The 142,621-nt window shown below is 39.4% G+C and overlaps 3 protein-coding genes across 5 annotated transcripts; all 3 read left to right on the plus strand.

Moving 5' to 3' along the window:
• Positions 1 to 2,307: 2,307 nt before the first annotated feature.
• On the plus strand, positions 2,308 to 5,007 carry LOC308691844 (serine/threonine-protein kinase pim-2-like; the record flags this gene model as incomplete). The annotated part of the gene is made up of 6 exons (XM_081367406.1): positions 2,308 to 2,331; positions 2,619 to 2,666; positions 2,770 to 3,148; positions 4,366 to 4,542; positions 4,711 to 4,842; positions 4,970 to 5,007. 6 exons carry the CDS (start codon positions 2,308 to 2,310, stop codon positions 5,005 to 5,007), a joined length of 798 nt encoding a protein of 265 aa, XP_081223532.1.
• A 5,674-nt stretch (positions 5,008 to 10,681) lies between these two features.
• map3k20a (mitogen-activated protein kinase kinase kinase 20a) lies at positions 10,682 to 58,823 on the plus strand. Of its 2 annotated transcripts, none has more exons than XM_081367527.1 (20): positions 10,682 to 10,780; positions 19,183 to 19,373; positions 20,399 to 20,486; positions 22,071 to 22,172; positions 29,302 to 29,367; positions 29,475 to 29,503; positions 29,608 to 29,745; positions 30,350 to 30,436; positions 30,529 to 30,603; positions 32,315 to 32,421; positions 34,262 to 34,397; positions 38,642 to 38,686; positions 38,754 to 38,781; positions 39,338 to 39,471; positions 41,747 to 41,809; positions 42,636 to 42,734; positions 55,630 to 55,746; positions 55,998 to 56,072; positions 56,367 to 56,517; positions 57,563 to 58,823. In XM_081367527.1, the coding sequence occupies exons 2-20, from the start codon at positions 19,215 to 19,217 to the stop codon at positions 58,246 to 58,248; spliced, it is 2,385 nt and encodes a 794-aa protein (XP_081223653.1). In that variant the 5' UTR covers positions 10,682 to 10,780; positions 19,183 to 19,214; the 3' UTR covers positions 58,249 to 58,823. The 2 variants fall into 2 exon arrangements, with proteins under 2 accessions (XP_081223653.1, XP_081223652.1); XM_081367526.1 differs by lacking the exon at positions 10,682 to 10,780 and adding an exon at positions 15,396 to 15,537.
• A 196-nt stretch (positions 58,824 to 59,019) lies between these two features.
• cdca7a (cell division cycle associated 7a) lies at positions 59,020 to 64,986 on the plus strand. 2 transcript variants are annotated; one of them, XM_081367704.1, is made up of 10 exons: positions 59,020 to 59,384; positions 60,134 to 60,265; positions 60,366 to 60,494; positions 60,787 to 61,008; positions 61,219 to 61,296; positions 61,481 to 61,681; positions 62,598 to 62,732; positions 62,803 to 62,952; positions 63,064 to 63,200; positions 64,621 to 64,986. In XM_081367704.1, the coding sequence occupies exons 1-10, from the start codon at positions 59,070 to 59,072 to the stop codon at positions 64,649 to 64,651; spliced, it is 1,530 nt and encodes a 509-aa protein (XP_081223830.1). In that variant the 5' UTR covers positions 59,020 to 59,069; the 3' UTR covers positions 64,652 to 64,986. The 2 variants fall into 2 exon arrangements, with proteins under 2 accessions (XP_081223830.1, XP_081223831.1); XM_081367705.1 differs by having other exon boundaries at positions 59,295 to 59,384; positions 60,369 to 60,494.
• The last annotated feature ends 77,635 nt before the right edge of the window (positions 64,987 to 142,621 follow it).

Raw genomic sequence — 142,621 nt, forward strand, 5'->3', positions numbered from 1 at the left:
CTGACTCTCACGTGATCCTGAGACCCCGGCTTGGATATGTGCCCAAGGTTCCTACCACACCCTTTCGAGACCAGGTAGTGAACCTGCAAGCGCTGCCCTTGGAGGAGGCAGACCCAGCCTTGGCACTGCTCTGTCCAGTACGCGCCCTCCGTGCTTATGTAGACAGAACGCGGTGTTTCAGGACCTCAGACCAGCTCTTTGTCTGTCATGGTGGGAAGCTGAAGGGAAAGGCTCTCTCAAAGCAAAGGTTATCACACTGGATAGTGGATACCATTGCGTTGGCATACCAGCAGCAAGGTCGTCCGTGCCCCCTTGGTGTGAAAGCCCACTCCACACGTAGTGTGGCTTCCTCTTGGGCTCTAGCGCATGGCGCCTCGCTAACAGACATTTGTAGAGCTGCAGGCTGGGCGACACCCAACACATTCGCGAGATTTTATAATCTCCGAGTAGAGCCAGTTTCTTCTCATGTACTCGCTTCAACCAGCCGGTGCTAGATTCTGCTCAGGTGTCTTCGCTTGCTCGCCATTCCCCTCCACGGACGGGATACGTGCGATATTTTCCTCAGGTGAGTCTGATAAGCTCTGAGTTCCTCCAGCACTGCTTATGTCAACGCCTGAGTTATGCCAAAATTCCATACTCAGCTTTTGCGCTTGACTAGGTGCCACCATGTGCATGGTCCCCCCTCTGGGCGACCCCCACATGTGTATCCGCTGTAAGTCTCCTTGTGAGCGTGTGTCTTTCCCTTGGCAAGCCACCTTGCCACCCCTGGGGTTTAAAATTCCACCTGCGGCTGGACACCTCAGTGATCTTCCATATGCAGCCTCTGGCCATATGTGTATTCTAAGTCCCCCCCATCAATGGCTGGGCATGATTGCATATTTCTCTCTGGAGATATGCTTCCCAGTGTACCTTGGTATCCCTGTGTTAAGTAGGACTCCTTCGTTCGTGCTAGTCTCACAACAGGGAGCTCAGACTTACGCAGGGCACTGGAAGACAGCCGAGGTGGCGTGATTAGACTGGAACCCCAATCGTCGTCATCCGACGTAACTCGGAGTGACCACGAAAGGGAACGTCTCGGTTACGGATGTAACCCTCGTTCCCTGAGTGGGAACGGAGACGTTACGTCTTCCTGCCACTTCCGCTGTACCGCTGAAAAACGCCTGAGTTCAGTCTCGGCTCCTCAGCGAAGACATATCTGCATATTGCAGCGTACTTCCTTATATACCCCCTGCGGTGGGCGGAGATACGCTATGCAAATTCCGCAGACCCATGGCATTTCATTGCCATTGGCTCGTTTTATATACTCGAAGGTGATAGGCTTCTAAGCGAAACCCCAATCGTCGTCATCCGACGTAACGTCTCCGTTCCCACTCAGGGAACGAGGGTTACATCCGTAACCGAGACGTTTTTTTTTTCTATCAACACAATTGAACATTACTGAGATAAAGAGAACTTAGCCTAGATGATAGTATCCATGGGCTGCTTTTGGTGCTTGAGATTTTTTTGGTTATTTTATGTTTCAATAACGAGGTCCAACCAAGTAGCCTATGGTAAGTTACTTTAATGTAAAATGTTTCTCTCTGTTTAACTTACAATAGTGAAAGATTTTTAATAATGTCTTCCCCCAAGGTAGATGTTCTCTTGCTTTGCTGAATGTTGGACTCATGAACAATAATCAGGTTGTTTGTAGTCGCCCAAACTCATTAGCCGGAATCAGAACGCGGACAGTGGAAGAATGGAGCGAGTCCCAATGGCTGTGAAGCGGGAGATTCTGCTGGGTCTTAAAGCCTTTCCCTAATGGCTATGTTCGCAAATCAAATAAAGATTTTTCTCAAAGATATTTTTAATTCTCAATTTAGAGCGTATGCCTGAAAATACGGGACAAACTGATGCCTTCATTGATGCCTTAAATACGGGACGATTCCGTATTAAACGGAACGGTTGGCAACCCTAAATGGCAAATTAATGAATTCTACGTTTGAACATGTATGGTTACTAAAGAATTACCAGGCAACATCTGGATTGCCCCATTAACATTCACACTTTCTCAGACTGTAGAGTCAACGTCCCCCATGTCGGACTGACAGGGGACACTGTATCACCTCCGTTGAAGCAACTGGAGGATAATGAGATTATTGGTAAGTTGACTGTCATGACTCCAACATAACACAATACAGACAAACTTTTGATATTATATCTGTCTTTACTAATGTCAACTCTTATTTTTCTTTTAACAGACATCGGTTCATGCAGCTATGAAATCGTCAGGAAGCTCGGTGAAGGAGGCTTTGGAAGCGTTTATGAAAGATGGCCTTGAAAGATGGCCTTGAGGTATCACTTATTTTACTTACATTATTTATCTATCAAAGTGTTCTTGCCCTATCTTATACTTGAATCATTCTTTTCTTTTCAAGCATTCTCAGTGTATATTATGGACACTACTTAGAGCACTTGACCTCTCAGACCTGTTTAAATTGTTAGAAATGCTCTACATGATTAGAATTTAAATTCAGGAAACTGAACATGTCTGTTCAAGGTTAATGACTGAAATGATATGAACTCTGCACACATATTGTAAATAATTCTAACACAAATCCTTTTTTTGTTTTGTTGATTAGGTGGCGCTGAAATTCGCTAACAAAGTGGATATAGAATGGATCGACATTGTAAGTACTCTGTTTCTCTTAGTCTATTTTTCAACTGATATTAGTTTAGTAGTGGTCTACATCCTTTCTCCATGTAATATCATAAGAATTGTCTTTCTTTTAGCAGGGTCATCCTCAACCCGTTCCACAGGAGATCGGTCTGCTAATTCTTGCCAACAAAGGCCCCAGGGTTCCCCAGATCATCCAGCTTCTGGACTGGGTCGAAGAGCCAGAACACTACATTATGGTTCTAGAGCTGCCTAAGCCCTGTGAGGACTTGACTGAATTTTTTAACCGCCTCGAAGGCGACATCGAAGAAAGCGTAGCATCGGTTATCATGCAGCAGGCAACACTCGCTGCTCAAACATGCTGCCAACGTGGAGTGCTGCACCGCGACATAAAGCTGGAAAACCTGCTGATTAACCCGGACACCCTGGAAGTCAAACTGATTGACTTTGGGTGTGGCGAAATCCTGACCAATGCGGGATACACATGCTTTGCTGGTATGTATTATTCCTCAGAGCTGTAAGTTGGGCCTCAAACTTTGATGACAGGTCAGAAGCCGTTCTACTTGAATGAGTCAAGGTCTTACAAAGCATCATGTAATGGGATCCACCATTGTGAATCAATAGCATCAAATAATTTCTTGCATGCTAATGAATACCTAGTCAAAATGTTGCTTTAAAGGGGTCATATAATGCCATTTTTGTACAAGCTAATATGATTCTTTAGGGTCTAAATTAAAAGTTTGTAATATACTTTAATTAAAAATTCTCATTAGTATTGTAAGAAAACACTCATTTTACTTGGTCAAAAACAGCTCTGTTTTCAGCACGCCGTTTCAGTGCATGTGTCTTTAAATGATAATGAGCTTTGCTCACCCCGCCCCTCTGTTCTGTGCGTACACCGTTTCTAACACAATAACCACGTGTTGTTCATTATAAACGTGGGATTATGAATTATATTGAGAACGTCGTACATAGAAAACATGCTGTAATGTACCCGGAGTGTAAACCTTAGATGCATTCATCATGAAGCGTGCAGCAAGGTTTGCAAATTTGCAAAGATTAATATAAATATTGATATAAAAGTTAATAAAACATCACACTCACTTCAGCAGGAACACGTTGGTACCGATCGTTTTTTTCTCGTTTGTAAAGCTGTCTGGTGTGAAATGATTCGCGCAAACATGAAAGCACAGACGATCGTGGGGAATCCCCGTGAGGGAATCCCCGCGTCAATCCTTTGGGCATATCGCTTCAAAAACAAAACTCAGCCACTGCATCTTCAACGGCTCGGATTTAGGAACATCCAAATGACTGCTGTGTTCCTTATTACACCGAAGAACAATCGCAGACGCCATTCTGCTCATAGACAGCGCTCCAGTGAGGGTATCAACAATGACGCGCGGACTATGATTGACAGCTCGCTCATGAGCGAGGGCGGGTCTGTGTTGAAACGCTGCAGCTGTCAATCACAATCGTGGGAGGGGTGTCCGACCGTGTGACGTCACACGGTCGAACGGCTTGATTTCAGAGAGGGTCAAACATATAAGGAGATTAAAAAAAAAAACACTGGATGGATTTTTATCATTTTATGATGGTTGTGTACAGGCACTGCCAACACACATTTCAGTACAATCAACTTGTAAAAGTGCATGTACCATTATATGACCCCTTTAATACAAATTTGCAAATCAGATAAAATGTATTTTTTCCAGGCACAGAACCATACTGCCCCCCTGAGTATGAGTTAAATGGCACGTATCACGGGGAACCAGCGACATTTTGGTCACTTGGGATGGTCTTGTTTGCACTAATATGTGGGGAATTTCCAGAGTCAGAAGACTTGGACGAGCTCAATGATAACATCTGGACCATGGATGGCTTGTCACAAGGTAAGATCTTCATTTCAGCAAAGTACACTTGCAATTCTAAATCATACAAAATACAAAAACAAATGGTTATGTGGGTAATGCAGTAATATTTAGATCTTTCAGCTTAATCAAAGAGAGCGAGTGTGAAGTTTAAGATAATAATAGGACTTCTCTTCTCTTTCTTCACAGAATGCTGTGAATTACTTTGCTCTCTCCTGCAAAGAAACCCAGAGAAGCGGCTTGAATTGGACAATGTTTGTCGCCACAACTGGTTTCAGAATTTTAATTGTCAGCTGTCTGGACAGAAGAATACATATACAGGTAAAGTTTGTAAACAGGATTTATTGACCACAAGATATTATTCAGCAGATGAGCAGGAGTGGTTAAAGATTAAAGTAGAGATCTGTTGGCTGGGTTGACTAAGTCTCTTATCTGGTTTTGATTTTAGATGATGAAGATCAGGACGGAAGACAGAAAACAGACTAAGGCGGACTGGATCAGAGCTTCGGTTGAAGAATGGCATCAAAGAGGTAAGTAGGCAGACTCAGGTAAGTAGTATCGTAGGCAGAGTCAGGTACGTAGTATCGTAGGCAGAGTCAGGTAAGTAGTATCGTAGGAAGAGTCAGGTAAGTAGTATCGTAGGAAGAGTCAGGTAAGTAGTATCGTAGGAAGACTCAGGTAAGTAGTATCGTAGAAAGAGTCAGGTAAGTAGTATCGTAGGCAGACTCAGGTAAGTAGTATCGTATGAAGACTCAGGTAAGTAGTATCGTAGGCAGAGTCAGGTAAGTAGTATCGTAGGCAGACTCAGGTAAGTAGTATCGTAGGCAGAGTCAGGTAAGTAGTATCGTAGGCAGAGTCAGGTAAGTAGCATCATAGGCAGAGTCAGGTAAGTAGTATCGTAGGAAGAGTCAGGTAAGTAGTATCGTAGGAAGAGTCAGGTAAGTAGTATCGTAGGCAGAGTCAGGTAAGTAGTATCGTAGGCAGAGTCAGGTAAGTAGTATCCTAGGCAGAGTCAGGTAAGTAGTATCGTAGGAAGAGTCAGGTAAGTAGTATCGTAGGAAGAGTCAGGTAAGTAGTATCGTAGGAAGAGTCAGGTAAGTAGTATCGTAGGCAGACTCAGGTAAGTAGTATCGTAGGCAGAGTCAGGTAAGTAGTATCGTAGGCAGAGTCAGGTAAGTAGTATCGTAGGCAGAGTCAGGTAAGTAGTATCGTAGGCAGAGTCAGGTAAGTAGTATCGTAGGCAGAGTCAGGTAAGTAGTATCGTAGGAAGAGTCAGGTAAGTAGTATCGTAGGAAGAGTCAGGTAAGTAGTATCGTAGGCAGACTCAGGTAAGTAGTATCGTAGGCAGAGTCAGGTAAGTAGTATCGTAGGCAGACTCAGGTAAGTAGTATCGTAGGCAGACTCAGGTAAGTAGTATCGTAGGCAGAGTCAGCTAAGTAGTATCGTAGGCAGAGTCAGGTAAGTAGTATCGTAGGAAGAGTCAGGTAAGTAGTATCGTAGGAAGACTCAGGTAAGTAGTATCGTAGAAAGAGTCAGGTAAGTAGTATCGTAGGCAGAGTGAGATAAGTAGTAACGTAGGCAGAGTCAGGTAAGTAGTATCGTAGGAAGAGTCAGGTAAGTAGTATCGTAGGCAGAGTCAGGTAAGTAGTATCATATGAAGACTCAGGTAAGTAGTATCGTAGGCAGAGTCAGGTAAGTAGTATCGTAGGCAGACTCAGGTAAGTAGTATCGTAGGCAGAGTCAGGTAAGTAGTATCGTAGGCAGAGTCAGGTAAGTAGTATCGTAGGCAGAGTCAGGTAAGTAGTATCGTAGGCAGAGTCAGGTAAGTAGTATCGTAGGCAGAGTCAGGCAAGTAGTATCGTAGGCAGACTCAGGTAAGTAGTATCGTAGGCAGAGTCAGGTAAGCAGTATCGTAGGCAGAGTCAGGTAAGTAGTATCGTAGGCAGAGTCAGGTAAGTAGTATCGTAGGCAGAGTCAGGTAAGTAGTATCGTAGGCAGACTCAGGTAAGTAGTATCGTAGGCAGACTCAGGTAAGTAGTATCGTAGGCAGAGTCAGGTAAGTAGTATCGTAGGCAGACTCAGGTAAGTAGTATCGTAGGCAGAGTCAGGTAAGTAGTATCGTAGGCAGAGTCAGGTAAGTAGTATCGTAGGCAGAGTCAGGTAAGTAGTATCGTAGGCAGAGTCAGGTAAGTAGTATCGTAGGCAGAGTCAGGTAAGTAGTATCGTAGGCAGAGTCAGGTAGGCAGAGTCAGGTAAGTAGTATCGTAGGCAGAGTCAGGTAAGTAGTATCGTAGGCAGAGTCAGGTTCTCCATTCGCCTCTGGAAGGTGGCTGCGGCATTCCTGAGCCTCTAGCCTCTGGTTGGTGATGAATGCTGTTTTCTCTTTACTCCCTTCCTCCATATCCACCTGCCAGTATCCTGAGTCCTGACTGCAAATCCAATGTGCTGAACCAGGTGGGTCCATCACCTGCGTAAAGTTGGCCCCCCTCACCCAACGCAAAACGTCTCAAACTATGCTCAATCGTTTGTGCTCCGTTTGTGCTGTAAAAAATTTCGTTTGTGCTGTTTCGGTTTTTTAGATATTAAAAAAATATTTTTAGGTCATTCTGAGGTCACTTAGCCCCCCCACATGCTTCAAATTCACCCAAAATAGTCTCGTTCGTTTGTGCTTCGTTTGTGCTGTTTTGTGCCGGTACAATTTTCGTTTGTGCGTCATCGGCCTTTAAAATATTAGACACTGAATGAAAAGCGAATTATAGACTGTGACTTCACCAGCCCCCCCACCTGCTCCAAATTCAATCTTTTTTTTTCTTTTCTTTTTTTTAACAGTAGCTAGTTGAAGTAACAAGGTAAGACCGAACCGGATTAAATTAATCAAAAGTGAAAAAATTATCAAAAATTAAATTTTCCACAAAAAATATTAAACAAAAAAAACACAAATAAAACACGCAATATTTATTAAAATAATACACAATACAAAATAAGAGCCTTTCTTAACTGAGCAGTGAGCACCAATAATAATTGAGCACAAAATCAACATTTTATGATTTCTGAAGAATAATGTGACTTTGAAAACTGGAGTAATGATGCAGAAAATTCAGCTTTGACATTAACAGGAATAAATTACATTTGAATTATATTAAAACATTAAAATATGAATTATATGAAAATATCTATTTATAGGCTAATCATTTTTCACAATATCAGCAGCACTCCCAAACTGTAATACATTACAGATTACTTTATTACTTTTATTTAAAGGTAATTATTTACCTTACAATAAAGGCTGTCTCTGAATTGTAATGCATTAGCTACTCCAGTTACTTTCACCAATATAACTACAGAAGTAGAACTTAACATTTCTAAAACGACTAGGGCTGTAACAATATGCAATATGAAACCAAAATCCCGACGCTCCATCCACGAACCTGTGTTGCGGTGTGAGAAGGCAGAATCGCGACACACCCCTTCCAACTCCTGAGTCCAGATCCAATGCTACCACATCTTCATATCACTATTATTTGAAGTTAACATTATAAAATACATAGACTTACACTACAAAAATAGTTGAGGATAAATTATTTAAAATTGGTCAATTCCAGCGTTATGGACGTGACATTTGCGCATATAAATGATCCGAAAATGCACTTAATACCAATATATTGAAACAAACGTCTTTTATATATCCATAGGCTTCTCCCTTAATAAAGGAGTCCAGACATTAGAAAAATATCAGTCTACTCATGCGTTTTATATTTATGAGGGAAATAGCATGTGTGTTACATTTTTTTTGTAATTCTATGAATTACACTGCGCAAACCAAAAGTAATACTAGCCTACCTACCGGATGAAGAAGCGTTGTCTCTCCGCAGAATATAATTTATTCATTTTGCATTTATGAGGAAAAAACAATGTAACGGACGAAGAACTGCTTTACGGACTGACCGCTCTAAAAACGGCACTAAAAGACTGCTTTAAAACTTTCACAGAGACCTCAAACAGAAAGCACAAAGCCTTTCTTTAAGGTGAAATTCTTTTTGTATTAATTTTTTATCATTGTTTCATCTACCAAATGCCAGGATTTAATAGGCAAAATAAGAAGTAAATAGGCCTATATCAGACAATAGATAATCAGGACATAGAGGCGCCGGCGCCTAAACTGCAGTTGGTCTCATAAATGAACCGAAACTCAGCGCCTAGGCCTACTTGCATCACAGACATGTCTACTTTTAAACAGAACAATTGAAAACGAAAGAAAACAGACTGCTCTCTGCGTATGTATGAAATGTGCATTTCTCTGTGGTGCGTTCACGAAGATGCAGGCTGGTTGAAGTCACCGTCATTTAATGGGCTGGTGAAGTCACCGTCTATAATTCGCTTTTCATTCAGTGTCTAATATTTTAAAGGCCGATGACCCACAAACGAAAATTGTACCGGCACAAAACAGCACAAACGAAGCACAAACGAACGAGACTATTTTGGGTGAATTTGAAGCATGTGGGGGGGCTGGTGAAGTCATCATATAGGCTATAATTCAATTTCTGATATTTTAAAACTCAACGCAGCACAAATTAAAATTTTTACAGCACAAACCAGCACAAACGAAGCACAAACGATGAGCATAGTTTGGGTGAATTTGAAGCATGTGGGGGGGCTGGTGACGTCATCGTCTATAATTCAATTTCTGATATTTTAAAACCCAAAGCAGCACAAACGAAAATTTCACCGGCACAAACCAGCACAGACGAAGCACAAACGAACGAGACTATTTTGGGTGAATTTGGAGCATGTGGGGGGGCTAAGTGACCTCAGAATGACCTAAAAATATTTTTTTAATATCTAAAAAACCGAAACAGCACAAATGAAAATTTTTACAGCACAAACCAGCACAAACGGAGCACAAACGTTTGAGCATAGTTTGACGACGTTTTGCGTTGGGTGGGGGGCCAACTTCACGCAGGTGGGGCCATCCATGGATTCCAGGATATCATGAAAAAGCGGCATTGGATAAGCTCCTGTAACTCCTTTTGATTGTCGGAGTCGCAGCCTCTGAGAAGTGAGTGGTAGTTCCCAGGTTGGAGGTAGGCCCATCAGCCATGATGAATCTTTGGCCCTGTCCCAAATGGCGCACTTCATGCGGACTTTCGGTCTCGTGGACTTGAATTGCGCGTGCTCGCTGAGTCTACGAGTCCGTAGGCTGTCCCATTCAGCATTTTAACGCTCTGAAGTGTGCTCAGCAGCGCCCCCTTTGTACCCTTGAAGCGGTCTTCCGCGAAGCCCGCATAGATGTAGGCTTCACGCACTTTAACTACCCAGGAATCCTTGCGAAAGGCCAATCAGACAACAGATGGGAGGAGATTTTACTCACGGATAATTGTTGACATGGCTGAGAAGAAAATATTACGTTTTTTCTGACCTAAATGCACATTTTACCAGTTGTTACCTACAGTTTATACAAACATTATGGTCATTGACCAGTGGTTGATGTCTCAAACATAATAATAGTGCGTTTAATAATACGATAGCATTATGATTCATTAAATAAATAGATCCGAATGTCGGGGCTTTACTGAGTCATATGTAAACTTAGTATTAAATATTGAAACCTGTAAATTGAAAAAAATTATGTTTAAAATATGTTTTAAAATTGTAAGTTCAAATGGAACATTATGTAGCCTATTATTACAACTGTATACATCATTTAAATAAGCATGATATATCTATTTTTTAATGCCCAGGTAATATGCACAACATCAAAATATAGAACTGTAAAATTAGGATGTGTAGTTGACATGCAGATAAGATGTCGGAGCGCAAAAATGTGATTTCTCCTGTCCAACAACAACCAGACTGTTATTTCCGGCGTGCCGATCGAGTCTGTCCCAAAAATACCTCTCAATGCGCCCTCGTGGACTCGCACCAAGGGCCCTATAGGTCTGCACTACATGACGTCACCAAAGTGTGGACTCTGAGGAAGTCCACAAGTCCGGAGTGTGCCATTTGGGACAGGGCCTTTGAGAGGAAACTGGAGTGCCCGATAAAGCCTCTCCCCCCAACCGTCTCCACAGGTTCTCCTGCATCAAGGTGTAAGTACTCCCTGTATCCAATACCACCTTCACTTCTTTACCTTTTACTGTTACAGGTACCAAGAGAAGGGAGGTCATTGAGTGGGGTTGCGCTATAGAAAGTCCTGCCAGGTTTTTACCTGAGCCTTGGTGCAAAAGCCCCCTGGAGGAGGGTCTGTCTGGCCTTCCTCCAGGTGTGTTGACATTTCTGGACAAAGGTGTGGACATTAAAATGACTTACTTTCTCCAGCTACCCTCGTTAGATCTAGCGCTCCATACACTCTAAATCAGTCACAGAGATAAAATTTTGCGGTAAGGTTAAATTTATTTGAGTGAATAATAACATTCATTTGAATGAATTACAGAAAGATGTACGATTGTGTGTGTGAATTACATCCGTGCAGCCTCTCAACTAACTTAACGGTGAAGTGGTAAGTGTAATAATAAAAAAACAGCGATGATACCACCTCGCGCTGAGAAATATAATGTAGCTAATTAGTAGCAAAGTCACGGGGCAGCGTTGACAATCTGTGCTCATATATGTCTGAGCAGAGCGATCTCCAATCTGTGTGTTTGTGTGTGTTCATGCTTCAACAAAAGCAGCGTATTAATACAGAGCGGTGATCAAACTGACCTACCGGTGCATTACATGGTTTGAATGTGCACCCTGCAGCCATTCAGAATCAAGTATTCAGACAGCCAAAGAATTGCATTAATAAAAGTGCAATGATTTAATTTGACTACCAAGTTTGAGTTTTAAACATTTAATTGAGTGAGAATTCTTTAGAAAATTAAGCTGAAAGATATTCACAATAAATTACACAGATAATCTATGGTGGGCATACAAATGAGCATGCTATGAGATGTAGCAATAATTGAAATAACAGAAAACTGAACAGGAAGAATAAAAATAAAATAAATTGCACACAGATCAAGTACCCACAGTCAGTTAATATTCACGTACATATGCATAGGTGATATAAAAAATTGGATGACTAGTAATTTCCTACTACTTAATTCTGAAAAAACAGAGATTCTAATTATTGGACAAAAAACTTCCTCACGTAATAATCTAGAATACTGTCTAACACTTGATGGCTGCTCTGTCAAACCTTCGTCTTCGGTTAGGAACCTGGGTGTGCTCTTTGATACCAATCTTTCATTTGAAAGTCACGTGTTTAGCATCTGTAAAACCGCATTCTTCCATCTTAAAAATATATCTGAATTACGCCATATGACAAATGCGGAACAATTAGTCCATGCATTCATGACATCAAGGCTAGATTATTTTAATGCTATTATGGGTGGTTGCCCTGCATGCTTAATAAACAAACTACAGTAGTCTAGGCTACAGTAGGCTAACTCATTTGTTTTTTTATTATTGGTGGCGTATATATTTATAATAATAATTTTAGTTTGGTTTTTATCAATAAGTAGAGCAATCCAATGAACTTGATCATCTGTTTTGAAACTTATAACCTTCCCTGAAAACCTGTCCTTTAAAATAGCGACACCTGCTGTCCTTTTTGAGGCACCACAAGAAAACCAAATGTCACAGGCCCACTGATTCTTCCAAAAAAGCACACCATCTTTGCAGGCGTGAGTTTCTTGAATAAAACTAAAAATCTGCTTCTTTACCTTTACAAAACAAAAACAGAGCTTTTCTTTTTAGCATGTCTCGTATACCCCGAGCATTGACAGAAAATATTGTTATTGACAAACTCGAACACTCTAATAGAACAATTAGGTGAACAATGAGCAACTGAAGGTTGAAAGTGTTGAGAGTGTATGAAGGGTAATCTTACTCCCATCTTTTCGAGAATCAGTCACAGTTCAGTAACCAGTCTTGAGATCCTGTTTGCTTCAATTTGAGTAACAGATAAAGAACTAATGTAGGCCTACATTTCCTGAAGAAAATGTGAGTGGTGCTTGCAGTGGCAAAATTCGGCACGGTTGCTAAGGTGTTCTGGGCGGTTGCTAGGTGGTTACTAAGGTATTCTGGATGGTTGCTAGGCACTTGCTAGGGTGTTCTGGGTGGTTGATATGGTGTTGCTAGGTGGTTGCTAGGATATTCGGGGTGGTTGCTAAGGCATTGCTAGGCAGTTGCTAGGGTGTTCTGGGTGGTTGCTAGGCGGTTGCTAGGGCATTGCTAGGTGGTTGCTAGGGTGTTCTGGGTGGTTGCTATGGTGTTGCTAGGGTATTCTGGGTGGTTGCTAGGGTGTTGCATGGCAGTTGCTAGGGTGTTCTGGGTGGTTGCTAGGGAGTTGCTAAGGTGTTCTGGGTAGTTTAGGTGGTTGCTAGGGTATTCTTGGTGGGTGCTAGGGTATTGCTAGGTGGTTGCTAGGGTGTTCTTGGTGGTTGCTAGGGCATTGCTAAGTAGTTACTAGGGTGTTCTGGGTGGTTGTTATGGTGTTGCTAGGCGGTTGCTAGGGTATTTTGGGTGGCTGCTAGGGTCATTATTACAGTCTATGCTTGGTATAATAAAAATTAACATAAATAATCACAACCTTACCTTACATGAAAAAGTTCTCATGCAAGTACTAAAAAATTATGGGCGTGTTGTTCAGCATGACAAAAATGATGCAATATTGATGTGCGCATGCGCAGTAAGCCCTGGTAGGAGAAGCACCTGGCTGTAGCCTGCAGATCGGGGCAGGGCTGCACGTCTTGTCCCACCCACATCTCTTCTCATTGGTTAGTGGTGTCAAGTCATGACGGATTCTGGCGGGTTTTCATTTCCTCGGTTCATCGCAGCATGGTGAGTACAGGCAAGATATTTTTTTTTTTTTTTTTTTTTTTACATTTTTTAATTCTGAGTGGCGTTTAGTGTGATGTTAAAAGGAAGTATTTGAAAAAATAAGATTGTGTAACTTTACTCACCATATCACACAAATAACTAGGGCAACGTTTACATTTTACGTTTGATTAAAAGTGAACTTTTGATATTATTATTATTATTAACAACAAGTATACATTTATTAATTTGAACATGAAACTACATTCAAAAGTAATACAAATTCAACAAATCTAGTTGTTGTTGTTGTTCACTTTATAACTCAAAGTCTCTTTAAAGAGCCATTGCCCCCTGCAAAAATGCACACAACTGTGTTAAGCAAGGGGGGTGTGAGCAGTATTTAAAAGACTGCAGTAGGAAGTGCCCATTCTGCCAGTACACCAGCATGCCACAAATCATGTCTCCTGGGCCTCGGCATGAATACCGTGTCAATATTACGGGACCAGTATTTATTTGAATAAATGACTGTAAAAGCATTGGAAATTGTTTTACTTTTTCAAGGTGGTTTGACTCTGTGCATGGCAACATCAAAGCAACAGCTGTGGTGTCTCTGTCCTGATGGGAAGTTTATAAAGCTGATGTGTTTCGTACAAGATGTTTATCCAGTATATGTATCTGAGCAAATGTATTTGTAATGTTTACCATTTCAGTATTCACTGAGCTTTGTGACAGCAGGGGCCTTTGATTTTACAGAGGTAAGTAAAATATGCTGTGGAAAACCCCCATGTTATTAAAAGTAAACTAACTGAGTATTTATTTAATTATTATTATAATTAAAATTTATTGCAAATGTGTAGGGTAACACGGGGCTAGTTGTAACACACTTGTATTAAATACTTCTGCACATACATGACGAAACTTGGTGCATTTAGTTGCCATATCAATACTATATATAGAAAAAATTGCGCCAAAATTAAGCATTTTTTGGAAATATCCATAAACATTTATTAAACAAAAGTAAATTACTTAAGTTAATTTTTCAATTTTTCTTCTATTTTTTGTGTTTATTTAAAATTAGACAAATCTGATATTATTTTAATCTCCAATATGTTATTTAACAGTTGTTGTAGTTCTTTAATGCTTCGCTAACTAGCAGAAGACACTAGCAGGGTTTAAATCCCAGTTGTGCAGGCGGGGCATGTTGTCACACTGCGTTACAATGCGCCCCTATTAGAAATATGCTATTATATTCCATACTTCTATTGAGAAAACATGAGAAAAAGGTGAATAAAAAGAGTTTACTGAAGAATTACTAATTATTCATTTGTTTTGAACTATGTTGTATAGCTGTGTTTTCCTGTGTTCGTAGTCAAAACTCAAAAATGTTTATATTTAATTATTAAAAAAATGCCATTATTTTATATGAAAAGGTTAAGAATTGTATTTTATTTAGAAAATATTTTAGTTTGTCTTGTATATATTTTTTATTAGATAACATTTTAAGCTGTCATATGGTCATGTTACAATGTGCCCCTCACATGTTACAATGTACCCCACCTATGGGGCATGTTGTCACATTACACTTCCATTCTTTCTGGGTATATCAAGAAAAAAGTATTAATGAATCAAAACCACATAATTGTACTAAACGTGTGAAATTAATGTGGGAAAAAAATGAATACTCCATAAGTAGATTTACACAAACTGAGAAAGTCAAAAAGCGTTGCTTTGTGCCCCGCTCTACAAGCCCTGTGCATTTCACATAATTTGAATTTAGTTTCACCTGTAAGTCACATAAGCATTGTTTTCAACCGCATTTCCTGTTTACCGTGGCGTCGACGTCATTACTGTGCCACTAACCAATGAGAAGCGTCATGGGCGTGCAGCCCTTCCCCGATCCGCAGGCTGCTGCCGGGTGGACTTGGAGAAGGATGGGATGTCGGGAGGACACCGGTTTAGTTCATACAGGGTTTAGTTGTAACAGTAATGAAGTGTGTGCGGGGCTGGTTCTCTCCGCCGGGTGTCGCTGTTTCTCTCCGCTGCTGTGCGTCACTGATCTTGGCAGCTCTGATCAGGAAGAAGTTGTTACACGTGAAATCACCGGGTCGGACACTGACTGGAAATATCTGACACTGAGTCACAAGTGTTCGCGAGAACTTCTTGACTGCTGTCCTTCTCTCTCTCCCGGGAAGACTGACCGAGAATACAGGAGAGCGGGTAACGTTACGTGTGTGTTTGTGTTTCTCATGATGTTACACTGTAGTAATAATAACATGTGATAACTGTGAGATATGTGGATCAGTGCTCGTGTAGCTCATGGATCTGTCTGGACATGTTCCTGGATCATCCACATCACAGACAGGGAAGGTTTATGATGAAATGATCACTTATTAATGAGTAATTTGTGCAAAATTGTTGTATCTGCTTTTTAACCTTAAAGTCTGATGAACTAAAGCACGTGTGGTTTTGGTTTAGAGCCAGGTTTATGTAAAATGTTGCTGTTTGCTGTAATAGAGAAACGAATATAGGGCACGTTATATGTTTTGCACTAAATATAACATGTTGTATCCTTTACAAAAAGTAGGCCTACTATGGTACCAGAACATTGAAGACAGGCCTATCAGATAGTCATGCTTTTGACATGATGCTTCAAAGGACTTCAATGGTGTTGTATATGTGCTTACATTGTAATTATAACGCAATAATGCATTTATTACATCCATAAATGCTACCTCCTTACTAAAATGATTCTCAGAAAGGGGAGCATCCCTGTTATCAACTTATATTGTTTCAGTGAACTGACTGAATTTTTGTTCATCCAGGGTGAAAGTCATTCTGCTGTCCTCTGCATGCTCTATTGTGTGAATACACAGGCCTTCAGGGTGAATGAGAAAAATCCCAGTTATTCTGCTGGTTTTACTTTCTGTTCCAGTGCATGAGCCTGGAAATGTATGCGGGAATGTTGCTGTGATCCTATTGGTTCGTAATTGAATGAGGAAATATTGCACAAGCATTGAAATGCAGAGAGGTTATCCGAATCAGAAAATAAATACAGCAATCTCCAAAAGTATTTGGACATTTAATTTATACATGAAAATGAATGAATGTCTTTGCATCAGCTACAGAATATCAAGGCAAGTGTCATTTATTTTAAAGAGCGATAACACAATCAGACTTGTCAAGGAAAACATTTCTTGGTTTGAAGTGATACTGCAGGTATGAAACAATGATTATATTGTTGTTGACAATGCAGAGAAACAGTGACTCTTTGTGGTTATCAGTGCAAGTTGATCATCTGCATTTTTAATGTGATTCTCTACACCTGTGGTTAGCACACCTGTGTGAACTTGAGGAGAATTGACTTCATACATCCACTAACAATCACCAAAACACCAGCTGATTAAAATACATTGAGCAAAAATGAGGAAGAAAAGTTAGTGAAGACCCTTGTGAAAAAGAAGTGCACTATAAATGTGCTTTGCACACTTCAACTCCAAAGTGTATGTTTAAAAAAACAAAACAACTTGCAGATAATATAATATTTATGAATTAAAAGGCCATTTAAGTATAGGCTACTTAACTTATTTCATAAGTATGTTTCTTAATACACTGAAGTACATTAATGTTATCATCTTTTGTCATGCTTTATAGAAGTGCACTTATTTTATTGTGTTGACTATTAAATGAGCAAGAGCACATGTAAAGTACTTGATTATAATTTTAACTGTAGTGTGTTATTCGATTAGTAAATGTACAAAATTTCAACTTCATCATCATTACAAATGTGTAATTACAAATATTTTTAAATACATGACATACAGGTTTTAATAGAATTACATTAAAGTATATTCTAGTTGACCATAAATGCTTGTCAGTACATTCAGCAGGACACTTTAACCATATTTCAAAGACAATAGAAGTAATTATGAAATTACACATTCAGATGCACTTAAGTCCTATACTTAAGAGGGTAAAAGAACACACTCTGTTAAGTCCAGATAATTGCATTAAATAGACATCATTGCATTTAATATAATCTATAATACATTTTCATTTAATTGCAAATGCAATCAAGTGTACGAAAACGTTGCATTCATTTTGCACTTAAGTATACTGTGTGATTCTAAACCATTTTGGAGCCACTATATTTATGAAGATGTGGCCATGTTAGTTTTTATTGGAGGTGTATATATATATATTCACTAGAGTCTCTTTCTTTCTTGAGTGCTTGAAGCACCGGTGAGGTGATCTGCTTCTTACTCTGCTAAATATAACACAAATGGCCCCAAACCGCCCAAGAGCCGCGGCGTCCCTCTGTGAGCGCGAAGCTCAGACCCGCTGTGCACCCCAGCTGTCCCACGCAGCCCTCTAAAAACCATAATTACTCCACCGAAAGTGTGAAACTTTATGAGCTCAAACACAAGTTCTTTTTCTTTCTTTTTTGGGGAAATTGAAGGTTTTACAGAAAAAGCGCATTTTATATGCATTTTATTGATCAAGTCTTTATTGGAGTTCACCCTCACAACATGATATGATATAGGGGTGTAACAGTACACAAACATGAGAAAAGGAAAAACAAACACACAGCTGAAGCAGCCTATTCCCATTGTAAGTGCTGTCCTCGCTGTACAGGACTACACGACTATACATGGGGCGTTGGGTGGGCTGCAATGTACCCAGCACACATATACTTTAAAGGAGTGGTATAATGCACCTTTTTGCAAGATGTAAAATAGGTCTCTAATGGCCCCAGAGTGTGTATGTGAAGTTTTAGCACAAAATATCCCACGGATATTTTTATATAGCATGTTAAAATTGTCCCTTTTTGAGGGTGAGTAAAAACGCGTCGTTTTGTGTGTGTCCCTTTAAATGCAAATGAGCTGCTGCTCCCGGCACAGGGGGCGGAGCTTCAAGAGCTTGTGTGTTAGCAAATCCTATTCTCAACATGGACTCACCCTCTTTGTTGTGTGTTCCCGGGGGCGGGGTTTATGTAAATTCTAGGGTTAGTGATGTCGTTAACCCGATAGGAAGTTTGTGTAGTCTCTACCAACCGTTTGTTGTAGTCCTTAAAAAACGATTTCTTTAAAAGCAAATATCTCCCTTTGCTTTGAACTTTGAGTGTTGTAACTTTGTAGATGTTGCTTATACTCAAACAGCAACATTACACACTAACTAAAGTTAGAAAAGTGAAATCATAATCAACCACCCATTTAAGTACATTTAAAATATAATAACTTCAAATGTAAATTTGATTAACACGTACACATAAACAGTAAAACAGTTAAAATGATACTTTTAGTGTGCTAGTCATCTTTAAATCACAACAAACGATAATAAAATATAATGATTTAACATTATTACAAAGTGCACTTTTTAAGTCTACTTAAGTGTGTTAAGAAGCATAATCACGTGGCCTTGATTATTGATTATTAAGTGGCCTTTTATTTAATTTCTATAATATATTATGTACAAGTAGGCTTACAATTTAAAAAGAGTATAGATGTAAGATTTGAAGTACACAACCAGTGTGCATTCAGTACAATTAAGCGCACTTCCTTTCCACAAAAGTACGCATGCTGGTATGGTCTACACTTCTGCTGTCAGCTGATCCCAGATCAGTTTGATCATCATGTGGTCTGATTGCAGATATGAGGAATATCAGGACTGTTAACATGAGTGTGCTAGTCCAACGATGCTTTGTCAGTACACTTGTTGATCATACACTTACGTTCACAACAGCCTGTGTGTGTGTGTGTGTGTGTTGATAAAGTGCAAGTGAACAGCTCTGTCAGTGCCAGATCGAATCACAACATCTCGTCCCTCGTTCTCCTCTCATCCTCTCCTCTCTTCTTCGTTCTTCAGGAGAGACGCGTGTTTCTAAGTGCCACTATGCTATGGCATCTCTGGGCGGCTCCTTTGTGCAAATCAAATCCGATGACATCCTCTTCTACGAGAACTGTGGCGGCGGGAGCTTCGGGAGCGTGTATCGCGCCCGCTGGCTCTCGCAGGATAAAGAGGTGGCGGTGAAAAAGCTTCTGAAGATTGAAAACGAGGTGGGAGTGAGAGTCGCCCGGGCTTTTCATACACATGCTTTAATTGTCAGTGTGATAATCATTTTAATTGCCTCTCTGTGTGTCGACTCCAGTCCGACCAGCGCGGTTACGCCTCCTCTCTACTCGACGCTCTCACAGCGTCTTTTGTGAACTGAAATTCATAGACTATGTCTTTAAGAGAAAATTGTCACATAATTAAGTCATATTAGTTTCAGCTGAGTGCAGTGTTTGTCTTTGGGGTGAAGTGTATTTACTTTTAAGTGCTGGATTCATTGTTGTCTTTGTTCTTCGCTTGTAGTGATTTTCGAGCATAATGGCTCTGGTAATGTTTGGGATGGGACCATTTGGTCGGGGGGAAAATGACATTAAAAATTATAATTTGATGGAGGAACTAACCGCTTAAAAAGTTAGAAAAATCACACAAATGTATCATCAGCAGCAGTTTAATAAAACTTCAAATTCATCTGATTCACTTCATATTCCAGACTTTTTAAGTCAGCTTTTCAGATTATATCATTTGGTTACACTTTATTTTACAGTGTCCTTGTTACATATGTTACATGCACTTACTATAGTAATAACAGTAAATTATGCATGCAACTAACCCTAAAGCAAACCCTAATCCTATAGTAAGTACATGTAGTGACTTAATATTACTCAGTACTTAAATATATAATTACACTGTAACAATGACACCTTAAAATAAAGGGTTTCACTTTATTATAAGGTGATGTAGTTACATTGTACTTACTTAAATAAGAACGGGGCAATATAATTAACTACATGTCCTTACTATAGGGTTAAGATTAGGGTTTGTTTTAGGGTTAGTGGTCAAGCATAATTTACCGTTATTACTATAGTAAGTGCATGTAGTAAAGTGTATGTCACCTTAAAATAAAGTGTTACCATTAACTGTAATTAATATTTCTTGTATTATATTAATAAAGAATGCACATATTGAATCTGCATTATGAATCTGTAGCGTATTGTCATGCTTTAATTCTTTGTGCTGGCTGTATTTGCAGGCAGATATTTTAAGTGTTCTCAGTCATCGAAACATTATCCAGTTTTATGGAGCGATCCTGGAAGCTCCCAACTATGGAATTGTTACAGGTCAGTAAAACAGGACATTTATTACAGTGTTTGCAAGGCAGGGCTTTTATCAAATTCCTCAAACGCTCTATCTTTATTATTCTCCACACACAGACTCCATTCAAACTTTGCTTCATAGATCATTTTAGCCTTAGGTTTTGTTTTTTTATTTATAATAAATAATATTTTTCAGCGTTTTACCTCTTTATTCTTTTCTATATCATACTTTAAAAAATGTAAAATTATGTAATCGTTTTGATTCGCATAATAAATTGTGATAGATCTTCCTTGGATCTATTTATAAATCTATATTACATATTAATACCCATATATCACTGTCTAATTTTGTTCCTACTATTTGTTCTTGACTTGCAAGCACTGGTACTTCCTTCAGGAAATGCTAATTTCTCTGTTGATCTCAGACCAGTTTCATTTGCCTTTGGTTTATAATAAGCAAATAACAACAATAATCAAATATCCATTGGTATCCAGTTTGTGAATTCACATAATGATATTTTCCACTTTAATAAAATGATCTGCCAGATTAATAAATTACCAGTCAATCTGCAGAACAAGTGTTCTTGTAATTTGATTGAATATATATATATATATATATATATATATATATATATATATATATATACAGAGACGCAGTGTGTTTATCTACTTCTGCTTCTGCTGTGCTGAGCGAGACTCAAATGAAGATGCAGTGATTGTAAAAGATCATAAAGTGCTGTGCAAAGAGTCTATGGTCTGCAGTATTGAGAGACAGTTGAGACTCTCTTTATGAAAAGTAAATATAATAAGAGCAGGTGAAGGTGACGTTTATGACCAGCTCACCTTTGTCAGTGAGGTTATTAATTTCCCCTGTGTATGTATCTCTGTTTGACACTGATAATCTGACTATTATATGATGTGTACCCACAGTGACCTAAACCTAAGCTAAACATACAGTATTCATCAATATTAGCAGACTCAACTGCACTCATATGCCAGTGGTATGTGTCTGTATTTGGATACTTCACATTCTTTTGGGAACACTTTTTAATACATAAATAAATCTAAAAATGTAAAAAATAAAATACTTATTAAAAATCATATTTCCTCATGTTAGTCACATGTATCAGTAGGGTTGTATGAGGCATCTAAATCTCAAATAACTAAATAAGGTGTGTCTTGAAACGGGGTCAGAGTCCATAGCTTAACACTCATATGTTTGTTTTTCAGCAAAAAGGGCTGTCAGAGTTCAAAACTATTTTTCAATTAATCGTTTTACCCGTTGCCCTTAAACAAGTATTACACCATGCAAATAGATGACGTTACAGTTGTGTTTCCTCTTGTACGCAGATGCCAGTGTGTGTGTATAAAAGGGGTTATGTGGTGTTTGCATGTTCCAGTGTATTTAGATGATGTCATTGAGTGTTTGAGCTCAGAAACAGGATATTGTGAATTTCACTGCAAGTATTATATCACAGTACTTGATGACAACTAACACCAGTAATGCACCGCGTCCCACAGCAGTGACATGTAAAACTACAGCCCAATACGACAGATTTTGTATTTTAATTTGTGTGTGTGTGTGTGTGTGTGTGTGTTTTATGGTAGAGTATGCCAGTGGTGGATCTCTGTTTGACTATCTGTCCAGTGCCGAGAGTGAAGACATCAGTATGAAGCAGATTATGACCTGGGCCATGGACATCGCTAAAGGTATTATATACACGCACACACTCATAAACTGAAAAGAAAGATGACCCTGGTTTCACAGACAAGTCCTAAGCCTAGTCCCAGACTAAAAGGCATGTTTATAAAAGCTAATTAAATGTCCAAATTTAAATATTCCTAATCATGGCTTAAAGGGTTAGTTCACCCAAAAATGAACATTCTGTCAGTAATCACTCTCCCTCATGTTGCTCCAACCCCGTAAGACTTTCGTTCATCTTCAGAACATAAATTAAAATATTTTTGATGAAATCTGAGAGCTGGATCACTCCTCCATAGGCTTCTATGGGATTGAAACTTGCCGGCCCAGAAAAGTTAGTAAAGACAATGTTTAAAATAGTCCAAGTGACTACAGTGGCTCAACCTTAAGCTTATCAAGCGACGAGAATACTTTTTGTGTGAAAAACAAACAAAAATAACGACTTTATTCAACTCTTCATGTTCTTCTGTGTGGGGCTCTGAGTGAGTTCACGTAGTGTAACAGCGCAGCGCTTCTGGGTCGTACGTCAGAACGGAGACTCACTATTGGCCAGCATCACACACATGACCAGCGTCGGCCAATAGTGAGCCTCCGTTCTGACGTACAACCCAGAAGCGCTGCGCTGTTACACTACGTGAACTCAACTCAAGTCTTACGGGTTGGAACAACATGAGGGAGAGTGATTACTGACAGAATTTTCATTTTTGGGTGAACTAACCCTTTAATCTAAGCCCTGTCTGTGAAACCGGGCCTACATGTTCTAAATGTAAAACAAAACACATTTACAGTGGAAGCCTAGCACAAATAAAATAAAATAAAATTCTGTATCAAAAATTATAAGGAAACACCAGTACTTTGTTTAGGCTTGGTCTGTAGGGAATTACAAACCTGCGCACATATATTCAAACGCACATAACTATAGAACCAATTCTTAATGCGCATGTGACCGCCATCAGCATTTCTCACAGGTTCGCGTTTAAAGTCTGTGTAGAGAGAATGTGTCGTCTTAGCGGCCCCTAATTTAATAACAAATGATCGTTGCGACGGAAGCGAATCAATCAAAACTAACTTTAGCTGGAAAATAACTTAACTCTGCTATAAAGCCAAAACAATCTCTGTTACCTTAAATTATACGTTTATCTCTGTAAAGCTGCTTTGAAACAATCTACATTGTTAAAAGCGCTATATAAATGAAGATGACTTGACTTGACAAATGGTGATATCAAAAATTAGAGATGCACCGATTATAATTTTCTTGTCCAATTCCGATTTCCGATTTTTCATTGAGTTTGACCTGCCGATACCGATTTTAACCGATTCTGATTTAATTTTTTCTAACCACTTTACAGCACACACAAATATTTATTTTCTATCTTTTCTTTAATAGAACATTTTGCATAGAACATAGAAATGTTTTTGAACAGATAATTGCTATAAAATGGAACTATATAAATTACTCCTGGTGTGGGAAATTAAAAGTTAATTAAAATTAAACTAAAAGAAAGCTTATACTGTATATTCTGACTAGTTTACTCTTTTTTTTATTTAATTTTTTTATAAAACACCATATAGTACTTTTACCCAAACTGAATAATAAAAACAAGTTTAAATGGGTAAATTTTCTATAAATATTATTTTCTGACATAGCCTACTCCAGTTCTTGTTAAAACACACTAGACATGCACTTTTTGTGTGAAATAATACTTATTTTGTCCATCAAAAGTGTGCTTTCACTTTAATTGAGCGTGAGCAGCAGCAAAAATAGACTCAACGCCGAAACCCACGCTTCACTGCTTGCTCACGCGCCAGTCCTGCTCGCGGTGTGAATGCACTCATTGATTAACATGCACGCTGAAAAAAATACGCGCTGCTCATGCGCCGCTCACGCTTGCGGTGTGAAACGGCCGTAATTCTCGAGGTTTCCTATTGCGTTCCGTTTGCACGTGTGATGCTGATGTTGTGCGATGTTAATCATGTGGCGCCGGGTGCATTTGACCGGCATAAAATCGACATATGTCAGACTAACCGGCCGGTCGCCGGTCATGGCCGATCACGTGAAAATCGGCCAATTCCGGTCACCAGCCGATCAATCGGTGCATCTCTATCAAAAATATAACCATATATAATGATATAAGGTCAGGACAGGAACATACCAATGCATACTTAGGGGAGACTTAGGTTTTTGGGTGCTGATCTGGCTGGCAGACAAACAGCTTTGACCAGTTTAAACCAGTTATGACCAGCAGGGAGGAAGCTTGCTGTAAACATTACACAGTCTAACTAACTTTAACTAACTTCCAGCTGTTTCTCTGACCTGTAAGAGGAAACAAACTGAACAGTTTACATTAATATGTGCACGTCTTGCAGCAGCGCTGAGAATGCACATTTGGGTGGGCGGTACACCGGTGTCATAGTCATCACCGGTGTGACATTGCGCCACGACATGGATTTTCTAATACCGTCAATACCGTAATAAATCAATTATGTTCCTTGAACGGCTGCATTTACATCAATAATATCTAATTCTAAATAATAGGGCTGACTTCTAATGGATTCGACGATTCGATTCGGAGAGGTCTGATTCGACTATGAACCTCATAGTCGTACATGGGCGTCAGTTTGGTTTGAAATGTGCTGGGGACAGAGACGCATTCGCATTTTCAGAAGGGCTGGGTACATTTTTATTTATTTTTTCGCTTTCGCGCAGGTCATGTTTTGAAAGACGATGTCCTGTAGCTTACTAATGTAAATAAATAAAAATGTATTCAAAAATCTGCTTCACATTTTCAGCAGGGCTGCGGAGCGGCTGTGGGTTGACTCCACACGGTTCTCATGTGCGTTAAAAAGCTTTACGTGGTTTAATGTAAACAACGATTACCAAATTTCCCTCTCATATTGCTCCTCATAACCACTGAAAATGGTAAAAAAAATCGAACCCGGAGTCCAATTATTATGGACGTTATCTGATATTAAGCGTTTCTGCTTCACATTTTCAGCAGGGCTGCGGAGCGGCTGTGAGTTGACTCCACGCGGTTCTCATGTGCGAGTTGACTCCACGCGGTTCTCATGTGCGAGTTGACTCCACGCGGTTCTCATGTGCGAGTTGACTCCACGCGGTTCTCATGTGCGTTAAAAAGCTTTACGTGGTTTAATGTACCTAAACAACGATCACCAAATTTCTCTCTCATATTGCTCCTCATGTTTATGAAATATTATAATATATGTGTGATATATGTGTTTTAGCTCTTTTGTTTGAAATGGAAAAAATCTAGCTGCTATCTAAAAAAAAAGAAATAAAAAAGGTTCGACTATCAGTCGACTACGGCAAAATCTAACGAATCAGATTCGACTATGAAAATCCTTAGTCGAAAACAGCCCTAGTTATTACACTGCTAATTTTTGTTTTGTTGTACACTGTTAAGTAAGATCTTTAGGTTTTTCGCAAAATAAATGTTGAGAATGCATAATACTCTCCCATGTCTCTTTTTGATAAGGATACCTACCATTTACTTATTATATTATAAAAATATTAACTTTATTCACATACTAAAGAGAGACAGGACAGGCTACTCCTCCCAAAATGTACCAAAAAAAAGTTATACCGTGATATTATACCGTCACCGTTCAAAAGATGAAAAATACCGTGATATTAATTTTAGGTCATATCGCCCACCCCTAGTTCACATATTTGTGTAAAATATGTTGCAGTATTTGGATTACCATTACACATGGTAATATGACACTGCTTTGATATAATCAGTTACTAATCTTGTCTGTGCAATTGCATCCAATCTTTAAAATCTGTAGAAAATGTACTTTCAAGTATTCATAAATCACTGTTTCAGTGGAGCAAACGACACCAGACAAGAACTGAAAGCATAATGTTTAACCAGAAGTTTGTCTGGAAAAGGGCATTATATATGCCACCGGTCAAAAGTTTGGAATAATTAAAAAACTAATTAAAGGGGTCATACATTTTTTTTTTTTATTATTATTTTATAGTGTTTACTGAGGTGCACTTGTAATGTTAATGTGATTTTTACATCAACAATTGACATAATTTAGAAATAATAGGCATTTTTCCTAGCCTGATTTTACGCTCTGTTTGAAGGGGCGTGTCTGTGTGAGACTTCAGTGCAAACGCCCACTGCTGTGATTGGCTGACATCTTTGCATATCTAATGCAAAAAACTAACTGACATTGCAATATTTAGTACGTCTCCAATATATATTCCGATATGAAAACAATTTCATCAGAATATAATTAATTAATACAATTTATCTTTGTTAAAGCTACAAAAGTTATTTTCTGTTTCTCTTTGTTGTTTAATTAACATTGGTGTCACTAGCAGCCGCAGGTATATTAGGCTGCTGTCACTTTAAGACAAATGCACAGACCCAATATAATCACATAATCATGATATGCATCCGTTTTCCTGTTTACAACACTGTGTTTACCAGGATACTCGCAGAGACAGGCATTTTGACTTAATTTTGCATGCACATGTCTGTTCAAACTCGAAAGAAAGAGAAAGAGAACTGAATGCTTTGTTCACATGCTGTCTCCGGGCTCTGTGTGCGCACAGAAAAGTCTTTTTGCGCTTGATGTTTAAACTGACAGGACTGACAGAAAACACATGCAAATGATAAACTTTCACTCTATGATGGTTAAACTTTTCTTTAAATCCGTAAATCACATTCGTTCCGAACTGGAACGATCCCTATACTTGACATACTCGCACATTGCGATATCGATGCTAAAACGATACATTGTGCAGCCCTAGAAACAAGTATTACATGTCAAACTCTCTCGAAATCTTTTACTTTGTTTTAACTTTTACAGATGTTGAGATTAACTAATTGTGAAAAGTGTTGATTATACCATTATATTTACATCTACTCCCATGGCATGACAGGTTGCAGCGGTGAGCATTGTAGTTGATGACAGACATGACTGTTGAGCGCATGAATGCAGTGATCTTGTCACTGTAACTCGATTTCTGCACTCTCATTAATGCTTTCATCACAACTAACAGTGCAAAGATTATGTAAGCATGTAGACAGCGTCATTGATTATAACAGGAGCTTTGGCAAGAGTCCAGAACTAAGGCCCTGTTTACAGCAGGTATTATGATGTGTTTTGGTGGATCGGTGGACGAGGGAGACACATTCCCGTTCACACCTGGTGTTTTAATCCGTCTCTTTTGTCCACTTTCAATCACTTCTGTCCTGATTTCTTCGAGGGGAGGGTCTATGGGGGGGTAAATGAATGGGCTTTTTCAGATCTTTCCATCGAATGGACAAAATAAGCTTGCACAAGTAACATACGAACGCGACCGAAGACGACGGAAAAACATGTGGGGAGTATGAGCTTTCATTTCTGCTCAAGACCAGCCGAACGCTGTGAGTGTGTGTTAGAAATCAGGAATGGTGAGAGAACATTGTGCTTGGTATGTTTTTCATCTTCAGCCGACAAAGTTTAAACCCCGTCTGGCTAGCGCTCTTCCCATAAAGTTACTCATTAGATCAGTAGATGGAGAGCAGACGGTGTTTTGTGGCTGTTTGAACACATTCAATCACATGAGTGTTTACACTACGAAAACAATCCGGTCAAATATGTTTTTGACTACCTCTGGAAGTGGTCGAAAGTGGACGAGCTCAAATGTTTTAGACCCCGTTTACTCCTGTATTTAGCGTCGTCCACTTGTGATCCGACCGACTAAAATGCATCTTAATACCAGCTGTAAACAGGGCCTCAGTCACTGATAAACTGTGATCGACAGCTCCAGCGATTATAAAGGGAGGGCTCTTTGATCGATTTCTGTATATAATTTAATCACAATAACAGATTATTTTTATGCTACTAAGAGAAACAATGTGAAGTTGATCGTTTGGCTTGATTCACAGACGCATAAACAGCAATAAACAATTTTGAGACAAATAACGTCTGACTGTACATCAGAAATCACTGATTACAGATCAGGCATTATAATTTACAGGGCTACTTAAATGCTGTGGCATTACTGACGGGTCCATATCTTACAGTAAAAGTCTGTTTGCAAAGCCTGCGCCGAAATGCTACTGATTTACCAAAGAATCTACAGTGAAATGTACAGAACAAATAAACATTGCTCTCCCGAGACATTAAGATAGTTGAAAATAAATCACTTTCCTAGAATCAGGATCCTTTGGAAAAGTAATGTTATTTCTAGTCCATTGATAAAGTATCTCTCTTCACTCCTCCGTGCCAGTGGGCGGGGCCAAAGACGTGATGATGTAACTATTACACTATTACATCATACGTGTTTTTGCAAGTAGTCTCTTATGCTTACCAATATTGCATTTATTTGATCAAAAATACAGAAGAAAACAGTAATAATGTGAAATATAATTACAATTTAAAATAACAATTTTATATGTGAATATATTTAAAAATGTAATGTATTCCTGCCTAACTAATTTAATACTGTAATTTGATGCAATTACTCCAGTCATGTGACACTTCACCATCAAGGGAATAAATTACGTTTTTTAACTATATCACAATAGAAAACATTTCTTTAAAATTGTAATAATATTTCGTTTTTATCGTATTTTTGAAACAGCTTTGGTGAGCAGAACAAATGACTTCATTCAAAAGCTTTAAAAAACCTTATAATTCCAAAGTTTTGACGGCAGTGTAAGCACTTTAACAGAAGTACAAGCTTCACATTTCTGCGATGAACCCCTCTAGGCCTCCATTGTAACCGCAGTACTGTAAACACATTTCATGTTTGTTTATACACAGAGAATTGAGAGAAGCAACAGATGTTGTTATTTTGACTCAAGTACTTCTTCAAGGACCTTCAGTTTAATAATAGCCCCTTTCATTAGTTATAGGAACTTAGTTATAGGAACTAGCCACCCATGTTCCCATAGGGTCATTTTCCTGGTTGCATTCGCACCGCCAGTAGGAAATCTGAAGTTTGTAGAACTAAAATCGTTCTCAGTTCCTGTGGTGCAAGTGGGTACTTCCACCATTAGTTCTAAGGAGCTATGAAAAGGTTCCTCTTGTGCGAAAGCCCCTATTGACTAATAACAAAATCAAATTCTAGTCTTTCACAATTTGTTTGCCTGTATGTTGTGTTTTCTCTCATAGGCATACACTATCTGCACGCCGAGGCCCCGTTTACGGTCATTCACAGAGACCTCAAGTCCCGAAATGGTTTGTAACTTTGTGAAATAAAGGCTGTATAAATATTTATTTGAGTTCAGGAGTGCTTGAATACTGTCTGTCTCTATGACCTGAAGACCTTGTGTTTTTCGTTTCAGTTGTGTTGACTGCAGATTCAGTACCCAAGGTACATGATCACTGTCTATTCATACAAACAGAATCAAGTTCTCTATATGTTATAAGTTTTGCATGAAAAAGTCTGCTGATTAACCGAACTCTCCGTTTCCTCAGATCTGTGATTTTGGGGCGTCTAAGTTTCACTCTCACACCACCCACATGTCTCTGGTGGGCACATTTCCCTGGATGGCCCCTGAAGTCATACAGAGCTTCCCTGTGTCTGAGACCTGCGACACTTACTCTTACGGAGTGGTGAGTGTGTGAACATCAGCGCTGGAGCTTCTAGCTACGTGCACTGAAAAAAGTGAAAAGGCTGTGCCATTCACTATTATTATTCTTCTGGCGTAAAACTGATCGTGCAGACCAAACCGTAAGGCCTAGAGACTTGAAACTTGGCAAGATGGTAGATCTCAATATGGGGAGATATTGACACGAAATCACCCTAATCGGCCAATAGGGGGCGCTACACTGATCAAATATATGAAACCGGTCATAACCTCTAGGGCCCTATTTTAACGATCTGAAACGCAAGTATCAAGCGCGAAACTCAAGTAACTATGTGGGCAGATCTCGGGGGCTGTTGCTATTATACCGGCGGGATAAATGACTCTTGCGCCCGACGCAAAGTCTCCTCCAGCACATCCACACTAGAAAATGATCTTTGGGAAAATAAATATTTGTATTAATATTAAATCAATATTTAAGTTTTGAACCAAAATATAATTTGAGAAAAACTAATACATTTGGCTGTAACAAATTAGGGTATTTTTTTGTCAGTTGGTGGATTCAATGGGTCTGTTGGCACAGATAGTTTTCTCTTTCATATAGCTGTGAATAATAAGCATGTTTCTTTCAGGTCCTGTGGGAGATGTTGACGCGTGAAGTTCCCTTCAAAGGTCTGGAGGGGCTGCAGGTGGCCTGGCTGGTGGTGGAGAAGAACGAGGTGACGGCAGGTTCTGATTGGCTGTGCCACTGATGAGGTGTGTCCGGCGTGTTGATTGGGGATGTTTGACATGTGTCGTGTGTGTCTTGCAGAGGTTGACGATTCCCAGTAGCTGCCCATCCAGTTTCGCCTGTCTGATGAGAAGCTGCTGGGTGACGGAACCAAAAGTAAGTAAAAAAAACAAAAATGCATGTTTACCTCGAAATGCAAATTAGGTCACATACTAGATCATGACCACAGACTAAACCAAACCCAGTCATGCAGGTTTGCAAGACGTGAGACAGGTGGATCAGCTCTTTCACAGTGGGATTATCCTGTGAGACCTTATTTAGCAAATACAGTATAAATTGTTATGGTTTTGACACTGCATAGCAGTCATACAGTAAACCTTGAGAATGACATACATTGGAGAGCATTAGCAATATGTTGCATTATACTACTAATACATTAATTATGCAGTGCTTAAGTAGATTGGTATTTGCTCCACGTTAAAGTGCAATGCATTAATGCATGAATAATAGATAAGACATGCTGTTTGGTTAGGACATTAATAACCGCTGTCTTTATTAATATATGACTGTCTCTTATCCTGACATTTTTAATTCATCCAATCAAAGTTCATTTTATCTGCCTCATGTCAGGGCTTGTTTTTTCCCCTCTCAGTTTCACTGAACACATCTCCTCTGAACGCTCACACCCATTTAAGTGAGCTTCATAAATTCATGTTTGCTGGCGCTGACGTCCGCCTGTCACTCACAGAGCGCGGGCGTGCCAGTACACTCAAATATATGCATATACTGAAATCATAACACTCAGATTGCAATTTAAGCTACACACAGCTGTTGTTCAACTCTGATAAGTATCGTATGGACGTTTCTAAAGTGCATTAAACTGATGACAACTTGCAAACGTTTAATTGAAAAAGCTGTTAATGTGTCACACAACCTGCTGCTTTTATGAACCGTTTCAACCTTTCAAGTACTTGTGAAAAAGAAGTGCACTTAATTGTATTGAATGTGCACTTGTAGTGTACTTCAAAAAGTACATTTTTAAGAAACGGTACTTGCAGATAATATATTAATTAAATAAAAAGTTGGACATTTTCATGGCTGTTTCTTAACACACTTAAGTATGTTTTTAAATTCACTTTGTAATAGTCACATTAAAGGTTTTACTTTAAAGTACAAAATCATTGTTTTAATAATCTTTTGTCATACTTTAAAGAAGTGCACGTATTTTGATGCATTGACTAACATACTAAAAGCACATGTAAAGGACTTGATTATAATTGTATCTGTGGTGTGTTATTCAGTATTACATTTAAAGATAATATATTTTAAAAGTACTAAAACTTCATCATTACAAATGTGTAATTACAAATATTTTTAAATACATGACATACAAGCTTCCATATAAAAATGGCATTAAAGTATATTTTATTTTACCATAAATGCTTGTCATGCATTCAACTCTACACTTAATCCATATTTCAAAGACAATAGGAGTACTTATGAAATTACACATAAAAATTTACTTAAGTCCTACATGTACTTAAGTGGGACAAAAAACTCTTTAAGTTGCTTTTAATATAAATTTAATTACAATTGACTTTCAATTAAGTGTACGAAAACATTACATGCAGTGCGCACAAGTATATTATTTCCATATTAAGTGCTCTTTTTAAAAGTATGCTTAAGTTTTTTCCACTAGGGAGTGCTTGTGAGATATTGGTGTAGTGTTTATTGATCAGATCTGAATTTGAGTATGCTTTATTGGCCAGGGAAGCAAAGTCTTTTAGAAGAGTTCAGTGTTTCAGAAAGTGTCTGTGTTTGAAATGCCGATGTTCTTAATAATGCAGATGTTGTGATTGTGTTGTAGGACAGGCCGCTGTTCAAACACATCTTGTCCACGCTGGAGTCCATGTGGAACGACAGTCAATTACCTGAAGAGTGCAACACGTTCCTGCAGAATAAAGCAGAGTGGAGGTACACTAACACTCTAATGATTACATACCGCGCAAATATCAATATCATTTACCTGCCGTTACACTAGAATTGATTTACCACACACTAGAAAAAATGCAATCCATTTTTATTTTAAAAACTGCAGTTTAAATGCTAAATGCAATAAAGTTTTGTAGTCAATCATTCTAAGTTTTTTTTTTTCTTTGAAAAATGTATTCATGCCTTAAAATAGTTTGAATGTAACTCGACACCAGCGATTTCAAAGCGTGTTTTTGAGACTGTCTTTGGTTCACTGCAGTTTTGAGGAGAAAATACTCAGCAATGGCGTCGACTTATGAATTTACACATGGCTTGTCTTAAAGCATATTAAAAATACCACATAGACACATAAACAACATTAAAAACAGATTTTTTAAGTAATCAAAGTGGTGCATATTATGATTTTTATTTTATTTTTATAAACTACTATGTCCCTTCACTCACATTCCCCCGGTTTCACAGACGAGGCTTAAGTCTAGTCCCAGACTAAAATGCATGTTTTAACTGAAAGCATATCTTTAAATAAATCAGTGCCATTGTTTTGTCTCAAGATGCACACCAGTAATGTTTTTTCTAAGGCACGTTTATAAAAGCTACCTAAATATCCTAACTGAACTAAGGCCTAATCCTGGCCTAATATAAGCTCTGTCTGTGAAACCAGACCATTGTGTCCTGGTGGTCTAGAAAGTCCTCCTGGGTGTTTGATGCTATATTAAGACCCTCTGGAATTGGGCCAGGATGCAGGGACAGGAGATCACAGCTAAATAGGGAAACATCGAACGAAGAAAAGAAATGTGACGTGTCAAAAAGGGGAACTTTAGGCTACATATAATTGTGAAATTTCCATAGCATTTGTTAGAAAAGAGGCAGACGGGGAAATCAGTCACACGGGAAGTGTGGTGTTGAAGTTGAGCAAGCAGGGCGTCAGGGGTGGGGCTCGACGGGACGGGACGGCCCGATGGGAGGTGTTTGAGGACTCCAGTTCCTGTCCCTGTATAAATAACTGTTGTCTGAAGAGAATGTGTAGCTCCCTCTGCTGGTTAAATCACATATTACAAATGTACAGTGACTCAGGCTTGACTGTACTTATATACACCAGTTGATGATTCTGCACTATATGTTGCCAGCCAGCTTAACAAATTTCTTATGTTTAGCAGCATTTATCCTGTCTAGGGAATAAAGACAACATTCAGCCATTATTCTTACATTCATTTCTTTGCATACTGTGGCCAAACCAGTAAAATCAGTGACAAACACCACATTTTGTCTTCAAAACATAAATTGTCTATAAATTGGGTATTTATTTTAAATCTTTGGACAAACAAGTGTGTTTTTTTTGAGTCCAGTCAAATTGTATTAATGTTGTTAAATTTCCAAAAGTGTGAATGTGGGTATAAAATGTGTCAGAATTTAAAGCAATACATAATATTAAAATGTACAAACAATAATATTTATATTAGTGTTAAAATTAATATATTTTGTCTTCTAACAAATATTCTAACAATGTTTTTTTCTCTGTCTTGTTCTGGCCCCAAAGTCCAGTGAAATTAATAATTATGTTGTTAAATTGTATATGCAGTCCTGTGGGTATAAATTGAAAAAAATAATTTGAAAGCAGTATGTAATATTTACATTTTCATAAAATATATAACTTTTTTTTTTAAGTAATTTTAAATCTAAATATTTTTTATATTAGTACATCAATGTATGACACATTATGCAGTAAAATAATGTATGTAAGCTAATCACTTGTTTATAAATATTGATATGTTTATGAATTGGGGTATTATGTTGATGAATATGATGTGTATTGTGTGAGCAGGTGTGAGATCGAGGCGACTCTGGAACGTCTGAAGCGCTTGGAGAGAGATCTGAGCAGCAAAGAACAAGAGCTGAAAGAAAGAGAGAGACGGTTAAAGATGTGGGAGAGAAAACTCATCGAGCAGTCCAACACACCGGTGAGTCTCTCTCTCTCTCTCTCTCTCTCTCTCTCTCTCTCTCTCTCTCTCTCCTGAGGACCTCGATCTCGCTCTAACTCAAAGCAACTGTTAACTCAAAAGACCATTTTCTGTCATCGTTTACTCTCATGTTTTTCCAGGTCGTTTGTTTCTTTAGTAGACCATAAAAAGAAGAATATTCACATTACAGTAGTGGCCAAAAGTGATGTTTAGAGGGGATGTTTGTTTTTTAGGACCCTACAAATTCATTTAAACCATCAAAATATGAGGTATATTTATATATATATTTAAAATATATATTTAAATATTATAAATAAAAGGGAATAACAAAACAATGACCTTTGTTAGGGTATTTATGTGACATAATTATTTGGCAAACTACAGCTACAGTAAATAAGTAAGCAAGTACATTTTATTTATATAGCACATTTAAATGTAGCAACGCTATCCAAAGTGCTGAACAGAGTAAAGGAGAGTCAAATAAAGAGTTAAGTAGAGTCTAAAGTAGAGATCTAGTTTCCCTTATTTATTATAGGCTATTTATCATATTGGCCTGAGGGTAAAGCAAGAAACTTCTAGTAGTACTTCTACTAGTAATCCTAGTAAATGTGTTTCTATTAAAACAACAGCAAAATGACTTTGTATTGTCACACAGAAGTGCATTTACTCAGCAATCACAATCACAAATAGTCGAGATCCATGTTTGGATTTATTACAGTTCATCACTGAGAAGGTTTGATCACAGATTTAGTCGCAGTAAACAGTACTGAAGGAACACAGACCGACTGAATTACTCTTTCATTTAAGTAGAATATCTCAAATGGAGATCTCTAAACTGCAGTTTATACATTTGTCTGTGTTTTCTGTTCATCCGCGCTTCTTCCGCAGTGTAGAGAGAGCCTGTGCACATGGTTGCCAGATTGCAGTAAAAAGTAGAAAACGTGTTCCTTCAACAGAAAAGCACTGATTGGGGGATTTAAATCTTGAAATCTGGCAACCGTACGCATGAAAGCTCATAGCGGCTTGATAGAATCAATCTGCAATGCTTTGTCTCCTCTTTATTCGACAAAAACAAAGTGATCTTGGTCAAGTTCTTATTTTTTTTACTACATTTTAGTCTTTTTTCGTCAAAGATATTGCATGTTGATAACGTCACAGTTGTCGTTAAATGACGTTGGTGTCGTTTCGTCATCGTCTCGTCTTAGTCATGGGAAAAAGGTCGTCAAGGAACATTTTTTGTCATAGATTTCATTAATGAAATGAACACTAGTGTGCCAGAAACGAAACACCCATTACCCTTGACTCAGTGATACGAACAGTAATGATGGCGTCGGTTTTACTCTTTCTTCTGGAAGTTCATCAAGGTGGATTCGCAGCTCTGAAAACAGCATCTTCTCGACATGAACAACATGAATCAAACTCTTTCAGTCTCAGCTAAAACTACAGTGTTTGAGGCTCGAAGTAGACGTTCACAGGCAGTCAGTAGCCGCGTTTCCATTACCCTTCAAATTGCGCAAATTGAAATTGCGAATTGAAAATACGCCCAATGGAAACACGTAATTTTCGTAAAAACTCCCATTTATCGCAAAAAAGTTTTCACGCTCGCATGAGGGTTTTTTTCAGGCAATTCGAAAAAGAAATATTCCGCAAAACTGCAATGGAAACAGTTTTTGCACATTTACAGTCACCTGACGTAGATGACGAGGTGTGTTTGGACAGAATACGAGACAGAGTTCTTTATTAAATTCATACAAGACAAAATAATTACAAGAATAATGGCTTCTAAACCTCAAAGAAATGCCACAATCAAGACCTCGAAGCAGAAATGAGGGAGAAACACCCAGAAACACCTCATATGTGTCGCTCACAAGAATAATAAAGATCATTCCTTACCATTAATGCTTGGAAAACACACATAACATCTCCTTCGATTAATAATAATGGCTAGTGCAGTGGCTCGGATATATAAGTAAACCCACCAACGTCCGATGCCATGGTTTTTGGAATGATTTTACTGATCGCGAGAGGAAAAAATTAAGTTTTAGTCGCATAACATCAGTTAATGGAAACGCCGTCATTTCGCAATAGTTTTTTCTCGACATTTAGGAAAAATCGCAAAAGTTTTGCGCAAATCTGTGATGAAAACGCGCCTAATGAACTGCCGTTCGGCAAATTTATTACAAACCTACGTAGGTTTCGTCTAAGAAGCGAGACTCTCTCTTTTTAAATCCGTTTCTCAAGCACTTTGATAGTTGAAACTTTGCAGAGCTTCTACATTCTCAAACCGCTGTATGACACACTGCATGAAAGCCAGGGTAATATCCGAAAAAGCATAACAGGAGCACTTTAAACCCTATATGCTGGACACTTGCTCACCGTCTTTCCTTCAATATCCATTTCAACTCATTCAATTCAGTCATATAAAAGAACCGTTTAATAGATCAAAATGAACTGCTCGTATTCAAGTTTGCTCAGATGAGAAATAGCTTCCTTTAGTCACAGTGTGTATGTGCTTCTGAATCTTTCCCCCATCAGGAACAGTGTTTATTTGCTGGAGAAAAGATGCGAGTCGTGGAGGTTAGAGCAGTCACTCTCTCTGATTCCCTGTAAAGGCTGTATTAGGTGAGGCCGTCTGACGCCCACCGGGTCCTTATGGATGTTATTTATGGCAAATGAAGTGGATGTATAGCCACATGCTGAGGAGAGCGAGAGAGAACAGCGTGTCAGCGTGGCGAGGGCAGCGCGCACTTACGAACAACTGACATTTCACTGACATTAAGATTGGCCAATTTGAGCAGTGTGAAGACTGTGAGGAACTCACACACCGTCAAGAAAGAGAGAGAGAGAGAGATTGAAAAACATGAGCAATAAAAAGAGTATTTCAATATTTCTTCCAGCAGAAATGAATTGCGTTACAGTCGAGTGTCTGTTCCTCTGTTCTTATATTCACGGAAAACTGAAAACCTGTAAAAAAAGACAAAGAAATGACAGTGCTGTTCACTAGATACACCACTGATATTAATTCAGTCAAAGACTTTTATAGGAGGATATATAAAAAATAAACTGTACTTATATATAATATATAATAAAACTGTAATATAATATTAATGAAATAATAGATGTACTCACAGAATCACGGTGAAGGAAATGTTGAACAGGTTAAAGCTAAGCCAGACTCAGCAGTCACATGTCATCTAAATTATAATACGTAACGGTTCGTATATTCGTTTATTCTGACTGAATTTGTGATTTTGCTGATTTGAAAAACTCTAAATAGCATTATACATGATTATACTGAACTGTTAATCTATTGGTTCTTTTCAAAATGTGTTTATAATCAGCATTTCAGTCGTCTCGTCCGCCATCTTGGGACTGAGCTCGTCGCAGTGCATTTTGGGATTACTTTTGTTATATCGACGTCACTAATCCAAAGGAAAAATATTTTCGATATTTTGGGTCATTTGTTTAGGGAAAACTGTAAAAAAATCATGAGAATTAGTTTTGACAATATAAAAAATATGAATATTATTCCCCTCATTCTTTCTTCATGGTGTCTTTATATTTTCTCTTTGATAGTATGTCTGAGAAATTTCTCTTATAACAATTATGTAAGTAATATGCTGTACTGATGTTTAAAAATTGATTTACTAAAAAAAAACTATAATTCTGAAATAAAAGATCTGTGACACAGTGATTAATCTTGCCTGAGATGTATTGCCTGTCAATCAGTCGGTGCCTCAGAGGGAACATGATTCATTTCCCTGAAGCTTGAAGAAAATATGAAAGTTTATGGAATATTTCGTTACTTTATAGGGGAAGATTTGATCCTAACACATAACCTGGGACACGACTTCACTTCCTGTTAATAAGATGCTAATTCAAAGGCAAAACTGAGATACAGAATAAAGTTAAAATGTCATAAAAGCATTCAAATTTGCTAATAAAGAAATGAGATGTCAAAAACACCAAGAAACTCACACACACCCACAAATAAATTGAGATATTCTAGATATAAAATGTCAATTTGCCTCATTTTTAAATTATTTCTACACTTGTGAATGAGGGAAATCAATGAATGACTCTCTTATTTGCATTAAAAGTGAGCGTCATATACTGTAATATGATTGTTTTTGTTGTTAATATCTGCACTTCACATTATAAGAACACTAGCTGAATATTAAGGTAAATGTCATCTGATTGTTCACACATGTGAGTGTTTGTGTTCTTCTGTCCGTCTCCGACAGCTTCTTCCAAACCTGGCGATACACTCCTGGGCAGAGGAACATGTGGTGAGTATTTCTTCAATAGAGACGATTTCAGATTTTTGTTCTTTTTTTAACGTCTTTGTCTTTACAGCATTTCTGGATGCAGCAGATCTTTGAAGGTGAGATTCTTCTTCACCTCTGATGTCGATTAACTGTTCGTTTATAGCTGTTCTTTTGAACTTTCTTTTCATCAAAGAAAAACTTAAACCTGTTTTCAACATTGATAATAATCATAAATGTTTCTTGAGCATCAAATCATCATATTAGAATGATCATGTGACACTGAAGACTGGAGTAATGATGCTGAAATGATGAATGATTCAGATTTCAGATTACAATATATTAACATAGAGAACAGTTTTAAAAATTGAAATAATATTTCATAATATTACTGTTTTTTAATAAATGCAGCCTCTCTGAGGATAAGATATTTCTTTTAAAAACATTAAAAAAATCTAACTGACCCTAAACTTTGGAGCGGTAGTTTATTTCATATAAAAAAAATTAGAGGTAGAAAATATAATTAGATCAGTATAAAAACAATAGAAATTGATGCAGAGTCTATGATAGAAAGATGACCGTGTGTGTGTGTGTCTGTTTGTGCGTGCGTGTATGTGCTTGTGTGTGTGCGTGCGTGCGTGTGTGTGTGTGTGTGTGTGTGTGTGTGTGCTGCAGGTGATGGAGAGCTGCAGCAGTACGCCGAGGTCTTCAAGCAGAATCACATCACAGGACAGAGACTCCTGCTGCTGTCTGAGACGGACATGAGGGATCTGGGTGTGACGTCCAAAGGACACATCATACATCTGAAGGTACCACGCTACTTCCTCCACGATTACAGCTCTTACCTTTACAAATGTTAGAAATATATATATATATATACATTATTTGTCCGTGTCCTGGTTAAAACTGCTTATTTCTCTGGATTTAAACATTCTTAGAAACATTTGGGATAATGAAAGTAGACAAATCAACAAAATATATACCATTGTTCTAGTGGACACCGGTGAAGACAACATTCCGCGTCATCGAGCTACGCCTTTGTTTTGAATAAACGTCCTCTAGTGGCGAAAAATTACATAGTGTGCCTTTAATGTAAAAATAATTGAATGCGAGTTTGAATATAATTTTTCGTGACCTTTATAGACAAACTGAATGCAACAACTGATAGGCTAATTCACTTCAGATCTTGAAAATAAATGAAAGGAAAGAACATGTTCAACTCAAGGTGAACAAACAAGTGTATTCCATGATAAAAAAAGATTGTTTCAGTCACTCAGAGGGCCCTTTTTTAACGATCTGAAACACAAGTATCAAGCGCGAAACGCAAGTAACTTTGTGGGCGGGTCTTGCGCACTGTTGCTATTATACCGATGGGATAAATGACTCTTGCGACCGATGCAAATCTAAAATGGGTTGGTCTGAAGTTGCTTCATTATTCATAGGTGTGGTTTGGGCGTAACGTGAAATAAACCAATCAGAGAGTCATCTCACATTCCCTTTAAGAGCAGGCACGCTTGTTCCATGGCGGATTGCTATTATAAAGGCGAATCAGGAGCGGTTCACAGCCAAGGAGACCGACGTTCTCGTCAGAGCCGTAAAACACAGAGAAGTGACATTGAAATGGAGAAACCCACGCAAATTAGCTTCGGTTAAACAGGCGTATGATAATTTGGGTAAATGTGTAAGCTAGATTTATGCCTATTTTTTCACATCTTCATGGACACCACAGTGATTTCCCTCATGTGGAATATTTTTCCTTGTAATAATGTATGGTTTGCATAAATGAAAACTGCTGCTTCTGTGTGTAGATGAGAGAAGCAAAGTGTATGATTATGGCCAAGCATGCGCCCCTTAAAATAGCATATGAATATCATGTGCAACGCGACTTAGACTTAGTTTTTCCTGGTCAGTGGCGGAATTGTTTTCTAAACCTGCAAAATAGCACCAGGGAACGTTTGTGCTGGAACACGCCTCCTCTTTGCGCGGGAGCGCGAATGCATTTCCTAGTTTAGCGACGTGCATCTGTGGAGGGAAAAGTCCGCTGTGCGCGGGTGCAAAATAGGAATGATACATGCGTCTGTGTACAAAGTCAATTGCGCTGGGTGCAAGATAGGGCCAATAATGTATTTTAATCAGGTTAAAATGGTGTATTTATGAATTTGATAATGTACTTATCTATTTCGTTGCGAATGCAGAGAGACTCCGCCCACATGCTCTTCTGATTGGCTGGGATTTTTGATTGATTTTGTCGCAGTTTGGACAGATAAATCACATCACGTCTGGTTAGTGTTAGGCGGTTTAAATTTGCTTTTCAAAGCTGCAATTTCTGATTTAACAGATTTAACGAGCAGCATCATGTTTATCATTTATGTTTATTTCCCCTGTTTTGTCTGAAAACGTAAACGCCGTCTCTGAGAAGTGACGTAATCTGGCGACTGTCGACATTGGTCCTCGTCTGTCGATGCAGTGTGAATCGGCCTAAGGAAACCGAGCAAGAAATCTCACACAGATTTCTCACACGAATTTCTCAACAACGCTCAAACTATGCTCAGAAAGCCCAACATCTCAATATGAAGTCGAATGAACAATATGAAGACCAGATGATCTGAGCAATTCATTCATGTGTCAACAATTGATTTATTTGTCTCTTGGAATTAATTTTATTCCCCCCCAATGATTTTTTTAGAAATATCCGTGACAGCGTTGATGTTTAATTGAAAACTCCATTATGTCATATTGCTAAGCTTTGAAAGAGCGACCTCTGAGAAATAATTTTTCCTCCTCTGGGAAACGCTGCTAACTGACATCACACGTCTGATCCTGTAAAGCGTATGTTCACTCCATAGAGAGCGTGATGTGTTGAATTAATTACTCTAGATGTATATGACATATGCCAGAGCGCGAATTATATGTTCATAAGTGATACACAATGGTATTAATTGTTGTTTTGCTGCTGAAAGTCCATTAACAGGTAATAATTATGTAACATTCACACACAGCTGGTCATTGGCTGATTGTTATGCATAACTGCATAAATCCATCTCGTAATGTTTTAAACATTATGTCAAATCTTTTCTTTTTCAGACCGAAATTGAGAAACTTACCCACGACTACCTGAGTCTGTTCCACTTTCCTCCGTTGATCAAGGCATGTGTTCACTTTCTAGATCATCTTTTACATAGAGTCGACGTGATTTTGTTTTTTTGATCAGTAGCCACACTGTTTTGGCTGATTTCTTCCTTACCCAACATACTTTAAAAAGGTTACACTTTATTTTAAGGTGACGTAGTTAAATACTGAGTACTCAAATAAGTACTGAGTAATATTAATTAACTACATGTACTTACTATAGAGTTACGATTAGGGTTAGGGTTTTGTTGAGGGTTAGTTACTTGTAATTATTCATAATTTACTGTTATTACTACGTCACCTTAAAATAAGGTGTTACCAAATATTTAATTTATTATATATATTTAAACTTAATTTACTGGGTTTATCCAATTCATTTGTCCTATGTATTTGAATTGACAAGCTATCTCAGCTTTTGGAAGTAGGTAAAACTCAAAAAAGCCAGTGCAAAAAATATTCAGTATATACATATTTTTTATACAGTACAAGGTCACAGCTAATGCATATTAGTGCTGTCAAATTGATTAATCCTGATTAATCGCATCTAACGTAAAGGTTTTTGTTTACGTATATGTGTGTGTATATATATTATATAATATATATATATATATATATATAAATAAATATTATATATGTCACTGTATGTGTGTGTGCTCATGTCTACATACACACATACACACATACATATATATATGTGTGTGTGTATAGTATAACCATGCACATACACACACAGATATATATATATATATATATATATATATATATATATATATACACACACACACACATATATTATGTAAATAAAAACATCACTCATTTAAATGTTCCTTTTGTGCACTCTTAGAATGGTTTGGCCACTGAACAAGAAGACGAGGATTGGAGGAAGACTGTAAATCTGGAGTTAGTGTTTGGATACCACTGGAAAGCAGGCACAAGCCTCACGGTAAATCACTCCGCTTCATATCATGTGTAGGAGCCCTCATAGTTATTGATAGGTTTATGATACACAGCTTAGGCCCTGTCCCAAATGTCACACTTCATGTGCACTTGCGGTCTTGTGGACTTACTATGGCCACCACATGTGTGTGTCTGTTAACTCCACAAGACCGGGTGTCTGGGTTCTGTCTGGGACAGGGCCTTAATCCAGGCATGCAATCTTTGAGATTGGCATAATTTTATTCTGTCAGTGGCAAGATAGGTTTTCATTTTTTAAATATTGTTCACCACTAGATAGGGGTGCAACGGATTGCATGTGGACCAGGCCCCACGTTTCGGTACGCATGTGGTTCATGGATTAATTGCTAAGTTTAACCATCACAGAGTGAAAGTTCATCATTTGCGCATGTCTTTCCTCGACAGTTTACACATTTAAGCATTCAAGAGCAAGAAGAGGCTAAAGAGAAGTCGATCGCGCGTTGTTTATCTGTGCACACAGCCACACACACCTGAAGCGCGCACACACACAGAGGCAGGTTTCAGATAGCGGGCTAACACTGAATTGATTCCTTTTTCGCGTCTCCTTGCACTTGAACTGACACATGCACACAAAATTATGTTACAATACACCTCTCGGCAAGCAAGTGCTGTCTGTGGTTGCTTGGGTGTTTGGTGAAAATCGTGTGTGCATATATCTATGTTTCCATCCACCCATTTTCATGTGCACATAAATTATGAAAATACACAACAAAAAATTATTATTTTATTCGATAAGAAGACGTGCATAAACTACGATGGAAACACATTTAAAGAAATAAATCCCTGGATGCGTAACAAAAACATCCTGTGACTTTGCCTCAACAGTGGATGTGATTCGATAACCAGTGGATCAGTTTCATCGCACAGCCTCTCAAATGTGGGTTTGATTATTCTGAAACGCCTGAGCCAAAGTCTGTCATCAGAATGATGTGGTTTAATTCCCAGAAGCGTCTCGCACGACTGCGTTCCCAAACACTAGGCAAACGAACGCCAGAGAACGTGACAGCGTTTATTGCGTTTCGTCTTCGCGCTCTGAGACACAAGTCATTTATGATGGAGGGAAAAAAGCCAGTGGTTTCCCAGATTGCAGCAACTTCCATTTTTATTATCACAGATATTTTGCACCGAATTTCCCAGGAAGTGACGATTTTGTTCTCTTGAACACGTGAGATGGAATCGCTGCTTTATTAACAAACGTTTTTATGCAATATTTTGCGTTAAATTCGCAACTTAGGCTGGAACCAGCTATTGACATGACGCTTAGTTTTTGTCATATCTATGAATTTAATCAAAAATACTTTTAAAAATTCTATTTAATTTCTGTATTAAAGGGGTGGTTGATTATGATTTCACTTTTCTAACTTTAGTTAGTGTGTAATGTCGCTGTTTGAGCATAAACAACATCTGCAAAGTTACAACGCTCAAAGTTCAAAGCAAAGGAAGATATTTGTTTTTAAAGAAATCACTTTTTAAGGACTACAACTAACGGCTGATAGGGACTACACAACATTCCTCCTGGTTAAGTGACATCACAAACCCCGATATTTGCATAAACCCCACCCCTGGAACACGATTTATAGATTATCAAGACAAAATATGCTAATCAATGACTAGAAGATATCTACACATAAGCTACATAAATTCATCAACTAACCATTCAGAAATGTCCTGTTGCTTCTACATGTTGTCACTTCTTCTTGAGTCCATCTTTCTGACTCCGGTTTGAACATATAAGGCTAAAAGTTTTTGAAATTCTCAGTGCATGTCTGTGTGAGGTAAAAGGACAGGAGCTGGAGTGCCCCCCTGTGCCGGGAGCAGCAGCTCATTTGCATTTAAAGGAACAGACACAAAACGACGCGTTTTTGCTCACCCTCAAAAAGTGACAACTTTAACATGCTATATAAAAATATCTGTGGGGTATTTTGAGCTAAAACTTCACATACACACTCTGGGGACATGAGACTTATTTTACTTATTTTTTTGCGGTATAAATTCAGATAAATCATAATGAAGCAAAAAGTCATAACCTTTATAAGTAGTAAAACATAATGTATAAGAAAAAAACAATATAGAAAATAAATAATGTTTTATTTTTTTAATTACTTTAAGAAAACTGCCTCAATATAATATAAAAAAAAAAAAAACGGCAAATCAAAGTCATGTGGTCCAACCAACAGAGGTATACAGAAAAAACCAGGGTCAATAAAAATAAATAAAAGATATAAATAAAAAATATAAATAATTTACGTTTTATGACAATGCATGGCTAGTTCGGGATGTAAAATGTCATTCGTTGAAACAAAAAACTTTGTTTAATATATATTATATATTTAAAAACTTTTTTGAAAAACAATGATTAAAATGCAGACACTCGCATAGATTCTAGACAAATTATGATTACACCACATTTTGAATTGGCTTTTCTTGGAAATGTTACCAAGATGATTTCATTTCTAATAATATTTTTAAAAGGGTTTTCCTTGTCATTGCTCACTTAAAAAAGTAATTGCATTCCTCTCATCAACAATCCGCATGATGGTCGAATATTGGAGGAACACCAATGCAGTGTTTCCTCACGGTTCTCTTTAATGTATGAAATGCTTGTGATTTGCTGTCATTATTTTCGCATCACCGTCTGTGCATCATTTCCTGTGTTGACGGGAGCTTTTGTTGCATATGTGATGTCTTGTCATAACTGAGACTTTTTGTCACACAATTGCGGCGCTCCTTGATTTGAAGTTGTCTTCCTCAAGTAAAAGATGCCTGTTATCGCCCTCCTCCGAAGACTGACCACTGTCTAAACGCATTTTCCATTCCCAAGCCTCTTGTTTTGGTTCCTCTTTTTCGTTCACTTAAAAGCGGCCGCAAGAGGTAAATGATTTCTGGTGTAAAGCCAGGCGTAGCATCCATCCATCCACCCCCTCTCGCCGGCGAGCCTTTGTTTGGGCTCCTGACACAGGAGAGCGACTGCGTCTTCACTTTCCGTTTGAATTTAATCAAAAATTTAGCCAGAAGTCATTTTCTTTTTAAAAGGCAAATGTTATTTAATCTTTCAGCTGTTCATTGTCCCATCATAAATAGTCCCCTTTCAACGCGTGCGGCGGGGCTGAAGCGGGGCCGCTAATTGCCTCCTATTTCTCCTGACATGTGGTGGTTTGGTTGGGAGGAAGCTCAGCGGGAAGAAGGAAACAGGAGTCTGAGAAAATGAGAGCTAATTATTTTCCCCTGCCTGGTGTCAGCCTCCGTGTCAGCCTTGTTTTTACAAACTGTAAGGTTTTTTTTTTTGCACTAAATAAAACAAACCCGCTTCGCTTGAGTTTTTTTTTTTTTTTTTTTCTGCCTTTTTTCGCTCGTCTCTCTCTCTCTCTCTCTCTCTCTCTCTCTCTCTCTGACTCTCTCTCTCTCTCTCTCTCTCTCTCCCTCTCTTTCCTGGCGGTGTCGTGGTACCAGCTGCACTTCTCAAAGCCTAAATGAGACCCTACGATTGTGCTTTGCCCATCTGACAGCACAGAGTGTTTCTGTTAATGAGGATATCAGGGCTTAGTCGCCGGAAAGGTGCTGAATTATGTATGAGGTGTCATTAGACGCTTACCACGCTGGCCGTCATTACCGCGCATTGTTTCTGCTGCTGCTATTAGGCAGGGATAACGTTTGGCAAACGCTTGGTCAGCACTCGGCCGAAAAGACAAGCAGGCACACGCTCACGGTTGTCTGTTCCTGCTTGTGTAACAGGGTTATATATAGCATGTGTCTCCACTTGCCAATAATGAAGCGTTGAAATGATCAGACTGAAAGATGATTGGTCAGGAAGGGGTTAACGGGGTTTCCTTTTGGCTGGCTGTCTCTCTGTGCTAACAGCGGCGAGGAGTCAAATCTGTGTTGTTTTGAGCAAATTAATTGCATTCCCACTGAAAACAAGCGTTCTAGCGCGAAAATGTTGCCTGTAAATAGTGTTCTTATCAGATTCACATGATCAACCTCTCCTCCATTTTGCTTGGGATCTGATGTGGTCAGAACAGGACTGTGTTCTCTGGACTCCTCTCAAGCGGAGGATGATTGGCGATTAGCTCATTACCATAAAGTTGACCCGACTTCGACTCTCCTCGACGCCCTCACTGGAACAGTTTGGGTGTGTTCACACTGGGCATGTTTGGTTGGATTAAAACCAACTCCGGTGCGATTGCCACTGAACGCTGCCATCTGAACCCTGGTGACACCAAACAAGCGGACCGAGACACTGAAAAGATGGATCTCGCTCCACTTCCAAACGAACTCTGGTGCGGTTTGAATGAAATATGAACGCAACACGGACCAAAGACATGTAACGTTAAACGAACCAAAAACAGGACATGATGTCACAAGACGTGACCCTAAAAAGGACAGACCTGGAAACCTGTTTTTTCTCATCATAGTCGTGTCAGTCAGAGTTCAGTACAGGCATCAGAACCGCGTCTCCTCACAGCAGATCTGTGTGTGTGTGTGTATGTGTGTGTGTGTGTGTGATGGATACCTGACGCTGTTTTGACTCCTTTAATCAGTTTATAAGCTCTTCACGAGTTCTCAGCTGGTCAAAATAGCATCATATGTACATACAGCGAGCGCATTTAACCCAGAACACAGCACTGTTTTTGATGTTCAGTAAATTCCGTCGTGAAATATACGTCATAAAAGCAGACCAATCAGGTTGTGAATATATCCCTGTGCCTTTAGGTTTGGTATATTTAGGTTCGGTGTTAAAATGCCAGTGTGAACGCTAAGCGGACCAGGACCAAATGTTTTGGTTTTGCCAGTGCTGATGCTGCTCTTTCTCTTAATGCTGTCTTTGATCTTGAAATTTAGCTTGTCATAAATAAAATGCAGCGCATATCTGTTGCTTTTGTTGATGTCAATTTTCATATACATTTTTATTTTATAAAATGCACCGTTTTATGAATGCATAGAAGGGACAACAGAGCATTTGCACTTGCATGAGGACGCTCTATCAAACGGCGTGCAAGCGTGTGTAGTGTGAACGGCCGCATGTTTTAAGCCGTTCCCTTTGACCTCTGCGGATCTGACGGATCATTACCTCGGCTCAGCCGTGTCTCGCGCGGGCTCTCGGTAAGGGGTCTCATCTCCATTGCTAATGTGAAAGAGAATGGATGTTAAGGTGTCTCGCTCTTGTTATGCCTGAGAAACGAACACGTTCGCTTCTCTGCCCTCTGATCTCTCGTAGCTTCAGCCGTCACATCATTCTGTCTCAGAAACGCGCGTGTGAATGAATACTCTCCCGTTGACATTCAGTGATTCATTCTCAGCTTTGGCTTTATGTTTGCGTTTACACGGCACACCGCAATGTCTCGCAGCTTTACAACAGAGCAAAGTTCAGCATTATCTGTAACACTCGAAAAGCTAGTAGTAAATGTGTCGCTTTATAGGCATTCATCAGCTGTCCTATTAAAAGTAAACTCAGAGTCAGGACAGTGGACTCATGCGCACCGGAAAGTTTGATCCTTGTTCATAGGGTATCTGCAGGGGTTACTAATTAAAGGCTTTTTAAGACCTGCACAAATAAAATTAAAACCGTATTGAGTATGCCATTGTTTATGGCAACATCCTATACCATACAATGACAAAAACTAGTTTTTTAAAATTATAAACCACATTTCAGCCTTTAAACCATTTTTTAAGAAAAGGGATGAGTCAAAATAATAAATGATTGCATTCATTTAAAATATGATTATATATACTATTCTAGATACCTTAATATTCTACATTTTTTGAATGCACATTATCTTCTTATTGATCCACCGGTTAACACTACAAGACTGCGTAATCTGTGTAAAAATATTAAACATTGAAATATACAGTTGCCTACATTTATTTAATTAAATCAAAGCCTTTTAAGCCATTAAGCCATATTGCGAATGCTAGCAAATTTTCCATCCCCAAATTTAAGACTTTTCTTATAACAATTAAGATATTTGAAACTTATTATGACCTTAAATTTGATCAAACTAAATGTAAGAGTTTCTAAGGATCAGCAGGGACCCTGTGTGATAAGGTAAGAGAGGACTCAAAAGCAAAAGTGACAATCACAGTTCTTTAATCGAAGCAGTAGTCTGACCACAGGTATTTTCAACAGAGAGTTCCAAACAGCAAACTGAAGATGCCAGCATCAGCTGGTAATAACGAGAACACAATCCTCCTCTGCGGCAGATGAACAGAGAGCAGGTAAAATAGCAGACCTCGTGAATGAAGCAGAACAGGATTCTGGCGACGGGCACCGAGCAGGTAACAGGCCTCAGTTCTCTGTAGGTGAATAATGACGGCAGCAGAGTAATTCCAGCAGAAACAGTAAATCCACAGGACAGGACAGGACAGGACAGGACAGGACTGCAATAATACTCAGGTCTTTACGCATCAGAGAAAACAAACAATCTGACAACAAGACTAGGAAAGAGAGGGTAGAAGAAGCCGAGACAATAAGGGAAGATAAGGAACAGGTGGAGATGAATGAGCGTGATGAAAAGTGATAACAGCTGTCAGTAATGAAAGGGAGCGTAGTGGTGAACTGTGTGTGAGCTATGTGTGTGTCCAGCAGAGGGAGACAGAGAAAGAGGCAGGATCATGACAGTACCCCCCCTTCAAAGAGCGCCACCTGGCGCTCCTGAGGGGGAGCACTGGCGAGACCGGAGGAAATCATCAATGAGCGAGGGATCCAGAATGTCCCGGGGGGAGACCCAGCTTCTCTCCTCAGGACCATACCCCTCCCAATCGACCAAATATTGGTGCCCACGACCACGACGGCGCATGTCCATAATCTTACGGACAGTGTAGACAGGAGAACCCTCAATACGAACGTCGGAGAACGAGGCACGAGAGGGTGAACGATTTACAGGTTTAAGACAAGAAACGTGAAATACTGGGTGGACACGACGAAGATTAGGCGGCAGACTAAGCTTGACAGCGACAGGATTAATGATCTTGATTATACGGAATGGTCCGATGAAACGAGGCGCAAGTTTACGAGACTCGGACTGGAGAGGTAAATTTGCCGTGGAAAGCCACACTCTCTGACCAGTCATATAACGAGGACTCTTGACACGAGACCGGTTAGCAGCGATACTCATGCGTCTTCTCGAACGACAAATAGCGGATCTCACCCTCCTCCAAGTACGCTTGCAGCGACTGATGAAAGTCTGAACGGACGGGCAGTTAGAGTTAGTCTCTTGTGACGCGAATAAAGGGGGCTGATAGCCGAGACAACAATGAAAGGGAGAGAGACCCGTGGCAGAAGATGGAAGAGAGTTGTGGGCATATTCTGCCCAGGGAAGCTGCTCAGCCCAGGACGCAGGATTACGATAGGCTAGACTGCGAAGAGTACGGACGACAATCTGATTGGCCCGTTCGGCCTGACCATTAGTCTGGGGGTGAAAACCCGAGGAAAGGCTGGCAGTGGCGCCAATGAGGCGACAAAATTCTCTCCAAAACTGCGAGGCGAATTGTGGACCCCTATCGGAAACGATGTCGGTAGGTAACCCATGCAACTTGAACACATGATTAACCATAATCTGGGCTGTCTCCTTGGCAGAGGGGAGTTTGGCGAGAGGGATAAAGTGAGCGGATTTAGAAAAACGATCGACCACAGTCAGGATGACGGTATTACCAGCCGATGGAGGGAGGCCAGTAATAAAGTCGAGACCAATATGGGACCACGGACGAGTAGGAACCGGTAGCGGACGCAGCAAACCAGCAGGAGGAGAATTACTAGCCTTGGTCTGGGCACAGACAGGACAGGACGCGATAAAACGACGCGCATCACGGTCTAACGTGGGCCACCAGAAACGTTGGCGGATAGATGCGATCGTGCCCCGGACGCCGGGATGGGCAGTTAATTTGGATGCGTGACCCCACTGAAGAACAGCTAAACGCGTAGGCATCGGGACAAAAAGAAAGCCCCTAGGGCAGTTTCGCGGGCTGACGACACGAGAAAGTGAACGCTTAACCTGTCTCTCGATTCCCCAAACCGTAGTACCCACTACACGACCGGGGGGAATAATCTCCTCCCTGGAGGTGACGGTGGTCGGGGAATCAAAGAGACGAGACAATGCGTCAGGCTTGGCGTTCTTAGAGCCTGGGCGGTAAGAGATGGAGAAGTCGAAGCGCGTAAAAAATAGCGCCCACCGAGCTTGACGTGCATTCAATCTCTTGGCCGAACGGATAAATTCCAAATTACGATGGTCAGTCCAGACGATAAAAGGGACAGAGGAGCCCTCTAGCCAGTGTCGCCATTCACCTAAAGCCAGGCGGATGGCAAGCAGCTTGCGATTACCAACATCGTAATTTCGCTCTGCGGAAGAGAATCGACGAGAAAAAAAAGCGCACGGGTGTATCTTGCCATCTGAGACTGATCGCTGAGACAGAACAGCTCCTACTCCCAGCTCAGAAGCGTCGACTTCGACAATAAACTGTCTAGTGACATCCGGGGTTAGAAGAATGGGCGCAGAGGTAAAACGTTTTTTTAGACGGTCAAAAGCCTCTTGTGCAGACTCGGACCATCTAAAATTGGACTTAACCGACGTCAAGGCGGTGAGCGGCGCGGCTACTTGGCTAAAATTGCGTATGAAACGCCGATAAAAATTTGAAAAACCGAGAAAGCGTTGTAACGAGACACGAGAGTCAGGGACGGGCCAGCTGGCGACAGCCTGGACCTTGGCTGTATCCATACTGATCCCCTCTGCGGAGATGACTGAGCCCAGGAACGTAACGGAGGACGCGTGAAACGTGCACTTTTCAGCCTTGACAAAGAGTCGGTTCTCGAGTAAGCGTTGGAGGACACGACGAACGTGTTGAACGTGGACTTGACAAGAGGGTGAGAAAATTAAAATGTCATCGAGATAGACGAACACGAATATGTTGAGCATGTCCCGAAGGACGTCATTGACAAGAGCCTGAAAGACGGCGGGAGCGTTGACCAATCCGAACGGAAGAACCCTATATTCAAAGTGCCCGAGAGGTGTGTTAAAGGCGGTCTTCCATTCGTCCCCTTCTCTAATCCGTACCAAATGATAGGCGTTACGGAGATCGAGTTTTGTAAAAATCTTTGCCCCCTGCAAGATCTCGAAGGCCGATGACATCAATGGCAAGGGATAGCGATTCTTGACAGTGATGTCATTCAGCCCCCGATAATCTATGCAGGGGCGCAAAGACCCATCCTTTTTCTTGACAAAAAAGAAACCAGCGCCGGCAGGCGACGAGGACGGAACTATGGTACCAGCATTTAGAGACTCGGACAGATAATTCTCTAACGCCTCCCGTTCAGGAGCAGAAAGTGAGTAGAGTCTTCCCCGCGGAGGAGTGGTTCCAGGGAGAAGATCAATACTGCAGTCGTAAGGACGGTGAGGGGGGAGAGAAGTGGCCCGGGAACGACTGAAAACCTCCCGCAAATCGAGATATTCCTCCGGAACTCCAGACAAATCCCCCGCCTCTTCCTGAAAAACAGAAACAGAAGAGACAGGGGGAACAGCAGAAACTAAACACTCAACATGACATGACAACTTCCATGAAAAAATGGATCCCTTGGACCAATCAATGTGAGGATTATGGAGCTTAAGCCAAGGATGGCCCAAAACAACAGGAGTATATGGAGATCGAAAAATCAAAAAAGAAATTGTCTCTCTGTGATTACCAGAAACGGTAAGAGTCAATGGAATAGTCTCTTTCTGTACTCTAGGAAGGGAACTACCATCTAGGGCGTAAAGGGGGGTGGAGTCTCTTAAGTGAGTGATGGGAATACCTTGCTGAAGTGCCCATTCTTCATCGACAAAATTTCCCTCTGCCCCAGAGTCGACTAAGGCGGAGCAGGCGACTGACGATTCAGACCAATGAAGCAGCACTGGAAGAGTAGTACACGAACGTGAAGGGGTAACCTTGGTGACGGCGCTCGCCAGTAACCCTCCGCCTACTGACGAGCGCTTGCTTTTACTGGACATGACGAGACGAAATGATTGGCCGCCGCGCAGTACATGCAGAGACGATTCGCAATCCTCCTCTCGCGCTCCTTAGGCGAGATGCGAAGGCCTCCGAGCTGCATGGGCTCGGGATCCGTGCTGGAAGTCGGGGTAAAGGAATTGACAGGTGGCGCGGAAAGGAGAGCGACCTCCATGCGGCGAGCCCTGCGCCGTAAATCGAATCGCTTCTCGACTCGAATCGCCAGGTCGATGAGATCGTCGAGCCGAGCGGGCACCTCCCGGATGAGAATCTCGTCCTTCAGATCAGAGTTCAGACCCTCCATAAAACGAGCGACCAACGCGGGTTGATTCCAGCCACATGTGGTAGCGAGGGTCCGGAATTCAATAGAGAAATCGGGCACGGAGCGCCTCCCCTGCCGAAGAGTAGAAAGCAGACGGGAAGCCTCCTCACCGATGGCCGAGCGATCGAAGACCCGGATCATCTCGTCTTTGAAAAGCGAGAAACTGAAGATGCAATCCGTCCCCGCCTCCCAGTTTGCCGCTCCCCATTCACGAGCCCGACCAGCGAGAAGGGAGATAACGTAAGCGACCTTGGCTCTCTCCTTCGCGTACGTCACGGGCTGTAGGGAGAACACCACCTCACACTGGGTCAAAAAAGAGCGACATTGAGTGGGCTCACCCGAATAGACAGGAGGATTATTAACCCGGGGCTCCGGCGAGTCGTGAGGATCATGTGAGGTGGAGGGTTGGAGGCGCATGGTATGGACCTGGCAGGAGAGTTCTGACATCTGAGCGGCTAGCGTCTCGACAGCGTGTCTAGCGGCGGAGATGTCCTCCTCATGTTTGCCCAAAAGGGCACCCTGGTGCTCGACCGCCGACTGGAAAGAACTGCCACTTGCTGAGTCCATGCTTTGGTCAGATTGTTCTGTGATAAGGTAAGAGAGGACTCAAAAGCAAAAGTGACAATCACAGTTCTTTAATCGAAGCAGTAGTCTGACCACAGGTATTTTCAACAGAGAGTTCCAAACAGCAAACTGAAGATGCCAGCATCAGCTGGTAATAACGAGAACACAATCCTCCTCTGCGGCAGATGAACAGAGAGCAGGTAAAATAGCAGACCTCGTGAATGAAGCAGAACAGGATTCTGGCGACGGGCACCGAGCAGGTAACAGGCCTCAGTTCTCTGTAGCTGAATAATGACGGCAGCAGAGTAATTCCAGCAGAAACAGTAAATCCACAGGACAGGACAGGACAGGACAGGACAGGACAGGACAGGACTGCAATAATACTCAGGTCTTTACGCATCAGAGAAAACAAACAATCTGACAACAAGACTAGGAAAGAGAGGGTAGAAGAAGCCGAGACAATAAGGGAAGATAAGGAACAGGTGGAGATGAATGAGCGTGATGAAAAGTGATAACAGCTGTCAGTAATGAAAGGGAGCGTAGTGGTGAACTGTGTGTGAGCTATGTGTGTGTCCAGCAGAGGGAGACAGAGAAAGAGGCAGGATCATGACACCCTGTGTTCAGTGTCTGTGCTATTTCTCTCCAGGAGTTATGGCGGATAAAAATATCCTAGAGTTGCAAATATCTCTTAAAGGGATAGTTCACCCAAAAATGTAAATATTCTGTCATCATTTACCCTCCCCCATGTCGTTCCAAACCTGCAAGACTTTCTTTCCAATGAGGTTCATTCTAGTGTTACGCATCACGTTTGAGCTTCTGCAAGAACCAATGAGGTTCATTCTAGTGTTACGCATCACGTTTGAGCTTCTGCAAGAACCAATGAGGTTCATTCTCATGTTACGCATCACGTTTGAGCTTGAGCAAGAGGTTTGTTCTCAAAGGTCAAGCAGGTTCGGTTGAGCTTCTGTTTATTTTCGCTGATCAATGTTCATATGTGAATAAAAGCCTAAATGAATCATATAAAGCGATCGAGTCTCTCGAGTCACTAAACCGTTTAATACATATGGATTAGTTTTACGATCTCTTTATGAACTTTTTGAAGCGTCAAAGTGGTAGTTGCGTAGCTGTCAATGGAGGGACAGAAATCTCTCAGATTTCTTTAAAACTATCTTCATTTGTGTTCCCAAAAATGAATGAAAGTCTTACAGGTTTGGAACAACATGAGGGTGAGTAATTAATGAACTAACCCTTTAATTTAGCAAGAAATTGCTAAAAAAAAAATCTTATATAGAATAAAAAATATAGACTTACAATGAAGACAGCCAGGTCATATCTAGAGAACAGAGGCCAGTTGCATAAACTTTGCCACCATGTTAAAACTGTGTCTAAAGAACTAATTTGACTCTAGGAATTAGTCATTCTTACTTTTCTTAATAGACCGAACTACCTTTTTATGTGACTGACTTTAAAAAGTTAGGACCAGTCTTGAAGAACGAAAATAGATGGCTAACTTTTAAGATTCGTCTAAGCAGTTTATGCAACCAGCCCCAGAATATTATATAGATGACTTGAGAGTAGTCAAAACACATTAGAATCCACAAAGCAATGCACTAAAAACACTTACCTTAGCAACGCCCTAGCAACCACCCACATGTTTTTTATTGGAAAGAACCACTGAAAATTCCTTCAGAATGGGAAGAAATTAAAATATTACTTTTCTAAACGATTAGATTTATAATTTTAAGCTGAGAGAAATTGTGAAAATCTAGTTAGATTAAAGTGTGCAGTTAGATTCACCCTGGTTTGTGTGTTCTTAATTCCCATTGTTGTCCTCTAGGTTGTGCTGTTGTTATATCACCCTCAAACAGCTAAAATCATACGGGTCTACATTTCTGTTTGCTAAAAAACATGCATTATATCTATGCCCACATTTACCTGCACTTTAACCTCATCCTACACACAGTTTTCTCATCTGTGTCTCGCTCTGTCTTTCTGACCTCTGCAGGACTGCAAATGGAAAATGTACATGGAGCTTGATGGGGATGAGGTGGCGATAGCATATATCAAAGACGTGACCTTTAATGCCAACAGACCAGATGTAGATGTATTAAAGATGACCAAGGTGAGAAATGCCATATATCACTGTAAACGATGTGTCCATTAGATTCCCGCTGCGTTTTGAGGAATCCAGGAGATGAGGTCTTCCTGAGGTCATAAACCTGAGATAATTCTGCTTCCTCACAACTGTGTTTACTCCACCAACACAAGTCTTAAATGTGTCATGATAAGAGTGAATATCTCATGCATGTTATGATGCTGTCATGCCTTTCAGCCTCTGTTGTGATGTGCTTTAAAATCTAAATTATTCTCCAGCCTCCGTTTGTCATGGATAAATGGATAGTCGGAATATCTGGCACTCAAACTGTTGACTGCATAGTGAACTATGAGGTAAGTACCAGCCAAAAGACTAGAACTTTATTTTACAGTCCTGTTTTGCATGTACAGTACACACTATGTACTTATTACAGTTATAACAAGGCGCTAACCCCAAACACCCAAACCTAAATGTAGGTACCTTAGTGTACTTGAACCTGAGTATAAGTATATTGTAAGTGCAACAAATATTTTTTGAAAATGTAGTTTGCATTTTCTAGCCATTTTTGATGAAAGATTTTCAGATGTGCCATCAAGGTTATAAGGGGGCCTGAGACTGTTTTGGACTGATGCATTGTTTCCTGACAGGGTAACGTGAGATCTCCGAAGTGCACGAGACATGTGCACACACTGCGGTGGAGTCCGGACAGCGGGAGAGACGTGATCATACCAGTAGAGCTGCTCATCGAGACGACGGCCAGCATCAGGGAAGGTTACAACAGAAGCAGGTCCAACTCAGGTAATACTGATTCACTACTGATTCATAGAGAGCATGTGTGCTGTCGTATTAAAATGCAATCTTTCTTTTGAACTATTTCAGGATTAATTAAAGTAAATAATAACTGTTTACACAAATTGTATGTTGGCTGTATTTGTCACATTCAACCATTCAACCTTGGCACCGAATTTATAGTAAAATCATTTTCTTTAAGTAGTTTACTCCAAGTAAATGCTGCATTTAGGCAAGATCCTACAACTTAATCTGCCCAAGTTTTATTTATTATTTTAGTTTTATTTGGATTTTAAATATTTTGTTTGGTAGCAAAAAATGCAAACCCCTCATAAAATTAAAAGAAAATAAACCAGCCTGAGATTTCATTTCTTTTCAGCCATCTGTTTTTTAAGGATTAGTTCACTTTAGCATTAAAATTTTCTGGTAATTTACTCACCCCCACGTCATCCAAGATGTTCATGTCTTTCTTTCTTCAGTCGAAAAGAAATTAAGGTTTTTGAGGAAAACATTCCAGGATTTTTCTCCATATAGTGTCTTCAATGGGGTCCAACGATTTGAAGGTCCAAATGTGAGTTTCAGTGCAGCTTCAAAGTCTCGACACGATCCCAGCCGAGGAATAAGAGTCTTATGTAGACAAATCATCAGCAATATTCTAAAATAAATAAACATTTATATACTTTTTAAGCACAAATGATCATCTTGAACTAGCTCTGCAATACGCCACGCATTACATAATCACGTTGAAAGGTCACGCGTGTTCCGGTTCAGAAATATAGGGTAGGGCGAAAAACTCCCTCATTTTCTCCTCCAACTTCAAAATCGTCTGACATCTTTGTTTTGGCGTTTGACTTAGTCTTCGCACTTTCGCTTTGTAAACACTAGGTCTGTACTTCCGCCTACGTCACACGTGACCTTTCAACGGACCCCATTGAAGTCCACAAGTAAATTATCAGGAAATTTTTATTCTGAAGTGAACTAATCCTTTAAGGCCTTCTTGTGTAATTACTTTGTATAAAAAATTTGAATGATTGTTTTTGTGTTTCTCAATCAGGTGTTGATCCCAGATGGATTTACAGCCTGAGAATGAAGCAGATGAGAGAACAAGCTACCCAGGACTCCACAGGCAAGATGACCCTCCCTCAGTTCCTGTCGGTCATCAGCAACCAATCATCGTACGCCTCCGCGGTTAGGAAGTCGCCCAATCGCAGTCCTCGCACGCCATGGACCGACTCGCGGAGTTCCTCTCCCACTCTTTCTGTCAAACTCTCCAACATCCACCTGGGGTCGAAGGGCAGCAGCCCGTCCAGCACGACGTCTGAGAGCGCCTCCGAGCGAGAGCGCCCCCCTAGTGCTGGAGCTAAACCCAACTACAACAGAAAAACCTACTACGACCACACGCTTAAGATCACTGGAGGAGGACGAGGAGACGGAGACGCCAGGAGGTTTAATCAGATGACACAGAGAGGATCCAGAGGTTTCCAGCAGGCTGGACGGCCACGAAACAGCTACTCTTACGCAACTCCATCCAACCACCAGCGGCCAATACCGGGGATGTCAATCGTCACTGAAGTGGCGAAGCAGAAAGGGCCGTCTGAAGAGGCCGGGGCTGGTGATGGGGATTGGATTAAAGTAGAAAGAAAGAAGTCTAATAAACAGGAACATAAACATCAGGAAGGAAGGCAGGCCAGAAACCGGCCACGGAGAGGAGGGAGGGGAGGAGGGCGTGGACGAAATTGAGCGTTTATTCTGGTAGAAGGGGTGATGAATCAAGTTTGATTCAGAGTATGGGCTGAACGGGGACCTGGTTTTAACCAAAGAAAGCACTTAAACCTAGTTGTGCACAGACAGGGCTCAGATTAAACCAGGATTATGCCTTAGTTCAAATAGGGCATTTAAGTAGCTTTTATAAGCATGCCTTAGACAAAACAATGCCACCGACATATTTTAAGATATGTAAGTGCAAGTTTCCTCAAACATGCATTTTGTCTGTGAAAGCGTGGGATAGTGTTGTAAATAAAAGCATCTTTTGAAATTGACATTAAGGACAAAAGTTCGCCATGAAATGGATATACTGATCTTAAATGTCATAAATGATTATGCCGTTCCTGAAAAAGGCCCATTTTCTTAGCTTTTTTAAAAGTTGATGATTCCCTTTCTAGGGTTAAACTTGAATTTGCCTCTCTTGTGATTTTATTTTGTTTCCTTGTTTTTGTATTGGAACTATGCTGAATACTTCAATGATGATCATTATAACTGAGGGCATTTTCTATCTTTCGATAATGTCTGGTAATATATTAAATGTGGTTATATATTAAATTGTGATGTTTTATTATGGAGGATTATTTCATTTAAATGATATTAAAGATTTATTTATTATTATATTGGTGGAATTTCAAAAGTTATACATTTATAAGATATTAATAAAATATAAAATTTGAAACAACACTTTGTTTGTTTTATTTAGTCTGCATTTCGCGCGATTTATGTGTCCTTATGCAAATGAGCTCTGAGCTTTGGCGCCACAGCTAAAGATCCTGTAAGCGCATGAAATTCCAAATATGCATAATTCTATTAACCTTCATTTTAATAACCCCAGACTTCTAATGCAATTGTATCATCAAGTTAATACTGAGCTCATAATTAAATGGATAGTACAGTTCTTGAATCTTCAAACTATTCGATTGGGTTACTTTATTATTAGTTTTACACACCTTCCAGGACTCTCATATGGCGCGGAAGAGACTCGCGCCTTTTCAACATTTACCCGCCAAACCTCCAGACCAAACACCGCGCCACACGACAGAGGCACGCGCTCACGGAAGACTCCTGCACATTGTAAACTTACACACCGCACTGCAACAATGCGATCCAAGGTACTGTTAAATACAGCAGCTTTTCTTTTCTATTGACCTGAAAGTATGTTTTGTGAATGAATAGAGGAAGGATGTTGTGGCTTGTGTTGTTAAAGTGCTTTTGAGCACTTATCGCTCTATTTGGTAACGTTAATTTAACTCTGTTATAGCAACAGAGTTAAATTAACGTTACCAAATAGAGCGATTGCTCATTGTATTTCTTTGTTTGGGACGTATATTCGAGAGCATGGTTGTTTTTGTAAGTGTTGTTTGCTGTTTTAAACTTGTAGATTTGTGTTTAACTTAGTGGGGGCAGGGGTCGCCCTAAGTTCTGGAAAACATAGTAGTAAAATTATTTAACAATTACAAATAAAAATTCTGTTTCATGAACTGCTTAAGTTGAAAGCTTCTACAACGGTTTACCTTTGCCTTTTTGATCGTCGTTGCAAAAAATAAAATAAAAAATTATGCATTAAAAGAAATGCGGTTAAGTGTTGAATTAAAGAGTTAAAAGTTAGTCGCAATGGCCACGCCCTCCAGACACCGATGACGTTTGAACAGAGCTGGCTTTTACTGCCCACAATTTTTAATTACAAATTTTAAAGCCATACTTGCAGTATAATAACAGAACATAGACAGGCTCTCTCCAAGCAGCAGATCTGAAACCTTGTTCTCTACTAAATAACCAGCCTGACCTGTGCTGGATTTATTTAGAGTATTTACTGGACTTATTCTTCATTAATAATGTTATGATTATGAATCATGTCCAGAGGCTGCAGGCGTCTCCGCCCTCCACCAGAATGAGCCTGCGCAGTTACAGGAGCACTGCTGTGGTCCCAATGGAAACCTCCTCCTCGGATGACAGCTGTGACAGTTTTGGATCTGATGGTTTTGGGAACTCGGTATGACGTGAACTTTTACATATGGGAAATTAGACTTGGGTCATTCAGTGACCAGCTGTTCATGTTGAACCCATGACGAGTGTTTGTTTCTTTCTTCTAGAAGAGACCAATGAGACGGACGAGAAGCTCGACTCAGATTGAGAAAGTGTTTAATGTTCTACCTGTGACTGAGGAAGAGGATGCGTGCAGTGGTTTTGAGAATGACCTGAACGATCAAATGACCGACATGGTTTGTAATGATAGGAAACGCTTAAAGGATTAGTTAACCCAAAAATGAAAATTCTGTCATTTAGTCACTCTCTAGTTGTTCCAAACCTGTATACATTTTTTTGAAAGAATGTTTGTAACCAAGCAGATCTCGCGCCCCCCCATCCCATTTACTACCATAGTATTTTTTTTTTTAAGCGAGGTCTGCTTGGTTACAAACATTCTTATAAATATTTTCCTTTGTTCATTAAAGCATAATGGCTTTTGAAGGAGACATGCGTTCAATTAATAATTTCTGATGTATTTCCTTTTAGAAAATGGACTCAGACGCTGAAACATGTTCGCCTCCCAGAAAAACTCGCAAATCGTTCACGCTCCGAGTAGCCATGAAGTTCCCGAACAAACGAGCCAGTCCATCAAAGCCAGTGACCCCCGAGTCCAAACCCAAACCTGAAGCCAAAGCCCCCGAGTCTGACCCTGAGAACGACAACTTCATGCTGAAGAGAGCGCTGAACATCAAAGAAAATAAAGCTATGGTGAGCAAGTCAACTTCTACATGCACGTGCGTGATCTTTTCCAATATTTTCCATTTATGAAATGGTTGCACAGCATGTAGCCATACCACCCAACCCCAGATAGCCTGTTCATTTGCATTTACGTACTTAGAGTTTGAATGCAATTCTAATAATAAGAGTGTGAATCCAGTTTTAATGTGAATTTTATGTATTTTGTTCCTCCCCTTGTAGCTTGCTAAACTGATGGCAGAGCTGGATAAGGTTCCTGGACTGTTTCCCGGGAAGGGTGCTTTGTCACAGGGCAATACGGTAAGATATTAAGGTGCTAATAATATTAAAATTAATATGTTAATTCTAATACTAACAGTAATGATGAAAATGGTAACATTATTATTAATAATACTAAAAGTCTTACTATTAATAAATTGATGCTGATAATACGAATGATGATATAATACTGTAGTTGTATCACCGTGTATTTCTCCGTGCACAGCCTCGTCGAGTTCCTCGTCGCTCTTTTGACCCCAGCGCGGCTCGGCGGAAGAACCCGGAGCGATCGACCCGTCCTCACACACGCTCGCGCTCGCTGGCTGGTGGACCCCCCTCCCCCGCTCCACAGGACGATCCCGACGACAAATACAGCCTGGTCCGCAAAAACAGAGCTTATGACGATGATGATGATTATGAGGAAGAGGTGAGTTTCTTGGCGTTAACTAAAGGACAATTTTTTTTATTTATTTTTTGACACTTCAATTCAAAAGTTTGGGTGGTAAGAACTTTGGGGAGTGATATGAAGCGAAACGATCAGTCCGTGCAAAAAAAAACTTTAAATACACACCTTTTCAGTGGGTGCTTAAACTGATAAACTTTATATCCAGAAAACGAGTCGATGAGCTGTCATAAAGTGTGTGCTCTCACTTTCATTTCTGCCGTGATCAGTAACGTTAGCCCTAACGCTCCGGAGAAAAAAAACCTGCTTTATACTGACCCTCATTCACAAAGCAGTCCGGCGTAAAATGATTCGAGCAGACATAAACGAGTTTCGCTAGAGTTGAGGGAGCATTTTCTTCAAAAACAAAATGAATCCACCTCGTCTTCAGCGGCTGGCTCAGATTTCGGGAGTAAAGAGAGAGAGCCATGTGAATTAATACATCCAGCCGCACAACACCTACAACGCTTGCAGCGATGGCGGATGTGCACAACTCGCTGTGAACTCGATCAGGGCGGGTCTATGTTAAACCGGCAGTGTGTGTCAACATTTGTGGGCGGGGCCTGTGGCTGATGTGACGTCACTCCGGCCCCATGACAGGTTGCTGGGAGACACTGCTTAGGATTTATGGCGATTAAAAAAGGAGTGAATGGATTTTTAGCACTATAGGGTGGTTGTGTACACACACTGCCAACACACATTTATGTCCAAACACCATGCAAAAGTGAATTTTGCATAATTTAAAGAAAAGTTTTTTCCCCAAATCAACTTTTGAACGGTACTGTACATGCAATCTCAAAATGGCCAATTATTGCCTTGGACAAATCGCTTGCATGTCTTGTTACATTCAAGTAAGGTGCCTCTGTATTGAATATATGTGTGTGTGTGTGTGTTTGAGTAGAAAGAACCACGGCGGCGCAGTTATAACAGCACTCTGACGATTCCTCATGTCGTGAGGCCTGTGGAGGAAATCACTCAGGCTGAACTGGACAACATCTGTGTCAACGTCAGAGAGAAGACCTACAACCGTGCCACAGTGAGTCTCCTTCAGAACCTCACGCTTTCGGCGTGTCAGAACTGTGTGTGACTGTGCTTTTGTTCATCAGGGTTCAACCTGCCATCAGTGTCGCCAGAAAACCACTGACACCAAGACCAACTGCCGCAACCCGGAGTGTGTGGGTGTCCGCGGGCAGTTCTGCGGGCCTTGTCTCAGGAACCGCTATGGAGAGGAGGTCCATGATGCCCTCCTGAACCCGGTCAGTCTTTCTGCACGTCCTGACATCATTAGCACTGGCGTATGTGTTCTGATTGGTTCAGTGTTTCTCTGAGCGATGAGTGCATTGCTGAGGTGTGTGGTTCTCTTCCAGGAGTGGCGCTGCCCCCCGTGCAGGGGCATCTGCAACTGCAGCTTCTGCCGGGCCAGAGAGGGGCGCTGTGCCACCGGTGTGCTCGTGTACCTGGCCAAGTACCATGGCTATGACAATGTGCACTCTTATCTCAAAAGGTAATGGTTTTTAGTAGCGATTGCTGCTAACTTTATTGTAACACTTATGTATGAACGCTATGGAAGATTGTTTCCGCCACAGGAAAAAGAATAAAATGGGTAATTGCGACTTATCTCTCAATTGCGAGTTTACATCGCGCAATTCTGACACTTAATCTCAGATTTGTGAGATATAAACTCGCAATTGCGTGTTAGTAGGTCACTTGATGGAGTTTTTCGGTTCCTTGCCACTGTTGCCTTTGGCTTGCTCAGTTGGGGATATTTAATTTTATTTTATCAGTCAATAAATTCCACTAGAAACAAACCTTGTTGTATTATTTTAATTTAATACTGTGAAGCTGCTTTGATACAATCTGTATTGTGAAAAGCACTATACAAATAGACTTGACTTGACTTGTTATAAAGTCAGAATTGATGGTTTATTTCTCGCAATTCTGAGAAATAAAGTCAGAATTATCTTTTAAAATGTTTTATTCTGTGGCGGAAACGAACTTCCATAAAACACTGCAACTGATGCACTGATTTTTTTATTTTTATTTTTTTCAAAACCATAGTGAAATACTTAATTTAGCCCAAAACCAATGGTTTATTTAATAGCCCAGACTTTATAAAATGCACAAGTTAAATTTAAGGTTTTGATTGATATAATTGTTTGTACTTCAATTGTTGTTAAAATATAAACACTTAAATGGCGTCTTTAGTAACTTTTCATGACAGATTTATTCAAACATATGTTATAATGACGTATGTGAAATATAATATTTATTAAAATGAGTTTATGAACATTAAATGGCTTTTCTGAGGTAAATGTAAAATGAGCCTGTTTATAAGCTGACGTCTTTCTGCGGTTAAAACGCTGAGCGATTTAAATTAGACATGAGACTGTGAGCTGTACTGTATCTTTCAACATTCCTTCTGATGTTCATGGTTTTGTGCTGTAACTAGTAGTAAAGAGGAAGAGATGATCAGGTCACGTGCGCTGCTGTCACGACACATTAAAGTGACAGGACCAGATTTATTTCAATTTCAAGATTTACATTTGAAAGCTCTAGAATTTTTTTTTTTTTTTTTTTTTTTTTTTTATCAAAAGCAACAAAGCTCATTGTGATTTATTGGATGGAAGACGTGCTACTAATAATGTTTAGTGAAGTTTTGTTCACGCATCAACTCAAAGCGGCATAGACTAAAAGATCTGTTCATCAAAACGAAGATTGATTTAACAAGAACTCAACCCAGTGCTAGTGTCTACACAGCTCATGCTATAGTTTAGACTGTATTTCATTCAAACATTTATTTGATTGCCGAAACTATAAGAGTTATAGTTGGGGTGTATGTCGACCTCTCATTGTTGTCACTCACTTGGTGGCTTTTGGGAAATCCAGGAAGGCGTAACCAATGTCTCTGACCTCTCTCTCCACAGTTTAAAGAAGGAATTGGAGGAAGGAGAATAAAATGGCTGCCGTGTTCTGCGGAGTCCAGCCAAACTGACGTCGCCCTGGAGCGTGTTGTTGATCGCTGATGTGATTCACAGCTTCCCTAAGCCTGATTCGGGTTCTTCGAGTAGGCCGTTGGGAGTTGTCTACATGAAATCTTAATACATTTGCATTGTTTTAAATGTGTAATTTTTTTTTCAAAGGGAGTGTTTTTATCTCTGTACTGTATTGGTTACTTTGAAAACTGTTTGCTGCAATACTTGTTTTTTACTGTTTTTAGCATCTTTTTAATCTTTAGACGCTATGACTGCGCAATGTTCTGCTGTAGTACTGGAATAAAAGTTGTGCTTTAACTTCTGTCGTGTTTATGGGTGTTGACGTGCAAGATGTGTTCATGTTTGGTTTTGTGTTTTTAGATCTGTTAGATAATTTAAGATGATTTGAGGTTAAAATGGTGTAATCAAGTTAAGTAGCTGTCCTCACATCTTCAGTAGATTTAAGTGTACATGTAGTAGAGTTTGAATACTTTTTAAACGAAAGTCATCAGGGTATCTAAGTTTTTACTTTTTATTTTTTATAGCTGCACAAATAATATTAATATATGGGTGAAGGTAGGGCTATGTCTAAAGAGGCAACATGAAATTGTAAACTGTCTGAAACCCATGATTTACACCACATTATATACTTCTACGGGGCAGTGGAATGCTTGAGTCTGATTGGTTGAATGTTCTATGACAGGGAAAGTCCAATCCTGCTCCTGGTGAGCCACTGTTCTGCAGAGTTCAGCTTCAACCCCACTTAAACACACCTGAACCAGCCGATCGAGGTCTTTTCCAGGCCAGTTGGAGCTGAACTGCAGGATACTTGCCCTCCAGCAGCGAGTCTGAGGCGTGCCGTTGTTTTCAGTGAAATGCAATGTTAAAGTAGTTCCCGGCAGATCTTGACCACATTACATTTTTAACACTGGTTTTTAGTAGTTATTACCGTTAACTTTATTGTAATAAACCCTATGGAAGATTGTTTCTGCCACAGAAAAGAGAATAAAATGGGTAATTGTGACTTTTTCTCAATTGCGAGTTTACATCGCGCAATTCTGACTTTTTATCTCCGATTTGTGAGATATAAAGTCACAATTGTGAGAAACTCAATTTTTGAGTTTTTCCTTAGAGTTGGACTTTATAACTCGCAGATGGGAGTTTGTCTCACAATTCTGAGAAAAGATGCGAGATATAAACAAGCAATTCTGGGAAATAAAGTCAGAGTTGTCTTTTAAAATGTTTTATTCTGTGGCGGAAACGAGCTTCCATAAAACACTGCAACTGATGCACTCAATTATTATTATTATTATTTTTTTAAACCATAGTGAAATATTTAATTTAGCCCAAAACCAATGGTCAATAACCAACACTTAATAAAATGCACACGTTAGGTTTTGATTAATATAATTGTTTGAACTCCAAATTGTTGTTAAAATATAAACATTTAAATGGTGGCTTTAGTAACTTTTCATTACAGATTTATTCAAACATATGTTATAATGACGTATGTGAAATATAATATGTAATGGTGCTTCTTTATTAAAATGAGTTTATGAACATTAAATGGCTTTTAGGCAGATCTTCCATATCAGTTTGCCAAATGATTTCAGTTATTTCAAAGCTCCTTGCAGCCGACAACAGCAAAAGGCATTCGCTTCAGGCAGCATCATTACCTAAAAAATTTTCTTTGTGTAGTTTTTACTTTGATAATCTATTGCATATTGAAATGGTTTTTAACCTTTCTAAGCAGTATTTTTTTATTGATATTATTTATATACTGTTTAGTACTGGGCTATAGATTTTTACTATGGTAAATATGGTTTGGTAAACCAGAAAGGTTGTTCTGCGGGGTTCGTCTCTGATGTTCCCTGATCATGTTTTTCTCAGGGACAAATAGTTTCCAACATATTGGTCAAATGACACTCTACAGTATATTAGTCAGACAATTTTTAATAAAAAAACAAAACATTTAGCGACTTAGAGATAAAAAAAAGCTAAACTACTTGGGTTATACCACATTAATATTTTTCATTTTATGCAAAACAGATTAATATTAGAAGAGGTGTTCAAGTCACTTTACAGTATGTTTGTGAAAATAAATAGAGTGGGACACAAAAGGAGTCTGTGATTTCCCATATTAATGGAGAACCTCCTCTTACATCTGACATCAGCACAACCCCTATACCGAACATTTCACATTACAGCAGTGAATCCGCCTCGACATCTATTTCAGCAGGAATTCAATCAGAAGAGATTATTTGAACATGCCCTCAGCTCTTGCCCCTCTGTGCCCGCGTGGGTTAAGAGGGCATGAGGAGGGGGTTATAGCCGAGGAGAGCCAGAACACTGTGATATACTGCCGTCTGCTCACATCCCTCATTAGAGAGCTGCCACTAATGGTGTGGAAATAATTAGCAGACTCTAATGGGAAATCTTATACCTGTGAATCATTTTTCCCTGTTAAAGCTCTTTCACAACCCTTAGCTCACTCTTTCTTTCCTTTTTTTCCTTCCTCTCATTCAGATCACCGTGGACTTGCTGATTTCTGACATTAAACGCCCCTTTAGTGGCCTATTAATACCGCTTGTGCATTCATGGAATACAAACGCAGCAAAAAAAAAAAAAAGTATTTTTAGGATACTGGATTTTAAAGATAATTTTCCAAAAATCCAAACAAAGTTTACAGATCTTTCTTTTTTTTTTGGAAAGGGGTTCAAATAATGATTTTCATGCTTGTTCAATGAACTATAAACAATTATAGCACATGCACCTGTGGATCAGTCAGGGGGGGTGAAATGCTAGTTCATGCATACTGAGTTTTTTACACTGGTAAAGAGTTGGATTCCCATGCTAAACATGGACAAAGTTTCAAAAACTAAGTTGTACGTTTGAAGGAGTATTTCTGTGCCAAAAATACTCCTTCCGGTTTGTCACAAGTTTCGGAAAGTTTTTTTCGAGTATGGCTCTGTCTTACGTAAGATAGAGCGGAATTTCCTTATATGGGTCCTAAGGGCACTTCTCCGGTAAGATCGTGGGCGCGCGTGCACTCGTAGAACAGAGCAAGAGAGTGAAAGCAGTTCGCAATCAAAGCGCCCTGCCCGGCTTTTGGGAAGTCAATGTCACCAAAGAAGTGTGTTTTTGGTTGCCAGGGCAAGACAACCCTGTACAGATTCCCAAAGAACCCAGCGTTAAGGAACCCGTGGATGGAGTTTGTTTTCCTGAGCATAAACGGAGTTGTGTAAGACTGTTGTTCCCTGCATTTCGACGATGATTGTTTTATAAACAAAGCCCAGATCGACGGATTTGCAGATCGTCTAATACTTAAGGATCGAGCAGTCGCAATGATAAAGGTTCGCGGTCGTGCGTTGGAACGGTGAGTAAAACTGTTGAACAAATGTCTCTGTGTGTTGTTAGCTCGGCGGGTAAGCACAGCTAAGGCCGGTGACACACTGGATGCATGGCGTGAGCGTGGCGTTTCTGTTGCGTTTCAGCTGCGTGGCGGCTGCATCGCGTTTTCCATGTCTTTGCACACCAGGGGCCTCATGTATCAATCTTGCGTACGCACAAAAACTTTGCGTACGCCAGCTTTCACGCTCACGGTCGTATGTACTAACAGTGAAATTAACGCGAGAATGTGCGTTCCTCCACGCCAATTTCATGTCTGGCGTACGTACATTTCTCATTGTTTTTGTCCGTTGGCGACTCTTACAGGCAATGAAGTGAAGTTGCAAACATTACACAACGAATTGTTCTACAAGTCTAAGCATTGCTATAAATTTGCAATTTATAAAATAATTGACATATATTGTCACATAAGCCTTATGGAAATATTTTCTATCAATTATGCAATTAAGTAAGAACATATAAAAGCATGCAAACTGATACAACCCTTAGTCTATGTCAATGACAGCTTTGGTTTAATGTCCACCTTTATATCAGACCATTTCTTTTTAAGGTCATTTAGGGTGGACGGTGTACAGTTGAGACATGTGTACAGTTGACAATAAGCACAAGTTATGATTTTTTGCTGTGCACGTGCATATTAGTGTCCTCTTTGATCGTGGGAAATTTGAACAACGGACGCATCTCCGATCCAAAGATATCGGGAAAAGTTTTTTTTTTTTCCTAAGATATGACGTTCACTTCACCATGCACTCTCCACAATGAATAGCTTATTATCCTTATGTGACTGTTAAACGTAACTGGTATCACCACAAACGTTATTCTGTGCCCTAAAAGCTGCCATATTTCATGGTATTGTATCATGCAAGGTAATTGCAAAATTTAGAGAAATGTGCGAGGTGGCCAGCGGGGGATAGTTGAGACCCATATCTAGTATAGAGTTCCGATAGAGTTCTATTAGGAAACACACTGTTTAGTTGTTCAGTGTTATGATAACAGGTTAAACGTCGTAATTAGCCAGCATAGGACGCAAATGAAAATAGAATTTGATATTTGTGATATTTAAACTGTGTATTATTAATAAATATTGTTACATATCTTGTTCCTGCTTTATACATTTTAACCAGTGCTAATTTAAAAAAAAATGAATGAATATAAATGGAGGAATAAACAAAAATGTTGCCCAATTGTTATTTTCTTTATTTGTCTTTATTTTTTATATTTACAATTAATGGTTAGTTACCTTTACATCATTAAAAATGGATGTCTCAACTGTACCACAGTTGAGACACCACAGTTCGTTTCTACCTCCGATAGCACCTCCAATTCACTTTCTGTAAAGTTTCGTTTCTTGCCGCCATTTTCTTACTGCTTTCTTTTGCCAAAGTGGACTCATTACCATATTTAAATTAATTTAATTAAGGGAGGAGACAGGGTGGGGCATTGTGCTCGTGCATGTGCGCTCAATTTTACGTTAACTGGGATGTACGAAGAGAATATGCGTGGGATCCTTCGTACGCAGAGATTCATACATCTGGGTTTTTTTGTGCGTACGCACATTTACAGCTTTGTCCGTACGCAATGTTTTAGTATGAATTCAACGCAAGTCTTTGTACATGAGGCCCCAGAAGCGTGTCTGACGCGGCGCTGCTGCTGCTAGGTGACATATTGGTGATATATTTGACATATGGGGAGAGAGTTGTGGAAGGCCTATACTTCATGTTAAACAAATATATAGCAGCAAAGACAACTTCGGCAGTGTTGACGGCAATATAGACTATAGAATATTTCATTCTGTATTGACAGGTGCAGTATTTGAAAATCGATAATATTTTTTTAAAATACATTTATATTTGCATTTATGTCAAACCCTAGACACTTTCAAACATCAAAATGACATTTATTAATATGTATTCGTGTCAAAATTTCATATAAACATCTTTTCCTATTCAATTTTGCTTGGAAACGCTTTCAAGACGCTTGCGTGTCGCGTGAAAAATAGGCGTCGGTTCTATTTCTAGCAAGCACGCGTTTTCCGCGCGGCTCGAGCCGCGCCTGAGACGCGCGTGTCACGCACGCAGTGTGCAAGCTCTAACCTGTTAACATGGGAGCCGAAATAAAAACGGACACGCCACGCAGCTGAGACGCTTACCCCTCATTTACACTGCAAACGTCTGCGGTGCATTACGTCTGCGACAAGGGTTTATTCCGTCCTCCACGCGGTGCCAACTCACACCAGGAGCATTTCAGAAGCGGAGCGAGTGGATGCGCGACACCACGTGATTTGCCTGTCCGACGTGTTTTTTCTTGATTTTTGGGTTTCTACCATACAGTCTATGGTTTCTACCAAGGATATTGGTGTGTAATACGTTTGGGAGTTTGCACAGAGTGTTTATTTTGAATTTGACAATGTTTTCTTTTACTTTTATTTTGTATTTCCGGTGCGACTTGGACGCGCGTCCGTCAAAAATAGACTAGGCGCCTATATTTAGCGAAGCGGCGCGGAGAGCCGCTTCTGGGAAGCTTCTGAAACGCGTCGCGTCGCGGCCGGTGTAAACACAAGCATTGACTAGAATGGGCGCGATCAGCTCCGGTAGCCGTGTCGCAGCCATAATGCGCCGCATACGTGTGCGGTGTAAATGAGGGGTTACGCCACGCATCCAGTGTGTCACCGGCCTAAGCTTCGCCCACACGGCCCGCCCCCAGCCGCTCGTTTTTTTCCGGAAAGACTCGATACAGCCAATCTTTCAATTAAAAATATAATAAAACAAAAGACTTTTTGGAGATATGAAGGATGCAATATTACTCTATAGGTACTCAAGATTAACAGGAGATTGAGTGAAAATGAGCATTTCACCCCCCCTTTAAGACTAACGGCAGGTGCTAGACAATTAAGGTCACAGTAACAATTACTTATAGGACACTAAAGAGACCTTTCTACTGACGGAAAAACATCAAGAGAAATTTGAACAAGCTATAGGAGGCATGAGGAGATGTCAACAGAGCAATAGACTGCAATGTCTTAAAAGATGAAGTATATGCTCATTTTAGAATTTAACTCTGAGAGGAGTTTTCTTAAGTATGTCTAGCATTCATGTATAAGAGACTTATAACTGAACGAAGAGTGAGAGCAATGTTCATTATGAGTTATCTGGGGCTTATTACTTAAACAAATCCCTGTTTTTTCTAAAGTAACTGTCCCACAGGCAGGGTTGGGGAGTAACGGAATACATGTAACGGCGTTATGTAATCAGGATACAAAAATCCAGTAACTGTAATCCGTTACAGTTACGTCAAAAAACGTAGTAATCAGATTATAGTTACACTTTGAAAAAAGGGGGAATACTTTCAGGATTACAATGGTTTCGTTTAAAACTAAATAAATAAGTATTTTGGCATAATAACACTACATTAAGCGCTGCTTGATTATACAGTAGTTCCTGGTTCTGTTGCCAGTAATGACTCACGTGTGCCACGCGCTGGTGCATGCGCAAATAACAGCTTTCTACAATCTCCTCAGACGCAGATTGAATCACTGCTGCTAGTAGAAACGACGCTGCCTGCGGGTAAAATCGCTTTTAATTCATGTAAATTGCGCTGCTATTTTGTAGAAATTAGGAGAGTAGCTTTTTTAGTACTCAAAATGTCCTTTCTTAATCTTTTCTCGCGTGACGGGATGTTCGCTGTCTAGGTAACGTAGGGGAACTCCCACTGCCAACGCCCCAAGTTCAGTCAGGCAAATTAAGAAAGATCACGGCTTTAGTCAACATGTAGGCCTATTTTAAATAAACTAAATAAACTAATATGTAGATTGTGTAAAATTTTTAAATGTTGTGTTTTTATTTTTTAGTTAAAAATGAGTTACAAATAAAACAAAATAATCTGTAATACCATACATTAGCCACTAGATGTCTGTATAGCCCTTTACATAAATATATATTAAGGCCTGTGTGTATATTTTGAAAATATTGTACACTGGACCAAATTCTTAATAAATAAAAGTTTTTATTTATTTTTTAAAAAATATTTCTTCTTGCTTGACTTTATTATACGTGACCTTGAAGCAATCCAAAAGTAATCAGTTACATTACTTTCATATTATAGTAATTGGATTACGTTACTGAATACTTTTTTAATGAAGTAATTTGTAACTGTAACGGAATACATTTTTAAAGTAACCCTCCCAAGCCTGCCCACAGGGACACTAGCAGGTAAAGCTACAGCGGGACACCGCGTCTCTCTTGCCTCCTCTGAGCCCATTGAGTTTTTACAGACCCCCTAAAGCTTGCGGTGGGTTTAGTGGGGGGTAATTGAGAATGAATGGGGGGGGGGAAAGTCACGTGACAGGAGGCAATGCATTCATCGTGCTATGATTGGATATGATCAGTCATAATAGATAGCACACGTACGTCTGAAAGATGTCTGTTAAAGATCACTTCATCTGGAAAGCATCTTTACTAACATCTGATAGACGTCTAAGATGGCATTCTAAATCATAAACATTTTCTAAACGTCTATTTGACATCCGACAGGAAACGTACTGTAGACATATTGCAGATGAGCAAACACTAAAAAAAAATATGTCTTCCAGATGTAAACACACACATCAAATAGACGTCTCCGTGATGTACGTGTGCTATCAGGGATATGATTGGTTTGTGCGATAAATCCCGCCTCTTGTTTTCGTGTGCGTTCGCAAATCGGTCTGAATGAAGACAATGACGTTAATGGAAAGACGAATTAAAAACAAGTAAACAACTCAGCCACTTAGATATCACTGCTTTATGTCACGTCAAAATCAAACTTGAAACGGTTTGAAAACATGATGACTGTGGGGCGTTTTAGTGAGCAGTCAGCTTGGGGAAATTAAAGGTAGGCTATAGCCTGTCTCTGACCAGTGTGCTCGATGACTGATGAAAATAAGCTGACTAATAAAAAGAACAGCTGAACATTTATTATGTTGGAAAAAAGGTATAATTGTGTAAAAACTCTAACTTGATGAGATTTATACTTGGTTTTAATAAATACAACATTACTTACATTACACTAAAAATACAACATAGGATCTGGTATTTATGTAATGTTTATTTTACCTGGAAAAGGTGATAACATTAAGTGTAACAGGGACATTAATTTACATTTGATATATATATATATTTTTTAATAAAAACTGTGAGGACTTTGCCTCCTCCTTTTAAAACCCCACTGAGCAGGTAATGTTTTCAGGTCATGAGCTTTAGTTTCCACCAAGTTTTACTTCCATTTTAATATACTTTCTAAGTTGTGGCTTATACCGAGGTATCACAGTTTTACAGCTGTATAACTTTTTGGCGGGAACTACTGGTACAAAGATTATCTTTTTATATAGCCTATAGGGGATTTACACATGTCAATGCATGATAATCTCCTTTGTCATTAGGCTAATGTCATGTTTCATGCCTATTTTTCCCCAGAATGCTCAGTTTTTAATTCTAAGAGTGAATCTTTTCGGATCTGCAGGAAACAAACGCTTCAAAAGTATTTATTTGCATAATAAAGATGCACTCGAAAATACTGGTATTAAATACCAATGATCATCCACTTTAGGGTGATGAATATTTAGGGAAATAATTGTTTACGACGCTCGAGCGTCGAGCTGATCTGGTAATCAGGCTATGAAATACAATATTTATTCATTAGAGCGAACTTAATGAGGCCTCGCGGCGCTAATTATGAAAAGCAGCGTAGCGCTAAATGAGCGCGAGAGAGACGGCGCGTGCGAGGGAGCCCGCGCGCGCGCTTTCTTACCTGTTTCCCGCGCTGCAGGGTCAGTGGGCATCACAGAGATCTGCGTGATTATATGATGGCCCCCTAAACACTTGCAGCACTGCAGCACACACTGGCAGAGGCAAGAGTGGTCCTGGCTGCTGTTGTATCCGTGATTAATAATTATGTAGAATATTGAGTATTTATTATGGGCCCCTTTTCATTGGCATTGTTCAGACGTGTGCTTCTGTTTGCCTGTTGAGAAGAGAGACCAGTAGAGCAAATTGCTCCCACAATCTCCCGCGGTTAAACATTGATTGAAAGAGCAGGAGGAAAAGAAGAGGTGAAATTAGATTTTTAGCTGCTTTATATGAGTATAGTAGAATACAGAGAATAATAAGATATGTATTTCCCTTTATTAAAGAGATCAGAGTATTTTAAAACATATTAGGATGCATCATAAGCTCCTTTAGCTCTCACACTGACTATACAGGAATGTCATTTACAGAATAATACCTATATTAATGTGACAACATGAAATAATTTGAAACAGCTATGTATGCATTACATAGTAGGCCTATATTGTGCACAGTATGCACATTTTCATTTACAATGTGACTGTGGACAAAAGTAAGTCACAATTTTTTAGAACCTTTATTCTCATTTTAAGTTAAATCCCCATAACACTGGAGATTATTTCAAAGCAGTTTAAACAAGTTATAAAAAGGAAAATTCACAGAATCAATAATGCAAACCTTCAAATATGAGGCTAATTCAAATTCTGCTGTAAAACATGCCGTTTGCCCCTAAAATCTAAAAATAATTTATTTCCAAAATAGTAGGATGAAACATGCAACATGATAAAGTCATGTGACAACAGTATAATACAGTCTGAAATGTTTCTCCTTGCATATGCATATTGTTTCATTATTATTCATATTTTGGCACTTACACTTACTTTATTTTACAGCCCTGTTCCCCATGATGTACTACGTATAGTCTTGCAATAACTGGGTAATAACTAGGTACTAACCCTGAACCTAAACCTAACCTACTTTCTTAGGTAAGTATACAGTAAGTACAAGTGCATGTACTGTAAAATAGAGCACAACCAATATTTTATAAGCAGCATGTAGTCTAACTGTATTCATAGTAAGTCATTCTGTACATATCCAATCAGTCAAGAAAAAGAAGTTAAAAGTCATGACTGATATTACTTCTGCTTGATTTGTCTCACTGGAAAAGAACATTGTCCAATGAAGTGTGCTCTGTGTAGGCTATAATACACATTTTGTCATGCATTAGGTCATTTTCCATGCATACAGATAATTTGCATACTTTTCAGTGTGCACCCTGCAGTAATAGTAAGGTCACTATATGCTCTTTCAGATCTCATCAGAAGGCCACAGCTGACTGGACTGGACTGGACCGCATGCTGATCGTCTGCAGTGTGTCTGAGGTTAGTGGGAGTTGGATGACAAGTCCTCGTCAGTACTATCCTAGCTCTGCGTGCTGATGCTAACAGCCGTTCATGTCAGAGACGCTATCAGGGAGAGACGCCCGACTGCAGTGCTTCCATCTCTCAGGAAATTGCTAACTCACCCTAACAAAAGAAAGCACAAGTGCACTCACAGTGCAGTCCTCAGAGCAAGCCAGATAAGATGACATTATAAATAGTGAATTTCTAGAAAAGGGTGTGTGAACTTCTCAATTCTCTCTCTCTCTCTCTCTCTCTCTCTCTCTCTCTCTCTCTCTCTCTCTCTCTCTCTCTCTCTCTCGCTCACTCTCTCCCCGGTGACATTAAGGCTGTCTGAGAGACTTTGAAAAGCAATTTGAAAAAGTGCCTCACGTCTTGAATAATATCACAGGAGGATGTATGTGATAACATATAGATTTAGAAATAAGATTAAGGGAAAAAGAACTAAGTGCATTTGGTGAATATTCTTATTTATAACCACAATCTAAAATGTAAAACACAATATAACGAGAATAGCTCAATCAGCTAGTGCTAAAATACTATATTACTATTCTAATATTACCACATATTTCAATATGACCACAATTTATATGTATAGTAGACATTAGAAAACATATACACAAAGATCATAGTTTAAGTTTAGGGGTTTCAGTAATGAATACTGTATTATTGGTGAAGTCCCACATGTGTGTGGAAGTGCAGTGCAGTGTTGCTCCTGAAGGGGGAGCTCTGATACAGCACACTTTCTGAACACCTGCGTCAGAGACAGACTCATACAGCTGGACTATAACTGGACATTAATGGCAAAATTTTATGTTCACAAATGTAAATTCTCCTGCAAAAAACCCTGTTTTATTTCATTCAGGAAAGAAATTGAGCTTTATATTGATTCACTCCGATTTTCTATGAAGCAAAAAGCAATTAAAACATTGAAAATTTGTAAATGCTTTAATATCTTCATGTAAATTAGCAATAGCCCCCTAGTGTGTATCTATATTGTATTTCAATGTATATACAAATGTTTGTAAAATACTTTTTGTTGATAATAATAATAAAAATATATATATATATATATATATATATATATATATATATATATATATATATATATATAACTGGACATTTAAACACTTATATTATAGTCAGAATTGTGTGAGTACATATACGTCTTATATTTGTAGTCTAAAATGATATCATCAACCAAGCCACCAAAGGAGAAATTATATTTTAGGCTAGACAGCTTGCTGGTTCACCTGGTGAATCTTTAGTTGAAACTTTGAAATAATACAAAACAATAAATGTTTAAAAAGATTATGTAATGTTTAGATGACAGAAATCAGTTTTTCAGTTGCTTTATGCACTGTAAATTGTCCACCTATTTCAACATAAAGGCCTGGTTTCACAGACAGGGCTTAGATTAAGCCAGGATTAGACCTTATTAGGACATTTAAGTAGCTTTTATAAACGTGCCTTAGGAAAAAAAAAAAAACATTACTAGTGTTCATCTTGAGGCAAAACAATGACACTGAAAGCAACTTGCACTTGCAAAGATCTTAAATTATATCAGTTAAAACAGCTCAAACATGCATTTTAGTCTTGGACTAGACTTAAGCCTCGTCTATGAAACTGGGGAAAAGAGTTCAGTTGCTGCCTTAAAAGGTGAAACCCAAAAATAAAAATTCTGTCATTACTCGCCCTCACGTCGTTCTAAACCCGTAAGACTTTCGTTCATCTTCGGAACACAAATGAAGATATTTTTAATGAGACCTTTTTGAGAGATTTCTGTCCCTCCATTGACAGCTACGCAACTACAACTTTTCATAAAAAAGTTCATAAAGAGATTGTAAAATTAATCCATGTTAATCGAGTGGTTTAGTCCATCATTTTTGTAGAAACTCGATATTTTATATGATTTTACAGATTTAATTTAGGCTGTTATTCAAAACATTAATTAACTCGCAAATCAGTTGTGTTAAACAGAAGCTCAAGCATGTTCTCTTGATGTGCACAAACATGAACCAATGAGGTTCATTCTCATGTTACGCATCGCGTTTGATCTTCTGCAAGAACCAATGAGGTTCATTCTCATGTTACGCATCACGTTTGATCTTCAGCAAGAACCAATGAGGTTCATTCTCATGTTACGCATCACGTTTGATCTTCAGCAAGAACCAATGAGGTTCATTCTCATGTTACGCATCACGTTTGATCTTCAGCAAGAACCAATGAGGTTCATTCTCGTGTTACGCATCACATTTGAGCTTCTGCAAGAACCAATGAGGTTCATTCTCGTGTAACGCATCACATTTGAGCTTCAGCAAGAACCAATGAGGTTCATTCTCGTGTAACGCATCACATTTGAGCTTCAGCAAGAACCAATGAGGTTCATTCTCAAGTTACGCATCACATTTGAGCTTCTGCAAGAACCAATGAGGTTCATTCTCGTGTAACGCATCACATTTGAGCTTCAGCAAGAACCAATGAGGTTCATTCTCGTGTTACGCATCACGTCTGATATTCTGCAAAAACCAATGAGGTTCATTCACGTGTAACGCATCACATTTGAGCTTCATCAAGAACCAATGAGGTTCATTCTCGTGTTACGCATCACGTTTGATATTCTGCAAGAACCAATGAGGTTCATTCTCATGTTACGCATCACGTTTGATATTCTGCAAGAACCAATGAGGTTCATTCTCGTGTTACGCATCACATTTGAGCTTCTGCAAGAACCAATGAGGTTCATTCTCGTGTTACGCATCACATTTGAGCTTGAGCAAGAACCAATGAGCTTCATTCTCGTGTTACGCATCACGTTTGAGCTTCAGCAAGAACCAATGAGGTTCATTCTCGTGTTACGCATCACATTTGAGCTTGAGCAAGTACCAGTGAGGTTCATTCTCATGTTACGCATCACATTTCAGCTTCTGCAAGAACCAATGAGGTTCATTCTCGTGTTACGCATCACGTTTGAGCTTCAGCAAGAACCAATGAGGTTCATTCTCGTGTTACGCATCACATTTGAGCTTGAGCAAGAACCAGTGAGGTTCATTCTCATGTTACGCATCACATTTCAGCTTCTGCAAGAACCAATGAGGTTCATTCTTGTGTTACGCATCACGTTTGAGCTTCAGCAAGAACCAATGAGGTTCATTCTCGTGTTACGCATCACATTTGAGCTTGAGCAAGAACAAATGAGCTTCATTCTCATGTTACGCATCACGTTTGATATTCTGCAAGAACCAATGAGGTTCATTCTCGTGTTACGCATCACGTTTGGGCTTCAGCAAGAACCAATGAGGTTCATTCTCGTGTAACGCATCACATTTGAGCTTCAGCAAGAACCAATGAGATTCATTCTCGTGTTACGCATCACGTTTGGGCTTCAGCAAGAACCAGTGAGGTTCATTCTCATGTTACGCATCACATTTCAGCTTCTGCAAGAACCAATGAGGTTCATTCTCGTGTTACGCATCACGTTTGAGCTTCAGCAAGAACCAATGAGGTTCATTCTCGTGTTACGCATCACATTTGAGCTTGAGCAAGAACCAGTGAGGTTCATTCTCATGTTACGCATCACATTTCAGCTTCTGCAAGAACCAATGAGGTTCATTCTCATGTTACGCATCACGTTTGAGCTTCAGCAAGAACCAATGAGGTTCATTCTCGTGTTATGCATCACATTTGAGCTTGAGCAAGAACAAATGAGCTTCATTCTCATGTTACGCATCACATTTGATATTCTGCAAGAACCAATGAGGTTCATTCTCGTGTTACGCATCACATTTGCGCTTGAGCAAGAACCAGTGAGGTTCCATCTCATGTTACACATCACATTTCAGCTTCTGCAAGAACCAATGAGGTTCATTCTCGTGTTACGCATCACATTTGAGCTTGAGCAAGAACCAGTGAGGTTCATTCTCATGTTACGCATCACGTTTGAGCTTCAGCAAGAACCAATGAGGTTCATTCTCGTGTTACGCATCACATTTGAGCTTGGGCAAGAACAAATGAGCTTCATTCTCGTGTTACGCATCACGTTTGGGCTTCAGCAAGAACCAATGAGGTTCATTCTCGTGTAACGCATCACATTTGAGCTTCAGCAAGAACCACTGAGGTTCATTCTCATGTTACGCATCATATTTGAGCTTCTGCAAGAACCAATGAGATTCATTCTCGTGTAACACATCACATTTGAGCTTCAGCAAGAACCAATGAGGTTCATTCTCGTGTTACACATCACGTTTGAGCTTCAGCAAGAACCAATGAGGTTCATTCTCATGTTACGCATCACATTTGAGCTTCAGCAAGAACCAATGAGGTTCATTCTCGTGTTACGCATCACATTTGAGCTTCAGCAAGAACCAATGAGGTTCATTCTCGTGTTACGCATCACATTTGAGCTTGAGCAAGAACCAATGAGCTTCATTCTCGTGTTACGCATCACGTTTGATATTCTGCAAGAACCAATGAGGTTCATTCTCGTGTTACGCATCACATTTGAGCTTTTGCAAGAACCAATGAGGTTCATTCTCATGTTACGCATCACATTTGAGCTTGAGCAAGAACCAATGAGCTTCATTCTCGTGTTACGCATCACGTTTGATATTCTGCAAGAACCAATGAGGTTCATTCTCGTGTTACGCATCACATTTGCGCTTCTGCAAGAACCAATGAGGTTCATTCTCGTGTTACGCATCACATTTGAGCTTCAGCAAGAACCAATGAGGTTCATTCTTGTGTTACGCATCACGTTTGGGCTTCAGCAAGAACCAATGAGGTTCATTATTGTGTTACGCATCACATTTGAGCTTCAGCAAGAACCAATGAGGTTCATTCTCGTGTTACGCATCACGTTTGGGCTTCAGCAAGAACCAATGAGGTTCATTCTCGTGTTACGCATCACATTTGCGCTTGAGCAAGAACCAGTGAGGTTCCATCTCATGTTACGCATCACATTTCAGCTTCTGCAAGAACCAATGAGGTTCATTCTCGTGTTACGCATCACATTTGAGCTTGAGCAAGAACCAGTGAGGTTCATTCTCATGTTACGCATCACGTTTGAGCTTCAGCAAGAACCAATGAGGTTCATTCTCGTGTTACGCATCACATTTGAGCTTGAGCAAGAACAAATGAGCTTCATTCTCGTGTTACGCATCACGTTTGGGCTTCAGCAAGAACCAATGAGGTTCATTCTCGTGTAACGCATCACATTTGAGCTTCAGCAAGAACCAATGAGGTTCATTCTCGTGTTGTGCATCACGTTTGAGCTTCTGCAAGAACCAATGAGGTTCATTCTCGTGTTACGCATCACATTTGAGCTTCTGCAAGAACCAGTGAGGTTCATTCTCGTGTTACACATCACGTTTGAGCTTCAGCAAGAACCAATGAGGTTCATTCTCATGTTACGCATCATATTTGAGCTTCTGCAAGAACCAATGAGATTCATTCTCGTGTAACACATCACATTTGAGCTTCAGCAAGAACCAATGAGGTTCATTCTCGTGTTACACATCACGTTTGAGCTTCAGCAAGAACCAATGAGGTTCATTCTCATGTTACGCATCACATTTGAGCTTCAGCAAGAACCAATGAGGTTCATTCTCGTGTTACGCATCACATTTGAGCTTCAGCAAGAACCAATGAGGTTCATTCTCGTGTTACGCATCACATTTGAGCTTGAGCAAGAACCAATGAGCTTCATTCTCGTGTTACGCATCACGTTTGATATTCTGCAAGAACCAATGAGGTTCATTCTCGTGTTACGCATCACATTTGAGCTTCATCAAGAACCAATGAGGTTCATTCTCGTGTTACGCATCACGTTTGATATTCTGCAAGAACCAATGAGGTTCATTCTCATGTTACGCATCACGTTTGATATTCTGCAAGAACCAATGAGGTTCATTCTCGTGTTACGCATCACATTTGAGCTTCTGCAAGAACCAATGAGGTTCATTCTCGTGTTACGCATCACATTTGAGCTTGAGCAAGAACCAATGAGCTTCATTCTCGTGTTACGCATCACGTTTGAGCTTCAGCAAGAACCAATGAGGTTCATTCTCGTGTTACGCATCACATTTGAGCTTGAGCAAGTACCAGTGAGGTTCATTCTCATGTTACGCATCACATTTCAGCTTCTGCAAGAACCAATGAGGTTCATTCTCGTGTTACGCATCACGTTTGAGCTTCAGCAAGAACCAATGAGGTTCATTCTCGTGTTACGCATCACATTTGAGCTTGAGCAAGAACCAGTGAGGTTCATTCTCAAGTTACGCATCACATTTCAGCTTCTGCAAGAACCAATGAGGTTCATTCTTGTGTTACGCATCACGTTTGAGCTTCAGCAAGAACCAATGAGGTTCATTCTCGTGTTACGCATCACATTTGAGCTTGAGCAAGAACAAATGAGCTTCATTCTCATGTTACGCATCACGTTTGATATTCTGCAAGAACCAATGAGGTTCATTCTCGTGTTACGCATCACGTTTGGGCTTCAGCAAGAACCAATGAGGTTCATTCTCGTGTAACGCATCACATTTGAGCTTCAGCAAGAACCAATGAGATTCATTCTCGTGTTACGCATCACGTTTGGGCTTCAGCAAGAACCAGTGAGGTTCATTCTCATGTTACGCATCACATTTCAGCTTCTGCAAGAACCAATGAGGTTCATTCTCGTGTTACGCATCACGTTTGAGCTTCAGCAAGAACCAATGAGGTTCATTCTCGTGTTACGCATCACATTTGAGCTTGAGCAAGAACCAGTGAGGTTCATTCTCATGTTACGCATCACATTTCAGCTTCTGCAAGAACCAATGAGGTTCATTCTCGTGTTACGCATCACGTTTGAGCTTCAGCAAGAACCAATGAGGTTCATTCTCGTGTTATGCATCACATTTGAGCTTGAGCAAGAACAAATGAGCTTCATTCTCATGTTACGCATCACGTTTGATATTCTGCAAGAACCAATGAGGTTCATTCTCGTGTTACGCATCACATTTGCGCTTGAGCAAGAACCAGTGAGGTTCCATCTCATGTTACACATCACATTTCAGCTTCTGCAAGAACCAATGAGGTTCATTCTCGTGTTACGCATCACATTTGAGCTTGAGCAAGAACCAGTGAGGTTCATTCTCATGTTACGCATCACGTTTGAGCTTCAGCAAGAACCAATGAGGTTCATTCTTGTGTTACGCATCACATTTGAGCTTGGGCAAGAACAAATGAGCTTCATTCTCGTGTTACGCATCACATTTGAGCTTCAGCAAGAACCAATGAGGTTCATTCTCGTGTTACGCATCACATTTGAGCTTGAGCAAGAACCAATGAGGTTCATTCTCATGTTACGCATCATATTTGAGCTTCTGCAAGAACCAATGAGATTCATTCTCGTGTAACACATCACATTTGAGCTTCAGCAAGAACCAATGAGGTTCATTCTCGTGTTACACATCATGTTTGAGCTTCAGCAAGAACCAATGAGGTTCATTCTCATGTTACGCATCACATTTGAGCTTCAGCAAGAACCAATGAGGTTCATTCTCGTGTTACGCATCACATTTGAGCTTCAGCAAGAACCAATGAGGTTCATTCTCGTGTTACGCATCACATTTGAGCTTGAGCAAGAACCAATGAGCTTCATTCTCGTGTTACGCATCACGTTTGATATTCTGCAAGAACCAATGAGGTTCATTCTCGTGTTACGCATCACATTTGAGCTTTTGCAAGAACCAATGAGGTTCATTCTCATGTTACGCATCACATTTGAGCTTGAGCAAGAACCAATGAGCTTCATTCTCGTGTTACGCATCACGTTTGATATTCTGCAAGAACCAATGAGGTTCATTCTCGTGTTACGCATCACATTTGAGCTTCTGCAAGAACCAATGAGGTTCATTCTCGTGTTACGCATCACATTTGAGCTTCAGCAAGAACCAATGAGGTTCATTCTTGTGTTACGCATCACGTTTGGGCTTCAGCAAGAACCAATGAGGTTCATTATTGTGTTACGCATCACATTTGAGCTTCAGCAAGAACCAATGAGGTTCATTCTCGTGTTACGCATCACGTTTGGGCTTCAGCAAGAACCAATGAGGTTCATTCTCGTGTTACGCATCACATTTGCGCTTGAGCAAGAACCAGTGAGGTTCCATCTCATGTTACGCATCACATTTCAGCTTCTGCAAGAACCAATGAGGTTCATTCTCGTGTTACGCATCACATTTGAGCTTGAGCAAGAACCAGTGAGGTTCATTCTCATGTTACGCATCACGTTTGAGCTTCAGCAAGAACCAATGAGGTTCATTCTCGTGTTACGCATCACATTTGAGCTTGAGCAAGAACAAATGAGCTTCATTCTCGTGTTACGCATCACGTTTGGGCTTCAGCAAGAACCAATGAGGTTCATTCTCGTGTAACGCATCACATTTGAGCTTCAGCAAGAACCAATGAGGTTCATTCTCGTGTTGTGCATCACGTTTGAGCTTCTGCAAGAACCAATGAGGTTCATTCTCGTGTTACGCATCACATTTGAGCTTCTGCAAGAACCAGTGAGGTTCATTCTCGTGTTACACATCACGTTTGAGCTTCAGCAAGAACCAATGAGGTTCATTCTCATGTTACGCATCATATTTGAGCTTCTGCAAGAACCAATGAGATTCATTCTCGTGTAACACATCACATTTGAGCTTCAGCAAGAACCAATGAGGTTCATTCTCGTGTTACACATCACGTTTGAGCTTCAGCAAGAACCAATGAGGTTCATTCTCATGTTACGCATCACATTTGAGCTTCAGCAAGAACCAATGAGGTTCATTCTCGTGTTACGCATCACATTTGAGCTTCAGCAAGAACCAATGAGGTTCATTCTCGTGTTACGCATCACATTTGAGCTTGAGCAAGAACCAATGAGCTTCATTCTCGTGTTACGCATCACGTTTGATATTCTGCAAGAACCAATGAGGTTCATTCTCGTGTTACGCATCACATTTGAGCTTTTGCAAGAACCAATGAGGTTCATTCTCATGTTACGCATCACATTTGAGCTTGAGCAAGAACCAATGAGCTTCATTCTCGTGTTACGCATCACGTTTGATATTCTGCAAGAACCAATGAGGTTCATTCTCGTGTTACGCATCACATTTGAGCTTCTGCAAGAACCAATGAGGTTCATTCTTGTGTTACGCATCACGTTTGGGCTTCAGCAAGAACCAATGAGGTTCATTCTTGTGTTACGCATCACATTTGAGCTTCTGCAAGAACCAGTGAGGTTCATTCTCGTGTTACGCATCACATTTGAGCTTCAGCAAGAATCAATGAGGTTCATTCTCGTGTTACGCATCACGTTTGGGCTTCAGCAAGAACCAATGAGGTTCATTCTCGTGTTACGCATCACGTTTGATATTCTGCAAGAACCAATGAGGTTCATTCTCATGTTGAAGAATATCAAACGTCTAATGTTACGCATCACGTTTGATATTCTGCAAGAACCAATGAGGTTCATTCTCGTGTTACGCAGAACGTTTGAGCTTCAGCAAGAACCAATGAGGTTCATTCTCATGTTACGCATCACATTTGAGCTTTTGCAAGAACCAATGAGGTTCATTCTCGTGTAACGCATCACATTTGAGCTTCAGCAAGAACCAATGAGGTTCATTCTCGTGTTACGCATCACGTTTGAGCTTCAGCAAGAACCAATGAGGTTCATTCTCGTGTTACGCATCACGTTTGAGCTTCAGTAAGAACCAATGAGGTTCATTCTCGTGTTACGCATCACATTTGAGCTTGAGAAAGAACCAATGAGCTTAATTCTCATGTTACGCATCACGTTTGATATTCTGCAAGAACCAATGAGGTTCATTCTTGTGTTACGCATCACGTTTGAGCTTGAGCAAGAACCAATGAGGTTCATTCTTGTGTTACGCAGCACATTTGAGCTTCTGCAAGAACCAATGAGGTTCATTCTCATGTTACGCATCACGTTTGAGCTTCAGCAAGAACCAGTGAGGTTCATTCTCGTGTTACGCATCACGTTTGAGCTTCAGCAAGAACCAATGAGGTTCATTCTCGTGTTACGCATCACGTTTGAGCTTCAGCAAGAACCAGTGAGGTTCATTCTCGTGTTACGCATCACGTTTGAGCTTCAGCAAGAACCAATGAGATTCATTCTCGTGTTACGCATCACGTTTGAGCTTCAGCAAGAACCAATGAGGTTCATTCTCGTGTTACGCATCACGTTTGAGCTTCAGCAAGAACCAATGAGATTCATTCTCGTGTTACGCATCACATTTGAGCTTGAGCAAGAACCAATGAGCTTAATTCTCATGTTACGCAGCACGTTTGAGCTTCAGCAAGAACCAATGATGTTCATTCTTGTGTTACGCATCACGTTTGAGCTTGAGCAAGAACCAATCAGCTTCATTCTTGTGTTACGCAGCACATTTGAGCTTCTGCAAGAACCAATGAGGTTCATTCTCATGTTACGCATCACTTTGAGCTTCAGCAAGAACCAATGAGGTTCATTCTCGTGTTACGCATCACATTTGAGCTTGAGCAAGAACCAATGAGCTTCATTCTCGTGTTACGCATCACGTTTGATATTCTGCAAGAACCAATGAGGTTCATTCTCGTGTTACGCATCACATTTGAGCTTTTGCAAGAACCAATGAGGTTCATTCTCATGTTACGCATCACATTTGAGCTTGAGCAAGAACCAATGAGCTTCATTCTCGTGTTACGCATCACGTTTGATATTCTGCAAGAACCAATGAGGTTCATTCTCGTGTTACGCATCACATTTGAGCTTCAGCAAGAACCAATGCGGTTCATTCTTGTGTTACGCATCACGTTTGGGCTTCAGCAAGAACCAATGAGGTTCATTCTCGTGTTACGCATAACGTTTGATATTCTGCAAGAACCAATGAGGTTCATTCTCGTGTTGAAGAATATCAAACGTCTAATGTTACGCATCACGTTTGATATTCTGCAAGAACCAATGAGGTTCATTCTCGTGTTACGCAGAACGTTTGAGCTTCAGCAAGAACCAATGAGGTTCATTCTCATGTTACGCATCACATTTGAGCTTCTGCAAGAACCAATGAGGTTCATTCTCGTGTAACGCATCACATTTGAGCTTCAGCAAGAACCAATGAGGTTCATTCTCGTGTTACGCATCACGTTTGAGCTTCAGCAAGAACCAATGAGGTTCATTCTCGTGTTACGCATCACGTTTGAGCTTCAGCAAGAACCAATGAGGTTCATTCTCGTGTTACACATCACGTTTGAGCTTCAGCAAGAACCAATGAGGTTCATTCTCATGTTACGCATCACATTTGAGCTTCAGCAAGAACCAATGAGGTTCATTCTCGTGTTACGCATCACATTTGAGCTTCAGCAAGAACCAATGAGGTTCATTCTCGTGTTACGCATCACATTTGAGCTTGAGCAAGAACCAATGAGCTTCATTCTCGTGTTACGCATCACGTTTGATATTCTGCAAGAACCAATGAGGTTCATTCTCGTGTTACGCATCACATTTGAGCTTCATCAAGAACCAATGAGGTTCATTCTCGTGTTACGCATCACGTTTGATATTCTGCAAGAACCAATGAGGTTCATTCTCATGTTACGCATCACGTTTGATATTCTGCAAGAACCAATGAGGTTCATTCTCGTGTTACGCATCACATTTGAGCTTCTGCAAGAACCAATGAGGTTCATTCTCGTGTTACGCATCACATTTGAGCTTGAGCAAGAACCAATGAGCTTCATTCTCGTGTTACGCATCACGTTTGAGCTTCAGCAAGAACCAATGAGGTTCATTCTCGTGTTACGCATCACATTTGAGCTTGAGCAAGTACCAGTGAGGTTCATTCTCATGTTACGCATCACATTTCAGCTTCTGCAAGAACCAATGAGGTTCATTCTCGTGTTACGCATCACGTTTGAGCTTCAGCAAGAACCAATGAGGTTCATTCTCGTGTTACGCATCACATTTGAGCTTGAGCAAGAACCAGTGAGGTTCATTCTCAAGTTACGCATCACATTTCAGCTTCTGCAAGAACCAATGAGGTTCATTCTTGTGTTACGCATCACGTTTGAGCTTCAGCAAGAACCAATGAGGTTCATTCTCGTGTTACGCATCACATTTGAGCTTGAGCAAGAACAAATGAGCTTCATTCTCATGTTACGCATCACGTTTGATATTCTGCAAGAACCAATGAGGTTCATTCTCGTGTTACGCATCACGTTTGGGCTTCAGCAAGAACCAATGAGGTTCATTCTCGTGTAACGCATCACATTTGAGCTTCAGCAAGAACCAATGAGATTCATTCTCGTGTTACGCATCACGTTTGGGCTTCAGCAAGAACCAGTGAGGTTCATTCTCATGTTACGCATCACATTTGAGCTTCTGCAAGAACCAATGAGGTTCATTCTCGTGTTACGCATCACATTTGAGCTTGGGCAAGAACAAATGAGCTTCATTCTCGTGTTACGCATCACATTTGAGCTTCAGCAAGAACCAATGAGGTTCATTCTCGTGTTACGCATCACATTTGAGCTTGAGCAAGAACCAATGAGGTTCATTCTCATGTTACGCATCATATTTGAGCTTCTGCAAGAACCAATGAGATTCATTCTCGTGTAACACATCACATTTGAGCTTCAGCAAGAACCAATGAGGTTCATTCTCGTGTTACACATCATGTTTGAGCTTCAGCAAGAACCAATGAGGTTCATTCTCATGTTACGCATCACATTTGAGCTTCAGCAAGAACCAATGAGGTTCATTCTCGTGTTACGCATCACATTTGAGCTTCAGCAAGAACCAATGAGGTTCATTCTCGTGTTACGCATCACATTTGAGCTTGAGCAAGAACCAATGAGCTTCATTCTCGTGTTACGCATCACGTTTGATATTCTGCAAGAACCAATGAGGTTCATTCTCGTGTTACGCATCACATTTGAGCTTTTGCAAGAACCAATGAGGTTCATTCTCATGTTACGCATCACATTTGAGCTTGAGCAAGAACCAATGAGCTTCATTCTCGTGTTACGCATCACGTTTGATATTCTGCAAGAACCAATGAGGTTCATTCTCGTGTTACGCATCACATTTGAGCTTCTGCAAGAACCAATGAGGTTCATTCTCGTGTTACGCATCACATTTGAGCTTCAGCAAGAACCAATGAGGTTCATTCTTGTGTTACGCATCACGTTTGGGCTTCAGCAAGAACCAATGAGGTTCATTATTGTGTTACGCATCACATTTGAGCTTCAGCAAGAACCAATGAGGTTCATTCTCGTGTTACGCATCACGTTTGGGCTTCAGCAAGAACCAATGAGGTTCATTCTCGTGTTACGCATCACATTTGCGCTTGAGCAAGAACCAGTGAGGTTCCATCTCATGTTACGCATCACATTTCAGCTTCTGCAAGAACCAATGAGGTTCATTCTCGTGTTACGCATCACATTTGAGCTTGAGCAAGAACCAGTGAGGTTCATTCTCATGTTACGCATCACGTTTGAGCTTCAGCAAGAACCAATGAGGTTCATTCTCGTGTTACGCATCACATTTGAGCTTGAGAAAGAACCAATGAGCTTAATTCTCATGTTACGCATCACGTTTGATATTCTGCAAGAACCAATGAGGTTCATTCTTGTGTTACGCATCACGTTTGAGCTTGAGCAAGAACCAATGAGGTTCATTCTTGTGTTACGCAGCACATTTGAGCTTCTGCAAGAACCAATGAGGTTCATTCTCATGTTACGCATCACGTTTGAGCTTCAGCAAGAACCAGTGAGGTTCATTCTCGTGTTACGCATCACGTTTGAGCTTCAGCAAGAACCAATGAGGTTCATTCTCGTGTTACGCATCACGTTTGAGCTTCAGCAAGAACCAGTGAGGTTCATTCTCGTGTTACGCATCACGTTTGAGCTTCAGCAAGAACCAATGAGATTCATTCTTGTGTTACGCATCACGTTTGAGCTTCAGCAAGAACCAATGAGGTTCATTCTCGTGTTACGCATCACGTTTGAGCTTCAGCAAGAACCAATGAGATTCATTCTCGTGTTACGCATCACATTTGAGCTTGAGCAAGAACCAATGAGCTTAATTCTCATGTTACGCAGCACGTTTGAGCTTCAGCAAGAACCAATGATGTTCATTCTTGTGTTACGCATCACGTTTGAGCTTGAGCAAGAACCAATCAGCTTCATTCTTGTGTTACGCAGCACATTTGAGCTTCTGCAAGAACCAATGAGGTTCATTCTCATGTTACGCATCACTTTGAGCTTCAGCAAGAACCAATGAGGTTCATTCTCGTGTTACGCATCACATTTGAGCTTGAGCAAGAACCAATGAGCTTCATTCTCGTGTTACGCATCACGTTTGATATTCTGCAAGAACCAATGAGGTTCATTCTCGTGTTACGCATCACATTTGAGCTTTTGCAAGAACCAATGAGGTTCATTCTCATGTTACGCATCACATTTGAGCTTGAGCAAGAACCAATGAGCTTCATTCTCGTGTTACGCATCACGTTTGATATTCTGCAAGAACCAATGAGGTTCATTCTCGTGTTACGCATCACATTTGAGCTTCAGCAAGAACCAATGCGGTTCATTCTTGTGTTACGCATCACGTTTGGGCTTCAGCAAGAACCAATGAGGTTCATTCTCGTGTTACGCATAACGTTTGATATTCTGCAAGAACCAATGAGGTTCATTCTCGTGTTGAAGAATATCAAACGTCTAATGTTACGCATCACGTTTGATATTCTGCAAGAACCAATGAGGTTCATTCTCGTGTTACGCAGAACGTTTGAGCTTCAGCAAGAACCAATGAGGTTCATTCTCATGTTACGCATCACATTTGAGCTTCTGCAAGAACCAATGAGGTTCATTCTCGTGTAACGCATCACATTTGAGCTTCAGCAAGAACCAATGAGGTTCATTCTCGTGTTACGCATCACGTTTGAGCTTCAGCAAGAACCAATGAGGTTCATTCTCGTGTTACGCATCACGTTTGAGCTTCAGCAAGAACCAATGAGGTTCATTCTCGTGTTACACATCACGTTTGAGCTTCAGCAAGAACCAATGAGGTTCATTCTCATGTTACGCATCACATTTGAGCTTCAGCAAGAACCAATGAGGTTCATTCTCGTGTTACGCATCACATTTGAGCTTCAGCAAGAACCAATGAGGTTCATTCTCGTGTTACGCATCACATTTGAGCTTGAGCAAGAACCAATGAGCTTCATTCTCGTGTTACGCATCACGTTTGATATTCTGCAAGAACCAATGAGGTTCATTCTCGTGTTACGCATCACATTTGAGCTTCATCAAGAACCAATGAGGTTCATTCTCGTGTTACGCATCACGTTTGATATTCTGCAAGAACCAATGAGGTTCATTCTCATGTTACGCATCACGTTTGATATTCTGCAAGAACCAATGAGGTTCATTCTCGTGTTACGCATCACATTTGAGCTTCTGCAAGAACCAATGAGGTTCATTCTCGTGTTACGCATCACATTTGAGCTTGAGCAAGAACCAATGAGCTTCATTCTCGTGTTACGCATCACGTTTGAGCTTCAGCAAGAACCAATGAGGTTCATTCTCGTGTTACGCATCACATTTGAGCTTGAGCAAGTACCAGTGAGGTTCATTCTCATGTTACGCATCACATTTCAGCTTCTGCAAGAACCAATGAGGTTCATTCTCGTGTTACGCATCACGTTTGAGCTTCAGCAAGAACCAATGAGGTTCATTCTCGTGTTACGCATCACATTTGAGCTTGAGCAAGAACCAGTGAGGTTCATTCTCAAGTTACGCATCACATTTCAGCTTCTGCAAGAACCAATGAGGTTCATTCTTGTGTTACGCATCACGTTTGAGCTTCAGCAAGAACCAATGAGGTTCATTCTCGTGTTACGCATCACATTTGAGCTTGAGCAAGAACAAATGAGCTTCATTCTCATGTTACGCATCACGTTTGATATTCTGCAAGAACCAATGAGGTTCATTCTCGTGTTACGCATCACGTTTGGGCTTCAGCAAGAACCAATGAGGTTCATTCTCGTGTAACGCATCACATTTGAGCTTCAGCAAGAACCAATGAGATTCATTCTCGTGTTACGCATCACGTTTGGGCTTCAGCAAGAACCAGTGAGGTTCATTCTCATGTTACGCATCACATTTGAGCTTCTGCAAGAACCAATGAGGTTCATTCTCGTGTTACGCATCACATTTGAGCTTGGGCAAGAACAAATGAGCTTCATTCTCGTGTTACGCATCACATTTGAGCTTCAGCAAGAACCAATGAGGTTCATTCTCGTGTTACGCATCACATTTGAGCTTGAGCAAGAACCAATGAGGTTCATTCTCATGTTACGCATCATATTTGAGCTTCTGCAAGAACCAATGAGATTCATTCTCGTGTAACACATCACATTTGAGCTTCAGCAAGAACCAATGAGGTTCATTCTCGTGTTACACATCATGTTTGAGCTTCAGCAAGAACCAATGAGGTTCATTCTCATGTTACGCATCACATTTGAGCTTCAGCAAGAACCAATGAGGTTCATTCTCGTGTTACGCATCACATTTGAGCTTCAGCAAGAACCAATGAGGTTCATTCTCGTGTTACGCATCACATTTGAGCTTGAGCAAGAACCAATGAGCTTCATTCTCGTGTTACGCATCACGTTTGATATTCTGCAAGAACCAATGAGGTTCATTCTCGTGTTACGCATCACATTTGAGCTTTTGCAAGAACCAATGAGGTTCATTCTCATGTTACGCATCACATTTGAGCTTGAGCAAGAACCAATGAGCTTCATTCTCGTGTTACGCATCACGTTTGATATTCTGCAAGAACCAATGAGGTTCATTCTCGTGTTACGCATCACATTTGAGCTTCTGCAAGAACCAATGAGGTTCATTCTCGTGTTACGCATCACATTTGAGCTTCAGCAAGAACCAATGAGGTTCATTCTTGTGTTACGCATCACGTTTGGGCTTCAGCAAGAACCAATGAGGTTCATTATTGTGTTACGCATCACATTTGAGCTTCAGCAAGAACCAATGAGGTTCATTCTCGTGTTACGCATCACGTTTGGGCTTCAGCAAGAACCAATGAGGTTCATTCTCGTGTTACGCATCACATTTGCGCTTGAGCAAGAACCAGTGAGGTTCCATCTCATGTTACGCATCACATTTCAGCTTCTGCAAGAACCAATGAGGTTCATTCTCGTGTTACGCATCACATTTGAGCTTGAGCAAGAACCAGTGAGGTTCATTCTCATGTTACGCATCACGTTTGAGCTTCAGCAAGAACCAATGAGGTTCATTCTCGTGTTACGCATCACATTTGAGCTTGAGCAAGAACAAATGAGCTTCATTCTCGTGTTACGCATCACGTTTGGGCTTCAGCAAGAACCAATGAGGTTCATTCTCGTGTAACGCATCACATTTGAGCTTCAGCAAGAACCAATGAGGTTCATTCTCGTGTTGTGCATCACGTTTGAGCTTCTGCAAGAACCAATGAGGTTCATTCTCGTGTTACGCATCACATTTGAGCTTCTGCAAGAACCAGTGAGGTTCATTCTCGTGTTACACATCACGTTTGAGCTTCAGCAAGAACCAATGAGGTTCATTCTCATGTTACGCATCATATTTGAGCTTCTGCAAGAACCAATGAGATTCATTCTCGTGTAACACATCACATTTGAGCTTCAGCAAGAACCAATGAGGTTCATTCTCGTGTTACACATCACGTTTGAGCTTCAGCAAGAACCAATGAGGTTCATTCTCATGTTACGCATCACATTTGAGCTTCAGCAAGAACCAATGAGGTTCATTCTCGTGTTACGCATCACATTTGAGCTTCAGCAAGAACCAATGAGGTTCATTCTCGTGTTACGCATCACATTTGAGCTTGAGCAAGAACCAATGAGCTTCATTCTCGTGTTACGCATCACGTTTGATATTCTGCAAGAACCAATGAGGTTCATTCTCGTGTTACGCATCACATTTGAGCTTTTGCAAGAACCAATGAGGTTCATTCTCATGTTACGCATCACATTTGAGCTTGAGCAAGAACCAATGAGCTTCATTCTCGTGTTACGCATCACGTTTGATATTCTGCAAGAACCAATGAGGTTCATTCTCGTGTTACGCATCACATTTGAGCTTCTGCAAGAACCAATGAGGTTCATTCTTGTGTTACGCATCACGTTTGGGCTTCAGCAAGAACCAATGAGGTTCATTCTTGTGTTACGCATCACATTTGAGCTTCTGCAAGAACCAGTGAGGTTCATTCTCGTGTTACGCATCACATTTGAGCTTCAGCAAGAATCAATGAGGTTCATTCTCGTGTTACGCATCACGTTTGGGCTTCAGCAAGAACCAATGAGGTTCATTCTCGTGTTACGCATCACGTTTGATATTCTGCAAGAACCAATGAGGTTCATTCTCATGTTGAAGAATATCAAACGTCTAATGTTACGCATCACGTTTGATATTCTGCAAGAACCAATGAGGTTCATTCTCGTGTTACGCAGAACGTTTGAGCTTCAGCAAGAACCAATGAGGTTCATTCTCATGTTACGCATCACATTTGAGCTTTTGCAAGAACCAATGAGGTTCATTCTCGTGTAACGCATCACATTTGAGCTTCAGCAAGAACCAATGAGGTTCATTCTCGTGTTACGCATCACGTTTGAGCTTCAGCAAGAACCAATGAGGTTCATTCTCGTGTTACGCATCACGTTTGAGCTTCAGTAAGAACCAATGAGGTTCATTCTCGTGTTACGCATCACATTTGAGCTTGAGAAAGAACCAATGAGCTTAATTCTCATGTTACGCATCACGTTTGATATTCTGCAAGAACCAATGAGGTTCATTCTTGTGTTACGCATCACGTTTGAGCTTGAGCAAGAACCAATGAGGTTCATTCTTGTGTTACGCAGCACATTTGAGCTTCTGCAAGAACCAATGAGGTTCATTCTCATGTTACGCATCACGTTTGAGCTTCAGCAAGAACCAGTGAGGTTCATTCTCGTGTTACGCATCACGTTTGAGCTTCAGCAAGAACCAATGAGGTTCATTCTCGTGTTACGCATCACGTTTGAGCTTCAGCAAGAACCAGTGAGGTTCATTCTCGTGTTACGCATCACGTTTGAGCTTCAGCAAGAACCAATGAGATTCATTCTCGTGTTACGCATCACGTTTGAGCTTCAGCAAGAACCAATGAGGTTCATTCTCGTGTTACGCATCACGTTTGAGCTTCAGCAAGAACCAATGAGATTCATTCTCGTGTTACGCATCACATTTGAGCTTGAGCAAGAACCAATGAGCTTAATTCTCATGTTACGCAGCACGTTTGAGCTTCAGCAAGAACCAATGATGTTCATTCTTGTGTTACGCATCACGTTTGAGCTTGAGCAAGAACCAATCAGCTTCATTCTTGTGTTACGCAGCACATTTGAGCTTCTGCAAGAACCAATGAGGTTCATTCTCATGTTACGCATCACTTTGAGCTTCAGCAAGAACCAATGAGGTTCATTCTCGTGTTACGCATCACATTTGAGCTTGAGCAAGAACCAATGAGCTTCATTCTCGTGTTACGCATCACGTTTGATATTCTGCAAGAACCAATGAGGTTCATTCTCATGTTACGCATCACATTTGAGCTTTTGCAAGAACCAATGAGGTTCATTCTCATGTTACGCATCACATTTGAGCTTGAGCAAGAACCAATGAGCTTCATTCTCGTGTTACGCATCACGTTTGATATTCTGCAAGAACCAATGAGGTTCATTCTCGTGTTACGCATCACATTTGAGCTTCAGCAAGAACCAATGCGGTTCATTCTTGTGTTACGCATCACGTTTGGGCTTCAGCAAGAACCAATGAGGTTCATTCTCGTGTTACGCATAACGTTTGATATTCTGCAAGAACCAATGAGGTTCATTCTCGTGTTGAAGAATATCAAACGTCTAATGTTACGCATCACGTTTGATATTCTGCAAGAACCAATGAGGTTCATTCTCGTGTTACGCAGAACGTTTGAGCTTCAGCAAGAACCAATGAGGTTCATTCTCATGTTACGCATCACATTTGAGCTTCTGCAAGAACCAATGAGGTTCATTCTCGTGTAACGCATCACATTTGAGCTTCAGCAAGAACCAATGAGGTTCATTCTCGTGTTACGCATCACGTTTGAGCTTCAGCAAGAACCAATGAGGTTCATTCTCGTGTTACGCATCACGTTTGAGCTTCAGTAAGAACCAATGAGGTTCATTCTTGTGTTACGCATCACGTTTGGGCTTCAGCAAGAACCAATGAGGTTCATTCTTGTGTTACGCATCACATTTGAGCTTCTGCAAGAGCCAGTGGGGTTCATTCTCGTGTTACGCATCCCATTTGAGCTTCAGCAAGAATCAATGAGGTTCATTCTCGTGTTACGCATCACGTTTGGGCTTCAGCAAGAACCAATGAGGTTCATTCTCGTGTTACGCATCACGTTTGATATTCTGCAAGAACCAATGAGGTTCATTCTCATGTTGAAGAATATCAAACGTCTAATGTTACGCATCACGTTTGATATTCTGCAAGAACCAATGAGGTTCATTCTCGTGTTACGCAGAACGTTTGAGCTTCAGCAAGAACCAATGAGGTTCATTCTCATGTTACACATCACATTTGAGCTTCTGCCAGAACCAATGAGGTTCATTCTCGTGTAACGCATCACATTTGAGCTTCAGCAAGAACCAATGAGGTTCATTCTCGTGTTACGCATCACGTTTGAGCTTCAGCAAGAACCAATGAGGTTCATTCTCGTGTTACACATCACGTTTGAGCTTCAGTAAGAACCAATGAGGTTCATTCTCGTGTTACGCATCACATTTGAGCTTGAGAAAGAACCAATGAGCTTAATTCTCATGTTACGCATCACGTTTGATATTCTGCAAGAACCAATGAGGTTCATTCTTGTGTTACGCATCACGTTTGAGCTTGAGCAAGAACCAATGAGGTTCATTCTTGTGTTACGCAGCACATTTGAGCTTCTGCAAGAACCAATGAGGTTCATTCTCATGTTACGCATCACGTTTGAGCTTCAGCAAGAACCAGTGAGGTTCATTCTCGTGTTACGCATCACGTTTGAGCTTCAGCAAGAACCAATGAGGTTCATTCTCGTGTTACGCATCACGTTTGAGCTTCAGCAAGAACCAGTGAGGTTCATTCTCGTGTTACGCATCACGTTTGAGCTTCAGCAAGAACCAATGAGATTCATTCTCGTGTTACGTATCACGTTTGAGCTTGAGCAAGAACCAATGAGGTTCATTCTCGTGTTACGCATCACGTTTGAGCTTCAGCAAGAACCAATGAGATTCATTCTCGTGTTACGCATCACATTTGAGCTTGAGCAAGAACCAATGAGCTTAATTCTCATGTTACGCAGCACGTTTGAGCTTCAGCAAGAACCAATGATGTTCATTCTTTTGTTACGCATCACGTTTGAGCTTGAGCAAGAACCAATCAGCTTCATTCTTGTGTTACGCAGCACATTTGAGCTTCTGCAAGAACCAATGAGGTTCATTCTCATGTTACGCATCACTTTGAGCTTCAGCAAGAACCAATGAGGTTCATTCTCGTGTTACGCATCACATTTGAGCTTGAGCAAGAACCAATGAGCTTCATTCTCGTGTTACGCATCACGTTTGATATTCTGCAAGAACCAATGAGGTTCATTCTCGTGTTACGCATCACATTTGAGCTTTTGCAAGAACCAATGAGGTTCATTCTCATGTTACGCATCACATTTGAGCTTGAGCAAGAACCAATGAGCTTCATTCTCGTGTTACGCATCACGTTTGATATTCTGCAAGAACCAATGAGGTTCATTCTCGTGTTACGCATCACATTTGAGCTTCTGCAAGAACCAATGAGGTTCATTCTCGTGTTACGCATCACATTTGAGCTTCAGCAAGAACCAATGAGGTTCATTCTTGTGTTACGCATCACGTTTGGGCTTCAGCAAGAACCAATGAGGTTCATTCTTGTGTTACGCATCACATTTGAGCTTCTGCAAGAACCAGTGAGGTTCATTCTCGTGTTACGCATCACATTTGAGCTTCAGCAAGAACCAATGAGGTTCATTCTCGTGTTACGCATCACGTTTGGGCTTCAGCAAGAACCAATGAGGTTCATTCTCGTGTTACGCATCACGTTTGATATTCTGCAAGAACCAATGAGGTTCATTCTCGTGTTGAAGAATATCAAACGTCTAATGTTACGCATCACGTTTGATATTCTGCAAGAACCAATGAGGTTCATTCTCGTGTTACGCAGAACGTTTGAGCTTCAGCAAGAACCAATGAGGTTCATTCTCATGTTACGCATCACATTTGAGCTTCTGCAAGAACCAATGAGGTTCATTCTTGTGTTACGCATCACGTTTGGGCTTCAGCAAGAACCAATGAGGTTCATTCTTGTGTTACGCATCACATTTGAGCTTCTGCAAGAACCAGTGAGGTTTATTCTCGTGTTACGCATCACATTTGAGCTTCAGCAAGAACCAATGAGGTTCCTTCTCGTGTTACGCATCACGTTTGGGCTTCAGCAAGAACCAATGAGGTTCATTCTCGTGTTACGCATCACGTTTGATATTCTGCAAGAACCAATGAGGTTCATTCTCGTGTTGAAGAATATCAAACGTCTAATGTTACGCATCACGTTTGATATTCTGCAAGAACCAATGAGGTTCATTCTCGTGTTACGCAGAACGTTTGAGCTTCAGCAAGAACCAATGAGGTTCATTCTCATGTTACGCATCACATTTGAGCTTCTGCAAGAACCAATGAGGTTCATTCTCGTGTAACGCATCACATTTGAGCTTCAGCAAGAACCAATGAGGTTCATTCTCGTGTTACGCATCACGTTTGAGCTTCAGCAAGAACCAATGAGGTTCATTCTCGTGTTACGCATCACGTTTGAGCTTCAGTAAGAACCAATGAGGTTCATTCTCGTGTTACGCATCACATTTGAGCTTGAGAAAGAACCAATGAGCTTAATTCTCATGTTACGCATCACGTTTGATATTCTGCAAGAACCAATGAGGTTCATTCTTGTGTTACGCATCACGTTTGAGCTTGAGCAAGAACCAATGAGGTTCATTCTTGTGTTACGCAGCACATTTGAGCTTCTGCAAGAACCAATGAGGTTCATTCTCATGTTACGCATCACGTTTGAGCTTCAGCAAGAACCAGTGAGGTTCATTCTCGTGTTACGCATCACGTTTGAGCTTCAGCAAGAACCAATGAGATTCATTCTCGTGTTACGCATCACGTTTGAGCTTCAGCAAGAACCAATGAGGTTCATTCTCGTGTTACGCATCACGTTTGAGCTTCAGCAAGAACCAATGAGATTCATTCTCGTGTTACGCATCACATTTGAGCTTGAGCAAGAACCAATGAGCTTAATTCTCATGTTACGCAGCACGTTTGGGCTTCTGCAAGAACCAATGAGGTTCATTCTTATGTTACGCATCACTTTGATATTCTGCAAGAACCAATGAGGTTCATTCTCGTGTTACGCATCACGTTTGAGCTTCAGCAAGAACCAATGAGGTTCATTCTCGTGTTACGCATCACATTTGAGCTTGAGCAAGAACCAATGAGCTTCATTCTCGTGTTACCCATCACGTTTGATATTCTGCAAGAACCAATGAGGTTCATTCTCGTGTAACACAGAACGTTTGAGCTTCAGCAAGAACCAATGAGGTTCATTCTCATGTTACGCATCACATTTGAGCTTCTGCAAGAACCAATGAGGTTCATTCTCGTGTTACGCATCACGTTTGAGCTTCAGCAAGAACCAATGAGGTTCATTCTCATGTTACGCATCACGTTTGAGCTTCAGCAAGAACCAATGAGGTTCATTCTCGTGTTACGCATCACATTTGAGCTTGAGCAAGAACCAATGAGCTTCATTCTCATGTTACGCATCATGTTTGAGCTTCTGCAAGAGGTTTGTTATCGCTCGTCAAGCAGGTTCGGTTAAGCTTCTGTTCATGTTCACTTATCAATGTTTATATGTGAATGAAAGCCTAAATTCAATCTGTTCATCATATAAAGTGATTGAGTCTCTTCAGAAAATTTGGACTAAGCTGCTCTATTCATATGGATTAGTTTTACAATCTCTTCATGAATTTTTTGAAGCGTCAAAGTGGTAGTAGCTGTCAATGGAGGGACAGAAATCTCTGATTTCACATGAAATGTCTTCATTTGCGTTCTGAAGATCTTACGGGTTTGGAACAACATGAAGGTGAGTAACTGATGAATTTTTTTCAACTTTTTTAAGTAGAATAAACTTGGTTGTACAAGCCATTTCCACTTAAATTATACTAAACTGACTTGAATCAAGCTGAATCTTTTATAGCTTATAAAAAAGTTTATGATCATATAACACACGTGATACTGATCATATAATTAATACAAGTATAATTATTTTATAGTGTATAATTATTTTATAGTGTACTTTTAGTCCATTACTCTGATCTCATATGCATCTTAAATTGAATTAATCACTTAAAATGAATTTTGGTTTGCAAACATAAGAATATTATACAATATGTTATATGAATAATATGAGACAGCACACAGACAGCTGCATAGAATATCATCATCAGTTTCACAGTAATTAAATTTGGGAAGATAATTATTATTAATCAATCTGATGTGCTACTGTAGATCTGTGTTATAAGCAAAAGAAGCTGTTTAGATTCTGCATTAGGTTAAAAGAGAGTAAAATAGATAAGTTAACCTTTTGAATAACAACAAACTGCATGGCTGATTGATTCTTGCAAATAATAAATCATGTTTTTTATGTTTTATTTGTGCACATATGCCAGAGAGGGGAAAGCGGTGGCTGTCCTGGGCAGTGTGGAGGTGTGTGTGTACTGTGTGGAGTTATATAGGAGTATAACGTCTCATATAAGAGAGAGCGAGTGGAATGGACGTGTTTTATTGAGCTCATCGGTTACGAGTGCAGGCATAGAGTCTCTCAGCTGTGATGTGGAGGCACTCGTAAGCTTCATTAGTTTTTACCTCATTAATCTGTTCTCTCATAACCTGTAACACACAATTCACCTCAGTTCATTACACTACACAGCCCGCGCGAGAGGGCTTCATTCATATAAATATATAGTGTTTGATAAGGATTGTTGGAAAACAAACAAGTAAACGTTAAATTCATTTTATTTTTTAATACAGGTATTCAATTGTTATGAGTGTTTAATGAGATATTGTAAACATATGAATAATTTTAAATAATTAATCTATTAATGATATGAAGGCAACATTCTTACTCTTACTTATTTCAAGTAAAACACACAAGCACAGAGTGTACTTTTATAAAATAAAATAATTTTCATATACTTATATCATACTTACTTGCAGTCATAGTTAGTCTTGCCAGGGGATGAGCCTCTGACAAAAAAAATGTGTGTTCATTTATTTGTTTAATTAATTACATTTATTTGCCAAATTAATTAATCCAAGCCACTTAAAGGTATAGCGGAGGATTTTCTTTTTCCGGGTGGGTAGTGTAAACTATTGGTCCACCTAAGTGTCAATCATTCTGGTGATATGTTTACGTAAGGCCGTCGTACGTGCTCGTCCCTTAGTTTTCGCTTTCTGCGCATGCGCACTTTCAGGTGTTTATGTGTGGTGAGCTAGAGCTAAGCCATTCATTGAAGCTCGCCGTTTCACCGGGTCCTTTGAAAATGTCTGAGGGTTGCAAGAGAAAAAGTTTGTACGAACTGTATGAGAAGAAGAGAAAGGCCTCAGAAGAGAGAAACAAGATCAGAGTGTTTTTGGGAGATTGTTTTACACGATGGCGTGCGCTGAAAACACAGGTTGGGCTTCCCACTGATGCCTCAGTCGCGAAGTTTCTACTTGACAGGTAAAGTTTGGCATGCTATTTGGAGAAAAAGTGCAAATTTTCTTTTGGAAAGTAATCTTGTATGAGCGATGCCGACAGCAACTTGTAAACAGAGCGTGCACGAGGAGAACCTCGCACACGTTTAATAGGCGTTCCCTCTCGGGAGCAGGTAGAGTGTTGAGCATGTGCATTTTTTCAAAAAGTGGAGAGGGCGGTTCTTATCTAAAATTCGGAAAGATCCTCCGCTATACCTTTAAGGTTGATGGCCTTTTAAATAATATTGTTGTATCAGTCATACCCATACAGAATAATACACAAATAAATATTTTCACCTCCCAAATTCCACCATTTCATAAACTTTTTTTTTTTTCTCGCTCTCTCATTCATAACTATTTTTACCAGTCCATTAAGATGATCTCATCATACACTTAATGGTTTTATTTCCAACGACTCTCCATTTTTGGTTATTTTATTAAAAGTAATAGTTATTTTTCTTCTTTTTTCTTTAAGAGTATTGGGTGGCAGTACAGTATCAGATCTCGTACATTAGAATTAGAGATTCTGATAAGCATAGAGATTATTAATACGAACGTCTAAACATTTATTTTGCTTTCACTGAAAAACCTGGCTCAAAAATCCATAATATAATGTATTTTTTTTTCATAAGGATTCCTCTACGTGTTGTTTCGGACAGAGCTCTGTTGCAGCGGGCTCTTGACACAGACATCAGGTTCTCCTCCTGTTTCATGGATCATTCGTTTAATACCAAACTAACTCTACAATATCAATGTGCCATTAAAAGTGTGTCTGTGTCCTCATGTGTGCCATGCTGTGACACTCAGAACAATGTTGTGCTGTATAACAACACTCATCTTTAGTTTCCCACAGCCGCTGTAACACAGATCTCCTGCATCACATCCATTGTCATATGAAGTCTTTCAAAAGATTCTGAATAATGTATAAAAGAGGGTGGTCTTCTGTTTAGCATGAATCACAATATTAATTGGTAAATATATTGTAAGATGTCTTTTGAAGGTGTAATGCATACTAAAGATGTGTTTTTTTTCTGTTCTTATCCTGCAAATGTAGCCTAATGAATCAAGACCATTAAATTTGACCTAACACTGATGCGGAGACAGTAACACAATTCATATTAAATCAAATGAAGGAATGAATGTTCTGCAATTAATCTAATGATTTCATTGTCCTTCAATATTCCCTGTTTGATTGAGTCTGAACTATTGAAGTGAAGCCTATGTGCTCATTATATCAGCTCAGAGTGTGAACACATAAGCTTTCTTCATTCTACAGACATTTGACCTGAAATTGACTGAAGAGAAACTACTTGATTTGAGATAATATTTAATCTACATTTCTGCGGTAACTATATTTCATATCTATATTTATATTTCATAACCATCTTATATTTCATATCTATCTAGTACTCAAATATTTTTAAAGGGTTATTTCACCCCCCCCCCCAAAAAATAAATAAATCTGTAATTTACTCACCTTCATGTTGTTCCAAACCCATAAGACTTTCGCTCATCTTCGAAATACAAATGAAGAAATTTTAACGAAATCTGAGTGATTCCTGTCCTTCGGTTGACAAACACAATTGCTTTATATGATGAACAGATTGAATTTAGGCTTTTATTCACATATAAACATTGATCAGAAACAGAAACTCAACCAAACCTGCTTGAAACACAAGAATGAACCTCATTGGTTCTTGCAGAAGATCAAACGTGATGCGTAACGCGAGAATGAACCTCATTGGTTCTTGCAGAAGCTCAAACGTGATGCGTAACGTGAGAATGAACCTCATTGGCTCTTGCTGAAGCTCAAATGTGATGCGTAACACGAGAATGAACCTCATTGGTTCTTGCTGAAGCTCAAACGTGATGCGTAACACGAGAATGAACCTCATTGGTTCTTGCTGAAGCTCAAACGTGATGCGTAACACGAGAATGAACCTCATTGGTTCTTGCTGAAGCTCAAACGTGATGCGTAACACGAGAATGAACCTCATTGGTTCTTGCTGAAGCTCAAACGTGATGCGTAACACGAGAATGAACCTCATTGGTTCTTGCAGAAGCTCAAACGTGATGCGTAACACGAGAATGAACCTCATTGGTTCTTGCTGAAGCTCAAACGTGATGCGTAACACGAGAATGAACCTCATTGGTTCTTGCAGAAGCTCAAACGTGATGCGTAACACGAGAATGAACCTCATTGGTTCTTGCTGAAGCTCAAACGTGATACGTAACACGAGAATGAACCTCACTGGTTCTCGCTGAAGCTCAAACGTGATGCGTAACACGAGAAGCCTAAATAAAATCTGTTCATCAAGCGATCGAGTCTTCAGAAAATTTTGGATTAACCACTTGATTCATATGGATCAGTTTTACGATCTCTTTATGAACTTTTTGAAACGTCAAAGTGGTAGTTAGGTAAGGGACAGAAATCTCTCTGAAGATAATTTAAAAGAACTTCATTTGTGTTTCAAAGACATATGAGGATTCTAATTCAACGTAACCAATGCTTCTGCTTTCAGAAAACAGAAAAGTTAATTTCTACAAAACAGGGTGAATGTCTGAACTGCATTCTCCCGAAATCCCAGAAGTAATGCATTGTTTAAAAAATCCTAATATATCCCAGAGCTAAAATAATTTAAATAATACATTAAAAATTGTCACAGGAAAAAAATGTAATTGCAAAATATCAAATTACACCCTGGAGCTTGATTCTTTAACCAAACATGCTCTGGCTGGTTAGGTTCTGTCACAGAGGACCAGGCTGCCACGCACACATTAATTTCTCCTCTCTCAGAGGCAAGAAAACAATTAGGTGTCTGGAAACACATTTCACCATCAGCCACTTGACACAGTTTTGGACTTATCACAGGGGCAACTGTCTGCGGAAGGGCGAAAGACAAAGTCATTACAGTCAGACTTCTAGGAAAAGCTCACGATTTAAAAACATTTCAATTATGAGTGAAATGAGGATGCTAAATAATAGCCTAACTCAGTGATTTTTAACCGTCGGATTGTGACCCAGGTCTGTTTTGACAGCAGGGGAAAACATTGCGAATAACTAAATGCAACAAACCACGTAATATTCATAAAAATAAGTGAAATTTTCGAAGGGAGGAGAAAATGCTTCCCATATACTTTACATTTGACAATCAATCTACATTTTGGCACAAATTCATCTGTCAATTGTTAGACGCTTGACAAATTAAAGAGATGCCCTCATCATTGAAAACCATTTAAAAAAATACTATAAATACAAATGTCAATAAAATAAAGTTAGAAATAAAATATGACCCAGACTAGATAAAAAATGGGTTTAGTCACAATGCATGATATAAAGTCACACTATGAGATCTAATGTTGCAATTATGAGGAAAAAAAACCCAATTGCAGGATTTGAAATCACATTACATAATCAATATTTATCGTTACAATTACGAGAAAATTGAGAGGCTGATCACTGCAGAGTCAATGGGTGGAGCTCGGCATCCAGCTCCTCCTCTATTAATTTATTGGGTGGAGCTTGACATCCAGCTCCTTCTCTCTGTGTGTACTGGGTGGAGCTTGACATCCAGCTCCTCCTCTATGTGTGTAATGGGTGGAGCTTGATGTAAAGCTCCTCCTCTCTGGATGTATTGGGTGGAGCTTGACGTGCAGCTCCTTCTCTCTGGGTGTAATGGGTGGAGCTTGACATTCAGCTCCTCCTCTCTGGATGTATTGGGTGGAGCTTGACATCCAGCTCCTCCTCTCTGGGTGTATTGGGCGGAGCTTGACGTGCAGCTCCTTCTCTCTGGGTGTAATGGGTGGAGCTTGACGTTCAGCTCCTCCTCTCTGGGTGTATTGGGTGGAGCATGACATCCAGCTCCTCCTCTCTGGCTGTAATGGGTGGAGCTTGACATCCAGCTCCTCCTCTCTGAGTGTAATGGGTGGAGCTTGACATTCAGCTCCTCCTCTCTGGATGTGGGCAATAATTGATGTGGGCATCCAATCCTACACAGTTCGCAAATTTCGCAAGTTTTATATGTGAGATATAAAGTCACATTGCAAGATGTGCAATTTTGAGATGTATTTATTATTTATTAATTCTTAATTATTTTTACTCTAGGGGGAAATGGCTTCCATTCCTATACCGTTCTTGGTAATATTTTAAATCTTTGATGTTTTTACGACATTTTTAGTTACACAGTTTTTGTGCTTTGTTGGGTCATCACATTGTCTGTGTAAAGTCTTGGTACTGAAACAAAACCAGTTAAGAACCACTGGTCTAAGGGGCCGTTTACACAACGCCTTCTTCAACTAAAAAAACTGAAAGTTTTGGCTGTTCATTTACATGAGAACGCCGTTTTGGGGCCCTGAAAACACAAACTTTTTGTAATCAGGTTTCAAAGTGCAAGTTTTTGAAACCAACACTATAATCGCCTCTGTGTAAAAAACAAAAACACAAATTTGTGAAACCGGTGAGGTCATACGCATGAGTATTACGCGTTTAGTCTATAGACGCGTTGTGTTTCTTTACAAAGTGACATTGCCATCTACTGGCCTGGCATGAATAATACAGCATTTTTAATCGTTTTGCTGATCCGTGTGAACGGGGATCATTTTGACAACGTTGTCGTCTGTGCATGAAAAAAGCTAAGGAAAAACGTTTCCGTTTTTAGTACATCGTTTTCGAGTAAACGTACCCTACGACTTTTTAAATGTCAAGTGTGTGTGTGTGTGTGTGTGTGTGTGTGTGTCGATGTCTGGAGTTCCCTCCTCCACCTGTGTTCTCATTCAGCTCTCGGCTCCTTTCAAAACAAGGTAAGGTTAGTAATGTTGCTGCGTTTCGATGATCAAACAGAGCGCTATCACGTGTGTGTGGTGACAAGGGCAGTGCGTACAGATATTCTTTAATTGTGGCAGGCCTTACTGCCCCTGCCTGTCAATCACAGCGCTTTGAATTGCACGAAATTTGCTCCATTCCTTCAGTTAAATGATGTATCCAATTAAAAGCGTTCGAATTCATGATCTTCACTCAAGGTTAAATGAAGGCACTCGCTGCTGTCACTGAGGGTGATTAAACGCTGCCTACATTAGCCACGGTCGCACAAAAAAAAATTCAAATTTGGCTCTAAAGCTTGAATCTTTATTCATTATCAAACACACTCGCTGTATAAATGCGTCATACTTTTCCTCCTAATCACCAAGTTCATTCTGAAACTGCCCACTGCTTCCACACTGAAAAGAATGTGATCTTTAAATTGTGCTACTTTAGACACACACACACACACACACACACACACACACACACACACACACACACACACACACTAGCGTTGATGTTCAAAGGCCTCTCATGGGGAAGATAAGGCTGGTCTGTCACACCATCACACTTTCAGTGTGTCTCGGATCAAACTCAGGCACATTTGAAAGGAAACTTTGAGTTAGTCAAACAGGAAGAATGTGGAAGTATCATGAAGTGTTGTGGTAAACATGACCCTGTGTAAGGTCTCGTTCTTATTTCAGTTTGGCAATTAAAATAAAACAATGTGATTGTTGCGAAAATCAAACTCAGTAGCTCACATAGTAAAACATGGTGAATTTATGGACAACAGAGAATTTATGGACTGATAAACAATGCATACCTTATAAGTCGCTTTGTTAAAAAAAAAAAAAAAGATTGGCAAATGGCTAAATGTAAGTAAAAAAATCAATGGCTGTTATAAAAATGGACCATATTTACCTTCTTAATTCATGTTCTTGGTCTTCAAGCGCATAATTGGAATTTATTCAAAATTGTTAACTTTTTTTGACTTACGGTAGTTAATATTAGCCAATTAGCCATTTAGCATTGTTTTAGCCTACTGTTATAAGTAATGCAGCCTTGCTAAAAAGTTAACACACTGATGATAGTTCACCCAAAAATGAAATTCTGTCATCATTGACTCACCCTCAAGTTGTTTCAAACCTGCATGAATTTCTTTCTTCTGCTGAACACAAAAGAAGATATTTTGAAGAATGTCAATAACCCAACCGTTGATTGCACCCCATTGCGTTCCATAGTATTTTTTTTCCCAATGGAAATCAATGGGGTCCAATCAACAGTTTGGTTACCAATATTCTTCAGAATATCTTCTTTTGTGTTCAGCAGAAGAAAGAAAACCTCACACAGGTTTGGAACAACTTGAGTGCGAGTAAATCATTTTTGTGTGAAATCTCCCTTTAATTTAATAAAGGCATTACAGCAATAAAAGCAAATAACATATGAAACATAAATAGCATTTCCATTAGGATACGATGAGATACTTGAGACACAATCAACAGCAAACACACAGAGACCAACACGTCTTATGTTATGCAACGCCCACTTTTCACTGGCCAATCAATTCCTGATAGATAAAATCAAGTCCTGCTTTACATTGAAATGATTCACTCATAAATGAAAAAGGGTCAATGCAGTATTATGTCTGTGATTAGAGATCTTTGTTGATGTTGAGTATGCACTGAAAGCCATGAAGAACAGATGAGAACGACCCTGTCTTCACTCACTTTCTCCAGAAATAAAGGCATGATTAGCTTCATTTCAACAGCCCACACAAACCCTCCGAGTCTGGCCCTCTAATGTGTGAATTACCTGTCAAAGACTCTAGGAGTTTCACAAAAGTACAAAACATTCAGCGGACTAGAAAATGACAAAAATGAGGCATAACGTGCTGCGATGTGCATTAATTTGCAGTGGTAAGATAGATTGTTGCGGGGGTGTGTATATGCATGCGTATGCTGGCTCTGTTTTGTGTTGAGGGGTGATGAATGTGTTCGACTCCAGGAATACAGCAGTGAATTATGACCTCGTGATAAAACACAAATCAGCCATGCGTCCCACGCCACTTTCCTGCAAACTTTCCATTTTAATACTTTTAATTAGCCCTTGAGGACTATATTTCTCTCATCTACAATAACCGAATAAACAGACACATCAGTAATCACTGACGACTAGAGAAAAAAAAATTGAAAACAAGACAGCTGTTTAGTTAAAGGAATAATTTACATTCCCTTGCGAAAAAGAAATATGCTAAATTGTATATTGAATTTAGTATAGTATAGTATAGTAGTATAGTATATTCAATATTGAATTTAATTGAACATATAAATTGAAGAGGATATAAAACTGTACTTGTTAATCATATGTTAATGATAAAAGGCCATTTCCATGTTCTTAAAGGAGAACTCCGGTCAATTTTAACATTGAGCTCATTTTTTTGTAAATTTGGAGTGCTGTCAATACAGAGAACAACGACAAAAATCGGTGTTGCCTACACCGTGTTATCCTCTTTTTAAAATTTGCACCCTGTTGACTTCAATGGGGCAAGTACTAAACCTGCTTTTAGCCTCTTAACATCCTTGATGTGTCATTACAAGTGCACAGGTCATGTGAGTGATTCCTTCTGAGTGAACACGGGTGAATCTGACTGCAGTAGATGTTAGAGATATTAATAAAAATGATGTTATTTCAGCCAGCGCACATACCTGTATTAACTTCCTGTTTTCGGTCGAAGTCCATAGTAATCGATTGTCGAGTTCACACACATAGGTTTAGTTACCTATGATCACACGCGTGAACTCGACAATCGATTACTATGGACTTCGACCGAAAACAGGAAGAAAATACAGGTATGTGCGCTGGCTGAAATAACATCATTTTTATCCATATCTTTCACATCTACTGCAGTCAGATCCACTCGTGTTCACTCTGAAGGAATATATGTTATATTCAACACGATTTTTAATATAATTTACTGTAAGTTGACATGACTTGTTCAACCAAGTTGATTCTACTTAAACATTTAAGGCAGCAACTGAACTTAAGTTTTTAAGTTGAAATACTTTATGTGGACATTTTTAACAGTGGGCAGCTTCTTAATCTCTTAATTAATTTTTTTAATCTCTTCTTAATTAAAAAAAAAAAGATATGTCACACACTCACATGTACTCTGTCTTGGTCTGGTAGATGCTAGTGGTGTCAGCAATAATCAGTCACACTAAATTGCTCACAATAGTAGAGATGACTCTAATTGGCAGGCTGTTCAGGCTCTGGATGAGTGCGTGTGTGTGTGTGTGTGTGTGTGGGAGAGAGAGGAAGAAAGCTGTCATCTGTCAGGAAGAGGCCTTGTTAACTATACAACTTCACCAACTTCTCTGCACTCTGGCATTGAATCACATTCTCAGCCAATAAGAATGTGAATCTGTTGCTGAACCCATTGAGAATTTTTTTCTGTCCTCATGTTTCTGTTCTGAGAGGAAAAAATAAAATCTCACATGTGTCTGAGAATTGCAAAAGAGATCCCAACAATGTTTCAGACTCTGATTTACCAATATTACAAATTCTGCAATCAAGATTCTCAATATAAGCTCAAACATTTTTCCATGACAACATTTTATAGGCCTCTAATGTCTGACAACATTTGAGAAAACCATTAATTATCTTGAACCATGTTTTACCTGAATCCTGAACCTTGAAAGAGCAACTTCCAGAGAAAAAGAATAACCGAGTAGCGTTCTTGTATATCTCAAACAGTTTGATTCCCAAAGAATGAATTCAATTAAATTAAAAAATAATAATTAAATTATAATAATAATTTAAAAAAAGTAATGCAAGTCTTTTGGCACTTTAGCATACTTTAAAAAAGAGTATGGATATACTATACTTAGTGTGAACTAAATGTAATTCCTTTGGGCACTTAATTGCATGTTAATTACAATTAATTAGTTTAAATTCATAATAAATGCAAACAGCATTTCCACTAACTAAAATACACTTCTATGTTATTTCTATTGAGACTTGTAAATATGTGTTTGTAAATACACATTTGTAATCCTGAAGTTGCAATATAGTACATTTAAAATGTTTGTCAACACATAAAAATAAGTATATTTCTTTAAACAGTAGCTCAAACAGTAGAACGTTGGCGCTTGCAACGCTAAAGTCATGGGTTCGGTTCCCAGGGAAAGCAAGAACTGATAAGAATGTAAATGTGTACCTTGAAATGTAATGTAAGTCGCTTTGGATAAAAGCGACTGCCAAAAAATGCATAAATGTATATTTGCCATTATTAAAAAGTGCGCCTTTTAAAAGTGTACTTACATATAGTCATGTATTGTACTCTAAGTACACTTACAGTAGGTGGCATTTTATTAATACTCATATTTAATATTATATTATCTGCAATTACAGTTTTTAAAAAAATACTCTATAGCGCACATGCAATATAATAAAGTACACTTCTTCTTTTTAAAGAAACAATCAAGCCCAGCCCAGGTGAGAAAAAGTAACGCAAAAGTAATGTAACGCATTACTTTCCTTAAAAAGTAATACTTTTAAAGTCCAACTGAAATCAAAATTGACCCTATTTACTTTGTTAGCGCATATTACTAGTCTTGTGGTGAAAAATTAATCCGTGCAAGTTAATACACAGAAAAAAATTGTTTGCCGTCGTAATCTTTAATCAAAGTCTGAAAAGTTACTTCCGGTCTGAAATGGCGTTCCTTCTCTGATGATGTAGGTTTGACGGCTTGGGTTGGGAAACGCTTAACCACTCCCCTCAAACCGTTAGTCTCCTATGAGCGAGAGATTGAGAGGAGGAGCGCTGAGTAAAACCCTGCCCTCTGTTAAATATTCCTTTTTACTGGGAAATACGTCACAACACTGGAGAAAAGTCGTTTGCAACTTCCGGTTCACGCGGACTTTCAAACGTATCGCAATTAGTTACTTTTGAAGAGAGTAACGCAATATTGCAATGCATTACTTTTCAAAGTAACTTTCCCCAACACTGATGCTAGCAATGCCAATGTTAAGCAGCAGTAAATGCATGAAGTTATAAACGTCTTTGGATAAACGCGTCTGCCATATGCATGACTGAGAACTCAATTAACTCTCCTGAGCGCTGAAAAGCAAGCTCTGACTCTGAGCAATAAAGTTTCCTTTTATCATATTATTGATATTTTCATCATGTCTGCGTGCATGACGTGAAGATTCATGCAGCGCTACAGATGATGGTGTCATGCAGCTACCTGAAGGAAAAATGGCTGTGTGTGTGTGTTTCAGCAAGACAAAGAAGTGTGTGTGTGTGTGTGTGTGTGTGTGTCAGGGCCCAGCGGTGCCCGCAGTGTTGCGGGGACGTGTGTGTGGGAGGGAACCGCCTGTCAAGAGAGCTCATGGAAAGATAACAATAAATGTCTAATAATGACAGTTAATGAGCTTGATTAAGTTGATTTGTTATGGAAAAAAATGTGAGGGCAGAGGAGAGGCATGTAGGCACTGTAATAAGAGATTCATTTTAATAGATACAAATTCAGTGGGGTTTTGAAACACAATGGGGCTGCATGGAAAATTAGCTGGAAGTACAAAGGGACACTAGATTAATTCTGTCACAGACATATTTCTCATAATTGCACCAGCCATCTCGTGTCTGAGTTCACCTGCCGCTTATGACTGTAAGATTTATATTATTTTATCCGCTTTTTCGAGAGAGTGACATCAGGGGGCCAGAAACATAGTCATGAAGTTTATACGTTTGTCGTTTATCTTTCATGCCATCCTCCAGCAAAGTTGTATTTCCGTGACATTTGAAGCGATGTCACATCCAGCTGTGTAATTATGTTTTTTTTTTTTTCAGGTTTTTTTTTTCTCATGCACAGGCACTATATTGTATACCTGTTCTTTTGCCTTCCAGCCAGATGAATGAAACCTCCACAACAACTTTCTTTCATTTCTCTCCCTGCCATTCCCCGAAAGTTTCATTGAATGTGTTTGAATCTGATATTTTCCCGTCTGCGTATAGGAGCGCATCTCCTTTTGGGAGGGTTAATTAGGAGAAACCTGTTGAGAGAAATTTCCAATGAGGGTTTAAGATGGAGTGTATTCAGAGCATTCAGATCCTCATCATATCGCCTGCAGCAGTGTGTGTATGTGTGTGTGTGTGTGTTTCTTGTCTCCAGAGGGACTGGATTAATTGAATACATTAAAGGGCAAGAGAGCTGCAGGCCTTATTTATTTGCTTGCTGTCTCAGACTTGTTTAAATGAGACCCACTGCTGCTTTGGCTCCTCTGGGCGTTGATCTCTGGGTAAACACTCGCTGTTTAGCTGCCATCAGTGTCGTGTTCCTGTTATCCAAAATGTTATTTATAAATGTTGCACCCTTGAGTGGGAAACTGCTCTCTGTCAGCCAGTGAAATGATCAAAGCCGCCCTAAACGACTGGAGATGTGCGCCGTTTACTGTACTAGTGCAGCAATGAGGGATCCTAATAGTGAGTTTCATTTGGGATATTCACCCCAAAAATATGTTATAAATATTACAATAATTCACTGACTGTAATGTTTTTATAAACCTGACTCAATGTATCTCGATGTCTCGCATTTTCAGCAAATAAGGACTCTTATATGTTGGTCTTTTCCTCACACAAAGTTATCATGTGATTTCAGATGGCATATGAGCTGGTTTTATGATCATTTCATGGTATTGTTTTGTCATTTTGGAGCTTGACAGGCCCAGTCGCTGTTCACTTTCGTTGTGTAGAAAAGAGCTTGGATATTCTTCCGGAAACAGATTCAGATTCATTATTTATTGTCCTCGATAGAGGAAATTTGTTTTTTTACAGACTGTACAGCAACATTCAACACGCATAATACACATATTTGTGTACACAAAAATAGAAATATTGCACACACTAAAAAATCTCCGTTTGTGTTTCACTTTAAGTTGCCCCATATGGAATGACACGAGTGTCAGTAAATGCTGAAAAAGTTTAGCATACTTTTAAAATGCCAAAACTAAAATACTTATAAATATAAAAAAATATAAATATAAAAGAAAATACATGCAAAGAGAATGTGCAGTGTAAAAAATTATGTGATCAGTAAGTAAAACATGTTTTTACATTGCTTTAACTCGTCAAAATAAGTTAAGTAAAAAGTTTTTGTAAAAACTCTTTTTTTTAAGTCAGTTTAATGTAATTTAAGTTGATATTACTTGAACTTCCAAGTTGACTGTACTTAAAAATTTAAGGCAGCAACTTAATATGGACATAAAAGGTTAGAGTTCGGTAAAATGTTTTTGAAAGACATCTCTTATGCATATCAAGGCTGCATTTATTTGATCAAAACATACAGTAAAAACAAAACGTTTATTATTTCTGTACATTATTACATCACTTGGACGTTTTGTGGCTCTTTCAAAATAAAATGTCAAGTGGCACTAAAAGGATGTTCAGTTTACAAAACAGAAGAACATAAATGTAGCAACGTTTTATTACGTTGGTTGTTGTACGTATGCTGCAGTTCGGAAATTAAATGTCTGGTGATTCGCACTAAAAAGTTAATTGCTCTATATTGTAAAAAAAAGTTGTTTCAACTTAAAAAAAAGTGTTAAAATGTTTAGTCAACTTGAAATGTGAAGTTATACTAAGTGACAACTTGGATATATGAGTTGACTAAACTTAAAATTTGAAGGCAGCACGAACACTTACTTTTTCAGTTAAAGGGGTCATGACGTGGATTTTTTTTTTTTTTTTTTTTTTATATGTTCCTTGAGGTTCACCTATAATGTTAATAAAGATTTTTGCCCAAATAACTAATACATGTAAATGTGGAAAAACAATTATTTTCAACCTTCATTCTGACCCTCTGAAATTATACGTTTTTAAAGCGCGACTCTTTTGTACTCCTTTGTGGCTTGTCAGTAATCGGCCACTGATTATGATTGGCTAACGTCATTGCATAGGACACAGTATCAATGCCCACTCACTATTGCACAAGAGTAAGTGTTTTGAAAACCTTATCCATAAAACCATCCATACAGCTGTTTCATCTCAACAAATGCTCTCTCCATTTCACTGTGCCTTGCTGCAAACATACAATCTTTCAACGCGATCTGAGACAACGTTAAAGTAAACCTTCCACTTGTTCCGGATGCTGGGATCCTTCTGACACAAATGAGATGTTTAATCTTGACGAAAACAAACTTTTTGTCCTCTTGTCAGCAGACTCAAGCGCATGGAGTAAAATGAACGTGCATCTGTACACTGTGTCCAGTGTAGACAGCGTCAGTGATTATAATGGCTTCTGTTTGCTTTTGACGTGGCACTCACATGCAGTGAAGGCAAATGTCAGGCGTTAAGCGACTGAACACCAGTGGGCTGGGCCTATAGTGTGATGATGTATAGCTATTTGTCAGCGTGTTGCTCTGGAGGCGGGCATATGCAAATATATTTGCCAGTGTGACGTCACAGATCCCGCAATATCAAAACGAGACGTTTTTGGAGCTTGATTAAATAAATGCTTTGTTTACAATGAGGACGATGTTTTAAACTATGAAACTTGTAGGATGTTTAATGGTACAAATGTATATGTCAAAAGATCAAGGAAAATTTGATTTCTCATGTCATGACCCGTTTAACAAAAGCAAACCTGAAATAAAAACGCATTTGCTGAAGCAACCATGACATTTTGGCTTGTTTCTACTCAACAGTGCTGTACCAGGTCAGTTAGCAAGCAAGTTTACTACAGTAGAAAAGCGATACATATGGAGCTGATTATGTGATTTAAACGTCAAAATGTAGTATTTTACAAATGGTGCACTATGGTAAAATCAGTTTATGGTCACAATGATGTATGAAATAAGTCTTTATTGTTTTACAGTTTTTTTTTTTTTTTTTACTGGTGTTTTTTTTTTTATTTCAGCGATGCGTACGTTTTTGGAGTTTTGCAATAATGTAGACAGAGGCACATTTTTCAAACATGACGATGATGCAAAACAAAACAAAAGTTTGAAGCCATTCTTTCTGCTATAGAAAAGCAAATTACCAAATGATAACCGTATATGATAGAGACTGGGACATAGCAGTTCCCTTAAAACTTGAAATGAACACGTTTTCTTTTTTTTCTCCAGTCTTAATTGCCTCGCATTAAGCAGTTTCTTGAAAAGTGTGCATAATTGCATTACAGTCTGGAAGGTAGAGATATGCAGAAGATATTTGCAGGTTTGAAAGAAAAAAAAAACCCTATGGATAGAGGTTGAGAAATATGCAAATGAGAAAGATATTTGTTCCTCGTTAATGAGCCACACCAGCAAAACTAGAATGACGGAGTTTCTAACTTAAACGCACAACAACAACAACAGAAATGTTTAACCCCTGCTAATCTTACATGTCCGAGACACACATAAATCCACCATTAGTCTGTCCGCACATCATTCAATTTTCACGTTTAGTCACGCAGGAAGTTTGCATTTCTTTGAACCGTTTGTTACTTTGCACTGATTTCAAATGCCAAAGCAAATGCTAAGGACAAAAATCACACGTGACTCCAACATTCAAATGCTTCAGACAAATATCAAGTAATTCCAGAAACATTTTAAGGAAACACTTAAATAAAAGGGTTCGGTGATAAAGAAAACTTAATATTACAGGTTTGGAAGCAACCGTCTCAGAGTTTGGTATTTATGTTCCTAAATATAATACAGCATGTTCCCAAGTCTCTCCAACACAGAGGCAAACTTTCCGGTAAACACGTTTGTCTGATTATATCCCAGCAGTTCTCTCGCCTTCAATCAGGAGAAAAGTATACCGGCAGGAAAAGTGACACAGAAATTGTAGGATTTTAGTCAAAAAGTCTATTTACAAATCAGTTCAATAGAGAGTGTGTACGAGAACACCAGCCATTTCCTTCCCAGCAAGACTCGCTACATTACACGGGCTCATTTTCATCTCTCCATTTCAGACTTTAATCAGACTTTAACTGCCGCAATATGAAAGTGTCTTAAACAAAGGGCTCTGCTCTCTACAATAACACTTAAAAAGGCCCTTTGTGTGGCTTTTTCCCCCTGCGAACAATAGCAAATTATATCGGGGTAAGAAATCTTTTATAATGAATCACACATTTGCTGATTGCAAATAATTGCGTTAGGCGTGTGATATTGGCGGGGTCGTAGAGGTGACTGTGCTTCGAGTAATGTGAGGATTTGATCTCTGGCCCTCGCTGATGAGGTCTATTCACAGCACCGCTGACCTGCCACTTCACTGTGATGAGGAGAGTGTTGGTTAAAGTTTAGAGCGAGGTGCGATTAGAAGAGAAGCCGCTCTCAACCCGTCCACCCCCACGAGCCTCTGTGCTAAACCTGAGGTTTCTCTGACCCGGGTCTGCTGGAGAGAACACACAAAGGAGAAACCCACACTCAATTACCTGCTCAAACAAACGTGGCACGGGTTAACCGATGACGAGAAAGTGATAGACGATACAAAAACGGGCTTGTGTTGTTGAAGCCGTGGCCTATAACCGCCGGCGCACAAGTCAGACAGAGAAAAGTATCGCAGAAAAATCTCATGCGACATGTGTTGTTTACAGGGTATAGAGCTGGTAAGTCCCGCCCCTTCCGCTAACCCTGCTGGACCTCTAGGTTGAAAAATCGTCAATGCAAGTGAATGGGAGAAAATAATTATTTTCTGGTCCCGTTTGAATTGTGCCATGAATGTGAACATATGTTGTCTGTGAATTTTTTATATAACTTTTCGTGTGAAGAATGCTACAATTTAGCGGGTAGAAGTTTGATACGGTTAGACTTTGTGTGAGAGCACTTTGTGGACTACAACTCTCGCTGCTTTCGACGCGTTTGAAACGTCAACACCACTAGCACACGGACACTAGCTCACGGATCCCGCTAAACATGGCTGTGTCTTTGGTGCACTTTACCGCCTTCTTTCAGGGAGAGGACAAAATCGTTGAGGTTGGTGAAAACCACAGGTAAGTCAACTTTGTGGGGTGACGTCACATAGGCGACATGTAGTCTTTCTCGTTATGTCTTTTCCACAACTGCTAGCCGAAGAATCATACCATATACTGTCAAACTCGTAACATGAAAAGTTATATAAAAAATTCACAGACAACATATGTTGAATTCACAATTCAAACGGGACCAGAAAATAATTATTTTCTCCCATTCACTTGCATTGACGATTTTTCAACCTAGAGGTCCACTTGGGGTTTTACGGATGGGCGGGACTTACCAGCTCTATAGAGACAGTGCGCATTTAGGCCACGCCCACACCGGGGGTGGGGGGGGGAGACGACGACAATCCAACCGTCTCCATTTAAGCCATCCTAGGTGTATATGACTTTCTTCTTTCAGACGAATAGAATCGGAATTATATAAAAAAAATGTCCTGGCTCTTCCAAGCTTTATAATGGCAGTGAATGGCCGTTTCTTTTTTGAAGTCCATAAAAGTGCATCTATCCATCATAAAAGTGCATCTATCCATCATAAAAGTGCATCTATCCATCATAAAAGTGTATCTATCCATCATAAAGTGCATCTATCCATCATAAAAGTGCATCTATCCATCATAAAAGTGTATCTATCCATCATAAAGTGCATCTATCCATCATAAAAGTGCATCTATCCATCATAAAAGTGCATCTATCCATCATAAAAGTGCATCTATCCATCTTAAAAGTGCATCTATCCATCATAAAAGTGCATCTATCCATCTTAAAAGTGCATCCATCATAAAATGCATCTATCCATCATAAAAGTGCATCTATCCATCATAAAAATGCATCTATCCATCATAAAAGTGCCCCACACGGCTCCGGTGGGTTAATAAAGGCCTTCTGAAGTGAAGCGATGCGTTCGTTTTAAAATATCCATATTTAAAACTTTATCAAGCTTCAGACAGACGGCCTACGCATCGATTTAAAGAAAAGTGTCACAGAATGATCTCATGCAACACGTGCCATTTATTCAAAGTGTTCTGGGGGTATACGGTAGGGTTTGCTAAAAAATTTATAGAAATTTAATGAAAATCCTGACCAATTGGCCGTTGGTCTTCTGTGCACAACTGAGCATTCATGAGACTCTAGCAATATCTGCTGTTCGTCAAAACTAGAAGTTATCGTGTTCACATCTGTCAACTGTGATTCTCTGAGGCCCTGTTTACAGCTGGTATTAAGATGCATTTTGGTCGATCGGATCACAAGTGGACGACGCTAAATACAGGAGTAAACGGGGTGTAAAACGTCTCAAGTTTGTCCACTTTCAACCAGTTCCAGAGGAAGTAGAAAACACATTCGACCGGATTGCTTTTGTAGTGTAAACACTCATCGACCGAAAACAGACACAAAACACCGTCTACTCTCCGTCTGCTGATCTAATGAGTAACATTATGGGAAGAGCTCTAGCCAGACGGGATTTAAACTTTGTCTTACAGAAGTGTTTGAAAGTGGACAAAAAAGACGGATTAAAACACCAAGTCTGAACGGGAATGAGTCTCCCTCGTCTACTTGTGATCCGAACGACCAAAACGCATCTTAATACCAGCTGTAAACAGGACCTGACAACCGGAGTTCCGGTCTGGAGGTATTCAACTCAGTGAAGAAAGTACACGGATACTTTTAGGAGATTTCTAAGTGTTGTAGGCCTATTTCATGTCGCATTTTAATTAATCTTGATTGTGTGCTTTTCCTGGGTGAGTCGGAATGAACTGCGGTGCTAATATAGTGTCGTGAACGCGCGCGCAGTGTTGCACTGAAGACCAACGGCCAAGGTTGGTCAAGGAAAGTTTAGCGCGTGATTCACTGACGACACTCAATTGAAGAACAGACGCAGCCAGATCATTTCCATGATGACCAACACAATCTACCATGGGCAGCGCAAATTAGCGTCTGGTTTAAGACATGCTTATTTGGGCGGTAAATAATGCCTCAAGCTCCAGTAAATAAACGAGCACAAACCTTAGTAAATCACCTTGCATGATTCATTTAAATTTCCTTCCTACCATACATTTTGTGTCTGAAAGGAAAACTCTAACAAAAGCAAATGCAATAAGGTCAGCCGCAAAAATAACCCTGCCCACGCCTTTTCAGCACTAGTTTTTCACTGCGTGTCTTTAGTAAATCCTGATGGTAGATTTTTAACGGCAAAAGTGGGTTTGAGCTGATGCAAGGCTCTATGACTTTTGCTCAGATAATCTTAAAAATGTTGAGAAACATTTCTATCTGCCAAGTGTCATTTTTATAATGAAATCTATCAATGTCCCACCACCCAAGGGAAAAAGAAGTACACTTTAACATAAAAAAAAAATATATATATATATATTAAATGCAAGTAGGACTGCATTGCACTTTAATGTCAGTTATCAACTTGTCAATGTTATCAGGCTGTTAAAATCTGTGTTTTTGCCGGAGAAAGTGTTTTGCATGAACTTCAAAGGGTGGGGCAATTTTCATTGCGAAAGAGACCAGCGTGCTGAAATCTATGGGATGATTATAGTCTCAAAAAGATTAACACGTGTAAGCACACTTATTAATGAACTTGATACATGTTGCAGAAATGTTTTATCCATGCCTTTCAACTTGCGTGTGCAAAATTCAAAATTGAATGAATGTGAAGCAATTTGTACAAATAGAGACATTTTTGTGAATACAAATGTTTTCCTTTGTATTAGTGTATCATAGTTTGCGCATGCAACACAGAAGATGTGCATGTGTGGATCAGGTGACACGCGTGCGTGCATTCATTGACGTCTCCTCTGAGTCAATCTCATTTGATTCATTTGGATTTTGAGACTTTCTTTTCGCGGTTTTTAAGCATTTCACAACCCACACACAAACAACTACAAATGAATAGGCCTGGTGCTAATTATTAATGTGTGCACAACTACCCATCTATTTGACAAATTCACAAATGTGCGTCACTACATTTAAACTAATACAATACAACTTGTGTGTGCAAAATCCAAAATCACATGAATGTGCAGCATTTTGAACAAATAGAGACATAGCTGTTAATACAAAACCTCGATCTTGTATTAATGTAGGCCAGAATTTGTGCATGCAACAAGTAAGATGTGCATTTGTGGATCAGGTGACACGCGTGCATTCATTGACTCGTTTCTGAGTCGATCCTATTTGATTCATTTGGATTTTGAGACTTTCATTTCGCAGGTTTCGCCTCGCACGATCCACACACAGATGTCTGAGAAAACCTGCTACCACTAGATGGCAGTATTCTGCTAAAACAGACAACGGCAGCATAATAAAGCGTTCTTCCCCATTTAAGACGCTTAATGAGAGTGATATTGAAGCACCAAATTTAGTCCTACCTTATTAATAAAGCATACTTTATAGAGGCAAACAGATTACATCAGATTATGAACAACACCCATAGAAAACCACTATAAAACGCTTAACGTGCAATCGCGCGTTGCATGTTCAATAAGGTGTATAGGCTACTGAGTTTAAATATCACCGTCTTACTGCATTGACGTTAAGCTTTTTCTTTATAATATGCTCTATGGGAGGAAAACTAAATAGCCTTCAGACAAGCGCCTAACGCGACGCGCGGCGTTTCATGTTAATGGCATTTTCCTTCCTGTTAAAAAAAAATGTTTCGCAGTTGCGTTCATATTATGCTTATTTTTTATCTGACTACACATAATGTACATAGTATACAAGCTTTGGAATTTGAAAATGTCTGTTTTTAAATGTTAAAGACGATTTTCACAGTAGCCTACATTTGTTTTCCCTTGACCCTTAAGCCATTGTTAAAGGCTAGTCTTACTATAGCACGATTAGTTTTAACTATATGCAACCATTGTATATCGACATGAAATATTAATTGAAAATCAACTGGCCCTACGTGTGTAGCTGCATATTTCTACATGAGAATGCTTTGACGCGCTAACCACGGCTCGTGATGCACAAGGGAACGTCGGCCAATTCCACTGCGTTAAAACGTATAATTTGTTTTCATTCAAATTACTTTTAATATTTAAAAACAGACATTTTCAAATTCCAAAGCTTGTAGAAGGTTCCTGTAAGACGGATTTACAAGTAAAATTTGGACAAGTCTTCCCTTCATTTTTAAATTGCTATTTTTAAATCTAAATTGAAAACTTATTTTTATTCCCTGGCATTTTAATGATCTCCTGATGCTGTTTCTGCCTGTTCTGTTTGGTTGTTCCTATGCTTTATTCTATTTGTTTTTACTTTGTTCAGCACTTTGGATAGCCCTGCTATGTTTAAATGTGCTTTATAAATAAAATGTACTTAATTACTTTCTTACTTTACTTCATGTACTGTAGGCTATGTAGCCTGTATTCTGCAGAAAAATACTGTAATTCACTAAAAGGGTTTTTTCATGTTCAAAATGGCTGTAGTAGGCTATGTTCCTAGTGACTAGACTGGCTTACTACAGGTGAAATTGTCCAAATACCGCCCTTGCCTATTTACAGTAAACAATATTTTTTTAAACAAAAATTACTGTAATTAACCAAACAGGTTTTTGGTGACTTAGCCTACTAAAGGTGAATAATGCAACATTTCACCTGACTATCACTAACGTACTACAACCTTTGGAACATGAATAGAAAAACAATTTACAGTAGGCTAATTTAAAAAATCGTACTGTTCAATCGGGATATTGGCTGGACATACAGTAGGCTAAGTCAGTCTGCCCACTAGGCATTTACCACAACCTTGGAAGTATTAATTTGAATGAATGACTGGACGTTTATATTTGACTGTGAGTGGAATTTGCAGATGGTCCCTTTAGAAAATGCGGCGAATATCAAACCTAAAACGTACTTCACTGCGCTCTCGGACGGTTTCTCTCCCATACACATGCAAAGTTAAACGCAACTGCAGAATTTCATGTTAAGCTTCTTTTTACAGGCTCAGGAAGGGAAATGCCATTAACATGAAACGCCGCGCGTCGCGTTCATAGGCGCTTGTCTGTAGGCTATATAGTTTTCCTCCCATAGAGCATATTATAAAGAAAAAGCTTAACGTCAGTGCAGTAAGACGGTGATATTTAAACTCAGTAGCCTATACACCTTATTGAACATGCAACGCGCGATTGCACGTTAAGCGTTTTATAGTGGTTTTCTATGGGTGTTGTTCATAATCTGATGTAATCTGTTTGCCTCTATAAAGTATGCTTTATTAATAAGGTAGGACTAAATTTGGTGCTTCAATATCACTCTCATTAAGCGTCTTAAATGGGGAAGAACGCTTTATTATGCTGCCGTTGTCTGTTTTAGCAGAATACTGCCATCTAGTGGTAGCAGGTTTTCTCAGACATCTGTGTGTGGATCGTGCGAGGCGAAACCTGCGAAATGAAAGTCTCAAAATCCAAATGAATCAAATAGGATCGACTCAGAAACGAGTCAATGAATGCACGCGTGTCACCTGATCCACAAATGCACATCTTACTTGTTGCATGCACAAATTCTGGCCTACATTAATACAAGATCGAGGTTTTGTATTAACAGCTATGTCTCTATTTGTACAAAATGCTGCACATTCATGTGATTTTGGATTTTGCACACACAAGTTGTATTGTATTAGTTTAAATGTAGTGACGCACATTTGTGAATTTGTCAAATAGATGGGTAGTTGTGCACACATTAATAATTAGCACCAGGCCTATTCATTTGTAGTTGTTTGTGTGTGGGTTGTGAAATGCTTAAAAACCGCGAAAAGAAAGTCTCAAAATCCAAATGAATCAAATGAGATTGACTCAGAGGAGACGTCAATGAATGCACGCGTGTCACCTGATCCACACATGCACATCTTCTGTGTTGCATGCGCAAACTATGATACACTAATACAAAGGAAAACATTTGTATTCACAAAAATGTCTCTATTTGTACAAATTGCTTCACATTCATTCAATTTTGAATTTTGCACACGCAAGTTGAAAGGCATGGATAAAACATTTCTGCAACATGTATCAAGTTCATTAATAAGTGTGCTTACACGTGTTAATCTTTTTGAGACTATAATCATCCCATAGAAATCAGTCACAAGACATATAGAGCCTATGGCATTCAACATCATCAACGACAAATGTCCAGATTATGAATGAGAGAATTTGAGATATGAGCGTTTTTGTTGAGGTGAAGATTTTCAAGGGAAATGACAAAAATGTCACTGTGTTCCTCATACAAAGCTAGGTTACACTTTATTTTAAAGTGACGTAGTTACATTGTACTTACTCAAATAATTACTCAGTAACATTAATTAAAAACATGTACTTACTATAGAGTTACAGTTAGGGTTAGGGTTAGGGTTTGGTTTAGGGTTAGTTACTTGTAATTATACATTTTTTACTGCTGTTACTATAGTAAGTACATGTAGTAACGTGCAACTACGTCACCTTAAAATAGTGTTACCCAAAGCTATTTTGTAGCCCCAGAATATGAGTGGAATGGACAACTCTTATGATACTTTTATATCATAATTTGGAGCATGACAGTAAATATCAGTGTCCACATTCACTGCATGGAAAAGAGTAGCTCCTTTATGCATAAGACATAAAATCAAATGGGTTTGAAATTACATGAGAGTCAATGACAAAGGTTTAGTCTTTGGAAAGTAAAAGAATCCTTCGACACTACAATGAGTGTTGGAGGAAAAGTCAAAGTGTGTCAAGCTGGGAGTTTTTAGTTTAGTGTGATTTTTTTTTTCTTCTTCTTTCCAGAACCATTTAATTGTTCAGTCACTGCATAACCAGGTCAGTTAAATATTAACCTGATTTGTACAAAAGCGGCAGCATAAAACACATTCTACCATGTACCGCCTCACCTCCCAAAAAGAAACGAAATAGATCAATAAAATAAATGATTACATTGTGACATGCTCCTTTTGGATTTGGATTGTTTTGTAAAACAAAACACCATTCAGATGCATTGCACTGCATGATTGCCATTTACACACACGGCAAACCTGAAGCTCTCCTCTGATAACAAATGTGTGTGAATGAGCTCTGAAAACCTCTGAATTAACTATCGCCTTGTTTTCACTCGCCATTGTTTCCTCGTGTGCAAATGCCACAGAATTTAGCGCAGTATGGAACACACTGCGGTGTGTGTCAGTGGCTGTCTGACCCTGTCGTTCGGCAGCGCTCAGATATGAAGTTTGAGGCTGGCAACAGATGAACACGGCTTATTTACAGCGCTGCGAACATAATAAATACAAACAAACATAATCGAGTCATTGAGCACATTGTTCTCCGTCTGAAAGGAACTATCCTGGGAAATCCTCAAAGGGACAAAACATAAATTTGAAATGAATTCCTCTTTAATTACTTCAGGGTATCCTCAAATTCTCTCATGGAATTTGCCATAAATGTTGTGGTTCAGCCACAGGATTTTTTTTTAGAGAAAGGAAAAGGAAACAACAGGGAGGATCAACACTGTAGGGAACCCATCACTCACGCACTCACGCACACACACACACACACACACACACACACACACACACACACACACACACACACACACACACACACACACACACACACACATGCACTCACACACACACACACACGCACACACACACACACACACACACACACACACACACACATAAAGGTTGGACTCGATATAGTGTTCCTTACAACTTATCAAAGATCCAGTGATCCATGGATATTGACATGCAGCCGGGAATTGTGTTTCCTGACATTTATATGTCCCTGATTTTGACGCCGTGGAAATACATAAAGCAAATTTGCCTGTGAACGCTTTATATAAATACAATATGGGTAACGTTTTGTGTGTTTTTGCAGCATTCACGCTGAAAACAAATGCTGCCACTCAGTCTTTTTGCCACTCAGTGGGCGTGACCGACGTCACGCGCATACATATACATATACTTATACATATACATATACACACACACACACACACACGGTATATATATATATACCTTAGAAATAAGGCCAAAGACAGGACTATGTTTGCATGTGTTATATATTGAACATTGCAGTCTTTGAATATGCCGTGATAAACTGTGCATTAGTTATTTTTACGACAGCTAAGAATGCTTTAAGTAACATGTCACCTCTTAACTGTGATAAATAAGTAAATAAGAAGATCCATCAACGATGTCTATAGTGCCGTCTGAGCAATCCCAACGCTTTTCCAGAGAACGCCATCATGCTCCATAATGTGAATCCATGATTAGGAAACTATCCGGTTCTGCATGACCTATGACCTCACTGTCACCGAAACTGGCCCAATGAAGAAAAATCAAAAAGTCATTTTCACTGGTTCAAATAAGTGTACAGCATAAAACGACTTATTGGTTATTGATTTTAATAATGTGTTGGGAAATTCATCAGGCAAATCAATTACCTCAGAGCACAAAAGAACAGGCACATTTATTATTATAAACTTGGAGAAAGACAGAGATGGAGTTTCAGTTCTACTTTTGTCTTTTCAAATGATCTATATGTGTGTATAATTGTGTATACATACGATATTACTAATGTTTTAGCGATGTAAGGCTTCCTTTGACTATGCCAGTAAAGCCGCTAGAGACAAAGAGAGAAAGAAAAGGTGAGAGACTGGGGCCAAGGCTAAGACATATGCCGGGTCCCAATACTTATGCTAAACCCTAAAAGTATAGAATCTTTTTGTAAAGAAAAACTACGTACTATTGAGTGTGTAGCAGAAGAGTACAAGCTTTGGGACATACAGTAGTACTATCACGTCATCAAATTACGTCTTTTAACGGACGCTCTGTCGCATGGTTACGCGCATCCTGTCATGTAAACTGGCCTGTCAATCATCTTGTCACAGTTAACATCCTCCAACATTTCATTTAATTCAATTCCCTATCGTATTGGAGAGAAAAGAAATAGCACGTTGATCTGCCAGTCGCGGGTCTTTCATACGGAGACTCTCCTCATATTTTTTGCATAAAGATACATTTAAAAGTTAATGGTCAAATGAAACGGATATTTATAAAAGTTCACATTGTTGTTGCAAATGAAATATAACACGGATAACATTAACTAAAAAACAATTTATTAGGTTAAATGTTGATTATTAGTCACTCAAAACCCTTAAGAGTTGGACTCACACATCTGCCATGTTTGTAGTTTTTTACCACTTTATATTTGTGTTTGTAGTTCTGAACCGAATCCTCCTCCAAAGCGCAATGGGTTGTGGGCCATATTAGCCTTTATTGTGAGCATGATTCCACACTTTGAAAATCTACCAGGAATAGTAGACCATCTGGGGACTTTTGACATACTCTTTTCAACATACTATTCTTTGGGACGCACTTATTCTAATCTCACATACTATTTAGGATGGACAGTACGAACATTGGGACGCAGGGTCAATAAATATTCCCCACAACCTTTCATCTGCTCCATCAAAAAACATTTCAAGCTAAACCGGCTTGCGGGTCCACCGTGTTTTTTCACTTCTCTTTTAATATTTTCCATGTTTACTGTGAGCGGCCATAGTATAGCAGGAGCTAAGACTCCATCATCCCGAACGATCCCGTCTGAAGGGATCCAGCTCCAGGGGCCTTTCTCCATGCAAATGAGTGACAGCAGAGAGGGCTAAAGAGTGCACACACTATTACCGACACGCAAACACAACAAGCGTAATCTGCACACCGACTCCTCCTACCAAGCGTTTATCAGCTTGAAATGCAATTTTATGCATTACAACTCAATGGTTTTCAAAGCAAAAAAGGTTCCTGACATGCGATTACCAGTCAACGAAACAATCCTCTCTCCTTCTCTCCAGCCGTATTTCCCCGTCCGGGTCCCTGCACCCCCCCCCCCCCCTCTCGGGCTTGTCACCGTAGATGTGACGGAGGTGCCGACGGGCGCTCAGGAGCTAAATCCGGGCTGGCGGGTGATGCTCTTTGATTTTTAACCATTACAGAGTTTTCATAGAGCTGCAGTCAATTTATTTTATTTATTCTAATGAGCAGCATTAGTGGTAACGTGGTTAGCGGCGCTCGGGCTCATCGGGTCGTTAATCACACTCTGCAGACACTCGCAAATCAACTTCTAACAGCAAGCACTGAATCAAGCTCAATGGAGCATGCACTCCTTCACAATTTATGATCTTTCAAATTGCATCTTTTCAACCATTAAATTGCAAGATACCATAAATTTTTATCTCCTCTACTTTAGTCCCGGCATTCATTCTGTCCTGTGAACAGCGGAAAAGTAGTAAATTCAGGGTAGTTAGAAAGAATTTAAGCTCTGTCTCCTGAAAGGAAATCCAAGCGTAGGGCGAAGGCTGTTAATTTGCCATTGAGGACAAATACCAGGAGTGATAAAGTTTAAGAGCTCGACAGGGAGCTGGATTTGGCCCTGGTTGGCAGCGGTTCTCTACAACCTTGGGTCCACTTCTTGTGTGTGTGTGATATTTCAGGTCTTGTTAGATGTCATCTGTCAGATTTGAGCTTCATTTGAGGAAAGACTCATCTAAAGAGTGGGCCGAAAAATCCTCCGATGTGAGGGACTTTTCAGGACTTGTGATAAGAAAACCGAAGATGGTGTAGATGAGTGGCTCTATTCTGAAAGGGTCACGGACAACAGAGAGAAACAATAATAAAATAGTTTTTAGTAGCCAATCAGGAGAGTTGTAAATGTCATGTGCTTGATCCCTCTACAGCCTCAGGAAAATGTATTGACAACACTGATTGGCTGATCAACCCTCCTGAGCTGTGATATCACAGGTGGTAGACCTATACCCTTACATAGTACCCTACAAAACCGCCCTTACATCTACTGTACAGCCCTACATGGCAAAATACGGTAAATACTTCAAAACTGGATTTGAGATAAATCACTTCAATGATAGTTTGATTAAAACCAATTGTTTGATTTTGGGCAAATTCCTCTGAATTTGACAGAAGAGCACCAGAACTGCAGGCGATGTTATTACTGCCGGAAAAGTGTCTCAAGAAATGGCGACTTAAAACATGACTGAAAGTGGAAGAAAGAGTGCCAAGACTGGGTAATTGTGCATCAAAGACTTTAAAAGAAAAGTATTTTTCCTGCATATGATCGCCTTTCTCATTCATACACATTTCCAAATCTGATTATTTGTGTTAAAGGATTAGTTCACTTCAGAATAAAAATTCTTGATAATTTACTCAGCTCCACGTCATCCAAGATGTTCATGTCTTTCTTTCTTCAGTCTAAAAGAAATTATGTTTTTTGAGGAAAACATTCCAGGATTTTTCTCCATATAGTGACTTCAATGGGGTCCAACGGGTTGAAGGTCCAAATGTGAGTTTCAGTGCAGCTTCAAAGTCTCTTCACGATCCCAGCCGGTTAAAAAGTATATACTGTATATTCTAGTTTTTTTAGAAAATGGCGATGGTTTGTCTAGATAAGACTCTTATTCCTCGGCTGGGATCGTGTCGAGACTTTGAAGCCGCACTGAAACTCACATTTGGACCTTCAAACCGTTGGACACCATTGAAGACACTTTGCGGGACATGGGGACAGATCATGGTCTAATACCAAATATCAGTCAACTTAATTTTGACAAAATTACTACATGGTAGTATAATATAACACTAAAATATACACTATACATCTAGTGTGACGCACAAGTCCTGAAAAATAAAGCCAAATTATTTCTCTTCTTTTTAATTCATTGCCGGTTGGCAGACAAGCTTTCGGTGCATTACTGCTGACGCTATAAACTAAAGAACTAATGAAAGCCTATTTAACTTTAAAAAAGAACACGCCCCTGTCTTTTGTTTTCGACATTCATCCAGTGGTTTTAATAACATTTTATTTTTGTTCCTAGTTTTTGTGCTTGATCACATCTAATTTAAAATCTGTGTCTAAACCAGTTACGGAAAACTGATGTGTGAGAAAACAGAAATAAGCTGAGCAGAATAAGGTTCCTAATAAATGTTTTGCTAGTAAAACAAAATCTGAAGGAACGGCGATTTGCCGCTTAGCTCAGCCAAGAAGTTGCTTCTCAGCTCGGGTAAACTTCGGCTAACAACCCTCTAACTCTTGAGACTCCCATTCTAGACGATGGCGTTCGAGAGGCCATTGAATGTAACCTGACGAAGGTGGAAAACAAGCTACTTACCCGCACCATACTGTTCTGAGGAATTGTCATAATTGTTTCAGATTACATCTCCTGTGGCAGAGAGCAGTAAGGAACACACTTGTCAAACAATATGGTCAGATTAGCTGTTTCTGATTGGGTGCGTGTTGAAGCGATCTCTCTCATTACACACCTCAGAAAAGAAACAAAAGATCGCTTTAAAGTGACTTAATTATCCACATAAAGAACAGAGTGACAAAGCCAGTAGCTGGGCTTGAAGTGAAGGGTTAACCCTTTCACTCTATGCAAAAACTCTTTAGCCCACTTCACACGGCACAGGAATCAAGCCACGCGACTGCAGGGCGCCGAGTACGAGCAAATCTGCACACGGCTGATTGGTTCAAGAGTGGCTAACATGTGAGAGCGGAAACTGAGCAGTTGAAGAGCATTTAGAGAGACGTCTCTGTAAGTTAACATGCATGTACAGGTGAGAGTGGCTGTCGTGGAGGCTAAAGGTCACAGACATATTGAATGGACAGACGAGTCGCTCATTTAAATCAGCTAATCCTTGCGAAAAAGTACACATTCACATGTTTTTAAATGTGTTATCATTTAATTTAATATTAAATTACAAGTAGATTAATTTACAACACACATGGTTTCAAATCAGCTTTACAGAAATATATATTATAAATATATTTATAAGTCCACATTACAATTTAGAGTGATCTGTTATCAGAGGGTAACTGTCTAAGTTATGTATTTCAGAAATGTAAAGCACAGTTAGCTAATAATGTACTAATTTAAACAATGTATTCATTTAAGGCAGAAACAATTAGCTCATTGAAGTAATGAATACTTGTTTGTTTTGTAACAAATGATCATGACATATAGAAAATTGCATTGGTGGATGTTGAATCAGAGTTTGTGTTCTGAGATTAGAGTGATTTTTTTTTACCCAAGAATGGTAAACTAAAACATACTTCAATATCATGTCTATTATTGAAACCTGTATTTCATGTATTTAAATGGTAACACTTTACAATAAGGTCTCATTTGTTAACATAAGTTAATGTATACTAATATGAACCAGCAATACATTTGTTACAGTATTTAATAATCTTTGTTAATTTTAGTTAATAAAAATCCAGCTGTTCATTGTTTGTTCATGTTATAGTTCACACTCCATTAACTAATGTTAACAAATACAACCTTTGATTTTAACAATGTATTATTAAATGCTGAAATTAACATTAACTAAGATTAGTAAATGTTGTAGGAGTATTGTTCATTCTAAGTTCATGTTAACTAAGGTAGTTAAAATTAAACCTTATTGTAAAGTGTTACCATTTAAATATATTTTGTACACATTTGTAATGATGACGTTGCAATTTAGTTCATTTAAAATATATTAACTTTAAATGTATATTGAATAGAATACTACAGTTAAAATTATAATCAAGTACTTTACATGCTTTAGTATGTTAGTCAATACATCAAAATAAGTGCACTTTTTTAAAGCATGACAAAAGATTATTACAATTATGTAAAATGTACTTTAAAGTCAAACTTAAATTTGTATTATTATAGTGCACTTTTTAAAAGTGTGCTTAAGTGTTAAAAAATATATCTATCTGTCTGTTTCTATCTATCTATCTATCTATCTATCTATCTATCTATCTATCTATCTATCTATCTATCTATCTATCTATCTATCTATCTATCTATCTATCTATCTATCTATCTATCTATCTATCTATCTATCTACTCTATCCATCTATACACACACACACACACACACACAAATGAGATCAGTGGGCGCCAAACCCAAACCTCCATGTTAATGATGTCCACTGAGAGCAGATGCTTCTGCATGTGGGTTAATTGATCGAGGCACAGAGTCGCTGGCTGCGTCTCAACTCACATACTCTCTTGAGTTGGTACCTATTTTGAATAAGTAATTACTTCACGACCACCAAAAAGTATGTTCTACTGTATAGTATGAGTGTGTGTAGTATGAATATAATCCAGACGCACGACATCCTCCATGTTGTCATTATCATGTTGACCAGCGTCAGTTACGTCACTTCACTACCATTCCCAAACCCTCTCCTATCCATCATAAACACACTTCAGGATCTCACTGGAAGTAGAAGCTCATCCGGGGACTTTCTGCCTCTTTTATGAGTACTGTGGATTCAGACATACTTCTTTTGTCACACACACACTGTTTTTCACCTGCTATATAGTAGGGAAGTACGTGATTTGGGATGCAGCCAATGTCTTCACTGAAGTGCTTTTAGAGCAACTAATAAAGATCAAGCACACTCTCATTGTAAAGGTCCATCAAATGTCACGCATGTTATGCTAGAAAAATTGCATTTCAGTCTGTTCAGAGACAGACGAGGTCTATTTTAACATAAAATGCAAAGCAATCATATGATAGCGGCACTGTAAATGAATACCTGTGTATGGAGTTCATATTAACTTGTCAGCTGCTCCACGAAGTCCGACAGAAGAGCACCAGAACTGCAGGCGATGTTATTACTGCCGGAAAAGTGTCTCAAGAAATGGCGACTTAAAACATGACTGAAAGTGGAAGAAAGAGTGCCAAGACTGGGTAATTGTGCATCAAAGACTTTAAAAGAAAAGTATTTTTCCTGCATATGATCGCCTTTCTCATTCATACACATTTCCAAATCTGATTATTTGTGTTAAAGGATTAGTTCACTTCAGAATAAAAAATTCTTGATAATTTACTCAGCTCCACGTCATCCAAGATGTTCATGTCTTTCTTTCTTCAGTCTAAAAGAAATTATGTTTTTTGAGGAAAACATTCCAGGATTTTTCTCCATATAGTGTCTTCAATGGGGTCCAACGGGTTGAAGGTCCAAATGTGAGTTTCAGTGCAGCTTCAAAGTCTCGACCCGATCCCAGCCGGTTAAAAAGTATATACTGTATATTCTAGTTTTTTTTTAGAAAATGGCGATGGTTTGTCTAGATAAGACTCTTATTCCTCGGCTGGGATCGTGTCGAGACTTTGAAGCTGCACTGAAACTCACATTTGGACCTTCAAACCGTTGGACACCATTGAAGACACTATATGGAGAAAAATCCTGGAATGTTTTCCTCAAAACATTCATTTCTTTTAGACTGAAGAAAGAAAGACATGAACATCTTGGATGACGTGGAGTGAATAAATTGTCAGGAAATTTTAATTCTGAAGCGAACTAATCCTTTAATTGTTTGAATATTGTTGGCAACACTTGAGGATCTTGAGCCGTACAGTGACACATACAGTCGCTAAAATCAGCCACACTCCACACACACCAGCACATACGTATATGATGGGCAGAAACACTGCGCTGCGCGTGTCGTCGTGTGTGTTTGTGGACATATGGACACTATGCAGTGTTTTCCCAGTGAGGGATGGTGGAATTTGCATGGTAAATTGTAAGTGGCAAAACAAATAATAACGAAAGGCATAAAATCTCACAAACACTGAATTGATCAAACAATTACAAACCATCTGGCTTGTTAAACTCAATCTGCCGGCCAAGTTCTCACATCAGCTCAATCTGCAGTTACTGACGCAAGACATCTCTGCATCTGGGGAACAACTACACACAGGTGAGTGAGGATGAGAATGGGTTGTGCCAAGACACACACACACACACACACACACACACACACACACACACACACACACACACACACACACACACGCAAGGGTAAGAAAAAGGTACACACTCTCCACTGTGAGAAGACGAGGCAAATACTGCATTGTAAATGTGTGGGCAAGTGGTCACTTCAGTTATTTGTTATGAAATACAGTAGATTTAGACTCATTAATTACGTTATATGCAAATAATAACATGTAATGCATCAGACCACAACGTGATGACTCAAATCTGAAGTACACACTGATTGTCCAGTTCTGAGCCAATATCAGGCTAATCATGAAAACATTATACATGTTTACCTCATGTGAAGTGAATATACAAAAGCTATGTGAAAGTAATACCTTGAAGGTTCAGTAAAACTGCCCTCAGTTCCAACCACTACCGCATCCAATGCAAATACCATTTTATATATTTATATATACAGTATATATATATACATATATACTTAAGGAATAATTATTAACTCCATGTAGTTACTGTAAGGTTAAGGTTACGGTTAACCTTACCCACTTTTATCAATGTTTCTTAACACACATTAGTACACACTTTGTAATAATGTCAAAGTTTTACTTCAAAATACATTTTAAATGATGTTTTAATAATCTTTTGTTGTTATTAAAAGGCCTGTGCACATTGGAACGGATAACACAATCCGACATAATTGGCTAACAATGATGTCAATTATTTTCTCACTGTTTGTAATAAGAACTGCGAGATTGTGTTTTTTTTTTTTTTTGGAATTTGTTTTTATTTTGTTTGTACATTGTTTATATATTTTATTATTATAAATTTTTTTTTTTTCTGTTCAGTGGGTGGGTTGTGGAAAAGGGGGAAAATTGTAAAAACAAGGAGTATTGTTAACTTCTTCCTTGAATAATATATATATCTATATATATATTTAGTGAAAAAAATATATATACATATATATATATTTAGTTAATATATATATATATAAATATCTTTTGTTGTTTACACTTATTTTGATGTGTTGACTAACATACTACAGCACATGTAAAGTACTTGATAATTTTAATTGTAGAGTTATTTAATATTACATTTAGAGTAAATATACTAATAAATTGCAACTTCGACATTACATTACATTAAGCTTTAATGGAAAAGACATTGGCCTATTTTAGCTTGACTGGCAGTACACTTTAACCATATTTCAGTGACATTAAAAGTTATTAAATGACATGCAAATGTACTTAAGTCCTATTTAAGTGGGTCAAAAACACTCTAAAGTTCAGTTAATTGCATTTAATATAAATGTAACCTTTAATACTATTTAATTGCAATTAACATCAACTGTCTATTTATAATAGTATACTATTTCTGTTTTAAAAGAATGCTAAAATATACTTTTTCTCAAGGGTAATGCAAACTATGCACACACACATCCTCAGTGTACGTACCGTCTTAATAAATGATAAACAGTAGATTGAATACCATTCCACACAGACCCAGTGTCTTGAACTCTTCTCCAATTTGTCAAGGGCAAAATGATGAAAACAATAAAGACAAAAATTAGACGGGTAATGATTGACACCTTCAGACAGATGATGGCAAAATGACACATGAATTTCGTTCAGATATGTTTCTATTCATAAGAGGACAGAGGGGAGAAACACAGAAGGTTATGAGAGCAAAATTGCAGCAGACACATTTAAGTGTTAAACGAACAGTGATCTGAATAGCAAGTGTGTGTGTGTGTGTGTGTGTGTGTGTGTGTGTGTGTGTGAGGTGCAGCTGTGGTGTTGTAATAGGTGGTGTAATTGTATGATGACAGTGTGTCTGTGTGTTCTGTGCTCTCCTGGGTATTGTGATCATCTTTGACAGGTGATGCTGCTCCTCCGGGAAACAGCTTCATCTTAGAGATGCGCTTTCTTCCCTCCACACACACACACACACGCTCTGTCACCAACTGAGCAATGCATTCGCACACAATGAAGATTTCAAGCAGAGTGTGATCTTCTAACATCAGCATTACTGCAAAAGCGGAGTCTAATGCAAACATGCTGTCACGGGGGAACGCCACAGGGACAAAATGCATCTTTTTAGAAAGTCTTCATCTCAATGTACATCATTTTTCCAAAGTACTATTCATGTCTCTCTGTGAAAAACCTTTAACGAGGAGGAAATTACCGAGTACACCTACACAAGGCTGTAATTAGACATTTTTCTGCTGACCTTCAACTTCATAAATTCAACCCAAAACATTTAACACAACATAACAGGGTTGAATGGCAGTTGCCGAGAGAAAGAGAGGGAGAGAGGGAGAGAGAGTGAGAGAGAGAGAGAGAGGGAGAGAGAGTGAGAGAGAGGGTGAGAGAGGGAGAGAGAGAGAGGGAGGGAGAGAGAGAGAGAGAGAGAGGGAGGGAGAGAGAGCGAGAGAGAGAGAGAGAGGGAGGGAGAGAGAGAGAGGGAGAGAGAGAGAGGGAGGGAGAGAGAGAGAGAGGGAGGGAGAGAGAGAGGGAGAGAGAGAGAGAGAGAGATATTTGTTTGTTTTGAGAGAGAAATGTCATTATTTTTGCAATGATATTTATTACTAGGCACAGTGAAACGGAGATACTGATTAAATGGCATGATGCACATTTGTTGCCCGCACATATTAATTTATTACAAAAATAAAAACATTAAAAATGCACTTCATACATAAAACAATGATTTGAATACTATATGATCATGTTTTAATTTTTGAACAAAAGTTATTAGATACAACTGAACATCCTGATATCATAATGAAGAAAAAAGCCTAAAAATAATAATAATGATAATATTTTTTTGTGAGAAAAAAAAGTCATGTGGAGGAAACAAAACAAAACATCTGATCATTTTCCTCTTTAATGACAAGGTTAGTTCAAGATAAAATCTCACGTGGTGTAAACATCATGATTTCTATTTATTGATTTACTTATTTTATTTTTTGAAAGAAATGAATAAATTTTTTCAGCAACATTAACTTGATGATGTAAAAAGTGAAAGTAAAGACGTCATGTTACAAAAGATTTCTGTTTCAAATAAATGCTGTTTTATTAACTTTCTATTTATCAAAGAATCCTGAACAAACTGTATCATGATTTTAACAAAAAATATCACTGTTTTCAGCATTGATAATCAGAAATCAGTTTCTTGAGCAGCAAATCATCATATTAGAGTGATTTCTGAAGGATCATGTGACACTGAAGACTGGAGTAATGATGCTGAAAATACAGCTTTGATCACAAAAATACATTTTAACATTATATTCACATAGAAAACAGTTATTTTAAATTGTAATAATATTTCACAATATTATTGTTTTATAGTAATTTTTAATCAAATAATTGTAGCATTAGTGAGCATAAGAGGCTTCTTTCAGAAACAGAGAAAATCTTGTTTTTCATAAGGGTGCAGGGAAAATATATTATATAGTTAGACCGGTAACACTTTACAATAAGGTTTAATTTTAACATTAGTTAACTACTTTAGTTGACATGAACTAAGAATGAACAATACTCCTACAACATTTACTAAACTTAGTTAATATTAATTTCAACATTTACTAATACGTCATTAAAATCAAAGGTTGTATTTGTTAACGTTAGTTAATGAACTAACATGATCAAACAATGAACAGCTGGATTTTTATTAATAACATTAACAAAGAATAATAAACACTGTAACAAATGTATTGATCATTGTTAGTTCATGTTAGTTAATACATTAACTGATGTTAACTAATGAACCAAGTGTTACCGTTAGACCATGGTATTTTTATTGTCAACAAAGTGAAACTTTTCCTGAAAATGTAAGTTTTTCAAAACCAAAATATGACCAAATAACCACATGAAACCTGACATTACAAATACTATAACATCCACAAACAGAGTCAAAGCAAAGTCCTACTTAATAAAATGTATCTACGAATGTAAGCGAACAGCAGCGCGAATAATAACCAAACTACGGCTCGTTCTGCTGGAGGATGAAAGTGCTTTGTGCAGTTTTTCTCAGACTATATGTCATAAAACATGCGGTGTGCGGCTCGACATCCACTCCCATATCTGTGTATTACCACAGAAAGACTTTAAATGCTTTCTGCGCTCACGCGACGGGACACAATGCTACAAAACGAGAGAGAGGCCCAAATCTGATCGGATCTATTGAGAGAGGTTATTGAGAAGTGTCTGAGGAGGTGCTCATGCATATGTATGGGGACGGGAGGATTTGCAAGTGAATGCGAAGGTGTGTGGATTAGCGGAGGAGGCCTGTACGCCAGTGTCCTGCTGTGGGTGTGCACTTTATCTGATCTCTCTCTGGGAGAGACACACACTACAGCCTTATCTTTACCCACACTCTCAGAGTTTACAATTTCTCGCTTCACTGGAGCTTGAGCAGGGCTTGTTAGAGCAACAAAGAGAGAGAGAGAGAGAGAGAAAGAGGTGTATGGCGAGCACAAAGCGGCACTCATCTCTCTCTGGACAGAGCGTTTCCGTTCCTGATAACGGCGAGGAATACGCCGCAATACTGACAGATCTCACGGAGCTACACCGACCCGCTGGCTAATGATAGCAGCAACCGGGCAGCCACATAATATCTGGGAAAATCTGTTAGCATTCCTTTGCTTGGGTTGCACAGGAAGTGTGTGATTTAAAACACACCACCTTTGCTCATGGACGCTCAGTCGTCGGAAACGACTCTTTTGAACCAATCGCCTGAGCTGTAAATGTCTTGAGCTGCAGGAAAATGACATCATGGCAACACCGATTGGCTGATGAGTCTCAAACCCTTTGGATCCGTGTCACTCCAGCTTTTTAGAAATTTCTAAGTTTGTCCCACTCACTTTTTGGGCATTAATCCCAACAACAGTTATCATTTTATTACAATTACATCATTATATTAGTTTTGCTTGGCTGAAAAAAATTGGGCCATGTAAAGATCTTTTTTATTTAAAGGAATATATATATATATATATATATATATATATATATATACACACACACTCACCTAAAGGATTATTAGGAACAACTGTTCAATTTCTCATTAATGCAATTATCTAATCAACCAATCACATGGCAGTTGCTTCAATGCATTTAGGGGTGTGGTCCTGGTCAAGACAATCTCCTGACCTCCAAACTGAATGTCAGAATGGGAAAGAAAGGTGATTTAAGCAATTTTGAGCGTGGCATGGTTGTTGGTACCAGACGGGCCGGTCTGAGTATTTCACAATCTGCTCAGTTACTGGGATTTTCCACGCACAACCATTTCTAGGGTTTACAAAGAATGGTGTGAAAAGGGAAAAACATCCAGTATGCGGCAGTCCTGTGGGCGAAAATGCCTTGTTGATGCTAGAGGTCAGAGGAGAATGGGCCGACTGATTCAAGCTGATAGAAGAGCAACTTTGACTGAAATAACCACTCGTTACAACCGAGGTATGCAGCAAAGCATTTGTGAAGCCACAACACGCACAACCTTGAGGCGGATGGGCTACAACAGCAGAAGACCCCACCGGGTACCACTCATCTCCACTACAAATAGGAAAAAGAGGCTACAATTTGCACGAGCTCACCAAAATTGGACAGTTGAAGACTGGAAAAATGTTGCCTGGTCTGATGAGTCTCGATTTCTGTTGAGACATTCAGATGGTAGAGTCAGAATTTGGTGTAAACAGAATGAGAACATGGATCCATCATGCCTTGTTACCACTGTGCAGGCTGGTGGTGGTGGTGTAATGGTGTGGAGGATGTTTTCTTGGCACACTTTAGGCCCCTTAGTGCCAATTGGGCATCGTTTAAATATATATATATATATTCCTTTAAATAAAAAAGACCATTTTAAATATAAATATATATATATATGCAAATATTGTATTTAAAAAAGAATTTGCTCATACTAATGTCACAAATGATACAGGCTATTTTCAATTAAAAATGGTACAATTTTACAAAGAAAGTATAGTTTGCATTGTATATAATATTTATATGTATTCATGGACTCCACATGTGCCAGATGTGGCCCGGATCTGAAACGACAGTAAATAAAAAATAAAAAAGTAAAAAAGAAAAAATAATCTCTGTTACCAACAAATTTTATGATTCTTACACATTTTTTCATCAAAACACACAAAACACAACTTTTTTGAGTTTTGAGGCGTAAATACTAGAAGTAAAAATCTAAACGTAGGCTGTAAACGAACTACACCAAGATCACATGACTTCTACATCACCACCATTAAGATTACGACAACTCTTAACCTATTAAAAAACATTTTCCCTGAAAGTTTTAGTTAGAATAGTTTGCAATGAACACAATGAGGTCACAAAAATTGACTACATAAGTTTATCTATTCAATGACGTTTTGTGCATCCAATTTAGCTGCTTGTTAGCATCCGCCTTTTCCAAGACAAGCAAACGTTTTAAAATCGCAAGATGTGTTTATGTTGTAGGATAAACGTGAAAACATCTTGAGCTTGTGTTAACCATAGACCGTATTTCAGACATTCAACCAAAACCCCACTGGATTCAGGACGATGAAACCAGAAGTGTCAAAATGCTGACTTGCTAACTAAATTCTAACTAAATGCTAACGTTTCTGGGTTTTTGTCTACAAAAATTATGTCATCCATGTGCTGTTAGACTGTGAGGCAAACCACCCTAAAATTATTGCTTTTGAAACTGGTTGCTTCGGGAGCCAAATGATCTTTTCAGCAAATCATTTATGATTATTGTGTGTGGAACTAGTTAATATTCATGAGCACAGCTGATATATATATATTATAATATGTACCACAACTTTTCAGATCATTCCTACACCTTGATGTTAATAACTATTTGGGCCCTATTTTAACGATGTAAGCGCATGGTCTAAAGCGCACCGCAAGTGCACAATCCACTTTTGCTAGTTTAACGACGGGAAAAATGGTTCAGCGCACTCGGCCCATGGTCTTAAAGGGTTGTCCCTATTCTCTCAATGAGTGAGGGGTGTGTTTTGGGCGTAATGTGAAATAAACCAACCAGAGTGTAATTTCCTATTCCCTTTAAAAGCCAGTTGCGCTCGCGCCATGGCGGATTCGCTATTTACATGACGGACTTTGCAAGCGGAAAGACTGAGCGCTCCTCCAGAGAGGAAACGGATCAGCTCGTGCGTGAGGTTAAAGCACAGAACATCTACAGGACAAAGTGGACGCGCGTTGTGGACCCACCTATAGGCTCATATTACCAACACGCTCTTTAAATAACAAAAGAAAAATATTGCACCATTGACTTTAGACCAGGTTTCAGCCAGTCAATGGCTCAGTCTATTTCAGTTCCTCAAAATAGCAACAGTCTAACAATGCGCCTGGTTTTCAGACCAGCAGCCCATGGGCGCACAAATGGGCGCAAATGCATTTGCTATTTAAACAATGTGGCGCAGGACGTGAAATGATAACTGCGTCAGGCTGAAACTAGCAAAAAACACTTGAGTCGCACCTGGTGCTGCATTGCACCATTGTATGATAGGGCCCTTTATATGTTGATTGCAAACAAAATACAGAACAGCTTGTGAATGACCGTCAATAGATCAATTTTCTTTTTGCCCTCATAATGTTTAGCTGGGGCTAAATGGACTACGCTAACATGGAGACATGAGATTTCAGTCAGACATGAAAACACTTTTCCGGTGCTCTGAGGTCAGAAAGGTCAGAAAGGTGGCCCTCTCGCCAGATCTAAAAGCCTGCTTGAAAAGATCAGGTCAAAGGTCATATTGCCACTGAATCAGTAGAAGATTGACGAAAGGAGACGCGAAAAACAGCAACATCATGACGTCAAGTGGATGAGCAATTCCCAATAATTCCCTGACCATCTGACGAAGCATCCATGGTGTAAACGCAGCAGCAGAAGGTTCGAGTTCGAGTTTTGAGCTGGTGAGGTAGGCAGAAATGTAGGAGGCTGTCTAAGATTGAGACATTCTCCCACTGTGAGTAAATAGTGACTGGGCCAATTTCATCAGACACAGAAATGCTCCTGGTGACAGCGCCTGCATTGTTTTCCTCCCAACTGCATGCTGCGAAATTCTATTTTCAGTTTTTCTTGCCGCAGTAATTATCTGCATTGTTGGCGAGCATAAAGAGAATAAAGGGCATGAATGTGTCCCGGTCAATCGGATTCTGTCAGTTCAGGCTGAATTGGGTACACACATGCGCGGCGCTTGCCAGATCGTAATAACGAAGCTGTTTGCATGGAGCGATTTCCCCTACGCAGCTCATCAGCGACAGAGAGAGTCTGTCAGAGCGTTCTCAGACTGACACGGCTTCCGCATCTGTGTCTGTTATTAGCCCGTCTCTTAAGACAAGCTCAATTATCTGACACTGCCCGTAATTTTCACCCCCTCTCTGGCACAATGTAAAGTTCCTCTGCTTTATTTCTCAAGCTGTTCATTTGGAGGAGAAAAACAAGGAGAGAGACGAGAGTGGGCGGAGGAGAAGACTTGACGAGATAAACTGAGGGAGGTGGGGGGGGGGGAAACAAGATGAGTCAAAAACTAATTTGATGCTTACTTTACAAGAATAAAGAGTTTCGGAAGACGCTTTATCAAATATATGTGGAGGATATCTGAATGATAACATGATTGATGCGTATCAGATAAAACAATGACTTTACCGCTCTGATTTCTATGGGCCAGTGTGGTTTTAAAATGTGCGGTTAAAATGTATTTTTGTTTTTGTTTTGTGTTGATTGTAGGTGCGTCATTCTTACCTCAGAATAATTATTTAGTACAATGGTATATTTCAAAGTACTATTAGAAAGGACCCACTGTGTAAATTATTACTTGTATATATATTTATTAATATTCGATTTTTGGACATAGACCATTTAAATAAACTAGTGAAGGCAAAAATTTACTAAATATGGTGGGATAACTTAAAGAAATGCTGAAAAGTTACAGGACCTAATCTATACAATTTAACTTTAAAGGTAGGGTAGGCAATTTCAGAGAGGCTAGCAATAGCGAGCTAGCATTGAAAGCATGAGATCCCACCCTCCTTGTCTCTAAAGACACTCCTTCTTCAAAACACACACAGCAGAGTCTGCAAAGCTTCACGAGACGAGAGACGGCGTTCAACTACCTCATGTCCCAAAGCAGTTAAAGGTCCCATTCCATGGATAATTTTATTATTTTATAATGTTTCCTGGGGTGCCCTTATAATGTTAGTATGTTTTTTAGATATTTTTTTTTTATAATTTAGAAATAAAAGGCATTTTCCTAGCCTGATTTCATCACCTGATTTGAACGCTCTGTTTGAAGGGGCGTGTCTGCTGTGAGACTTCAATGTAAACGCCCTCTGCTGTGATTGGCTGACATGCTTGCATATGAAATATCTGGCATTACATGTGGAACTATCTGGAAAACTTTTACTATTACAGCTATTATACGTTTTTACTATTACAGCTATCGGGATTAACGAATCCTGAGAAGTTTTTTAAGTATTTAGATCTATTCCCATCACATAAAAGGTTGCAGTGATGAGCATTGAGCAGATGACAGTCTGTTGATCGCGTGAATGAAGATCTTATCATTGCAACGCAGTTTCTGCACTCACTAATGATTTCACCAATGCAAACATGAGGTATATAAATACAGTAAGAGATTCGTTGTGCAGTGTAACAGCGTCATTGATTTCATAACGAGTTTTGGCAAGTGTCCAGATAAACTCGCGCTGTGTTATTGACAGCTTGGGCGATTGGAAAGGGATTGTTCTTTGATCGCTTTCTGTATATTAATCACATTTTAAGTAAGATTATTTTCATCCTACTAAGAGAAACGATGTTAAGTTGATCGCTACT

Source organism: Scardinius erythrophthalmus (genome assembly GCF_964197995.2).
Source record: "Scardinius erythrophthalmus genome assembly, chromosome: 6".
Lineage (NCBI taxonomy): Eukaryota > Metazoa > Chordata > Actinopteri > Cypriniformes > Leuciscidae > Scardinius > Scardinius erythrophthalmus.

Coding starts and splice junctions, on each gene's coding strand:
- cdca7a (XM_081367704.1), top strand. CDS start 59,070: ATGCATAATTCTATTAACCTTCATTTTAATAACCCCAGACTTCTAATG. Junction 59,385..60,133: donor CTGCAACAATGCGATCCAAG/GTACTGTTAAAT, acceptor AATCATGTCCAG/AGGCTGCAGGCGTCTCCGCC. Junction 63,201..64,620: donor GTGCACTCTTATCTCAAAAG/GTAATGGTTTTT, acceptor CTCTCTCCACAG/TTTAAAGAAGGAATTGGAGG.
- map3k20a (XM_081367527.1), top strand. CDS start 19,215: ATGGCATCTCTGGGCGGCTCCTTTGTGCAAATCAAATCCGATGACATC. Junction 30,604..32,314: donor GCTGGGTGACGGAACCAAAA/GTAAGTAAAAAA, acceptor ATTGTGTTGTAG/GACAGGCCGCTGTTCAAACA. Junction 38,782..39,337: donor GATGCAGCAGATCTTTGAAG/GTGAGATTCTTC, acceptor TGTGTGCTGCAG/GTGATGGAGAGCTGCAGCAG.